The 109,369-nt window shown below is 31.1% G+C and overlaps 6 protein-coding genes and 2 long non-coding RNA genes across 13 annotated transcripts; 4 read left to right on the forward strand and 4 right to left on the reverse strand.

The window, feature by feature from the left end:
• The first annotated feature begins 782 nt into the window (after window positions 1-782).
• LOC149031157 (putative fatty acyl-CoA reductase CG5065) lies at window positions 783-3,038 on the forward strand. Its single transcript, XM_089176586.1, has 7 exons — window positions 783-846; window positions 1,467-1,560; window positions 1,644-1,889; window positions 2,033-2,178; window positions 2,248-2,550; window positions 2,680-2,944; window positions 3,030-3,038. Exons 1-7 carry the CDS (start codon window positions 830-832, stop codon window positions 3,036-3,038), a joined length of 1,080 nt encoding a protein of 359 aa, XP_089032712.1. The 5' UTR covers window positions 783-829.
• LOC149031158 (fatty acyl-CoA reductase wat-like) lies at window positions 2,831-3,791 on the forward strand. The gene is made up of 3 exons (XM_089176588.1): window positions 2,831-2,944; window positions 3,030-3,287; window positions 3,376-3,791. The coding sequence occupies exons 2-3, from the start codon at window positions 3,052-3,054 to the stop codon at window positions 3,488-3,490; spliced, it is 351 nt and encodes a 116-aa protein (XP_089032714.1). The 5' UTR covers window positions 2,831-2,944; window positions 3,030-3,051; the 3' UTR covers window positions 3,491-3,791.
• Window positions 3,792-12,465: 8,674 nt separating this feature from the next.
• On the reverse strand, window positions 12,466-14,360 carry LOC149031159 (uncharacterized). The gene is made up of 2 exons (XR_016177980.1): window positions 14,300-14,360; window positions 12,466-13,948 (listed from the first exon to the last, which is right to left on the reverse strand). It is a non-coding gene; the product is annotated as an uncharacterized LOC149031159 (long non-coding RNA).
• A 3-nt stretch (window positions 14,361-14,363) lies between these two features.
• On the reverse strand, window positions 14,364-16,190 carry LOC107073763 (uncharacterized). Its single transcript, XR_016177979.1, has 5 exons — window positions 15,981-16,190; window positions 15,353-15,445; window positions 15,026-15,171; window positions 14,654-14,956; window positions 14,364-14,555 (listed from the first exon to the last, which is right to left on the reverse strand). It is a non-coding gene; the product is annotated as an uncharacterized LOC107073763 (long non-coding RNA).
• An 8,050-nt stretch (window positions 16,191-24,240) lies between these two features.
• Window positions 24,241-77,796, forward strand: LOC149031160 (fatty acyl-CoA reductase 1-like). The gene is made up of 7 exons (XM_089176583.1): window positions 24,241-24,434; window positions 24,981-25,160; window positions 75,956-76,049; window positions 76,133-76,416; window positions 76,523-76,668; window positions 76,737-77,395; window positions 77,751-77,796. Exons 2-5 carry the CDS (start codon window positions 24,991-24,993, stop codon window positions 76,599-76,601), a joined length of 627 nt encoding a protein of 208 aa, XP_089032709.1. The 5' UTR covers window positions 24,241-24,434; window positions 24,981-24,990; the 3' UTR covers window positions 76,602-76,668; window positions 76,737-77,395; window positions 77,751-77,796.
• LOC107073727 (fatty acyl-CoA reductase 1-like) lies at window positions 25,702-26,874 on the forward strand. The gene is made up of 4 exons (XM_089176580.1): window positions 25,702-25,880; window positions 25,964-26,209; window positions 26,353-26,498; window positions 26,568-26,874. Exons 1-4 carry the CDS (start codon window positions 25,716-25,718, stop codon window positions 26,872-26,874), a joined length of 864 nt encoding a protein of 287 aa, XP_089032706.1. The 5' UTR covers window positions 25,702-25,715.
• On the reverse strand, window positions 40,557-43,613 carry LOC149031161 (fatty acyl-CoA reductase wat-like). 2 transcript variants are annotated; one of them, XM_089176585.1, is made up of 3 exons: window positions 42,604-43,613; window positions 41,532-41,789; window positions 40,557-41,443 (listed from the first exon to the last, which is right to left on the reverse strand). In XM_089176585.1, the coding sequence occupies exons 2-3, from the start codon at window positions 41,729-41,731 to the stop codon at window positions 41,389-41,391; spliced, it is 255 nt and encodes an 84-aa protein (XP_089032711.1). In that variant the 5' UTR covers window positions 41,732-41,789; window positions 42,604-43,613; the 3' UTR covers window positions 40,557-41,388. The 2 variants fall into 2 exon arrangements, with proteins under 2 accessions (XP_089032711.1, XP_089032710.1); XM_089176584.1 differs by having other exon boundaries at window positions 42,424-43,613.
• On the reverse strand, window positions 45,552-65,363 carry LOC149031162 (uncharacterized). 5 transcript variants are annotated; one of them, XM_089176582.1, is made up of 6 exons: window positions 65,255-65,363; window positions 64,564-64,743; window positions 63,735-63,884; window positions 47,786-48,303; window positions 46,881-47,686; window positions 45,552-46,699 (listed from the first exon to the last, which is right to left on the reverse strand). In XM_089176582.1, the coding sequence occupies exon 6, from the start codon at window positions 46,503-46,505 to the stop codon at window positions 45,867-45,869; it is 639 nt and encodes a 212-aa protein (XP_089032708.1). In that variant the 5' UTR covers window positions 46,506-46,699; window positions 46,881-47,686; window positions 47,786-48,303; window positions 63,735-63,884; window positions 64,564-64,743; window positions 65,255-65,363; the 3' UTR covers window positions 45,552-45,866. The 5 variants fall into 5 exon arrangements, 1 of the variants encoding a protein (XP_089032708.1); XR_016177977.1 differs by lacking the exons at window positions 45,552-46,699; window positions 46,881-47,686; window positions 47,786-48,303; window positions 63,735-63,884 and adding exons at window positions 60,797-61,626; window positions 61,738-61,890; window positions 61,984-62,271; window positions 62,631-63,281; XR_016177976.1 differs by lacking the exons at window positions 45,552-46,699; window positions 46,881-47,686; window positions 47,786-48,303; window positions 63,735-63,884 and adding exons at window positions 60,797-61,626; window positions 61,738-61,890; window positions 61,984-62,263; window positions 62,622-63,281.
• Window positions 77,797-109,369: the final 31,573 nt, after the last annotated feature.

Below are 109,369 nucleotides of genomic sequence, written 5' to 3' on the forward strand. Positions count from 1 at the left end.
AGATAAAAAGTTAATAAAAGTTTTTCTTTAATAATTTAAAATCGAAGAACTTGTCGACATATTTTATTATGTATCATTGTGATCAAAGTTGTTGAGATAAATAGGTAAGTTTTTTATATTTTTTACTATTCTATACTTTTTGCAACTGTGAAATTCACAAAAGATCAAATTTTCTAAATAAGTTGTAACACCTGTAAATAAGGTAAAAGGACAAACGGACTAAATTTTCAATTTCAATTTATGTTTGGAATAAAACTAAAAGTTGGATAAGAATTTATTGTGATTTTATATTGAATGAAACACTAAAAAGGCCATAGAATATGAGAATAGCTTCAGTCATTAGAAATATTCATTTGCATGTTTATTTTCAAACGTTATGTCCAAAAAACTTTTAATTTTATAAAATAATTACTTTATTAGAATAAATATACTTATTTTATTTACGTTTTGTTACTATAGGAATATTATTTAAAAAGAAAAAAAGCTGAATTTTTCATTTATTTAAAAACGAACTACTTAGAACAATAATTAGAATTAAAAGCATCTATTTCAATCACTTATAAATAATTACTTATCTTCAAGATTTGTCTGTCATCGATAATTACTATAAAGTGAATTATTTCTTACTTTATTTGTATGTAATATTTTGTTTTTATTATAAAAGAATTCAAAAAATGGAATCATTAAGCGGACAAACGTATCAAGAAGAAATATTATCAATGGTAGAAGAGCCAAATTATTATAATCAACGAGGAGAGAAATTGCTACATTTTATTCTGGAAAGAAAATTTTTATAACAGGAGGCTTAGGATTTATAGGACGGCTTATAATGGAAAAACTTTTAAGGTAATGGTATATTGCTCACCTAGGGAGGTAAAGTAAGAGATGTCTCAGAGTACATGTAATTGTTGGCCGATGCTTCGCGTTGTTCACGTTCGACTCGGCCAACAATTACATGTACTCTGAGACATTTCTTACTTTACCTCCTAGGTGAAAAATATACTATTTCGTTCTTAATTAAATCAGTACATTCAATATAAGCTTATAATCATAAATTTTAAATAAATTAGGATTGTATGTACAATCGGATAGTTTTTGTTAGTAGTTTTATTCTCCTTGAGATTCATATTGTGTGAAATAAATAACAAAAAATATTGTTCAAGTTTTAAAACTATTAATTAATTTTATCTTTCGAAGCAATGTAAGCTTTCTAAATAAGGAAAATAGCATAGAGTTTTTGTCACGCAAAAAGATAACTATTTTTTTTTACAGATTTATTTGCTAGAACATATATCTATCTTATAGTACCTTTATTTAAAGATAACGATTATTATTCTTTATTTTTCTCTTTTTCTACTTTTTGCTTTACTTCTATATTTAAGCTTTGACACAATAATGTTTTATTTTATAAGAAATAAATTTCCGCTAAAAACTTTTACTATAAATGCAATTGCTGCGGTTTGCAGATGTTGCCCAGAAATAACAACGATTTATTTGCTGGTAAGGGCAAAGAAACAGAAGGATCCGCAAACTCGATTTAAAGAGTATTTCAATGATGTTGTGAGTAACGTTAAACAATATGTATATATTATGATCGTAATAAAAGATGTCACGAATATTACAGTTTACATTTAAATCTTCAGATTTTTGATAGGTTAAAGAGAGAGCAAAAAGATGTTGAAAAGAAGATTATTGTGATTGAAGGAGACACGAGTCTATTGAATGTAGGATTGTCAGAGAGAGACCGCGATCGCATTAAAGATACCGATGTAATTTTTCACAGTGCGGCATCAGTACGTTTTCTGGACAATATTCGTATTATAGTTAATACAAATATTAGAGGAACAAGGGATCTTCTCTTGCTTGCACAAGAGATGAAAAGCTTAAAGGTATTTTTTTCCTAGTTAAATCATCCGTATAAAAATTCGTATGTTTAAGCACAGTTCCCGACTAGATCAATTTATTTATATATAAAACTTAGTTTAATTCTAAAAATAAATTGTTCTAATTTTATAATAATTTTGTTCTTCAGGCCTTTGTTTATGTTTCAACAGCTTACTCGCACTGTGTTTACAATAAAATCGAAGAAAAATTGTATAAGCCACCTATGAAGACAAAAGACATAATTAGATTGACAGAGATTTTAACCGAAGACCAATTAGATTTAATCACCCCAAAGTAATATAACATGAAACCTATTGCATTCTTTTAAAGATAAGTCTATAGGCATATTCGTTTGTTCTACAGGCTACTGGGGAAGTGGCCTAACAGTTACGCATTTTCAAAGGCAATCTGTGAAGATACAGTACGGCAATATTCTAATGGAATTCCAACTTGCATTGTTCGGCCATCCGTTGTTGTATGCACAGAAAAGGAACCAATTGCTGGCTGGATAAACAATTTGAATGGAGTTACAGGTGTTGCTTTTGGTAGCTTTAAAGGTATTTTACGAACACTGTATTGTGATAAAGACTTAACTATCGATATGATTCCTGCCGATTATGTTGTCAACAACATTATTGCTGCAGCATGGGATGTTGCACAAAAACGGTAACTTGTATCTCCTTTTTTAGTTTACTACTAAAATAAACTTTTAGTAAATTTCTTAAAATATCATTTACATTAAATAGGTTAGAACTTTTTTTGTATATCCATATCACTGAGTGTTAATCTTTCCAGCAGAGATAACAAATACTTACCTGTTGACGATGAGATTCCAGTCTATAATTCTGTTTCCTCCGTTCAAAGACCAATTACTTTTGATACTATAATGAATAATTTAATTTTTGAGGGACTTGAAGTCCCGTCGAAAAAGAGAACTTTTGTACGGCTCATTATGGCTGATCAAAAACTATTATTTCTATATCTTTTTGACAATTTTTTTTCACTGGATACCAGCAATAATAGTGGACTCTTTTTTATATCTCAGTGGAAGAAAGCCAATGTAATTTATAATAATATTTTGATTAACAAGCTATTTAATATCCGTCGATGAAATAGAGCATAAATAAATTAATGGCTTTTTTCAGACTGCTTAATGTCTACAGAAAAATGGAGAAGTTTAAACATGTAATAAGTTTCTTCACAATGAATGAATGGGAATTTACAAACGATAATGTCTTGAAATTATGGGACAAATTATCTATTGTTGATCAAAGTAACTTCTTCTTTAATGTTGCTGATATTGATTGGAAGTGTTTTTCTATTACTTACTTCAGGGGATTGCGAGTATTTATGGGTAAAGACCCGATGGATACGGTTGATGAATCGAGACCTTATTTTAGAAGGTAAATGTTTTATTATCTTTTTTTTATAACAAATATTATCTTTATCCTTTATATAAATTATTATCCTTTTATTGTTTATCGTTTCCAGGTTGACAATAGCTCATTATACGTTGAAGTGGTTTAGTTATTTTTTGATTCTTTGGATTTTATATTCTTTATTATATTTTATTTTTATTACATGTTTTATTTTTGACAATCTGTGAAAAACGACAACAAAATAATCTGTTCATAATTATTAGCAGATAGAATAAAATAATCGTTTTTTTAGAATATATGTAATTTTCCCTTTAGGTTTGATATATTTTTGCTATTAGATTCATTGACTTCATTTCTTGAAGAGAAGATGTCTATACGTTAAAAATATTAGCAATTATATAGAAGTACGGATCTGTTTTTATAATTCAAATAATATCTGATGATTATAAGTGGAATGATAAAATGTTTAATGTTTACTTAGAATGATTAAGAACGTAGAAAAAATGGAAATAAAAAGATAAAAATTTATCCATCGGTCTTCTTTCATGAAGAATACAATAACTACAAATGGTTCCTGATAAGAAGAAATTCCCTAACTCCTAGCATTTATATAACTAATTACTTCTTGGGCACTACGCGCCATTATACTGACTTTCGCAGATGCCATCTTCCAGTATAACGCGCCACTATAGTGGCTTTCGCGGATGACATCTATTAAAATATATCATATTATGTAATACATGTAATATTAATTATTAAAATAAATTTTTAACGTTAGAGTATATGTGATATATTTTAAAGAAAAATTATTATTCTATCATTAAATACTTTATTTTAATATACTTTCGTAGAGAACGGCATTTTCTGTTGAACCCTTCCGTACAGAGAAACAGCTTCGTGCAAAATTTTGCAGTGCTTAAAAAATTAAAATAATGCGAATAATATGTAATTACGAATGCTGCATCGATAATATGTTTATATATTTAATAGAAAATCTTTACATGTACAATTCATTAAAAATAGTATAAATGGTCCGTTTATTTTGAATTTATATGAATATTACTTTTTATATGAATTCGTTACCTATTGGTCATTAAGTATGAAATGTCTAATTGATGACTGAAAGTTTAGTTTATTATATCTCTGGCAATAAATAATATAATTAATCAAAATATGCACCTAAACCATCAATACAACGTTGCCTTTTTAACGATAGCGATTAATACCTGTAGCGAAAAAATCTGGAGAGCAGCTGGTGATAAAATCGCGAAAGGCATTTTCCATTGCATGTTGGGAACTAAATGTGTTTCCTTGTAAAAAATTGTCTAAAGTTTGCAAAAATGGTAGCATGTCTGCGCGACATCTGGTGAGTACAGTAGGTGACAAAGTGTTTCTAGGTCCAGTGCCTGTAGTTTAAATAACGTCGATCTTGCAACGTGTGGTCGAGCGTTCTCCTGCAGAAGGATTGGTCTGTCCCTGTGGACCAATCTAAGCTGAATAATTTGCAGCTGCCTCATCATTTCTTCTAACTGTTTACAGTACAGGTCCGCCGTTATCGAATGCCCAGCTCTCATAAAACTATAGTCTATAACACCCGCGCTAGAGCACTATAGAGATGAGTATTCTCATCCGCCATCTTTGCTTCTCGAGTGAGCGGACAGTTTAAAAAAACATATGTAGTGAGTGTTAGTCTGTGAGTTTTATCGTTATTATTTGCAATTTTTTTAATTATTTGTGAATGAATGAATAAGAAATTTTATTGAAATCGTGTAATAGTCGTAGACAACTATTGATATCTGTTTGAAAACATATTGAAAAATACATTTGATTTACTAAAAATATTATTTGAGAAAATCAACATTAACTTTTCAAATTGTTGCTGTGTTAAGTATCAAATAATTGAACATTTTTTCAATGCTCGTTAGTATTGCGTAAAAAATTATTATGAGAACTGTAAACGTCATATCAAATTTTATGGATCTGCGACTATGAAATAAAGAGTTTTAAACATTTAATTTACGCATTTGCTGCAAATATATTTTGCATTATTAATAATGATGTTAATATTATTATTTATAATTTTATAATATTTTCATAACGGAACAAATGATTAAATTAATATAGATATATTCATATAAATAATACAAATTTATTTTATTTCAAATGTACAATTCTAACTACTCATTTATGCTATGTGCAGTTCATTACTTTTTTTTAATATTTACAACTTTTACCATGTTTAATTAGTTTCATGATTATGAAACATTGTATTTGCTTTAATATTCTGAAGCTGCTGAATACGATTTATATTCTTTTAAAATTGCATTCATTCTTTCTATTTGAGCCCTCATAGATTTTCATATAGATAGATTTTCAGCAAGCAAAGACATAATGGTCTCTTCGTAAACAGATTTTATTCCACTTTCATACTTATAAAAAAGATACAATTATTATTTTTAAATTTACAATTATTTTACATATTTATATAACATAAACATAAAAAAATTAATGTTTCAAAATAAGAATATAATACTATTTTGCTTTTAGCAAAAGACCTTCTTATAGATCGCTGAAAAACTCAGAGCCTCACATGCAGGGGAGAAAAAAATAAAATCTTGTTTTATCTACACCAGACAATTGGTAGCAATGCTTATATATAATAGAAATGTATTGCGGCTACTACGTAAAAGAGGGTTGAAAAATTCTGCATACTTCTCTTAGTAGATGGTGCAACTTGTTTATCCCGTCAATAATATTTAGTATTAAACGTTTTTAATAGATAGTAGAAGAGGTCGTAAAAGTATTTTTCCTTTCTGTAATGCTAGAAAACGATCTTAATAATCCAACCGTTTCGATTTCTATTGAAAATGTAAAAGAATGTCAAAACTATCATTCCCGGGTAACGTTTCAATTTTTCTCATCAGTACATAAAAAAATTTAGTGTCACATTGTATGTTTACGATGAACTCCAAAACTACTTAACCGATTTTACTGAAATTTTTTCATTTCGTATGATTTTTTCGACCTTAAAATATAGTATAGTTTTTATTGCGTTTTTTAAATATTCTTTATTACTAATTTACGAATTTATTATTTAGAGGATATCTAGATCTCCATGTTCTGTAAATATTCAATAGATTACGCTGTATTACAATTCAAGTATTATTTCATTTTATTCGGATCACACGTTTTTTTCATATTTATATACGACATAACTAATAGTACTGTTACCTCCTAGAGGACGAGTTTGCTTAAGTAGTATAAGTAGCGCCTGTTTATGGTCACTCTGTTTTCACCGAGTTTAACCGGGACCAGGCTTGTTCGTTTTCTCAATTTAAATAGCGATAATAGACGACAGAATAGGTACGTTAAAGAGGTGAATTGAGGAAGGTTCGGTTTGAAGGAGAGTTATTGATAGCCGTAGCTGTGATTAACAATGTTATTTAATGAAAATAAATGGTTGTGACTTACAACCATTACAACTTGTGGTACAATGGTGCCTTGGTTTCAAGATGCCTAGGAGGCTTGGACTGCTTAATTCCAGTCGAAGGTTGAACAACACAATGATTCGACAAGACAATTACAATTATAAACCAGTTAATGAATTAATTAGATCCAGAATTGAGTTGACTGGAATGGATAATGAGTTAATACTTAGGCAGTAGTAGAGAAAGAACACTGGTAATGAACAAGTGATCGTAGAATAATTAACACTGAATAGAACTATAATAAGTAAATAATAAGTAAAGCATTAATAGGTCGTAAGTAACTGTGACATGATAGTAAGTGCCGCGGGAGCAATGTCCTCTGGGTTATATAGCCCCAAAAGGTCCTTCGTGGAAGGGGTAACTTTTGTACCCCTACTCTTTAATTCTAGATGGCTAGCTTAAGCTTTTTATGCATATCTGTTCTAGAATGTTTTAGGAGTAGATTTCCGCTAGGCCTACGTGACTTTGTCAGGCATTTGCTTGCAAGGGTTAGGAACGAAGTAGGTGGTTTGGGACCTATTGTTTATAATTTATTCTATTTATTCAATTGCTCGTCGGTAGGGTTATTCTCTGACATTTTTGAAAGAATACTGTTCCCTGTATTATGATTTCTGTCTTATCTCTAAGTTTCATACAGCTAAGCATTGGCGAAGGTTCCCATTGTTACGTGAATGATGAGAATCTTTAATAAGGATTTTATTTTAGTTAGATGTGTTCCTAAGCCTATGCTTTGTAAAGTTTATTGGGGATGCCATGGTTCCTACGTGAAAGAATAGGTGAGCGTTGGTGCGCTATTAAGTTTGTGCGGTTTTAAGTTTATGAATTTATTTCTTACTTCCTGTGTTCTTCTATCCTCCCGATTCTTATACCGAAAGGCAAGATAAAGGATGTGGTCCATATGGGGTTTAGGAGATAATCGTTCGGTGGACAATTTATAGTTTCCGTACTTTTCTTGCGAGGGACAATACTTCAACTAGTTCATTTCAATATAAAGGATGGATAATGGATGAAAATGATGGATAAAAATGTTTATTATAATAAATATTTAAATATTAAGGTTTAAGATAAGAATCGGAAAGAAAAAGTAAGTAATAATAGTTAGGAAACACTCGTATAATACACACTAGTTACACCGAATCAAGAAGGCGAAGATCGCCTTCTTCGCTGCGCTTATATATTCATTCACCCTACCAATGGTCCCAATCACTTCCGTTAATCATTCTCGAGATCTCCAGACTATTCCCAACCGATCAAACAAAAGACTTCTTCCTTATTTTCGGTTCGGAAATATTCGAGAGATTTTACACACACACTCGCATTCTTACCGCTACACGTATTCACACTCATACTCATATCGCTGCGTGCACTCACACATATATCCATATCGCTGCGTGTTCTGTCAAATTTTTCACATTATCAATTATATTCATGCACACCATACACTCGCACTCTTCGTCTTTCTCTCACCCTTACAGTAGTATATATATACAGGTGACTCTCCAGCAACACAGTTGCTAGACAACACAGGTTCCTAGAAAAAATGCCGTTATTTGAAACCGTATTGTTTGATACCCAGAGCCAATGTAAAATGAAAGGTTACGTTCTGAAAACTTTTTAAAAACAAATATTTTTTTTTTTAAGTGAAAACTTCTTTAGAATGGAGTAATCTGAAAAGTAAATAAACGGAAACGGAACTATGTAATGGCTGCTATACTAAATAACGAGAGAAAAAGAGACAAACATATAGGATTAAGCCTGCGAGAAAGAGACGGAATATAGCTATACAGTTTTTCCTATTCTCGGTCTCCTCTTTATGCTACGCTTCGTAGTTATCGCTCCTGGTTGTATATGTGTGTGTTTGCGTTCGACTGCATACTACAAAGCGTGGACACGTATTCTTTCGATACTCGAAATGCTTTTAGGTAGGAGCGATAGAAGGGTAGAATGAATAAACAGAGATAAGCACGTAGGTATGCGACAAAATTATAAGGTCCAAACCAACTGACGGTCGAAATAAAGAAAGAAGGTGCGTGGTCTGTTTTTATTTTACCAAACGTGCTATTTTCTTTTCTATTTAAAAATGTTTCAATTTTTATTGAAAAATTAATATTAAATGATTATTTATTTCGCAAATATTATAATTAACAATTATGAAATATATAGAATATAATAATTGTATTGTCTGCAATATTTTACAAAAAAAAAAATGAAATGATTATCAGATTTATCAGAGAAAAAAATTAATCAACATTGTAGAATACTTTTCTTATAAATATCCAAAGACATGTTTTTTAAATATAATGTTTGCGTATTTAGGAAATTAATACTAATTTTTCAATAAAATAGTAAAGTTTTTAAATAGGAGAAACTAGACCCGTGACAAAAAAAATAAACTCTATTTACTTTATATTTCCAATAGGAATAAAATAATATAACTTATTTTACAAATATAGAAAAAAAATATAGAAAAAAAATTGTTAATACTATAAAATAAGACAACGAGAATAGAAATAGATTTTAAAATCGTTGTAATTCAAAACCCGATAAAACGAAAAAAATACTACCACAATTGTTCCCTCTTCTTTAACAGCATCTAGAGTTATTAGTTGCAACACAAAAAGAAATACTTGTCTATGCTAACCCATGATAAAGATATCTTAAATTCAAAGTGTAGAAGAAAAAATTCATCTACCTGAGTTTCAAAAAAAAATAATAGAGCTGAGTGAAGGGCGTGGAACCCCCGCGGGTGGTGCCGAGATGGCGCTGTCTTGTTGCTGGTCGGCGGATTCCAGGTAGGCCGGTTTCAGAGAGGCGGTCGAGAGGGTCCTAGGAACCCCGTCGAACTCGACAAGGTACGCCTGCTCGCCGAGGCGACGAAGAACTCGGTGGGGGCCCGTATAAGGCTGGTTCAATGTCGACCGGACCGTCTCTACCTTCCTGACGACAAAAGGACAGGAACGCAGCTTCTTATGAAAGAAAGGCGTGTGAGGAGGGACGTGCCTTGATCCGGGGATGGCTTGCAGCTTCCTCATTAGATTGCGGAGCCCCACGACGAAGGAGGGAGCGTCGGTGTCCGTGAGGTTCTCTGCGGCGAGGAAGTCTCCGGGGACGCGGAGAGAGGCTCCAAAGAGCATCTCTGCAGGGGATGCCTGCAGGATCTGGTCCAGCGGCTGACGTCTTTGTTATTGCCCGGCCAAACGTATTTCTGGGCGACAAGCCGCGTTGTTGAGCGGACGCTGGGGGGCAAGAGGCCGTGGAGCGCCTCGAAGATCGGTCTCCTCAGGCTGCACAGGACGTACGGGCGGATGTAGCTGCCGTTGCGCGCGCAGAGGAGAGAGGTACCGTCGAAGTCCAGAGGCTGCAGAGCGAGAGAGGCGTTGTCGAGGAGGTGCGGGAGGTCGGCATCCTTGGCCTGCTCCCAGGCGAGGGTGGCCGGATCTACACATGCAGGCATCTTAATAGCCTCGACCCTTGAGAGAGCTTCTGCTGCTGTGTTGACCAGGCCCTTAATGTAGGCCAGCGTGATCAGGAACTGTAGCAGGTAGTTGAGCTGCCTGGCTTGGCGAGGGGAGGCTTTCTCCGAAGGCTGATGGGCTGCGAGGAGAGAGAGGCTTAAGGTCCGTAAGCGGTGTGCAAGGGTTCCCCTCGAGGATGCCAGCAAAATGCTTGACCGCTGCTAGAAGTTCCTGATCGTAGGTGCTGTAGCGCCGTTCGGTGTCTGAAAGCTTCCTGGAAAAAAACCCGGAAGGCTTTCAGCGCCCGTCCGGGCCGGATTGCTCCAGGGCGGCTCCGATGGCCACGTCAGATGCGTCGGTGAGGAGTCGCAGGCGGGCGTCGCCAGGACGTTCTACGAGCACTGGGTCAGCTCTTTTGGCAGCCCTCTGACCATCACGGCCGACCAGGGCCCGCAATTTCAAGGCCAAGCTCTTCGCCTCTGAAATATCGATCTACATTTATTATATTTATTATTAATGCGATAATATTCATGCCTATAGTTTTTTTTTTACAACGTGTCATATCTTTTCTATTTAAAAATGTTTCTATTTTATTGAAAAATTAGTATTAAATTCGTTATTTCGCAAATATTAAAATAAATAATTATGAAGTACATAGAATATATAATAATTGTATTGTGTGAAATATTAAAAAAAAAAATAGATTACTAGATACATCAGAGAAAAAGAATTAGAGAATACTGTGGAATAAATGAGAAGCAGCTGACAAATTCCATTAAAAAGCAAGTAAATTACTATATTTTTATTTTGCTTTTTTATAATATATATTTGATACATAAAGAAAAAATATGTCTATTAAATTTGATTTTTATATGAAAAATATCCAAAGAGATGTACTGACCCATGCATATATGAAAATTATCTTATAAATTATGATATTTGCATATTTAAGAAACTTATAGCTATTTTTCAATAAAAAAAAAACATTTTTAAGATGTTGAACGCCAAGCGTGAATCGGTGGAGCTTACCACGAAGCTGAAATTTGAGACTCGTAGTGTACACAGTTAGATAAGCTGAGAGAGCGATACGTTCAATGCATTTTTAGATTTTTCGTTGTTCAGATCTTTATTTAGACGAGAGTATTTAGAAAAATAAGTTTGTGGTCCAAAGAATAAGGACGAGATATGTTATAAATAATAAGGGTCTCGAAGTGTGATAGGCTACAGAGTTGAAAAAACATTTCTAAAGAATATCTATATTAGATCTTTCGTTGCATTTTACCAGAACCTTCGTTCAGTCCAGCAGTATTTTCCATATGTTTTTCGTAACGTCTTTATTTCATTTATCCTAAAATGTTTGTTAAATAGCGCAAGAACTTAGATGAAAACGGGAAATAGAAAACCATACTAAAAAAATTTTTATACCTGAGATTCAAAAAAAGGATTACTTATATTTACTTAATTTCTAACGAATTATATTTCCTTTGATAAACATCTTACCATTTTTGTTTCTATCTATGGCTATCGCATCCAGCATTCCATTTTTATTGCTTGAATTGTGAAAATTTATCAGCTATTTATCAGCTATTCCACCCAGAGACCATACTGGTGACTCCTATTATATATAGTAATAATATTATATAAAATAAATCCTACAAATATTTTACTCTTAAAACTGTCCATTCGTCTCATTCTCTTGGAACTTAGATTTTGGAAGGTTTCACTTCTAGCACGTGTGATCTGCACACATGATCTTTTTTTTTTATAATCAAACTAATGTTTAATAAACATATAAATGTATGAACAATACAAAACAAAAAATATTACTTTAATTTAATTCAACTTTAATTTAATTAATTTCTTCGTCGTCACTGTTCAGTTTAATCAACCGAGAACGTTTTTTCGGTTAAATGGTATCGCTTTCACTTTCAGAGCCTTTTTTTTACTGAATACGAGCGCTGCTTATAAGCATCGTACCAATATGACCTGTGAGTACCAGCGCCGCTTAGAAGCGGTGTGTATAATATGACTTGTAGGTACGATGATAAAAGATCCGACTCACGATACGAGTATAAAGAGTGTGATGTTGGCTTATGTATAGATCTGTGCTTCAAAATTTATGATACGTACTTATACTACTAATCACTTTACATTAATATGTTAACTTGTTTGCGGATCATAAATATTTCATTATAAAAATATTACCTATAACTTTGTAAGTTATAAATGTTTTCATATTAAAAATGTAAATTATACTCATTATATTGTAGCAAAGATTTTTTTATTCTGCACAATAGTAATTTAAGACTCAAGAAAACATATATACAGCAGCAATGCGTACTGGACGTATTCGCGGAGCGCGCCTCCGTTCAGTGACAATACTTTGACGCATTGGACAACGGAAGCGAAAGGGTTAAATCTTGAACGTCCACAATAGCCACATCCATAAAACCTTTGACTTCGATTGATTAAGCAATTTCTAATATGCCACGAATTTGATTTTGTGACGATTCACGCATGTTTTCTATATTAACTGAAGAGAGCCAGATCTTCTTCCAACATACATTTAACGTTGATGTTTTCAGATCAAAACAGCGTAAGACACCTTGTTTTTAAGCCATGCTGATGAAAATAAATGCTCTCTGCAACACTGTATCTTTAAGACGGTAATCTTCGCTGCAGCTGTAAAAGTACAGTGTTGTAAAAAGGTTTTTTGAAAGAAAACCGTTTTACAGGATGTCATGTTGTAGGTGGGTTCCCGATATTATGAATCGTGTTATAGCGATATCGTGTTAGGAGAAACCGTGGTGTTGAAGAGATACCTGTAAATCATATTTATACAGTAAAATACGGTGGTTGGAATGTTAAGATAAAAATAATGTTACCCGAAAGTTTAACATGAAACGATGCCAATTGTGTGACGTATATTAAAAACATTATGAGATAAAACAGAAATTTAGTCGAACTATGGTAGAGAAAACGATGTAAATAATTTTATTTACCTGTCGGTTATTATTTAAAGAATTGTCGATAAGTTAAATACCAACTACTACCCCAATCGACTAGTATGTAAAATAAAGCTTATAAACAGTTTTGTCTGCAAAATAATTCTCTCAAAGTAGTTGGCGCTAGCAAGAAACATATTAAAAGTGTGTCTGGGTGTTGCCAACGAACAGGCGAGCATTTTTATAATTAAATTAATAATTACAAATTGAAAGTATAAATAATACTATTTTAATAATATTATATATTTAATTATCCTGGAAATTTGTTTATTTGAAGGTTTCACTTTTAACTTGTGTGATATGCAAACACATGATTTTTTTATTAAATCTTCATTTTGTTAAGAATAAACTTACAAGAATAAATACAACACAAACATTTCACTGCTTTCACAACGATTAAATACTCTACTCTACAAAGAATAATCAGTAGTCGTTGTAAGCAATGAATTAGTAGATTATTTCGTACATGAAAGGGGAGCAAATATTATTACAATTAGTCGACATTAGGAGCTCGAAAGTTTATTGTCGCAAATACCAAATCCCGCTATTGTTCCCGTCCCTGAGCGCGATCCTTCAATTCGCGGTCTTCATACCCTATTTCTTTAAGGTTCCTTCTAATATTATCCTCCAATCTACGTCTCGGTCTACCTAGTGGTCTTTTCTTATTTAGTATACCGACCAATATTTTATGCGTCGTTTGACCTTCGCCTTTCAGAAAATTTTTTTGCACTGGATACCTGTAATTATAGTGGACTCTTTATTATATTTCAGAAGAAGAAAGCCGATGTATTCTATGACGATATTTAGATTTATTATTTGCTGATAAAAAGAAACGTTATTAAATTTTTTCAGATTGCTTAACATCTACCTAAAAATAGAAAAATTATACATTAGTTTAAAACGGATTCGCGTTAGCAGAACATACAGTGCGCTCGACCGTTTTATTGTCGTTTTTCACAGATTGTGAAAAAAAATCTGAAATAAGCCAATTAATTTATTAACGTTTCTTTTTATTGGCGAATAATAAATCTAAATATCGTCAAACAATACATCGGCTTTTTTCCACTGAGATATGATAAGAAGCTCACTATAATTACAGGTATCCAGTGCAAAAAAATTTTCAGAAAAATATCAAAATAATAGTTTTTGTTCAATAATAAGCAGCAGTACCAAATTGTTTTTTTCCATGGAATATCAATTCCGTTAGTTCTCAGGTAATTCTCCATAGTACTCGAAGTAATTGGTTTTAGAACTCAGGAAACCGCATTATAAACTGTAATATCTTTATCTACAGGTAAATATTTATTACTTCTGCTGGAAAGATTAACACTCTGTAAAATGGATCTACAAAAAAGTTCTAACTTATTTATTGTAAATGATATTTTAAAAGATTAACTAAAAGTTGATACCAGAGATTATTCAAAAATGAATATGAAAACTACCGTTTTAGTGCAACGTCCCATGATGCAGGAATAATATTGTTGACAACATATACAGCAGGAATTAGGTCGCAAATAAAGTTTTCATTACAATACAGTGATCGTAAAACACCTTTAAAGCTACCAAAAGCAAAACCTGTAAGTCCATACAAATTGTTTATCCAACCAGCAATTGGTTCCTTTTCTGTTGATACAACAACAATTAGCCGAACGATACAAGTTGGAGTTCCATTAGAATATTGTTATACTGTATCTTCACAGATTGCCTTTGAAAATGTGTAAGTGTTAGGCCACTTACCCAGTAGCCTATAAAACAAACGAATAAGCTTATCGACTTATCATTAAAAAAATGCAATAGGTTTCATGTTTTATTACTTTTGGGTGATTAAATCTAATTGGTCTTCGGTTAAAATCTCTGTCAATCTAATTATGTCTTCTGTTTTCATAGGTGACTTATAGAAATTTTCTTCGATTTTATTGTAAACGCAGTGCGAGTAAGCCGTTGAAACATAAACAAAGGCCTAATAAACAAAATTATTATAAAATTAGAACAATTTATTTATAGAAATAAACTAAGTTTTATATATAAATAAATTGATCTAGTCGGGAACTGTGCTTAAACATACGAATTATAAGCCTTCCTATAAATCCTAAGCCACCTTTTATAAAAATTTTTTTCCAGAAAAAATGTAGCAATTTTACCTCGTTGATTATAAAAATTCGGTTCTTCTATCATTGAAAAAAGTTCCTCTTGAAACGTTTGGCCGCTTAATGATCCTGTCTTTTGTGTGTATTCTTTTATAATAAAAAAATATATTACATACAATTAAAGTAAGAAATATCGAATTTTTAAGATCAGTAAATATTTATAAGTGTTTGAAATATATGGTATTGATACTAATTATAGGTACAAAATGTTTGATTTTGGATTCCTGGAAAAATTCAAGTCTATTTTATATAAAAATAATACATTATTCTAAAAAAATAATAATGAAGTATTTATATTTTCTTTTAAAAAATTTGTAATCTGTAGAATTTAAAATTTTTTAAACTGACGTGTAATTTATGGTAGCAACTAATATTTGCAATAATTGAAGCTACTTTAATAATCAATGACTTATTTAATATCTTATTCAATGAAAGCTTTTAATAATTTTTTGTTAAGCCATATCAATTTTATCCACAAAATTAAATAAAATTATAAATTTAATTTGACTGACACTTCATCTTAAATATGTAAATACACTAATTACACTCTATCATATAATTTGGCTATTTGTCATTTTTACAGTTGGATAGGGTATAGAATGTTAAAAAATAAAAAACTTACTCTATAATACAAAAATATATTTCCACAAGGTATTTAATAAAATATAATAAGTATTTTGGAATTGCACTATTAAACAAAAACTTTAGAAAACTTTTTTATCCTATGATATACTAAACATGTTGGTGAGTGAATAATAACGATTATAACAATCTAAGTATTAAAAACGTTATCTTGACAAAAATATCTGTTGAACTAGGTACCTTTATTCTACTGTGGTCTTATAACGACGCTGAATATCATATAACTGACCTTTGGATTTATATATGTGAATGTGTAAATGTATATGTATATGTATATGTATATGTATATGTATATGTATATGTATATGTATATGCATATGTATATGTATATGTATGTGTACCATGAACTTAGGATCTACAGCAGCGGTTCTCAAAGTGGGCGATGGCACGACCACAATTTAAAAGTGAAACTTTGTGCGCGGTTGTGCAATTAGAAAAAAGTCATAAATTCAATAAATAATTTTTTTCATTTTTTAGTTACAACCAAAAAAAAACATGTTTGCCGATCACACGTGTTAGAAGTGAAACTTTCAAAAAAATAAGTTTCGAGAAAATGAGACAAATGCACAGTTTCAAAAGTAAGATAATTGTATGATTTATTTATTGTAAAATTGTTACTATATATATCGAAAGGCACCGGTATAATCTTGGGATTATATTTTTATTATATTGCTCAACAATAGAAATTCTAATTTAATTAATAAATTTTATTATTGTTTAGACCTAGCGCTATGGCAGACACTTTACCTAACCCCAACTAGTTTAAGGATAAAACTTTGCATAAAAACTAATTCCATTTATTTAAACCTAACCCCTATCTTTTACAATGTGAGAAAGCCAAATCTTTTGTGTTCTTTAGAATTTCTATAAACTCGTTAATATTGTAACTTGTCAAAATTCTTCCATATATTTTAACCCACTTGCATCATAAACGTATATATATGCTTAATTTTCTAGTCACTATCACCGAGGCGTATAAATACTTAACTGCGTTTATCATTAAAAATCAAAATATTTAATAAATAAAATAACACACTCTCTAACAGTATAAGATTACAGAAAGAAGCACTGATACTGATAATTGTTACATTGCTTGGATGCAATGATTATTTTTTATTTTGCTTCTTTTTCTTATCTTTTATTTTTTTCTGCTTTCATACAATTTTACACCTATATGCATGATAAAAACTTTTTTAGCAATATGGTCCTTTTTTTATATTTCTAAATGACGCAAATAGGTTGAAAATGCTACATCATCGTCAGAACATAATTATTTATTCCTCGAATATATTTTTGCAACAAATAATATTAACCAAAGCTTTATTAGCATATTCGAGCTACTTATTATTACTGCTTCATATTAACCTTGGTCTATAAGTTCAATAAGGCAATTGAAATGCTATTACGTATGTCCGACTGTAAAAGAATTTATTTTAAAAATATGCACCTGGCTACTCTATAAGACGTATTTTCGTACGTTATTTTTTTATGATCGACTTCTATATATTTTTATTGAACAATGTTGGACGCATTTGCTATCAATAAAATATAAATCTTATAAAAATATAAATAATAATATTGTAAAATTATCGATATAAAGATTAAATGATAATATAAATTAAATAATAATAAAATAAATTGACTTCTCGTCGATTTCAGCAGATACAATAATTATAATACAATACAAATACATTGCAATATAAAATAATACAATTACAATATTAATATGGTCACCGATCGAGTTTAGAATATGCCTAGTACTTGAACTTTGGTCGTTCGGAATAAAATTTTTGAACGAGTCAGTGTCTTTAGGTATTTAGGATCGATCATAAACCAGACGAACGAAATTAAAGAAAAAACTCAAGAAAAGAATCAATTTAGGCAATGCATGCTTTTATTCGGTTAATAAATTACTCAGCTCAGCGGTTGTACAATCATCCTTTTGGTAGTCCTTTATGGCAGTGAATCTTGGTCGCTTACGTTACGTGACGAAAAGAAAGTTAGGGTTTTTGAAAACAAAGTTTTTCGTATAATTTCGGTGCAAAACAGCGATGAGAAAACCGGCGAATGGAGAAAACTTCATAACTAAGAAGTACATCGAACAAACAAATCGGACATTATTAATGTCATAAAATCACGCCGATTAAGATGGGCTGATAATGTGGAGCGTGTGGGGCAAGATCGAACGACGCATAAAATATTGGTCGGTATACCAAATGGGAAAAGACCACTAGGTAGACCGGGACGTAGATTGGAGGATAATATTAAAGAAGTGATCTGAAAGAAATAAGATATAAGCGAATGGAAGAATTGCGCTCAGGGACGGGAACAATAGCGGGATTTGGTATTTGCGACAATAAACTTTCGAGCTTCTAATGTCGACTAATATGTAATAATATTTGTTCCCCTTTCATGTACGAAATAATCTACTAATTCATTGCTTACAACGACTACTGATTATTCTTTATAGAGTAGAGTATTTAATCGTTGTGAAAACAGTGAAATGTTCCTGTTGTATTTATTCTTGTAAGATTATTTTTACCAAAATGAAAAATAAAAAAAATATCCCATGAATGCCAGATTCTTTTTTTTTTGCATAATTTGTTTACTTTAATGTCTTTTAAGGCATCCACTTCTAAATCAGCTGCGTTGGACAACGAGAAAAAGAAAAATCTTACACGTTACAGACAAAATTTACTTACTAATATTTAAATTAATTATTATTATTAATTTAGATATTAATTATTATCATTTTAATTAATTATATATATTTATAAAATACTTTTGAGACTTTGTAATAGTTCAACGACAAAATATGCGAATTCCTTTTTATTCCTTGTATATCGAATGTGCAATCGAGTTGGGCCGTCAAAATAGTTTCCTTAGGCCGGCGATACATGTAAACGCCTAAAATTTTACCGTTTTTCAGAGACTTATTTAAAATGGAAGGAATAAATGAATCGTTTTGAAACTCTCTCAGCATGTGTATTCATTACATATTAACACGTTGACTGCCGCGCGCGTTACAGTGAAATCTTCTTCAGGCCACGCGTACCGCGTATACGGAGTGTACGAAGCGTACTCTGTTCGGTATTTCCACCGATATTTAAAAAATGCGAATCGTTGATTATCGCAAGAATAATCTCTCGGAAAAATGATTCCGGAGAAGCATTAGCGCGCATGCAAACAATGTTATGCAGATAACAGACGTCGAATAGGCCGATCAGAGACACGAGGGCATATAAAGAAAACAACAACTTATTGTCCAAGTTTTCCCGACCAACCCCAGCTTTATATTGAATGTTTTAAAGCTTTACATTCTACATAATTTTCTTAATAAACCATGTTCAAATAACTTTTATTACAATAGTTTACATTAATAAAATTCTATTATAAATTTAAGTTTATATTAATAAATATAGTTTATAATAATTATTATTCAATAGTTTTGTTACTTCCTCTGCGAAATGTCTTTTTAAACACATACGAATATCGCAAGTAGTCAAATAAGCGTCACCCCAATACGGTTGACGCAGCTCGATCCAAAACTTGAATGTCACCCGAATATGGGTGACGTGGTAGTCAACGTGTTAAAATATAAGAATCTGAAAGTTATTTTTTTCAAAATGGCCGCCGTAGTAACTAATCTCCTGAGGCCCTCACAGCGAAACGCATCAATCATGGCGATTTTTAGCTTTAGTTAAAGCAATCTAAAAGTTAAAAAAATGGTCAAAGTGTGTTCAAAAACATGTATTTTCTAGTTGAACTAAGGAAAAACTAAAAAGTCAAAAAATCGTAAATTTCAACGAGTTAGACAAAAAAAGTCTGATTTTTGCTTCTTTTTTTTAACGGTTTTTGTGTCAAAACTGGCAATTCCTGAAAATTTTTGAGGCCTTTTTCAATTTCAACTAGAAGCTAATACTATAAAGACAATGTGTGTTAAATTTCACAAGAATCGGTTGAAACCTTTTTGAATTATCTTTCACCACAGTTTGAAAAGAGTCGTTTCGAGAAAAACGCGTTCAAAGTTTAGCTTTCGCGTCTAACGCCAAATTAAGGCGGAGTACTTAAAAGTAATTTTCAATCGATAAATAATGCGAACTTCATTCTAAAAATTTACAGGCATATTTTTAGGATGGTAAACTAACTATTTATGAAAAATAGGAAAATTCGATTTTTTTTTATTTTACATCTATCACCCGCCTTAACACTTTCAGTGTCACGCTCATTTTCAAGGAAGTTCCATTTAAGCCACGCTCATTTTTAAGGAATTCCCGTCAGGCCATGCGCGTTGCTTAGAAATATCCATGTTGTACTCAGTCAGCCAGCACTGACTGACGCGGCCTAACGAAAAGTCTAGTGTCTGCCACTGGTGGCGGACGTGGCGCTCAAAGTGTTAGAGAAGTTGTTAAGCACTTATATTATTCATCTAGTTTTTCTGATCTACTGTATATAATACTACATTTCTTTTCACAAAAGTTGTTTATTTAACCCTTGCACTCAAGACGATTTCGGCCAATTTAGGGAAACATTTTACATGTAAGTATTTTAAAGTTATTTATAAGCAAACAAACTTATACAAATAATCAAATTTTACCAATTTATTTTCTTTTCATCAAAAACTACAAAACTTGAAAATTATTATACTCTGTAATTAGTTTTTGTATAATACTTCGTAAAACAATACCAAAGATGCATCTTAGGTTTATCAGGACGCATATCACAATAATATGTTACTTCCCGCCTACCTACAGACATATTACGATCAGAACAAGCCTTACAGTCCCTTTAAGTATTATCTAACGGGACTAACGAAAATACCGCTATGCTCGCTCACCTCTTCATCATCTCTTTATAGAGGAGAACATACGTAACTTTGACTACGTAATTTGGTATAGAATTTTATTAAATAAGTAAAAAATCTATAAGTAGCTGCAAATATATTCTTAAACAACCATTCATATCTTGTTAATCATCTATGATGAAAAAGTCATTCGTATTCCTAGTCCTAACTCGTATTTCAAATTAGAAAATTTATTTTCTTTTTGAACATCGAAGCTATTTTTTTCTATTAATTAAAAGATTTGATACCATTAATTATTAGAAAAGCTCCGAAAGTGGTAAACAAAAAATAATTTAAGGAAATATAATTTATCGCGGATGATAACGTTCGGATCTTGTTTCAAAAATTACCGACGTTTCGGTTGGTAAATGAAAATAGCATTAATCGATAACGAAGAAAAACAAACGAAATTGCATTTTTTTATACAAGTAATTAATAACTATCAATTAAGGTTATATTACCTGTGGTACAGTGAATACAGACGTATTTTTCGATTTAATTAAGCATTCTTATTACGATCCTTGACTTATTCACTTATACAAATATGAATTTATTTACCATTTTGAAATAAATATTACTTTTTATAAATTAAAAAAACATTAATACAATTGCTAATGATGCAGTATTGTTAACAATTGTCAATGAAAAATATGACGTTTTAAACCTGACATCAGTAGAAACACTATAGGAGGGATGTGCCATGTAGATTGCTGGGGGACAGGAACTAGTGTAGTCACGTGATTGCGCGCGAAATATTCAAACATTGAAATAATTATGAAATAATGAATTGCATCAAATATAGAAAAAAATGAATTAAATTTAATGTTTATAAAAATTTATATTAAAATAAAATAGGTTACACAAAAAAATTATTATAAATTCAATAAGAAAGATTCAATTAAGTTTGATTTGATAAAAGGCAATAGGTCTGTAAACAAACGATAAGTTATAGGTTAGGTTTGTACATTTGTACTTGCAATTATTAAATGAGTAAATTAAACTTACACTTATAGAAAGCTACAAAAAAAAAAAAAAAAAAAAAAAACAATTAAACATAAATATCACTATAAAAACTATAAGTATTCCAAACCTAAACTAACCACAGCTGTTAATACATACTAAAGATAAACATGGCTGCGTGTTGATCGGAAGCTGTCCCCCCAAATTTTCAGTCCAGCAATGTGTATAGGGCGTCCCTCCTAAAGGGTCATCAGATAGACATCAGCGAAAATAACGACTCTTAGAGGCGTATTTCCGAAAATAATCTTTCCTTTTATTTTCATTTGTATTTGCTAGTTATTTTCCTTTGTCGATCGCCCTCCTGGTATCTGGTTCCGTGCTTTCAATATTAGTAACACATGTTGTAATAGATTGTCACAGACTAAAAGTATAATTATTATACTAAGAACTATGGACTAATACTGACAGATATGCAGACTGATACAGATTAAGAACTGATAGACTAAAGAACTGCTTTCTTACTTTCTTTCACATATTTATATCATAAATGAGTAACACCCTTTTGGAAAGGGGAGAAGATTTTGAATACTATCGATTAATAACAGAAGGATCCTCCCTCCCATAGTGAACCGATGGGTACATCTTTTGTTTTTAATAAAAATCGTAGTGAAATCATGCATAACGGAACTTCATTTTTTTTAAACAACAGAATATCGTTTCCTCCTATTGTCCGAGTGGAGTAACCTTTTCCTAAGGTCGATAGCGTATTCAAACAGGAAATAAAATAAAGAAGAAACTACATATTAATTTTATCGCCTAAACTATGTATATACACCTTAAATGTTTATTTCATATATACATACATTTACGTATTTTTCCAAGTTATTTGAATAAAAGAACAAAGTGTTTCTTTTCATTATTTCGAAAAAAACGATGTGTCAGAAGAAAAAAAGAGAATATTAATTAAACATGTAAACTATTATAATTTTGTACAGTCACATTCGCCAAGCATTATTTTTGTTAAAAAGTTTACAATTAAATTTAGAAATATCGCGCCAGAGTTTTATTCTGCATCCGGTGAATGATCAACCGGTACAAAAGTACGATTATTAAAATTAGTAGTTGTTTACAAATCAAGATCACGACAGTAATTAATATTTCAATGATTTGTTTAATTCAGATTCTTATTCCGATGTCCAATAAAAAGTCGATGGTCATTGAACGTTGAGATAAGCGATGTCGTATACCACGATCAATACCGATTAAAATCTCACCGCGAAATGGTTTCTGTACTTCCTGATCAACAGTCAAAGATTCTTTATTGACATTTAATTTTCGCAAAAATCCATTTTATTATATACATTTAAAAAAAGAATATTGTACGCAGATTATATGTGTTCGAAGTGTAACCTTAAAAAAAATAAGTTTCGAGAGATTTAGCCGAATGCACAGTATCAAGAGTAAGATAATTGTAGAAATTATTTATTTTCATATTGTTACCATATATACCTAAGAGCTCCGATACTATCTTGTTATGGGGGTAGCTAATAGAATCGATCAATATCCAAATTGTATCAATTAAGATAGAATGCTGAATGCGATAACAATTGATAGAAATACGTCTATATATATAGTTCTCGACACTTATAATAATCACTCAGTTTTTCATATCTATGGATAACATATTAGACCCTATGGAAAAATTTTTTATAAAAATCTTTAATTAAAATAAGAGATTAATACCATCTTTAAGTGACAATCTAACGTCAAAGACTGCAAACGGAAAAAGAAAGAAACTAAGTAATTTTCTTATAATTTACCTAAATAATAGTCTTTATTATCAAAAAAATTATCTCGTGAATAGTGGTTCATGTTTACCTATCTACCACAGATTTACCAATCCTATCGATAATTACAATAAAAAAGGACACGTTTAAAATAACGATATTGCCACAAATAACATTACTTTCATTTAAATTGACATAAGTATTATCTTTAGTTGTGTGTTTTCCATTCTTTTTGTTAAAAAGCTAATATTTGATTTGTAGTCAACTATTTCAAAAAAATTCATATACTAATTCTCCAAAATATTAAACTATATTGTCATTTTTTGGAAACATGTTATAAAATTGGGACTACTGTACGCTGTCTAAATTGCTAGTTTTCTTCGAGAGTGTACCGTGGTCAAAATGGTAATAGTTTACGATAAAACATTGCTATAAGACGGTGTAAAATTTAGAATAATTCAATTAGCATGTTATTGTAAAACAAACATTTTCACGGTGACTAGGATTTTTCCTATTGTATTGTTTGCAAATTGATAATATTAAGCGTGTACATTGTACGCAAGTGGGATTATCTCTATATAAATGCAGAGACCGACTAACTAATATTACTTAATCATAATTTGGAGTTGAACTAAGTTACTTAGAAAAAGTTCTAAAGATATTTTTATGAAGAGGACATTTTTAATACTTTATTTATTATAATCTTTTTTAATAACTAACAAACATACTTAGTTCTTCATAAGATAAAAATTTAATAAAAGTTTTTCTTTAATAGTTTAAAATCGAAAAACTTGTCGACATATTTTATTATATTCATTGTGATAAAAGTTGTTGAAATAAATAGGTAAGTTTTTTATTATTTACTATTCTATACTATTCTTAACTGTTAAATTCACAAAAGATCAAATTTTTTAAATAAGTGTTATACCTATAAATAGGGTAAAAGGAGAAACGAACTAAATTCTCTATTTTAATTTATGTTTTGAATTAAACTAAAAGTTGGATAAGAATTTATTGTGATTTTATATTGAATGAAACACTAAAAAGGCCATAGAATATGAGAATAGCTTCAGTCATTAGAAATATTCATTGGCATGTTTATTTTCAAACGTTATGTCAAAAAACTTTTAATTTTATAAAATAATTACTTTATTACACTAAATATACTTATTTTATTTACGTTTGTTACTATAGGAATATTATTTAAAAAGAAAAAAAGCTGAATTTTTCATTTATTTAACTACTTAGAACAATAATTAGAATTAAAAGCATCTATTTCAATCACTTATAAATAATTACTTATCTTCAAGATTTGTCTGTCTTCAATAAATACTATTAAGTGAAATTTTTTTACTTTATTTGTATTTATTATTTTTTTTTATTTTAAAAGAATTCAAAAAATGGCATCATTAAGCGGACAAACGTATCAAGAGGAACTATTTCCGATGGTAGAAGAGCCAAATTATTATAATAAACGTGGAGAAATTGCTTCATTTTATTCTGGAAAGAAAATTTTTATAACAGGAGGCTTAGGATTTATAGGACGGCTTATAATGGAAAAACTTTTAAGGTAATGGTATATTGCTTACCTAGGGAGGTAAAGTAAGAGATGTCTCAGAGTACATGTAATTGTTGGCCGAGGCGAACGTCAACAACGCGAAGCATCGGCCAACAATTACATGTACTCTGAGACATTTCTTACTTTACCTCCTAGGTGAGAAATATACTATTTCGTTCTTAATTAAATCAGTACATTCAATATAAGCTTATAATCATAAATTTTAAATAAATTAGGATTGTATGTACAATCAGTTTTGTTACAGTTTTTGTTAGTAGTTTTATTCTCCTTGAGATTCATATTGTGTGAAATAATTACCAACAAATATTGTTCAAGTTTGAAGTCTATTAATTAATTTTATCTTTCGAAACAATGTAAGCTTTCTAAATAAGGAAAATAGCATAGAGTTTTTGTCACGCAAAAAGATAACTATTTTTTTTACAGATTTATTTGCTAGAACATATATCTATCTTATAGTACCTTTATTTAAAGATAACGATTATTATTCTTTATTTTTCTCTTTTTCTACTTTTTGCTTTACTTCTATATTTAAGCTTTGACACAATAATGTTTTATTTTATAAGAAATAAATTTCCGCTAAAAACTTTTACTATAAATGCAATTGCTGCGGTTTGCAGATGTTGCCCAGAAATAACAACGATTTATTTGCTGGTAAGGGCAAAGAAACAGAAGGATCCGCAAACTCGATTTAAAGAGTATTTCAATGATGTTGTGAGTAACGTTAAACAATATGTATATATTATGATCGTAATAAAAGATGTCACGAATATTACAGTTTACATTTAAATCTTCAGATTTTTGATAGGTTAAAGAGAGAGCAAAAAGATGTTGAAAAGAAGATTATTGTGATTGAAGGAGACACGAGTCTATTGATTGTAGGATTGTCAGAGAGAGACCGCGATCGCATTAAAGATACCGATGTAATTTTTCACAGTGCGGCATCAGTACGTTTTCTGGACAATATTCGTATTATAGTTAATACAAATATTAGAGGAACAAGGGATCTTCTCTTGCTTGCACAAGAGATGAAAAGATTAAAGGTATTTTTTTTCTAGTTAAATCATCCGTATAAAAATGCGTATGTTTAAGCACAATTCTCCACTAGATCAATTTATTTATATATAAAACTTAGTTTAATTTTAAAAATAAATTGTTCTAATTTTATAATAATTTTGTTTATTAGGCCTTTGTTTATGTTTCAACGGCCTACTCGCACTGTGTTTACAATAAAATCGAAGAAAAATTGTATAAGCCACCTATGAAGACAGAAGACACAATTAGATTGACAGAGATTTTGACCGAAGACCAATTAAATTTAATCACTCCAAAGTAATAAAACATGAAACCTATTGCATTCTTTTAAAGATAAGTCGATAAGCATATTCGTTTGTTTTACAGGCTACTGGGTAAGTGGCCTAACACCTACGCATTTTCAAAGGCAATCTGTGAAGATACAGTACGGCAATATTCTAATGGAATTCCCACTGGCATTGTTCGGCCATCTATTGTTGTCGCAACAGAAAAGGAACCAATAGCTGGCTGGATAAACAATTTCAATGGATTTACAGGTGTTGTTTTTGGTACCTCAAAAGGTATTTTACGAACACTGTATTGTGATAGAGACTTAATTGTCGATATAATTCCTGCTGATTATGTCGTCAACAACATTATTGCTGCAGCATGGGATGTTGCACAAAAACGGTAATTTGTATCTCCTTTTTTATGTACTACTAAAATAGACTTTTACTAAATCTCTTAAAATATCATTTACATTAAATAAGTTAGAACTTTTTTTGCAGATGCATATCACAGAGTGTTAATGTTTCCAGCAGTGATAATAAGTACTTACCTGTTGACGATGAGATTCCAGTTTATAATTCTGTTTCCTCCGTTCAAAGACCAATTACTTATGATACTATAATGAGAAATGTATTTTTTGAGGGATTTTAAGTCCCGTCGAAAAAAGTGCTTTGGTACGGCTCAATATGGTTTATCAAACACTATTATTTCTATATCTTTATTACAATTTTTTTACACTGGATACCAGCAATAATAGTGGACTTTCTATTATATCTAAGAGGAAAAAAGCCAATGTAATTTATTATGATTTTTAGATTAACAAGCTATTTATTAAATAGAGCTATTAAATAGAGCATAAATAAATTAATGGCTTTTTTTCAGACTGCTTAATGTCTACAGAAGAATAGAGAAGTTTAAACATGTATTAAGTTTCTTTTCCATGAATGAATGAGAATTTACAAACGATAATGTCTTGAAGTTATGGGACAAATTATCTATTGTTGATAAAAGTAACTTCTTCTTTAATGTTGCTGATATTGATTGGAAGTGTTTTTCTATTACTTACATCAGGGGATTGCGAGTATTTTTAATTAAAGACCCAATGGATACGGTTGAAGAATCGAGACCTTTTTATAGAAGGTAAATGTTTTATTATCTTTTTTTTACAAATAATATTATCTTTATCCTATGAATAATTAATTACTCTTTTATTGTTTATCGTTTCCAGGTTGTTAATAGCTCATTATACGTTGAAGTGGTTTAGTTATTTTTTGATTCTTTGGATTTTATATTCTTTATTATATTTTATTTTTACTTACATGTTTTATTTTTGACAATCTGTGAAAAACGACAACAAAATAATCTGTTCATAATTATTAGCAGATAGAATAGGATAATGGTTTTTTTAGAATATAAGTAATTTTCCCTATAGGTTTGAAATATTTTTGCTATTAGATTCATTGTCTTCATTTTTTGAAGAGAAGATGTTTACACGTTAAAACTATTAGCAATTATATAGATGTACGGATCTGTTTTTATAGTTCAAATAATATGTGATGATTATAAGTGGAATGATAAAATGTTTAATGTTTACTTAGAATGATTAAGAACGTAGAAAAAATGGAAATAAAAAAATAAAAACTTATCCATCGGTCCTCTCTCATGAAGAATACAATAACTACAAATAGTTCCTTATAAGAAGAAATTCCTTAACTCCTAACATTTATATAAACAATTACCTCTTAGGCACTACGCACCACTATACTGACTTTCGCGGATGACATCTATTAAAATATATCATATTATGTAATACATGTAATATTAATTATTAAAATAAATTTTTAACGTTAGACTATATGTGATATATTTTAAAGAAAAATTATTATTCTACCAATAAATACTTTATTTTAATATACTTTCGTAGAGAACGGCATTGTTTGTTGAACCCTTTTGTACAAAAAAACAGCTCCGCGCAAAGTTCAGCAGTGCTTAAAAAATTAAAATAATGCGAATAATATGTAATTACGAATGCTGCATCGATAATATGTTTATATATTTAATAGAAAATCTTTACATGTACAATTCTTTAAAAATAGTTTAAATGGATCGTTTATTTTGAATGTGGTTTAAGTCTATTTAAAAAAAAAAAAAGAGATATCACATAATTTATGCTTAATTTATTGTAAACTTTTTATGTGGATAACTAGTTAATATTTAACTTCTTAAAAAGTGCCCATGTTTTATACAATTTAAAATTGGTCGGCAAAAGAAATTGAGTAATCATTGATATGATAATCTTTAATTATCTCAAAACAAGAGAAAGTGGACTTAACCACTTTCAAAACGATCGGTCTAAATGTTTTAATTAAAGTAAAAAAGCTATGACCGCCCATGTATTTGATAGACATTCAATTATCGATTGTGAATAACTAAATATATGTGACAAAAAAATGATGTCCGAGAGTTAGAAGTATGTCAATAAATTTTTATATGAATTTGTTAACTATTCGTCATTAAGTACGAAATGTCTGATTTAAGACTGAAAGTTTAGTTTATTATATCTCTGGCAATAAATAATATAATTAATCAAAATATGCACCTAAACTATCAATAAAACGTTGCCTTTTTAACGATAGCGATTAATACCTCTAGCGAAAAAATCTGGAGAGCAGCTGGTGATAAAATCGCGAAAGGCATATTCCATCGCATGTTGGAAACTAAATGTGTTTCCTTGTAAAAAATTGTCTAAAGCTCGAAAAATATGGTAGCATGTCTGCGCGAGATCTGGTGAGTACAGTAGGTGACAAAGTGTTTCTAGGTCCAGTGCCTGTAGTTTAGGTAACGTCGATCTTGCAACGTGTGGTCGAGCGTTCTCCTGCAGGAGGATTAATCTGTCCCTGTTGACCAATCTCAGCTGCTTAATTTGCAGCTGCCTCATCATTTCTTCCGCCTGTTTACAGTACAGGTCCGCCGTTATCGAATGGCTAGCTCTCATAAAACTATAGTCTATAACACCCGCGCTAGAGCACTATAGAGATGAGTATTCTCATCCGCTATCTTTGCTCCTTGAGTGAGCGGACAGTTTAAAAAAAACATATGTAGTGAGTGTTAGTCTATGAGTTTTATCATTATCATTTGCAATTTTTTTAATTATTTGTGAATGAATGAATAAGAAATTTTATTGAAATCGTGTAATAGTCGTAGAAACCTATTGATATCTGCTTGGAAACATATTGAAAAATACATTTGATTTACTAAAAGTATTATTAGAGAAAATCAACATTAATTTTCCAAATTGTTACTGTGTTAAGTATCAAATAATTGAACATTTTTTCAATGTTTTTTAGTATTGCGTGAAAAATAATTATGAGAACTGCAAACGTCATACAAAATTTTATTGATCTGCGACTATGAAATAAAGAGTTTTAAACATTTAATTTACGCATTTGCTGCAAATATATTGTGCATTATTAATAATGATGTAATATTATTATTTAAAATTTTATAATATTTTCATAACGGAACAAATGATTAAATTAATATAGATATATTCATATAAATAATACAAATTTATTTTATTGCAAATGTACAATTCTGACTACTCACTTATGCTATGTGCAGTTCATTACTTATTTTTTTTAAACATATACAACTTTTTCCATGTTTAATTAGTTTCATGATTATGAAACATTGTATTTGCTTCAATATTCTTTAGCTGCTGAATACGATTTATATTCTCTTAAAATTGCATTCATTCTCTCTATTTGAGCCCTCATAGATTTTCATATAGATAGATCTTCAGCAACAAAAGACATAATGGTCTCTTCGTCAGCAGGTTTTATTCCACTTTCATACTTATAAAAAAGATACAATTATTTTTTTTTAATTTACAATTAATTTACATATTTATAAAACATAAACATAAAAAAATTAATGTTTCAAAATAAGAATAAAATACCATTTTGCTTTTAGCAAAAGACCTTCATATAGATTAATGAAAAATTCAGAGCCTCACATGCAGGTGAGAAATATTGTATGTCGAAACTAGCATGTACAATGTATAAACAATATAGCATTTTTGGGGGACAGGAACTCGTGTAGTCACGTAATTGCGCGCGAATGATTCAAACATTTTAGTCCGTAAACAAACGATAGGTTATAGGTTAGGATTTTACATTTATACTTGTAATTATTAAATGAGTAAATTAAACTTAAACTTATAGAAAACTACTAAAAAAAAAAGAAAAAACAATTATTTATAAATATAACAATAAAAACTAAAAGTATTCCAATCTTAAACTAACCACAGCCGTTAATACATACTTAAGATAAACATGGCTGCGCGTTGGATCGGAAGCTGTCGCCCCAAATTTTCAGTCCAGCAATATGCATGGCGCGTCTTTTCTAAAGGGTCTCTAGAGGAACCTGCCCCCCGCGATTCACGCGACGCTGCGTGTTGCTAAGTTCCATTTTGACAAAGTTATGGAGGTAAGCGCCATTACCTAGAGAGCGCTATTACCCCTGCTTCACCTACTCTACGGGGTGGTAAAAAAATTTTTTTATATTTTAATAATATATACTACTGTCCTCCCCCCTTATCAACAAGAGGACAAATTGTTTAATTAGCACAGTTCAGAAAATTAATCATTTCGATGAAAATAAATTTTAATTATTTATAGATGATATGTGCCCACAATTAAGAAAGTGGTCTAAGTCAGAATTAATAAAAAATGAGTTTATCAATTATTACGCACTACATTATTAAATTCTATATAAATTCAATGTTTTTTCACGATATTATCAAAAATTAATCGTTAGATAATGTTTGTTATTCCAATATTGTATAGAATTTATATAGTGTTCAAGTATAAATCTTTAAATATCTCGAAACAAGAGATATATGACTTAGATCACTTTTATCATTATGAGCACGTATCTCGTAAACAAAACATTTCAAAACATAGTCAAATATTATATTAAGGAAAATGTGTTTGGAAACACAGACACTCAAGGTTATCGTGTTGTTGTATATTTCGTTAATTTATAATACTTTCTATCAATTGGCATGAATTATCTTTATGTGAGTTGTGGACCTAAACTGCCCATCGACTTTAGAAGACATAAAAATACAGTTTATATAAAGTAGGGCCTAAATATTGTTAACTATCAAGTGATAATATAGTAAATAAAAAAATTAAATTTAAGGGGACACGTCACCTTAGAGGGTAAAAAAAGGGTTTTTTTGTGAATTTTTTATGCAGCCGGTTTAATTAATATCAATACAAAGTTTTGGTATATGAAAGTGTGACGTTCCGCCACGATTCGCCACCCAAATTTTTCGCAGTGATTCAAATCCAGTTGCGCGAGACACCATTCCAGTAGTTCACCAAATAACAATAGAAACAATTATAAGTAGTACATATAAAAGAATAACTATTACTCGTAATTCTTGAATATTCATTTTCTTTATTGAAATAAACTATTGAAAGGACTGTCCCGTGCAAGGCACAAGTCGGAACCATTAAATCATCCCTCGAAGAACCTTTTCCTAGAATATTAAGTACGAATTTTATACATTAAAGTCAGACACTACTCCAAGATTTTCCGTAGCGCCAGTAATATTTATTGCTGAACAGGGACCTTCCTCTTAATAAACGTTTAAGGGCAATCAAAGAGTAAATAAATGTCAAAGGAAAAGAGTAAAATTCGAGACTCATCATGTAACAAACTAAAAGGTTCTTAATAGCCACCAATATGCTCCAATTTTCTTCCGTGGACCAATCAGCTAACTCATAAATTTTATTGACGCATAGGCATAGAAGCGCTACTAATAAAAATAAGACCTCCCCAAGGATTTCCTCCCACTTCACAATGTCCAGAACCTCCGCCTATATTTTACATATGAAGCCTGTCATAAAAATGCCACCCACGACGCAAGTAGGCAAACCTCACCTAGATCCTGGAGAATGACCATCCCCCTTTGCAACCGAATATTAACCCCTTCAAGTCATTAAACCTTTTCCCGCGACTGAGTGTCGCAAAGCTAGGAGACGCTGGTAAAGGTCACGTAGGCGCAACGGAAAAGTTACTCTTTACAACCTTATATAAGCAAAGATAATTCTTAAATATTTTTGCTTTGAAACGATGTAACTTGCGAAACTATGCTCCTGATTGAATGAATGACTAGATATACGTAATTAAAGATACCCTAGAATAAAGGATGTCCTAGAATAAAGTATAAATAAACCTCATCGCTAGAATCGCGCCAAGTATGTACCTAATTAAAGGATAATGAAATGTAATCGTTCGAGAATAACGAATTGATGATTGATTAAGTATTAACAAGATGTAGTTGAGAGTAATTGTCCAATGACGTATAATGAGTATAGGAAGGATGTAAACGCATGAGTATTAAGCTACGAGATTATATGTATGGAATATGTAAGAAAATGTTTTAAACTTAGCTCAATGTGCCAAGGAACTTGTAGAATTTCGAAATACCGTTGACCAGCACTTTTTATGGAGTTTAAGAGGTAAGTAAAAGTTGTTGTAATACAGGGTCATTTTTAAAACGGTGGCGGAAAACACCTTTTTTTTAAGTAACAATAAAAGACAATCACAAAGGAAAAGTTATTTGGCACAACAATTGTCAACTTTCTATGACCCTACTTTTTTTGAAGATGTATTGATGCACCGGCTAGATGTAGTTGCACTTTTTTTTTAAATAAAAATTTATATTTCTTTTTTGACACTGTTCGATTCCTTTTTTTTATTCTGCGTTAAAAAGTATAAGGTGAAGGTCATCGAAATGACAATAGTTTACGAGATATTGGAAGGTATATAAGGAGCGTATAACAATGTATTGTTCCAATATCAATTCAAATCAAATAAAAAATGTAACAAAAAATGTAAAAAAGCGCAATAGAATGTGCGCATCTAATTGTTTAGAATGAAATGGAAAAACATTCGAACATTTATTGTAATAAAATACATTACTGTTATAAAACTTCGAATATCTCGTAAATTATTGACATTGCAATGACCCTCATTTGATACTTTTTAACGCAGAATAAAAAAAGGAATCGAACAGTGGAAAAAAATATAAGGGTATATTTAAAAAAAAAAGTGATAAAGAAAATTACGCAATTTCGCGAGGTTCGATGACGCAATTTTCGTAAGATAAGATAAGTGAAAAGCAAATATATATATTTTATTTTATGAATAAAAAAAATATATATATATATATATATATAATAAATATAATATAAAAGCAAATATATATATATATTTTACCCTGTATTTCGCTAACACTAATAAATTTTACGGTTTCCGCAAACGTGAGCATGCAATAAATAGTTTCTCAAGAGGTAAACATAAATTTTCTAGATCTAAGCCGGGAATGTTAAACCATAAAACTTATTTATGGTCATCGGTAGAGGCGAATGAATTAGGAATAAAAACCTGTATTCCTAAATTCTGATATTCAATGAAAACATTACAATAAATTTAAAAACGTCTAAGTGATAAAATCATTTTTCTCATTTGATAAATTTCTAATTCAAACAATGTCAATTTGTGGTTTGGACAAAGAAAAACAATGTTACTTTAATTTAAGATGTATTAAAATTAGAGTTTAAAATTTTATGTTGTTTTACGATTATTTTTAATTGTCTAAATTATTAGTGAATATTAATTTGACCACATAAAATAGCTTAAAATTATATTAAATAAACGTTTTATAACAAAGCCATAGCAACACGTAGACGGAGCGTTATAGTATATTATTATTATTCATATTAATGAAAAACGTAGGACGCTGAAATAAAGTCTCCACACTAAATTTATCTATGAGCAGTAATATTTAAATGGATTAGTTGTTAATCATGCATTGAGTCGTTAAGATATTAATTGAAATTAATAACGTTTATTCGCGTAATCCTTATAATTTATAAACAACTTTTTAACAAACATTAAAACACTTGAATCTTTACGCACAAATAAGCCTAACAAAAAAATAAAAAAATATATATGTTGTATTAGTTTTTTTTTAAATAAGTGTTTTGAATTACTTAAAGAAAAGTGTATTCAAACAATTGATCACAGCGGAAAAAATCACTAATCAAAACTTTTAAAATATTATCGATATAAGTATAATAAACAATATACAGCGATTTCTGGTTAAAGAAAAATGGATGTCGATAATGATTCACTAAAAGACGACGATGAAACAGCACATTATCTAAATGATATACTTCGAAAGACATAATATGATGAAAGAAATAAAAATAAGATTTTTTGGTGGTTGTTAAATAAATTCGAGTATCTAGCAAATATAATCGAAGTACCGGATAACGAAATGGGTAAATTATTCCTAGAGATGGTGAACGAAAATATGCACAAAGATATCGAAAAGAAATATCTTAAAATCAAATTCATCGAACTATCATACGAAAAGATAATAAACCATTACGTTAGTTACTGCAATTATTCCCATAAAGTTCTTTCGCACAGAAAACCTTTTGCCAATCAAAACTATTATGAACGAAAAGCAATAGAAAAATACGCTGAAAGTTTACAAAGTTTAAGTTATTTATAACTTTTTCTAGAAGGAGCAATAGAAAAATTATTGACTGTTAGATTCAACAATTTGAGACTAACGAAGTATTTAGTAAAAGATCCTGCTTTATTACCTAGTTTTAAGTCTAAATGGACGCATATAGTGGCAAAAAATATTAGACTAGTTTGTTATATTAATCCAGCAATGTTGATAATTAAACTTACAATCCTGCTAATGAAGTCAGCTTTTGTTAATGGTTAAATAAATTTGAGTGCATATCAGACATTATACATGTACCACATAATAAATGTTTGAATTCTTTAATGATATGGTGCATCCTGATATCCATAAATGTGTCAAACAAAATTTTCTTTCTGTCAACTTTTCTGAACATTCATACGAGGATATAATAAATTATTATCTACTGTTACGTCCTAGAGGACGAAGTAAGTTAAGTAGTAATAGTAATGCCTGTTGTGGTCACTCTGCTTTCACCAAGTTTAACCGGGACCAGGCTGGTTCGTTTCTTGTTTAGAATAGTGATATAATCTGGCAAAAAGCGTACGGTAAGAGGGTGGATTGAGGAAGGTTTTGAAGTAAGGGGGAAGATTAGAGGACCGCAGCTCTGGTTTAACAACAATTTAATGATAATAAAAATGATTAGTGATTTACAGTATTTAGTACAGTTGCTGGTTGCTTCCGAGATTGCACGGGAGGCTTGGGCTGGTTTCTTTCCAACGGGGTCGAGACACTCAAAGACCCGAAGTTAATTATTTATTATAATTGATTGATCAAATAATATTTAAATATTAAATATCTGATAGCTAATAGTTAAATTATAAGTGTTAACTATAAGTGGTAACTATAAGAGGTGACGGTAAGTGAGAACTATGAGTGGAAAACTGTAAGAGAAAACTATAAGTGACTGAAAAACTATAAGAGAGTGAAAAACCGTAAGTGACAAGTTAAAACTATCTGCTTAGAGGAAACACCGTAAGTGACCGCGGGGGCGATGAACTCTGGCTTATATAGCCCCCGAAAATCCTTCGTGGAGGGGGTAGCTCTGGTACCCCCACTCTTAGTCCTAGCTGGCCCAAGCGTCCCGGGCATCCTCGTTCGAGAAAATTCTCTTGTCTGCATGGACTAAAAATACATTTATATATTTAACGTTTTCTTACATATACATATAACTTCGTAGCTTAATACTCGTGTATTAACGTCCTTCTTATGCTTATTATACGTTTTAGACAATAATTCTCGTTTACATCTCGTTAATACTTAGTCAACCATGAATTCGTTACTCTCGAACGATTACATTACATTATTCTTCGATTAGCTACGTACTTGGCGCAATTCTAGCGATGGGGTTTATTTATACTTTATCTTAAGACATTCTCTATCCTAAAGTATCCTTAATTACACATATTCAATCAAGCGCATAATATCGCAAATTACATTGTCTCGACGCGAAAGTATTTTAGAATTATCCTTGATTCTAGAAGGTTCTACAGAGAAAAATTTCGTTGGGCCTACGTGGCCTTTACCAGCATCTCCTAGCCTGGCGGCACTCAGTCGCGGGAAAAGGTTTTATGACTTGAGGGGGTTAACATTCGGTTGCAAGGGGGACGGTCATTCCCAAGATGATGGTGAGGGTTGCCTACCTGCGTTATAGGTGGTGGTTTTATGACAGGCTTGCGAAGGTGGAGGAGTTTCCGGGAAGGTCTTCCCCTTTTATTAGTGGGCCTTTTATGCCTATGCGTTGCTAGGATTTATGAGTTAGTTGATGGGCCCACGCGAGAAAACCGGAGCATATTGATGGCTATTAACACCTTTTAGTTCGTTACATAGCGAGTCTCGAACGTGACTCTTTTCCTTTAGCATTTATTTACCCTTTTATTGCCCTTAGACGTTGGTTAAAAGGAAGGTAGGGGTTCAGCAGTAAATATTGCTGACGCCACGGAAAATCTTGGAGTAGTGTCGGATTTTAATGTATAAACTGGCATTTATTCTTCTAGGAAGAGATTCTTCAAGGAATGTTTCTATAGTTCCGACTTGTGCCTTGCACAGGACAGTCTTTCCAATAGTTTATTTCAATAAAGAGAACGAATATTCGAGAGCTACGAGTAATAGTTATTCTTTTATATGTACTACTTATAATTGTTTCTATTGTTATTTGGTGAACTACTGAAATGATGTCTCGCGCAACTGGATTTGAATCACTGCGAAAAATTTTGGGTGGCGAATCGTGGCGGAACGTCACACTACGTTATTTTGATCCTGCCTGTGAAAGTAATTTATACACAAAATTGCTTCATATGTCGAATTCAATATAAAAACGAAAAATTAAAAAATTACATTAACAGTTTACGAAAATTAACCGAAAAGTGTTCCTATACAAGTCAATTAGATGAAAGATTATGCGAACAATTTATTAACGGAATGCGCGACGATGAAATAAAAACAACTTTTAAGAAATTTTGTGGCTTATCGTTCGATGAAACTGTAGAATATGCCATTGAATTAACTAAATTTAAAGAAACATCTACTTATCTACATCCAGCACTTTCGATGATTAATACTTACAATCAAGAGAATGAAGGCCCATTTTATGATTGGTTAAATAAATTTGAATATGTTGCAAAGGTTATTGAAACATCAAACACTGAAAAGCTTAAATTTTTCAATAACATGGTAGATAACGATGTTCATTCTGTTGTTCGAGAGTATTTTCCTATTGTCAACTTTGCTTCATACGACAACATAACACTTCATTATTTTCGTCGTTTAGATTCTGCTCCAGAATTAGATTTACACGAAAGTCGTTTCAGGCTTCGTAAACAATATAAACAGGAACCGATACGAGACTTTGCTTTTAGCTTATGTGTAATACTAGATGAGTGCTATTATTATCATCATGTAAAGAGTCGGCATGAAACATTACGCGAATAATTCCGTGATGGAATCTATGACGATAGAATAAAAACTTATATAGATAAATACCCTAACCTACAACTCTATAAAATGGTAGCAATTGCAGATATATATTCAACTGAATTACGTTTTTTAGAAGATGAATAAATTTAACTACAAGTACTTATACAATAAATAAATAAAAACTGATAAGTAGATTGCAATTCTGCAAAATTTTTGGTCTTTTACACTTTACGTAAATAATTTTATAATGAAAAATATCTTATTATTATAAGATCCTTTATCTTTTTACATTAGTAATATTTTTCTATGAACTATTTAAGAACAAAAATGATCTGTATAATTGTAACACATTTAAAGATAAAAAAAAATGACATCAGCCAAATGACAGGTTTCTTATTTTTACACAATAATTCTGCAAGTTACTGAAAAAGTTTAAACTACAAATTTTAGATTAAACACAATTATGAAAATATAGTTATATTTAAAACATGAAAATTTATTTGTGTAAATAAACTTTTGTAAAAATGACAAATTGACGAAAAATGATAATTGTTATTTAGACGTATATTGTTGTTTATTTAAATTTTGTACTAAATAATTACACCAATTATTTTTGATATGTATGTGATGAGTGTGTAGACGAGTGAAATAATTTTTAATCATTGGTGAGAATATTAAATAAAAGCGTTGATAGAAAATCCGCCAATAGATGTAAACAGTCAAATAACGATAAAATTATTTATGGCGAACTATAGACTTAAAAAGAGAAAAAGCATCCAAAAGGGCAATGAGCGTTTATTAATCGAACAGAGCATTTGTCTTGATGTATCAGTATTGTGTTTGTGTGTGTTTTTCTATTTTATTTATAAAAATATATTGCATTTCAAAAAAGAATGGTAGTTTTGTTGAACTAAAAAATCACAAATATTATAAGAATTCCTATTGTTTTTTCGTCAGATTTTATTCCGGAAAACTACTAACTAGACAGAAGAAATTGTGGCGTCTCGCACCTGCTCGGTGCTGACACCCCATGGTTGACTATCCGTAGCTCCGATGTCTTGCACCAGGACGGTGCCGACATCTCGCGGCTGCCAGCGCCAGGTTCGGCAGACGTATCTAAAAACTACTAGAGGTGCGCGCGTCTAGCAGCGATACTTTCTGCCTCGGCTTTGTAACCAAACCATGATGTATAGGCGGCCGATTGGTCAGAACTCGCGGCGTAATTGCACCTGGGAATCTGATTGGTCGGGCCTAGTGACGAACATCCCGGATCATCTCCTCGCTCCTCGGAGATCATCGATCCAACGGATTTCTCGATAGGTGTTCAATTTTATTCGCCAAGCTTATCAGTCGACTGCGCTTGCACGCTCTTCCGTATCAATTTATCGTTCTGTATCTCGTCGTGCGTGTGTATATAAATGCTGTATACAATTCTGTATTATAAATTCTGTACATAAATTCTGTATATTGTGGAATAAAATTCGTTCCGAGAGATCGCAAATAAAAAGGTGAAATCCCTTGTTGTGTCCGGCTTCCTCATTGGCTGTTACGGTGGTCAGTAACTAGCCATTCGGCCCGCGGACATTGGATTTTCCACAAAATTCTACACTTGTGGGGTTCAGACAAATATAAAATATATAAAAAATATCATGTTTGAAGATCACACGTGTAAGAAGTTAAACGATCAAAAGTACAAGTTTTGAGAGAATAAGATGAGTGCACAATATCAGGATGAAGATAATTGTGTGCAGGGTTCATTTATTATAATATTGTTATCTTATACATATCTTAAAAGACTCTAAAATGATCATGGGAAATTGGTATTGGAAGAAATAATAAAAAAAAAGTTAGTTTATTAATATCGTTTTCTAGCATTACAAAAAGGAAAAATACTTTTATGACCTCTTCTACTATCTATTAAAAACGTTTAATACTAAATATTATTGATGTGATAAACGTGTTGCACCATCTACTAGGAAAGGTATGCAAAATTATTCAACCCTCTTTTACGTAGTAGCCGCAATACATTTCTATTGTATATAAGTATTGCTACCAATTGTTCAATGTAGCTACGAAAAGATTTTATTTTTTTCTCCTCTGCATGCGAGGTTCTGAATTTTTCAGCGAACTATATGAAGGACTTTGATATTTTCAGTCCTCCTATACGTATACAATGTTTCTATTATATAATATATTTCAAATGACGTATATACTACTTAAAAGATTCATATAATAATTTTATTAAAATATTTCTAATTCTTAAACATCATTTTTGGTCACATATAATTAGATATTCACTATCGATAATTTTATGTTTATCAAATACATGGCAGTCATAACTTTTTTACTTTAATTAAAACATTTGGACCGACCGTTTTGAAAGTGGTTAAGTCTACTTTCTCTTGTTTCGAGATAATTAAGGATTATCATATCAATGATTACTCAATTTCTTTTACCGATCAATTTTAAATTGTACAAAACATGGGCACTTTTTAAGAAGTTAAATATTAACTAGTTATCCACATAAAAAGTTTACAATAAATTAAGCATAAATTATGTGATATCTCTTTTTTTTTTTTTAATAGACTTAAACCACATTCAAAATAAACGATCCATTTAAACTATTTTTAAAGAATTGTACATCTAAAGATTTTCTATTAAATATATAAACATATTATCGATGCAGCATTCGTAATTACATATTATTCGCATTATTTTAATTTTTTAAGCACTGCTGAACTTTGCGCGGAGCTGTTTTTTTGTACAAAAGGGTTCAACAGACAATGCCGTTCTCTACGAAAGTATATTAAAATAAAGTATTTATTGGTAGAATAATAATTTTTCTTTAAAATATATCACATATACTCTAACGTTAAAAATTTATTTTAATAATTATTAATACAAATAGGAGTATGATATATTTTAAAAGATGGCATCTGCGAAAGTCATTATAGTGGCGCGTAGTGCCTAAGAGGTAATTGGTTATATAAATGTTAGGAGTAAAGGAATTTCTTCTTTTGAGAAACTATTTGTAGTTATTGTATTCTTCATGAGACAGGACCGATGGATAAATTTTTATTTTTTTATTTCCATTTTTTCTACGTTCTTAATCTTTCTAAGTAAACATGAAACATTTTATCATTCCACTTATAATCATCAGATATTATTTGAACTATAAAAACAGTTCCCTACTTCTATATAATTGCTAATAGTTTTAACGTGTAGAAATCTTCTCATTGAACAATGAAGTCAATGAATCTAAAGGCAAAAATATTTTAAACCTATAGGGAAAATTACTTATATTCTAAAAAACAATTATCCTATTCTATCTGTTAATAATTATGAACAGATCATTTTATTGTCGTTTTTTACAGATTGTTAAAAATAAAACATGTAAGTAAAAAGAGAATATAATAAAGAATATAAAATCTAAAGAATCAAAAAATAACTAAACCACTTCAACGTATAATGAGCTATTGTCAACCTGGAAACGATAAACAATAAAAGGATAATTAATTATATATAGGATAAAGATAATATTTGTTATAAAAAAAAGATAATAAAACATTTACCTTCTAATATAAGGTCTCGATTCATCAACCGTATCCATCGGATCTATACCTACAAATACTCGAATTTCTCTCATGTAAGTAATAGAAAAACACTCCCAATCAATATCCGCAACATTAAAGAAGAAGTTACTTTTACCAACCACAGATAATTTGTCCCATAACTTCAAGACATTATCGTTTGTAAATTCCCATTCATTCATGGAAAAGAAACTTATTATATGTTTAAACTTCTCTATTTTTCTGTAGACATTAAGCAGTCTGTAAAAATGGCCAATAATTTATTTATGCTCTATTTCATCGACGGATAATAAATATTAGATTGGTGCATATGAAATGTCGGATTTTTTTTACGTGCAAACGTTTCCCTTCCTGTTTTCGTTATGCTTTGGTTTTTGGCATAACCTCGTTTGTAGTCGTACTGTCCATCTCCAGAGTCACATTTTAACAAAGGAGATTTTCTAAAAAGTGATCCCTTTTGTTATTTGTTTTGAATTTTGTACCGATATGAATTCCACCGAAATTCGTGTCATTTTCTTGTATGAGTATAAACTTAGTAATAATGCTGCAAAAACTGCACGCAACATAAACCAGGCGTTGTGAGAGAATACTAATAACGATCGAAAAGTGCAGCGTAGGTTTGAAAAATTTCGGTCTGGTGATTTTTCCCTACAAAACGAACCGCGAGGAAGACCCAAAACGACCGTGAAAAATGATAATCTGAAGGCATTGGTGGAAGCGAATCCAACTATATCCACGAGAGAACTTGCTACTAGGATGGAAGTTAACCATACAACGATATTGCGACATTTTTCTGAAATTGGCAAGGTGTAAATCCGACATTTCATATGCACCAACCTAATAGCTTGTTAATCTAAATATCATTATAAATTACATTGGCTTTTTTCCTCTGAGATATAATAAAGAATCAACTATTATTGCTGGTATCCAGTGCAAAAAAATTGTCAAAAAGATATAGAAATAATAGTTCTTGATAAGCCATAATGAGCCGTACCAAAGCACTTTTTTCGACAGGATTTGAAATGCCTCAAACTTGACGATTAAACGAACTTACCTGTAAGTGAAGTTCGATCATAATTATACGAAGTGCTCGTTCGAAAAGATTACATGTAGTATCGCCTCTGGGCGCTAGATGTCACAACTTTTGCGTATGAAAATTCACCTTCGTATGTCCCTTCTATGTGATACTTCATTAATTTAGAAACTGTGTGTAAATGAAATTGCTTTTTTTTTTTTTATAAGGGAGGGGATGATGCTGAGTAAGCATTATGGGAGGGATGTAATCTTTTCGAACGAGCACTTCGTATAATTACGATCGAACTTCACTTACAGGTAAGTTCGTTTAATCGTCAATTATACTTCATGCTCGTTCTCAAGATTACATGTAGTTGTTTAGAGTCGCAATTTTATTTTAGGAGGGACAAGGACTAGGATAAATTTAAAAAATTAACAAACTTATATTCTATCAATCTAATATTTGGTCGAACAATCACATATTGTTTTGATTTTTATCTTATAATTAACCTTGCAAATTCCGTATTTTCGCTTATCTCGCGATGATAATATTTTGCAAAAACTAACGAGTTTCTCGACCAGCCCGCTGTTTTACGAATAACACTTACATCTACACCTCGTGACAAAGCCGCCGAAGTTGACGCGTGCCGGGTAGAGTGCCCCGTAAAAATCTCAGTATCTATCCCGCTTTCTTTTAGTGTGGTTTTCAACCACCTGCTTACGGTTTGTGATCCTATCTCTTTATGGGGTTTCTTGAAACTCAAAAACAAATTCTTCTCGCCGTTTCTTACTTCACTCGTCTTCTGAATATAATTTAAAATATTGGAAGCTACACATAAACTAAGTTTCTCTTCAAAGAATGGCAATATAAGGACTGGTTGATTTCTACCTGGGGCCGAAGTTTTAATCAAATCTGCAATCAAAATTTCTATCGAAGAATGCGTTTTTCGAATGTTTTCAATTTTGATTTTTGCAAAGGTTTGCGCTCGGTGCGCCGTAGCAAGAGCGAGTAACATCAAGGTTTTGTAACTAGCTTGTGTAACGTTAAAGATTCTAACGGAAATCCAGGTAGTCCAGTACAATATTGACATCCTATGTAACATTGTACTTTGTTCGTGATGGTCGAAGCTTATACACTCCTTCAAAAAACCGTTTTACTAACGGGTTGTCGCCTAAACTCTTGTTCGATATGAGCGAGATCGCTGATCTAATCGTATTGAGCGTACCATAAGAAGCACCACTGCGAAACTTTTCTGTTAAAAACTTTAAAACCTGATCTACTTGAGTATCGAAAGGATCTAATTGTTTCTTGGCACAAAACTCCCACCATTGCTTTATTCCTGAACTATACTGTTTAATCGACGCGTCTGATAAGGATGCGATCATAATGTCTAATGCTTCTATCGGTGCTCCTTTTCTCAACAGGCTTTGCCTGAAACTATCGCGGCCACTAATGAAAGGTGTTGCTTCAAAGGGTGCGTTGTCCTGAAAGGTGATAATAACAAATCTTTATTAGGTTTAAAAATAATTAATTCGCTTGTCACTAGCTCTAATAACACAGGGTACCACGGTTGGGCTTTCCAATCTGGGACTACTATTATTCCTTCCGCTTTATCTCTTTTAACTTTGTGAAACACTTTTAAAATTAATGAAAAAGGTGGAAAAGCATAGAAAAAACCGCAACTGGCCCAATCTATCGTAAACGCATCTATATTTTCTGCCTGAGAATCCTAATGCCACGAGAAAAAACGGTTGCATTTTGCGTTTAACCTAGACGCGAAAAGATCAACTGAAGGTTGACCAAACTTTTCAACAATTTCTTCGAATGCGCGGTTCGACAATTCCCATTCGGTGTCTACATTACTGATCCTTGATAAGGCGTCTGCTACTTTATTATCTTTCGATTTGATATACGATGCGTACAACCAAATCCTACTGTTTTCGGCCCACTGCCAAATTTTCTTTGCTAAATAATTGAAATTACTATACTTTATGCCTCTCATTCGGTTTTCATAAGACAAGGCCATCGTGTTGTCGATTCTCAATAATACCTCGCAGTCATGTAGACCCTCGCCTAAAACCTCAAGCGCTTTGTACACCGCGAGTAATTCTAAATGATTGATATGAAGTTTTTTTTCTCTTTTGTTCCAAGTCCCGTGTATTATTTTACTACCACTTACAGCCCCCCAGCCCGAAGTCGACGAGTCTGTAAAAATTTCGGCTTTGAACTTGAAGGTTTTAATTTTACTCTCTGTTTTGAAAATGTTCGCTTGCTACCAACAAATATCTTTGCGGGCCCATTCTGACACGATCATCTTTGCTTCATAATTACCATTATTGAAAATGAGCGCAAAACATTTTTCTCTCTCTGAAAGTTTCGTGTTTGCAAAACCATACTCAGCCGCGGGCCATTTAAGCTGATTAAAATTCCAATAAACTGCTCGAATTCAGGAATAGTACACGTTTCTTTAAACAAGAACTCGTTACATAGCTCAAAAACCTTGACTCGTTTATCGCTTGTCGGTCTTATGCAAAACTTTTCTGTGTCGACTTCTAAACCTAAAAATTTACAAGTCTGCTTCGGGCTCAAATTACTTTTCTCATAGTTTATAAGGAAACCAAGACTTTTAAGTAACGCGATTGTTTGAATCGTATTCTCTCGACAACTAGCTTTATCTTTTCCTATGCACAAGAAATCATCTAAATAAACAACCGACTTTAAACCTTTTGACCTAAGATAATTCACAACCGGTTTCATTACTTTAGTAAATACAAAGGGACTTGTCGATAAGCCGAAAGGGAGGACAACAAACTCGTAAATTTTTCCTTCGAATGTAAAGCGTAAAAATTTTCGACTGTCTTCATAAACGGGGATGCATAAATATGCATCTTCTAAATCAAAATTACACATAAAGTCACCCGGGCAAATGATCTTACTGACAGTTCTCATATCTTCCAATTTGAAGTGCGTTGTATCTATAAAAAAATTAAGTTTTTTCAAGTTGAGTATGAATCGGTGTGAACCATCGGGTTTTGGAACCGTAAAATAGGAAGACAGAAAATGCCCCTCAATAGGGTCACATTGTTTAATTGCTTGTTTGTTGATTAACTTTAAGATCGCTTCTTTAACCTTACATGAGTCTTGTTCAGAAAACAATGGCTCTACTGGAGGTCAAGTTTGCACGACCTGCCTTGCAAACTTGATCTTGTATCCCTCTACACACTCAAGGACAAATTTGTCCTTGGTTAACTTGAGCCATTGATTTTTGAACCAGCGCAGTCGACCTCCTGTCTGATGTACCTCTACTTCGGTGTCGTCCCCGTCTTCTGATTCTTCCGTTGAGTCTGGTTCTGAAACTGCCTGTGGGCGAAGGGTGCCTTTCCGGACCTGGAAAACTGCTGTCTCGCCTGTCCGTATGTATTGAAACTCTTTTTGGCCCAGGTGAACGGCTGACGTGCCTGGGCATTGACCCAGTTATTTGTCGTGAACGGTGCCTTCTTGACAGCTGGCTGTGGCTGAGTCTTCATAGTGTTTCCCACTCCGGTGATCGTCCTTGCCTCTTTGATTTTTGCTCCAAGCTCCGGCCCATACAGAAACTTGTCTGTCTTGGTGTTATTCAGGACGTCCTTGACTTGTTTGGTAAGTCCCGGTTCGATGAACACTTTTCTCGCCGTGGTTTGTTTATGGAAAAGTCCAGCAATCAGTTTTCCAGCCTCAAACATCCTTTCAATCATCACCGCTCTGTCCGGTGATTCCTGCGGCTCGTTGATAATCATGGAAATTGCTGAGCCCAACGCGATCATCGCGCTAGCTATCATTTTTTGGTTTTCTTCGAAATGTCCATCTCTTTTAATGGCACTCTCTGAAAGCGTTGCTCGAACTTCGGGGTTCAGCGTTGGAGCACTGAAGGATTCGTCTTGATTATATTTCTCCAACAACATTTCCGTGTCCTATTTTTTGAGGCCCGACGACAGCCAATAATCTCAGTGAGGCTTGAATGACGGGTGAATCTTTGCATCCACCTTGTTGGATTGGGTTGGGTCGTCACCGAACACTTGTAAAATTTCTTCGTCCTAGATCTCTCCCTCTTCTTTCGCGTCGTCACCCGTTTTAGGGACCGTGTTTTCCTTGTCGCCTACAAAAATTAACAAAAAATGTACATTTCCGACTGTCACAATTGACACTTTTAGGTTATGGTCTGACTTGACTCGAGTTCAAGCTTACCACACCTTCTTCTGGCCTGTCCTGCCTCTCGTGCAGGCTCACCAGTGATTTTGTTTTGTTTTTTGTTTTGTTTTTTTGTTTTTTTTTTTTACCTTGAATTATATCTTCGATCAACAATTCATTGTTTCTGATCTCGTTGCTGTCTTCGTTTTCCACCAGTGGCGCGGCAACAACCGCTGAAGGCACGGTTGAAACGATAGGCACCTTCTCGTTGCACGGGGGGCGGGGTGTATGTATGCACCCTCGACTTCACTGTCGAGACAGACCACGACCTGCGATCGCGACTCGCACGCTCACCCCGTCCGCGGCTTCTCGATCTCGACCTGGAGCGCTCACGCCTACGTTTTGCGCGGTGTCGCTCGTGTGAGCGGCTACGAAAACGTTTTTCTCTCGATCTCGAACGGGCGCGAGATCTTCGACGCTTTTTGTCCGATCCGCCATGTTGGTCGTCAGATTCTGGCGTCGCTTCTCTTTCCCTCGATTTCTTCTCTGAATTCTTCTTTTTCCTTCGACTTTCATCGTCCTCGCGATCCTCGCGATTCCGTTTACGCGATTTTCTACTCATCTTGTGGTTCGCGACAATTAACACTCGTTAATTTTTTAATTTTATACGCTGTTCGTTGTAACTTCTAACACACAAAAACATTAATGAAGTATCACATAGAAGGGACAAACGAAGGTGAATTTACATACGCTAAAGTTGTGACATCTAGCGCCCAGAGGCGAAACTACATGTAATCTTGAGAACGAGCATGAAGTATAATTTATATTATTCATCATAGTATCCCAGGTAACTGGTCTTTGAACGAAGGAAACAGAATTATAAGCTAAAATCTCATCGTAAACAGGTAAGTATTTGTTTTCTCTGCTGGAAAGATTAACACTCTGTGATATGGATCTACAAAAAAAGTTCTAACTTATTTAATGTAAATGATATTTTAAGAGATTTACTAAAAGTTTATTTTAGTAGTAAACTAAAAAAGGAGATAAAAATTACCGTTTGTGTGCAACATCCCATGCTGCAGCAATAATGTTGTTGACAACGTAATCAGCAGGAATTATATCGCAAATTAGGTCTTTATCACAATACACTGTTCGTAAAACACCAGTCGCGCTACCAACAACACCACCTGTAATTCCATACAAATTGTTTATCCAGCCAGCTATTGGTTCCTTTTCTGTTGCGACAACAATAGATGGCCGAACAATGCCAGTGGGAATTCCATTAGAATATTGCCGTACTGTATCTTCACAGATTGCATTTGAAAGTGCGTAGGTGTTAGGCCACTTACCCAGTAGCCTGTAAAACAAACGAATATGCTTATAGACTTATCTTTAAAAAAATGCAATAGGTTTCATGTTCTATAACATTGAGGTGATTAAATCTAATTGGTCTTCGGTCAAAATCTCTGTCAATCTAATTATGTCTTTTGTCTTCATAGGTTGCTTATACAATTTTTCTTCGATTTTATTGTAAACACAGTGCGAGTAAGCTGTTGAAACATAAATAAAAGCCTAAAGAACAAAATTATTATAAAGTAAGAACAATTTATTTTTAAAATTAAACTAAATTTTATATATAAATAAATTGATCTAGTCGGGAATTGTGCTTAAACAAACGCATTTTTATACGGATGATTTAACTAGGAGAAAAATACCTTTAAGCTTGTCATCTCTTGTGCAAGCAAGAGAAGATCCCTTGTTCCTCTATTATTTGTATTAACTATAAGACGAATATTGTCCAGAAAACGTACGGATGCTGCACTATGAAATATTACATCGGTATCTTTAATGCGATCGCGGTGCTTCTCTGACAATCCTAAATTTAATAGACTCGTGTCTCCTTCAATCAAAATAATTTTCCTTTTAACATCTTTTTGCAAAATTGTAATACTGGTGACATCGTTTATTCCGATAATAATAAGTACAAAATGTGTAACTTTACTCACAACATCATTGAAATATTCTTTAAATCGAGTCTGCGGATCCTTCTGTTTCTTTGCCCTTACCAGTAAATAAATCGTTGTTATTTCTGGACAACATCTGCAAACCGCAGCAATTGCATTTATAGTAAAAGTTTTTAGCGGAAAATTATTTCTTATAAAATAAATCATTATTGTGTCAAATTTAAAATATAGAAGTAAAGAGAGAAGTAGAAAAAGAGAAAAATAAAGAATAATCATTGTTATCTTTAAATACAGGTACTATTAGATAGATATTGTCTGCTGAATTAAATATATTTTGTAGCAATTAAATCTGTAAAAAAAATAGTTATCTTTTTGCATGACAAAAACTCTATGCTATTTTCCTTATTTAGAAAGCTTACATTGCTTCGAAAGATAAAATTAATTAATAGACTTCCAACTTAAACAATATTTTTTGTTATTTATTTCACACAATATGAATCTCAAGGAGATTAAAACTACTAACAAAAACTATCCGATTGTACATACAATCCTAATTTATTTAAAATTTATGATTGGAAGCTTATAACAAATGTACGAATTGAATGGAGAACAAAAACATAGGAGAAAGAATATTTACCTTAAAAGTTTTTCCATTATAAGCCTTCCTATAAATCCTAAGCTTCCTGTTATAAAAATTTTTTTTCCAGAAAAAAATGTAGCAATTTCTCCCCGCTTATTATAATAATTCGGGTCTTCTACCATTTATAATATTTCTTCTTGATACGTTTGTCCGCTTAATAATGCCATTTTTTGAATTCTTTTATAATAAAAACAAAATATTACATACAAATAAAGTAAGAAAAATTTCACTTTATAGTATTTATCGATAACAGACAGATCTTGAAGATAAGTAATTATTTATAAGTGATTGAAATAGATGCTTTTATTTCTAATTATGGTTCTAAGTTGTTCGTTTTTAAATACATGACAATTCAGTTTTTATTCTTCTTAAATAATTTTCCTATAGTAACAAACAAATATTATAAGTTTATTTATTCTAATAAAGTATTTATTTTATAGAATTAACATTTTATTGAAATAACGTTTAAACAAAAACATGCTAATGAATATTTATGCTATTTAATATAACATCAAAAAAATTCTTATCCATCTTTTAGTTTTATTCGAAACATAAAAAAAAAAAACTTGAAAATTTAGTTCGTTTGTTCTTTTACCTTTTTTATAGGTATTACACTTATTTAGAAAATTTGATCTTTTGTGAATTTAACAATTGGGAATAGTATAGAATAGTAAAAAATATAAAACTTACCTATTTATCTCAACAACTTTTATCACAATAAATATAATAAAATATGTCGACAAGTTTTTCGATTTTAAATTATTAAACAAAAACTTTTATTAACTTTTTATCATATGAAGAACTAAGTATGTTTGTTAGTTATTAAAAAAGTTTATAATAAGCTATATATTAAAAGTTTCCTCTTGATAAAAATATCTAATTAACTTTTTTCTAAGTAACCTAGTTCAACTCCAATTAATGTTTGAATAATATAAGTTAGTCCGTCTCTGCATTTATGTAGAGATAATCCCACTTACGTACAATGTGCACGTTTGATATTATCAATTTACATACAATACAACAGAAATCAACATAGTCATCGTGAGAATGTTCGTTTTACAATAACATGCTAATTGAATTATTCTAAATTTTACACAGTCTCATACCAATGTTTTATCGTAAACTATTACCATTTTGATCACGATTCACTCTTGAAGAAAACTAGCAATTTAGACAGCGTACAGTAGTCCCAAATTTATAATATGTTTCCAAAAAATGACAATATAGTTTATTATTTTTGAAAATTAATATATGAATTTTTTTAAGTACTTGACTACAAATCTAATATTAGTTGTTTAACAAAAAGAATGGGAAACACAAAACTAAAGATAATACTTATGTCAATTGAAATGAAAGTAATGTTATTTGTGGCAATATCGTTATTTTAAACGTGTCCTTTTTTATTGTAATTATCGATAGGATTGTAAGGTCTGTGCTAGATAGGTAATCATGAACTTCTATTTACGAGATAATGTTTTTGATAATAAAGATTATTATTTAGGTAAATTACAACAAAATTACTTAGCTTCTTTTTTTCCATTTGCAGTCTTTGACTTTGGATTGTCACTTGAAGATGGTATTAATCTCTTATTTTAATTGAAGATTTTTTACAAAAATTTATCAATAGGATCTAATATGTTATCCTCAGATAGGAAAAACTGGGTGATTATTATAAGTGTCGAGAACTATATATATAGATTGATACAATTTGGATATTGATCGTTTTTATTAGCTACCCCCATAGCAAGATCGTACCGGAGCCCTTTGATATATACGGTAACAATATTATAATAAATAAATCCTACAATTATCTTATTCTTGATTCTGTGCATTCATCTGATTCTCTAGAAACTTATTTTTTTTAAGGTTTCACTTCGAACACATGTGATCTGCGCATAATATTTTTTTTTTATATATAATTAATAAAATGGATTTTTGTGAAAATTAAATGTAAATGTAGAATCTTTGACTGTGGATCAGGAATTACAGAAACCACTTCGCGGTGAGACTTTAATCGGTATTGATCGTGGTATACAACATCGCTTATCTCAACATTCAACGACCATCGACTTTTTATTGGACATCAGTATAAGAATTTGAATTAAACAAATCATTAAAATATTAATTACTGTCGTGATCTTGATTTGTAAACAACTTCCATTTTTAATAAACGTACTTTTGTACTAGTTGATCATCCACCGGACGCATAATATAACTGTAGCGTGATCTTTCTAAATTTAATTCTAAACTTTGTAACAAAAATAATGCTTAGCCAATGTGACTGTGCAATATTATAATAGTTTACATGTTTAATTAATGTTCTCTTTTTTCCTTCTTCTGACACATCGTTTTTTTTGAAATAATGAAAATAAACACTTCGTTCTTTTATTCAAATAACTTGGAAAAATATGTAAATGTATGCATATTTGAAATAAACGTTTAAAGTGTATATAAATAGATAGTTTTAATAATTTTAGTTATCAAGTACTGTACTAATCTGTAAAAAAATAAAAAAATTATCTATTATTTAATTATTCAATATGAAAATTCGTAACACATACAAATCTTAAGAAGTTTCACTTGAGTCGCGTTGAAATTCTAAGCGTTTTTCTATTTAACGATATTTTTTAATCTGAATAACTAATCTTGACAATCTATTACAACATGCGTTACTAATATTGAAAGCACGGAACCAGATACCAGAAGGGCGATCGACAAAGGAAAATAACTAGCTTATACGAATGGAAATAAAAGGAAAGATTATTTTCGGAAATACGCCGCTAAGAGTCGTTATTTTCGCTGATGTCTAGCGACCCTTTAGGAGGGACGCGCCATACATATTGCTGGACTGAAAATTTGGGGGGACTGCTTCCGAGGCAACGCGCAGCCATGTTTATCTTTAGTATGTATTAACGGCTGTGGTTGGTTTAGGTTTGGAATACTTATAGTTTTTTATGTGATATTTATATTTAATTGCTTCTTTTTTTTTTTTTTAGTAGTTTTCTATACGTTTAAGTTTAATTTACTCATTTAATAATTACAAGTATAAATGTACAAACCTAACCTATAACTTAACGTTTGCTTACAGACCTATTGTCTTTTATCAAATCAAACTTAATTGAATCTTTCTTATTGAATTTATAATAATTTTTGTGTGTAACCTATTCTATTTTATTATATATTTATAATTATCATTAAATATTGTTCTTTTTTTTTTTTTGTATTTGATGCAATTCGTTATTTCATAATTATTTCAATTTTTGAATATTTCGCGCGCAATCTCGTGAATACATGAGATCCTGTCCCCTAGCAATCTACATGGTGCGTCCCTCGTATAGGGTTTCTACTGATGTCAGGTTTATAACGTCATATTTTTCAATGACAATTGTTAACAATACTGCATCATTAGCAATTGTATTAATGTTTCTTTTATCTATAAAAAGTAATATTTATTTCAAAATGGTAAATAAATTCATAGGTGTATAAGTGGATAAGTAAAGGATCGTTATAAGAATGCTTAATTAAATCGGAGAAATACGCCTGTACTTACTGTACTACAGGTAATATAACCTTAATTGATAGTTATTAATTACTTATATAAAAAAATGCAATTTCGCTTGTTTTTCTTCGTTATCGATTAAGGCTATTTTCATTTACCAATTGAAACATCGATAGTTTTTGAAACAAGATCATGACGTTATCATCCGCGAAAAAATATATTTCATTAATTTATTTTTTGTTTACCATTTTAGAAGCTTTTCTAATAATTGATGGTATTAAACCTTTTTATAATTAGAAAAAAATAGCTTCGACGTTCAAAAAGAAAATAAATTTTCTAATTTGAAATACGAGTTAGGACTAGGAATAGGAATGACTTTTTTATCATAGATGATTAACAAGATATGAATGGTTGTTTAAGAATATATTTGCAGCTACTTATAGTTTTTTTAACTTATTTAATAAAATGCTATACCAAATTACAAAGTCAAAGTTACGTATGTTCTCTTTTATAAAGAGTTGATAAAGAGGTGAGCGAGCATAGGGGTTTTCCTGGTAGTCCCGTTCAAAAATAATTAATAAACTATATATGGCGTGTTTTTGACCGGGACTACTGGTTGACCTTAAATGATGCTCTAACTGCGCGCTCTCCGCTATCTATCTCGAAAACGATTTAACGTACAAAAAAATTTTTGGGACAAAAGTTGTAGGGAATTTAATCCTCTACAATATCGGTACAAAACACAAATAGCGAATAACCTATAGGAAACGAGATATTTGCAAAAAATGGGTAATAAATCGATTTTTTTGACCTTTGAGTTAATAGAAGCGTGCACCTTACCATATGTAGGTTTTGAGACCACTTTAAGAATGTCAAAATACAAGTTTATACGAATTTATAGCTCAGTATCTAAAATTCCAGGATTCTTACCTAATTTGACTGGATTAGAAAGTTTGTCAATACCGGAACCCGTAGAAAAAATACAGGATATCGTATTGAAAAATCGTTGAGTGACTGGAAGAGATTTAGTAAAAGCCCTAGACATCTCATTGGATAGTGTAATCAATATTTTGACTGAAGTATTGGGTTTCAAAAAGCTGTGTGCACAATGGATGACGTATTTGCTAACAATGGAACAAATAAAGATTCGAATGCGACTTTCTCAGCAACATTTAGAGCGTTTTCGAAAGGATAAAGCGGCTTTTGAGCGTCGATTCAACACTATGGATGAGACTTGGATCTATCACCATGATCCTGAATCAAAACAAGAGGCTAAAGAGTGGTATCAAAGTGATTCTTCGGCTCCGAAACGAGTTCGTGTCCAAAAATCGGCCAAGAAGGTGTTAGCATCAGTTTTTTGGGATGCGAAAGGAATTTTGTTTGTGGATTACTTGCAAACTGGTAAAACAATAAATTCTGAATATTATTGTAACCTTTTAGACCAGCTGAAGGAAAAAATTCGTTAAAGAAGACCCGGTTTGCAGAAGAAAAAAATCCTCTTCCATCAGTACAATGCACCGTGTCACAAGAGCATTTTGACAATAGCTAAAATCCATGAATTAAAGATCGAATTGTTGGAGCATCCACCGTATTCACCAGATTTAGCCCCTAGCTACTTTCATTTGTTTCCCGACCTAAAAAAAATCATGCGTGGGAAGCGTTTTTCTTCAAATGATGAGGTCATAACAGCTGTGGAAGCGTATTTTGCAGCCCTTCCAGATTCTTACTTCAGAGATGGAATTTATAAATTGGAATCTCATTGGGACAAATGTATTGATGTTCAGGGAGACTATACTTAATAATAAAGTTTATTTCAAACCTTAAAATTGTGTTTTTCTTATCGAACCGCAAAACTTATTGAACAGTCTTGTACGTAAACAAAAAAAACGAAGATAGCAAGAATAAAAAAGAAAAATCAGAAAATAGTTTACAAGATTTCAAGTCATGTATGTGTGAAATATTTCAAATCACGGTACTACTTAAAGTGTGACTTCACAGGTCGTACACCAAAACCTTGTTCCCTTGCTTTTTCCATTTTCAATTTTAGAAATTTTGCTGGCAATTATCAAATGTCTATTATCTGCAAAATGCAAAAATTTGCAAAGAAGTCAAAACTTTTTTGCAGTTAACACTTTACTAACAAAAGGTGTTGATACACTTTCTCGTTTCAAAAAATACATTTGTAGTGTTGGCTTTCCGATGATACCTGCAATATTAACATTGCTATAAAACATCTCATTTCGTTATAATTTGTCGAATAGTAATCCTTCATTCTTAACCGTGACTACAACTTATGATTTTTAGGATATTTTTGTGCATACAAAATCGTTTATTCCACAACGATGGATATGAATTTACTACCTAAAAATTTATCCAAATGAAATAAACACTTTTTGAAGTGAAAACTTCTTTAGAATAGGAGTGATCTGAAAATTAAATAAACAGAAACGCAGCTATGTAACGGTCTGCTATACTAAATAACGAGAGACAAAGAGACAAGCATATAGGATTGAGCCAGCGAGAAAGAGACGGAATATGGCTATACAGTTTTTCCTATTCTCGGCCTCCTCTTTATGCTATGCTTCGTAGTAATTGCTCCTGGTTGCATATGTGTGCGTTTGTGTGCGGCTGAATACTACAAAGCGTGGACATGTATTCTTTTGATACTCGAAATGTTTGTAGGTAGGAGCGATAGAAAGGTAAAAGAATAAACAGAGATAAGCACGTAGATATGCGACAAAAGTATAAGGTTCAAACGAACCGACGGTCGAAATAAAGAAAGAAGGTTCGTAGTCTGTTTTTATTTTAGTAAACGTTTCATTTCTTTTCTATTTAAAAATGTTTCTATTTTATTGAAAAATTAGTATTAAATTCTTTATTTCGCAAATATTATAATAAATAATTATGAAGTACACAGAATATATAATAATTATATTGTCAAAAATATAAAAAAAAGGATTACCAGATACATCAGAGAAAAAGAATTAGAGAATACTGTGGAATAAATTAGGAGCAGCTGACTAATTCTTTTCAAAAGCAAGTAAATTACTGTTATTATTTTATTTTGCTTTTTCATAAAATATATTTGATGAATAAAGACAAAATATATCTATTAAGGGTTCATTCTGGTTTATACGCTAAAAAAAAGGCTATTTTCACGATTTTTTTTTAGGCTTTGTAGGATACATATACATATGAAAGTTGTTGGGTATGATAAATACACTCTAGAAGTACAAGAAAACAATTTTTTTTATTGTTCAGAACATTTTTTGACATCCAAAATGGCTAACAAACGTGAACCCTTCAAAAAAAGGTATGCTGTTGGCGGGCATCGAAATTTAAAAACGGGTGATCTAAAACAAAAAAATAAGACGGTTTTAAATTTAGTATGACAATGGCTATCGGGTATGTCAAAACTATCAATTTTTATAAAAGCAAAACAAAATGACAGCCATTTTTCGAAAAAAAATCGTTGATTTTTTTCGCAGTTTTTTGTAAAAAAAAAAATAGTAAAAATTAATATTTTGACTTGGTTGTAGCATGCGAGATAGCTATTTATGTTTAGAGTATGTGGTTAAAATTTCAGAAGAATCGGTTGAGTAGTTTCGGAGATATCATGCCCGCCAACCGAAAAAAACGTTGTTTCGAGAAAAACGCGCTTAAAGTTTCTTTTAACAAATTTTTAAAAAGTCTTACTTTACCTTATTCTGCGATGCCTGCACCATACAGTATGCCTTCTGTTTCTTCAAAATACTCATTTTCTTCAACTCTAACTTTTTTTCGTACTGTCCTGGCTTCTTTTAAAGATTCTCCGCTCAAACGATTGGCTGAACGCACACGCGTGTTGTCGCGGTTACTAGCGTAATTGACTGCGATAGGGCCAAGTTTTATCTCCAAAACGTGCATTATTTTTAGTATTGGATCAAAACCTTCGTTAAATATACAAGCTGCCAATTGACAAGCTATTTCCACAATTTTTTTACAATTAAATAGATGTTTAGGCACCATAGCCCAAACGCATTTGTTGAAGCACTCATTATTATTTTGAGTGTTGCCACCTAAACATCTTTCAAGCAATTCTGGTTTTGTCAGGTCTTCGTACACTGGCTTTAATACTTCTTGGACATCTTTAGCGAGAGGAGGAGGATGTTTATAAGTATCAAGGGTTTTAGCTGCCTCAACTTTACGATACTTACACCAGTTGCTAGAACAGTATGTATGTTGCGGGTCATCATCAGTAGAAATTTTGTGATAGTACCCCGCCTAAATTTCCTTTCTCATGTTCTCAATTGAATTTTTATTTCTTTGAACAGCTAACCCATAGTTAGTTGACAATTCCTTCATCAACTTTATAGTCAATCGTTGAGTTTTAATCACTGGAACACTTTTTTTAATAACTTTTTTCTTTTTTACAACTTTCTTCGGTCCTTTTTTTGCAGCAGGATTCTTGGCTTCCGCTTGTTTCAAAGCTTTTCTCTTTTGAATCAGTGCTTTTCGTGCTTCATTAGCACGGTTGAAAACTCGATTGGCAACATGTAAAACACACTCTAATTTTTTGATAACAAAATCTTCGCCGTAGAGAAAAACATTTAGCAACATTTGAAAAGTTTTCGTGTCGCCATCGCCGATATAAAAACCATATTTTACGGAGAACTTCTTGAGTGATCGAAGAAACATCTCCACGATACCATTAACCTCCATCTTCCTGGCACTACCTTCATGGTTTATCGTACAATGCGTTTTATGCTGTTCGTACCAGGCAAGATAGTTTACTTCCTTCACTTTTCTTTTCCACATCTTACATCCCTTACAGTAAGTTGACCTTATAGAAACGTCGACAATTTTTCCACTGTATTTTAAAATTAGAGAAACTATTCCAATCAACGAAGAGAATCCTCTTTTGGCCCAAGAGCCGTCGCCAGAAACAGACAGAATATCCTCTGGTTTTCCTCGTTTCTTGTTTTCGAGTTGCTCTTCGGTGACGGCTTTATGCGACACTACGTTAAAAACAGCATTGACCGCGATTAGTATAGAGTCAAGGATTCCATAATATGCAGAGATACTTAAACCTTTTCCGAAGTCCATAAGGTTGCAAAACATATTTATACCATGCACACCAATACCAAGTAGACGCATCACAAAAACAAGGCGACGATTCACTTCATACCCGGTTCCAATCATCGGGCACGAGTCGATAAACTTTTCTCTGCACGCACAAGATAATCGTACTTTGAAGCCTAATCCTCGCAAACCGTATCGACTAAACGAAATTTCTCAATCACAATCTTTACACTTAACATATTTTGACAACATCAAAAAGATCAGAAAGAAACTTAAAATACTGTAACCGGATGTTTTATCGATATTTACGTCAAAATTTGGATCTTTAGACGATCCCAGTTTTTCAGTGGATTTGCTTGTATTTTGTGCGCTGTTAACTTCATCGGAGAATCGATTGCAGTAAAATTTTCGCTTTGCACCTTTTCTACTTGGACGATAATTACTTTTTTTACTAGATTTTCTATCCATTGTGGTATTCCGGACAGAGAGAAATATATATTTACATAAGAGTAGCGTGGTTACAGAAATACAGAATTAAAAAGGGTTGAAAATATATGACCGACTGGCCGTTTTTGCAGAATAACAGATAACACACAGATAGATACAGATGGACTAATTGAGGACTGAAGACTAAGGACTAATACCGACTAAAACTAACTAAGGAGACTTTCTTTCTTTTTCCCCACATATTTATATCAGAAATGAATTTCTTCTCCCTTTGGAGAAAAAATGAGATTATTAATCTTATTGACCAATAGCATAAGGATCAACTCCAAAGTCCACCGATGGGTACAGCCTATGTTTTTTTTTGTAGTGGAAACTATACATAAAAAAATCTGATCTAGATTATCGAAATTTTATTTATATATAATATCGAACGTGCTTACATAGGAATTTGTTACTCCTCAAAGGTCCCGACACCGCAGAAAAGGTTATAATCGCACTAATATATCTCGATAATTCCTAGGTTTGTTTATGGTTTTATGGCCCTCCTAAACTTTCCTTTTAGTCTCTGCATAGAGTTTTTCTTTCCAAAAAAAAAGAATATAGGGAAAAAACTGAATACTAGTTTTCTTTTCCTACACCATTCTGAATAATATGCAGAGACATTTCCACTTAAACAACCGTTTATGGTTTGTCTCCTCTCTTTGTAATATCTCTGTGTTTGGGTCGCAAAATAATATACTTAGACTGCTCGGATCGTTCTAAAATTTTTGTATGATAATTCTACATATGTTTACTTTCGAAAAATACAAAAAAAAATTAATTTTTTTAAAATTATAAACCAGAATGAACGCTTAAATTTGATTTTTATATGTTTTTGTGAAAAATATCCAAAAAGATGTACTGATTTATGCATATATGAAAATTATATTATAAACTGTGATATTTGCGTATTTAAGAAACTTATAGTAATTTTTCAAGAAAATAAAAACATTTTTATCAAGTGAAAACAATTACATCAAAATGACGTCAAAATGATTTTGCGCTATGTCAGGATTTACGTAAGATATAAGTCAGATATGAGTCACATGTGACTCATTATTTCACTTTTATTGACGTAAGACTTTTACGTTATAAATATGACGTTAAGCTAACATGACGAAACAAAAGAACAAAAAAGAAAAAGCAATGATGTCATACATATGTCTAGTTGTTGCCAAATTTCTTACTAGTATATGACGTATAATTTTTTTTTCACCCCCGGGACTTGAGAACTCGGGAACATACGATTACTGGATGGACATTACTACTGGGTGGTGATTTGCCTCACTGAGCAATGCAAACTTGTGCTAATTTCTATTATATTACTAATCCATATAAAATTAACAATATTATGTTTTATAATTATTAAATTATAATAAGTAATAAAATATAACATAAATTAATAATATAAATTATAATTAACACGTTCTGTGCCACGTGTACCACCGGTGGTACAATAACCATTAAACATATTTATTTAATGCACTGAAAATATATACTTATAAGGTGACTTACCGTCACCGTTTTTTTAAATATATGTATATATATATTTATACATACATATGTTAGTGCGAGTCATAAAAATCAATTATTTTTTTTTACAAGTACTACAGAAAAATGGGTTTGCTAGACACCTTAAAAAAATTCTCACAAAATATGAGCTCTTAATTTTAATAGGAAAATCTACCGCATCGCAGTTTTTTATTTTTTTCTCAGTCCAATAGAATAAAATTCATACCTTATCATTAACCGATTGTATAGAAAAATGTTCTAATAGTATTTTGTAGGAAATTTAATTCTCTACAACAAAGATATCTTATATTTGTTTCGTAAACCTCACCATTTGAATGATATTGAAGATTAAAATTTGATAATTTTTAGACAAATTTTATTTTTATTTATGAATTTTATAACTTGACAATAAATGACTATTATGAGATGCGCAATACAAATTTTTGTAGGAAATTTACTGCTCTATAAAAATAGTGTCTTATGTTTTGGCAATTAAATTAAGCGTTCAAAGATATTCAGAGACAAAAATCAGTACACATGAAAGTTTGATGATATATATATATGGGGGATTTCACGTTAAATCGGTCACGTTTGACTCCGACCCCTTTTGATTTAGCTAAAAGTTTTTTATCCTATGCTACCCTATGAAAAACAATTTTCAGAAATTATTTCAAATTTTTTTACCAAACCCAAGAAAAATTTTTAATTTTTGAAAAAAATTGCTATTTTCTTTGAAATGGCTATAACTTCTTTAAAATTCAACCTGTTAAAACGTTTTTTTTTTTTAATATTTGTTGCTTAATGTACTTTTCAGAAAAAAATACAAAAAAATTTCAAAATTATAAAATCCATGAAATTTTTGTATTTTTTGAGAAAACTCGTTATTTACTCAAAGTTCGCCATTTTTTATTTTTTTTTTATTTTCTAGAAAAAAACTTTGTATAAATCTGCGATTATCCCCGCCAGTCCCAGAGTAAGCTGAGTTAGTTTCCTATTTTTTTTATTTAATTGAAAACAAATTTTTAATTAATTTCTTTTAAATTAAATTAATGCAATTAAACAATTTTACAATATTATATACTTAATTTATAGTCTCAAAATACAAAGTTTAAAAAAAAAATGTAACCTTTCGTTTTTTGCTGTAAGAATATGATGAAATTATTACGTCATTTTTATGTCTGAACATACGACTTAATATTGAGGTCATAATTAAAGTCACTTTTCACTTCAAAAATTTAAAGATGACTTTATGACATACGTATGACATCATTTTAAGGTCTTGTGTTCACTGGGTTCCGTCATGTGTACGAAAAAATTTAAAGTTGACTTTATGACGTACGTATCACATAATATGAAGGTCTTGTGTTCACTGGGTAAGATGTTGAACTCCCAGCGTGAATCGGTGGAGCTTACCACGTAGCCGAAATTTGAGACTCGTACTGTATACAGTTCAATAAGCTGAGAGAGCGATACGTTCAATGCATTTTTTAGATTTTTCGTTGTTCAGATCTTTATTTAGACGAGAGTATTTAGAAAAATAAGTTTGTGGTCCAAAGAATAAGGACGAGATATGTTATAAATAATAAGGGTCTCGAAGTGTGGTAGGCTACAGAGTTGAAAAAACATTTCTAAAGAATATCTATATTAGATCTTTCGTTGCATTTTACCAGAACCTTCGTTTAGTCTAGCAGTATTTTCCATATGTTTTTCGTAACGTCTTTATTTCATCTATCCTAAAATGTTTGTTATATAGTGCAAGAATGTAAATGAAAACGGGACGTAGAAAACTATACTAACAAAAAAATTTTATACCTGAGTTTCAAAAAAGGATTATTTATTTTTACCTAATTTCTGACGAATTATATTTTCTTTGATAAACATCCTTACGATTTTGGTGTCTATTTATAACTATTGCATTCAGCATTCCGTTTTTATTGCTTGAATTGTGAAAAGTGCACTTCTTATCAGCTATTCCACCCCAAGACCATACCGGTAACCTTTATGATATATAGTATTATTATTATAATAAATAAATCCTACAATTATCTTACTCTTAAACTGTCCATTTGTCTCATTTTCTCGAAACTTACATTTTTTAAGGTTTCACTTCTAACACGTGTGATCTGCACACATGTTTTATTTTTATTAGTTGACATTAGGAGCTCGAAAGTTCATTGCAGCAAACACCAAATACCGCCATTGTTCCTGTCCCTGAGCGCGATCCTTCAATTTGCGGTCATTATATCTTATTTCTTTCAGATCCCTTCTCTAATATTATCCTTCCATCTACGTCGGGTCTTTTCCCATTTGGTATACCGACCAATATTTTGTGCGTCGTTTAACCCTCGCCTTTCAGAAAATTTTTTTGCACTGGATACCTGTAATTATAGTGAACTCTTTATTATATTTGAGGGAAAGAAAGCTGATGTATTCTAAGACGATATTTAGATTTATTATTTTCCGATAAAAAGAAACGTTACTAGACTTTTCTGATTGCTTAACGCCTTCCTAAAAATAGAAAATATTATACATTAGTTTAAAACAGATTCGCCTTAGCATAACACACAGTGCGCTCGACCGTTTTATTGTCGTTTTTCACAGATTGTGAAAAAATAACTTGTAAAAAGCCAATTAAATTAATATCGTTTTTTTTTTGGCGAATAATAAATCTAAATATCGTCATACAATACATCGGCTATTTTCTGCTGAGATATAATAAGGAGCTCACTACAATTACAGGTATCCAGTGCAAAAAAATTTTCAGAAAAATATCGAAGTAATAGTTTTTGGTCGACATTTAGGAGTAGTATTAAATTGTTTTTTTCCATGGAACATTAAATCCGTTAGTTCTCAGGTAATTCTTCATAGTACTCCAAGTAACTGGTTTTAGATCGCAGGAATCAGCATTATAAACTGTAATATCTTCATCTAAAGGTAAATATTTATTACTTCTACTGGAAAAAGATTAACACTCTGTGATATATATCTACAAATAAAGTTCTAACTTATTTATTGTAAATGATATTTTAAAAGATTAACTAAAAGTTGATATCGAAGATTATTCAAAAAAGAAAAAAGAAATTGCCGTTTCTCTGCAATGTCCCATACTGCAGCAATAATGTTGTTTACAACATAATCAGCAGGAATTATATAGCAGATTAAATCTCCATCACAATACAGCGTTCGTAAAACACCGGTCAAGCTACCAAAAATAGAACCTGTTAGTCAATACAAATTGTTTATTAGTCAAGTGATTGGTTCTTTTTCTGTTGAGACAACAATAGATGGCCGAACAATTCCAGTGGGAATTCCATTAGAATATTGCCGTACTGTATCTTCACAGATTGCCTTTGAAAATGCGTAGATGTTAGGCCACTTACCCAGTAGCCTGTAAAACAAACGAATATGCTTATCGATTTATCTCTAAAAGAATACAGTAGGTTTTTATGTTTTATTACTTTGGGGTGATTAAATCTAATTGGTCTTCGGTCAAAATCTCTGTCAATCAAATTATGTCTTTTGTCTTCATAGGTTGCTTATGCAATTTTTCTTCGATTTTATTGTAAACAGTGCGAGTAAGCTGTTGAAAAATAAATAAAAGCCTAAAGAACAAAATTATTATAAAGTAAGAACAATTTATTTTTAAAATTAAACTAAATTTTATATATAAATAAATTGATCTAGTCGGGAATTATGCTTAAACATACGCATTTTTATACGGATGATTTAAGTAGGAAAAAAATACCTTTAAGCTTGTCATCTCTTGTGCAAGCAAGAGAAGATCCCTTGTTCCTCTAATATTTGTATTAACTACAATACGAATATTGTCCAGAAAACGTACTGATGCTGCACTGTGAAAAATTACATCGGTATCTCAAATGCGATAGCGGTCCTTCTCTGACAATCCTAAATTTAATAGACTCGTGTCTCCTTCAATCAAAATAATTTTCTTTTCAACATCTTTTTGCTCTCTCTTCAATCTATCGAAAATCTAAAGATTTAAATATAAATTGTAATACTGGTGACATCGTTTATTCCGATAATAATAAATACATATTGTTTAACTTTCCTTTACAACATCATTAAAATACTCTTTAAATCGAGTTTTCGGATCCTTTTTTTTCTTTGCCCTAACCAGTAAATAAATCGTTGTTATTTCTGGACAACGTCTACAAACCGCAGCAATTGCATTTATAGTACAAGTTTTTAGCGGAAAAATATTTCTTATAAAACAAAACATTTTTGTGTCAATGTTTAAATATAGAAGTAAGGAGAGAAGTAGAAAAAGAGAAAAATAGAGAATAATCATTGTTATCTTTAAATACAGGTACTATTAGATAGATATTTTCTGCTGAATTTAATATATTTTCTAGCCAATAAATCTGTAAAAAAAAATAGTTATCCTTTTGCATGACAAAAACTCTATGCTAATTTCCTTATTTAGAAAGCTTACATTGCTTTGAAAGATAAAATTAATTAATAGACTTTAAATTTGAACAATATTTTTTGTTATTTATTTCACACAATATGAATCTCAAGAAGAATAAAACTACTAACAAAAACTATCCGATTGTACATACAATCCTAATTTATTTAAAATTTATGATTGGACGCTTATAACAAATGTACGAATTGAATGGAGAACAAAAACATAGGAGAAGAATATTTACCTCAAAAGTTTTTCCATTATAAGCCTTCCTATAAATCCTAAGCCTCCTGTTATAAAAATTTTCTTTCCAGAAAAAAATGTAGCAATTTCTCCTCGTTGATTGTAATAATTCGGTTCTTCTACCATTGATAATATTTCTTTTTGATACGTTTGTCCGCTTAATGATGCCATTTTTTGAATTCTTTTATAATAAAAACAAAATATTACATAAAAATAAAAGTAAGAAAAATTTCACTTTATAGTAATTATCGATGACAGACAGATCTTGAAGATAAGTAATTATTTATAAGTGATTGAAATAGATGCTTTTATTTCTGATTATAGTTCTAAGTTGTTCGTTTTTAAATACATGACAATTCAGTTTTTATTCTTCTTAAATAATTTTCCTATAGTAACAAACAAATAAAATAAGTATATTTATTCTAATAAAGTATTTATTTTATAGAATTAACATTTTATTGAAATAACGTTTAAACAAAAACATGCTAATGAATATTTATGCTATTTAATATAACATCAAAAAATTTCTTATCCATCTTTTAGTTTTATTCGAAAAATAAAAAAAAACTTGAAAATTTAGTTCGTTTGTCCTTTTACCTGATTTATAGGTATTACACTTATTTAGAAAATTTGATCATTTGTGAATTTAACAGTTAAGAATAGTATAGAATAGTAAGTAATAAAAAACTTACCTATTTATCTCAACAACTTTTATCACAATAAATATAATAAAATATGTCGACAAGTTTTTCGATTTTAAACTATTAAAGAAAAACTTTTATTAAATTTTTATCTTATGAAGAACTAAGTATGTTTGTTAGTTATTAAAAAAGATTATAATAAATAAAGTATTAAAAATGTCCTCTTCATAAAAATATCTTTAGAACTTTTTCTAAGTAACTTAGTTCAACTCCAAATTATGATTAAGTAATATTAGTTAGTCGGTCTCTGCATTTATATAGAGATAATCCCACTTGCGTACAATGTACACGCTTAATATTATCAATTTGCAAACAATACAATAGGAAAAATCCTAGTCACCGTGAAAATGTTTGTTTTACAATAACATGCTAATTGAATTATTCTAAATTTTACACCGTCTTATAGCAATGTTTTATCGTAAACTATTACCATTTTGACCACGGTACACTCTCGAAGAAAACTAGCAATTTAGACAGCGTACAGTAGTCCCAATTTTATAACATGTTTCCAAAAAATGACAATATAGTTTAATATTTTTGGAGAATTAGTATATGAATTTTTTGAAATAGTTGACTACAAATCAAATATTAGCTTTTTAACAAAAAGAATGGAAAACACACAACTAAAGATAATACTTATGTCAATTTAAATGAAAGTAATGTTATTTGTGGCAATATCGTTATTTTAAACGTGTCCTTTTTTATTGTAATTATCGATAGGATTGGTAAATCTGTGGTAGATAGGTAAACATGAACCACTATTCACGAGATAATTTTTTTGATAATAAAGACTATTATTTAGGTAAATTATAAGAAAATTACTTAGTTTCTTTCTTTTTCCGTTTGCAGTCTTTGACGTTAGATTGTCACTTAAAGATGGTATTTATCTCTTATTTTAATTAAAGATTTTTATAAAAAATTTTTCCATAGGGTCTAATATGTTATCCATAGATATGAAAAACTGAGTGATTATTATAAGTGTCGAGAACTATATATATAGACGTATTTCTATCAATTGTTATCGCATTCAGCATTCTATCCTAATTGATACAATTTGGATATTGATCGTTTCTATTAGCTACCCCGATAACAAGATAGTATCGGTGCTCTTTAATATATATGGTAACAATATTATAATAAATAATTTCTACAATTATCTTACTCTTGATACTGTGCATTCGGCTGAATCTCTCGAAACTTATTTTTTTTAAGGTTACACTTCGAACACATATGATCTGCGTATAATATTCTTTTTTTAAATATAAATAATAAAATAGATTTTTGCGAAAATTAAATGTCAATGAAGAATCTTTGACTGTGGATCAGGAATTACAGAAACCATTTCGCGGTGAGACTTTAATCGGTATTGATCGTGGTATACGACATCGCTTATCTCAACATTCAACGACCATCGACTTTTTATTGGACATCGGAATAAGAATCTAAATTAAACAAATCATTGAAATATTAATTACTGTCGTTATCTTGATTTGTAAACAACTACTAATTTTAATAAACGTATTTTTGTACCAGTTGATCATTCACCGGATGCAGAATAAAACTCTTTCACGATATTTCTAAATTTAATTGTAAACTTTGTAAAAAAAATAATGCTTAGCGAATGTGACTGTACAAAATTATAATAGTTTACATGTTTAATTAATATTCTCTTTTTTTCTTCGGACACATCGTTTTTTTCGAAATAATGAAAAGAAACACTTCGTTCTTTTATTCAAATAACTTGGAAAAATACGTAAATTTATGTATATATGAAATAAACATTTAAGGTGTATATACATAGTTTAGGCTAAAAATTAATATGTAGTTTCTTCTTTATTTTATTTCCTGTTTGAATACGCTATCGACCTTAGTGAAAGGTTACTCCACTCTGACAATAGGGGGAAACGATATTCCGTTGTTTAAAAAAAAAAAAAATTCGGTTAGGCATGATTTCACTACGATCTTTATTAAAAACAAAAAGATGTACCCATCGGTTCACTATGGGAGGAAGGATCCTTCTGTTATTGATCGATAGTATTCAAAATCTCTTCCCCTTTCCAAAAGGGTGTTACTCATTTATGATATAAATATGTGAAAGAAAGTAAGAAAGCAGTTCCTTAGTCTATCAGTTCTTAATCTGTATCAGTCTGCATATCTGTCAGTATTAGTCCATAGTTCTTGGTATAATAATTATACTTTTAGTCTGTTATATTCGTTTGCATATTTTATCAGTTAGTTTATCAGTTTATTTGTCAGTCAGTCCGTCTTATATTCATAACTCTATTGTATTCTGTATTTTTGTAAGCACGCCACTTTTTTGTAAACCTTTTGTCAATACTGCTGAACATCGCATCATTATAATTTAATAAACTATATTATAATCATCATCAGTTATATATTTCTCTCTCAATGAAACCCACAATAGATAGTTTTTATAATCTTAGTTTTGAAGTATTGTACTAATCTGTAAAAAAGGAAAAAAAACATATTATCTAATAATTCAATATCAAAATTCGTAACACATACAAATCTTAAGAAGTTTCACTTGAGTCGCCTTGAAATTCTAAGCGTTTTTCTATTTAACGATATTTTTTAATCTGAATAACTAGTCTTGACAATCTATTACAACATGTGTTACTATTATTGAAAGCACGGAACCAGATACCAGGAGGGCGATCGACAATGGAAAATAACTAGCAAATACGAATAGAAAGAAAAGGAAAGATTATTTTAGGAAATACGCCGCTAAGAGTCGTTATGTTCGCTGATTTCTAGAGACCCTTTAGGAGGGACGCGCTATACATATTGTTGGACTGAAAATTTGTGGGGACAGCCTCCGATCAACACGCAGCCATGTTTATCTTTAGTATGTATTAGCGGCTGTGGTTAGTTTTAGTTTAGAATACTTATAGTTTTTATTGTGATATTTATGTTTAATTGTTTTTTTTTTTTTTTAGTAATTTTCTATAAGTGTAAGTTTAATTTACTTATTTAATAATTACAAGTATAAATGTACAAACCTATCATATAACTTATCATTTGTTTACAGACTTATTGTCTTTTATCAAATCAACCTAATTGAATCTTTCTTATTGAATTTATAATAATTTTTTTGCGTAACCTATTTTATTTTAATATAAATTTTTAATTATCATTAAATATAATTCATTTTTTTCTGTATTTGATGCAATTCCTTATTTCATAATTATTTCAATGTTTAAATATTTCGCGGGAAATCACGTGACTACACGAGTTCCTGTCCCCCAGCAATCTACATGGCGCATCCCTCCTATAGTGTTTCTACTGATGTCAGGTTTATAACGTCATATTTTTCAATGACAATTGTTAACAATACTGCATCATTAGCAATTGTATTAATGTTTTTTAATTTATAAAAAGTAATATTTATTTCAAAATGGTAAATAAATTCATATTTGTATAAGTGAACAAGTCAAGGATCGTAATGAGAATGCTTAATTAAATCGGAGAAATACGTCTGTACTTACTGTACTACAGGTAATATAACCCTAATTGATAGTTATTAATTACTAATATAAAAAAATGCCATTTCGTTTGTTTTTCTTCGTTATTGATTAATGCTATTTTCATTTACCAACCGAAACGTCGGTAATTTTTGAAATAAGATCCGAACGTTATCATCCGCGATAAATTAAATTTCCTTAAATTTTTTTTTGTTTACCACTTTGGGAGCTTTTCTAATAATTAATGGTATCAAATCTTTTAATAAATAGAAAAAAAAATAGCTTCGATGTTCAAAAAGAAAATCAATTTTCTAATTTGAAATACGAGTTAGGACTAGGAATAGGAATGACTTTTTCATCATAGATGATTAACAAGATATGAATGGTTGTTTAAGAATATATTTGCAGCTACTTATAGTTTTTTTAACTTATTTAATAAAATTCTATACCAAATTACAAAGTCAAAGTTACGTATGTTCTCTTTTATAAAGAGTTGATGAAGAGGTGAACGAGCACAGGGGTTTTCCCGGTAGTCCTGTTCAAAAATAATTAATAAACTATATATTGCGTGTTTTTGACCGGGACTACCGGTTGACCTTAAATGATGCTGTAACTGCGCGCTCTCCGCTATCTATCTTGAAAACGATTTAACGTACAAAAAAATTTTTGAAACAAAAGATGTAGGAAATTTAATCCTCTACAATATTGATACTAAATACAAATAGCGAAAACCCATAGGAAACGAAACATTTGGAAAAAATTTGCATTTAATCGATTTTTTTGTCCTTTGACGTTAGATTATAATAGTAGCGTACATCCTACCATATGTTGGTTTTTAAGACAACTTTCTGAATGTCAAAGTACAAGTTTATACAAGTTTATAGCTCAGTATCTAAAACTCCAGGATTCTTACCTAATTTGACTGGACTAGGAAGATTGTCGTCGGATTCGCCGGATCGTGCCCAGGCGTCCCGAAATTTAAGTGAGGACGCTCCAGTTAGTGTAGCGACCGTGGAGCGCAACCTTTCTTCCGTCAATAGTTAACATTTTATTTTCATTATTTTGTTTATTACGATCGCTAGTGTCTTTTAATAAATCAAAATCCCTGTTGAATGGGATCGGGTTACTGTGAAAACACATGCGATACAATGGGGGAAAAGGAAATTCCTTCATAAGGACAAAGTTCTCTATGCGTCTTAGTTTCTATTACAATTCTTAGAAACATAAGCTATGTCCATCGGCGGACCATGGAGAGGGGCCCTTCTACTATTGGTCAATTAACTTTAGGAAGGAATTGCATAACCGACCTTTTCACTATAAAAGGCCTCGGAAAACTATCATTATTCTATTCCATTACAATTCTCGATTCACATCTATTCAACACATCAACTATCGGCAAAATCATGAAGAACTCATCGGCTTCTTACGAAGCAGCAATGCCACAAATCATTAATCTACAAGTAACGCAATCCTCAGGCAGCTCAGCATCGGGGCGATTGCTCACAAGCAACAACGCCGCTTGTTGATCGATTCTCACCGATCTCACGTGTTGTTATTTGTCGGTTTGCATCAACTAATGCCAAAATTATTACAGGAAAAAACGAAATTACTTTCCAGACAACCCAATAAATATTGGACTTAGTTTTTGTTCCTGATAAAAGTTCTAGCTTGTCAGACCGTTTTGTTTTTTTTTACAGCTTTTAATCACTTTTTGTATACCTTTTTTTCGTGTATTTGCAATACTCGTAAAATATATCAACCTTTCAAATGTATAGTCATCCTTCTTTGCAATATTTTTGTTTTTTTCTGTGAATTACAGAAATGTTTTTCTCTTCTTTGTTTTTGTTTTTCTTTTAATTTAAAAAGAAGTGCATCCGACATGTCGTTGATAGAACTATGTCCAATCTTATTTTTTAAAATAATAAGGAAGTGTTAGACATAGGAATTAGAAAATATATTAACCCATTACACTCGAGCTGCACCGAATAAGCCCCCAGCAGATTTAAGTTGCAAATCGAGCGGCGCTGATACTGCGCCCGGCAGTTTTGAAGTCTTTTGTTACTCTATCTGCTTATTTACGATTTGTAATAATATATTTCTTTTAAGATATACTTAAAGATAATACTTAAAGGGACTGTAAGGCTTGCTCTGATCGTAATATGTCTGTAGGTAGGCGGGAAGTAACATATTATTGTGATATGCGTCCTGATAAACCTAAGATGCATCTTTGGTATTGTTTTACGAAGTATTATACAAAAACTAATTACAGAGTATAATAATTTTCAAGTTTTGTAGTTTTTGATGAAAAGAAAATAAATTGGTAAAATTTGATTATTTGTATAAGTTTGTTTGCTTATAAATAACTTTAAAATACTTACATGTAAAATGTTTCCCTAAATTGGCCGAAATCGTCTTGAGTGCAAGGGTTAAATAAACAACTTTTGTGAAAAGAAATGTAGTATTATATACAGTAGATCAGAAAAACTAGATGAATAATATAAGTGCTTAACAACTTCTCTAACACTTTGAGCGCCACGTCCGCCACCAGTGGCAGACACTAGACTTTTCGTTAGACCGCGTCAGTCAGTGCTGGCTGACTGAGTACAACATGGATATTTCTAAGCAACGCGCATGGCCTGACGGGAATTCCTTAAAAATGAGCGTGGCTTAAATGGAACTTCCTTGAAAATGAGCGTGACACTGAAAGTGTTAAGGCGGGTGATAGATGTAAAATAAAAAAAAATCGAATTTTCCTATTTTTCATAAATAGTTAGTTTACCATCCTAAAAATATGCCTGTAAATTTTTAGAATAAAATTCGCATTATATATCGATTGAAAATTCATTTAAGTACTCCGCCTTAATTTGGCGTTAGACGCGAAAGCTAAACTTTGAACGCGTTTTTCTCGAAACGACTCTTTTCAAACTGTGGTGAAAGATAATTCAAAAAGGTTTCAACCGATTCTTGTGAAATTTAACACACATTGTCTTTATAGTATTAGCTTCTAGTTGAAATTGAAAAAGGCCTCAAAAATTTTCAGGAATTGCCAGTTTTGACACAAAAACCGTTAAAAAAAAGAAGCAAAAATCAGACTTTTTTGTCTAACTCGTTGAAATTTACGATTTTTTGACTTTTTAGTTTTTCCTTAGTTCAACTAGAAAATACATGTTTTTGAACACACTTTGACCATTTTTTTAACTTTTAGATTGCTTTAACTAAAGCTAAAAATCGCCATGATTGATGCGTTTCGCTGTGAGGGCCTCAGGAGATTAGATTACTACGGCGGCCATTTTGAAAAAAATAACTCAGATTCTTATATTTTAACACGTTGACTACCACGTCACCCATATTCGGGTGACATTCAAGTTTTGGATCGAGCTGCGTCAACCGTATTGGGGTGACGCTTATTTGACTACTTGCGATATTCGTATGTGTTTAAAAAGACATTTCGCAGAGGAAGTAACAAATCTATTGAATAATAATTATCATAAACTATATTTATTAATATAAACTTAAATTTATAATAGAATTTTATTAATGTAAACTATTGTAATAAAAGTTATTTGAACATGGTTTATTAAGAAAATTATGTAGAATGTAAAGCTTTAAAACATTCAATATAAAGCTGGGGTTGGTCGGGAAAACTTGGACAATAAGTTGTTGTTTTCTTTATATGCCCTCGTGTCTCTGATCGGCCTATTCAACGTCTGTTATCTGCATAACATTGTTTGCATGCGCGCTAATGCTTCTCCGGAATCATTTTTCCGAGAGATTATTCTTGCGATAATCAACGATTCGCATTTTTTAAATATCGGTGGAAATACCGAACAGAGTACGCTTCGTACACTCCGTATACGCGGTACGCGTGGCCTGAAGAAGATTTCACTGTAACGCGCGCGGCAGTCAACGTGTTAATATGTAATGAATACACATGCTGAGAGAGTTTCAAAACGATTCATTTATTCCTTCCATTTTAAATAAGTCTCTGAAAAACGGTAAAATTTTAGGCGTTTACATGTATCGCCGGCCTAAGGAAACTATTTTGACGGCCCAACTCGATTGCACATTCGATATACAAGGAATAAAAAGGAATTCGCATATTTTGTCGTTGAACTATTACAAAGTCTCAAAAGTATTTTATAAATATATATAATTAATTAAAATGATAATAATTAATATCTAAATTAATAATAATAATTAATTTAAATATTAGTAAGTAAATTTTGTCTGTAACGTGTAAGATTTTTCTTTTTCTCGTTGTCCAACGCAGCTGATTTAGAAGTGGATGCCTTAAAAGACATTAAAGTAAACAAATTATGCAAAAAAAAAAAGAATCTGGCATTCATGGGATATTTTTTTTTATTTTTCATTTTGGTAAAAATAATCTTACAAGAATAAATACAACAGGAACATTTCACTGTTTTCACAACGATTAAATACTCTACTCTATAAAGAATAATCAGTAGTCGTTGTAAGCAATGAATTAGTAGATTATTTCGTACATGAAAGGGGAACAAATATTATTACAATTAGTCGACATTAGGAGCTCGAAAGTTTATTGTCGCAAATACCAAATCCCGCTATTGTTCCCGTCCCTGAGCGCAATTCTTCCATTCGCTTATATCTTATTTCTTTCAGATCACTTCTTTAATATTATCCTCCAATCTACGTCCCGGTCTACCTAGTGGTCTTTTCCCATTTGGTATACCGACCAATATTTTATGCGTCGTTCGATCTTGCCCCACACGCTCCACATTATCAGCCCATCTTAATCGGCGTGATTTTATGACATTAATAATGTCCGATTTGTTTGTTCGATGTACTTCTTAGTTATGAAGTTTTCTCCATTCGCCGGTTTTCTCATCGCGTTTTGCACCGAAATTATACGAAAAACTTTGTTTTCAAAAACCCTAACTTTCTTTTCGTCACGTAACGTAAGCGACCAAGATTCACTACCATAAAGGACTACCAAAAGGATGATTGTACAACCGCGAGCTGAGTAATTTATTAACCGAATAAAAGCATGCATTGCCTAAATTGATTCTTTTCTTGAGTTTTTCTTTAATTTCGTTCGTCTGGTTTATGATCGATCCTAAATACCTAAAGACACTGACTCGTTCAAAAATTTTATTCCGAACGACCAAAGTTCAAGTACTAGGCATATTCTAAACTCGATCGGTGACCATATTAATATTGTAATTGTATTATTTTATATTGCAATGTATTTGTATTGTATTATAATTATTGTATCTGCTGAAATCGACGAGAAGTCATTTCGTCTAACATTGTTCAATAAGAATATACAGAAGCCGATCATAAAAAAAAATAACGTACAAAAATACGTCTCATAGAGTAGCCAGGTACATATTTTTAAAATATAAGTGTTTTACAATCGGACATACGTAATAGCATTTAAATTGACTTATTGAACTTATAGACCAAGGTTAATAAGAAGCAGTAAAAATAAGTAGCTTGAATATGCTAATAAGGCTTTCGTTGATATTATTTGTTGCAGAAGTATATTCAAAGAATAATTAAATCTGTTCTGACGATGATGTAGCATTTTCAACCTATTTGCGCCATTTGGAAATATGAAAAAAGGACCATATTGCTAGAAAGTTTTTATCATGCATATAGGTGTAAAATTGTATGAAAGCAGAAAAAAATAAAAGATAAGAAAAAGAAGCAAAATAAAAAATAATCATTGCATCCAAGCAATGTAACAATTATCAGTATCAGTGCTTCTTTCTGTAATCTTATACTGTTAGAGAGTGTGTTATTTTATTTATTAAATATTTTGATTTTTAATGATAAACGCAGTTAAGTATTTATACGCCTCGGTGATAGTGACTAGAAAATTAAGCATATATATACGTTTATGATGCAAGTGGGTTAAAATATATGGAAGAATTTTGACAAGTTACAATATTAACGAGTTTATAGAAATTCTAAAGAACACAAAAGATTTGGCTTTCTCACATTGTAAAAGATAGGGGTTAGGTTTAAATAAATGGAATTAGTTTTTATGCAGAGTCTTATCCTTAAACTAGTTGAGGGTAGGTAAAGTGTCTGCCATAGCGCTAGGTCTAAACAATAATAAAATTTATTAATTAAATTAGAATTTCTATTGTTGAGCAACATAATAAAAATATAATCCCAAGATTATACCGTTGCCTTTTGATATATATAGTAACAATTTTACAATAAATAAATCATACAATTATCTTACTTTTGAAACTGTGCATTTGTCTCATTTTCTCGAAACTTAGTTTTTTGAAAGTTTCACTTCTAACACGTGTGATCGGCAAACATGTTTTTTTTTGGTTGTAACTAAAAAATGAAAAAAATTATTTATTGCACTTATAACTTTTTTCTAACTGCACAACCGCACACAAAGTTTCACTTTTCAATTGTGGTCGTGCTATCGCCCACTTTGAGAACCGTTGCTGCAGATCCTAAGTTCATTGTACACATACATGTACATATACATATACATATACACATTCACATTCACATATATAAATCCACAGGTCAGTTATCTGATATTCAGCAGTTGTTATAAGACCACAGTAGAATAAAGGTACTTAGTTCAACCGATATTTTTGTCAAGATAACGTTTTTAATACTTAGATTGTTATAATCGTTATTAATCACTCATCAACAGGTTTAGTATATCATAGGATGAAAAGTTTTCTAAAGCTTTTGTTTAATAGTGCAATTTCGAAATACTTATTATATCTTATTATATTCCTGGTGGAAATATTATTTTGTATTATAAGGTAAGGTTTTTATTTTTTACCATTCTATACCGTATCTAACTGTAAAAATCACAAATAGCCAAATTATATGATAGAGTGTAATTAGTGTATTTACATATTTAAGATGAAGTGTCAGTCAAATTATAATAATGCAACTGTCGAAGCAATGTAAGCTTTCTAAATATGGAAAATAGCATAAAGTTATTATCATACAAAAAGACAACTATTTTTTTTTACAGATTTAATTGCTACAAAATATATTTAATTCAGCAGACAATATCTCTCTAATAGTACCTGTATTTAAAGATAACAATGATTATTCTTTATTTTTCTCTTTTTCTACTTCTCTCTTTACTTCTATATTTTAAATTTGACACAATAATGATTTATTTTATAAGAAATAATTTTCCGCTAAAAACTTTTACTATAAATGCAATTGCTGCGGTTTGCAGATGTTGTGCAGAAATGACAACGATTTATTTACTGGTTAGGGCAAAGAAACAAGAGGATCTGCAAACTCAATTTAAAGAGTATTTCAATGATGTTGTGAGTAAAGTTACATATTTTGTATTTATTATAATCGGAATAAAAGATGTCACCAGTATTACAATTTATATTTAAATCTTTAGATTTTTGATAGATTGAAGAGAGAGCAAAAAGATGTTGAAAAGAAAATTATTTTGATTAAAGGAGACACGAGTCTATTAAATTTAGGATTTTCAGAGAAGGACCGCGATCGCATTAAAGATACCGATGTAACTTTTCACAGTGCAGCATCAGTACGTTTTCTGGACAATATTCGTATTATAGTTAATACAAATATTAGAGGAACAAGGGATCTTCTCTTGCTTGCACAAGAGATGACAAGCTTAAATGTATTTTTTTCCTTGTTAAATCATCCGTATAAAAATGCGTTTGGATAAGCACAATTCCCAACTAGATCAATTTATTTATATATAAAATTTAGTTTAATTTTAAAAATAAATTGTTCTAACTTTATAATAATTTTTGTTCTTTAGGCTTTTATTTATGTTTCAACAGCTTACTCGCACTGTGTTTACAATAAAATCGAAGAAAAATTGCATAAGCAACCTATGAAGACAAAAGACATAATTTGATTGACAGAGATTTTGACCGAAGACCAATTAGATTTAATCACTCCAAAGTAATAAAACATGAAACCTATTGCATTCTTTTAAAGATAAGTCGATAAGCATAATCGTTTTTTTACAGGTTACTGGGTAAGTGGCCTAACACCTACGCATTTTCAAAGGCAATCTGTGAAGATACAGTACGGCAATATTCTAATGGAATTCCCACTGGCATTGTTCGGCCATCTATTGTTGTCTCAACAGAAAAAGAACCAATCACTTGACTAATAAACAATTTGTATTGACTAACAGGTGCTATTTTTGGTAGCTTGACCGGTGTTTTACGAACGCTGTATTGTGATGGAGATTTAATCTGCTATATAATTCCTGCTGATTATGTTGTAAACAACATTATTGCTGCAGTATGGGACATTGCAGAGAAACGGCAATTTTTTTTCTTTTTTGAATAATCTTCGATATCAACTTTTAGTTAATCTTTTAAAATATCATTTACAATAAATAAGTTAGAACTTTATTTGTAGATATATATCACAGAGTGTTAATCTTTTTCCAGTAGAAGTAATAAATATTTACCTTTAGATGAAGATATTACAGTTTATAATGCTGATTCCTGCGATCTAAAACCAGTTACTTGGAGTACTATGAAGAATTACCTGAGAACTAACGGATTTAATGTTCCATGGAAAAAAACAATTTAATACTACTCCTAAATGTTGACCAAAATCTATTACTTCGATATTTTTCTAGAAAATTTTTTTGCACTGGATACCTGTAATTGTAGTGAGCTCCTTATTATATCTCAGCAGAAAATAGCCGATGTATTGTATGACGATATTTAGATTTATTATTCGCCAAAAAAAAAAAAACGATATTAATTTAATTGGCTTTTTACAGGTTATTTTTTTCACAATCTGTGAAAAACGACAATAAAACGGTCGAGCGCACTGTGTGTTATGCTAAGGCGAATCTGTTTTAAACTAATGTATAATATTTTCTATTTTTAGGAAGGCGTTAAGCAATCTGAAAAAGTCTAGTAACGTTTCTTTTTATCGGAAAATAATAAATCTAAATATCGTCTTAGAATACATCAGCTTTCTTCCCCTGAAATATAATAAAGAGTCCACTATAATTACAGGTATCCAGTGCAAAAAAATTTTCTGAAAGGCGAGGGTCAAACGACGAAAATAATTGATTTTTTTGACTTTCACCAATATATATATTTAAAAAAACGGTGACGGTTAGTCACCTTACAAGTATATATTTTCAGTGCATTAAATAAATATGTTTAATGGTTATTGTACCACCAGTGGTACACGTGGCACGGAACGTGTTAATTATAATTTGTATTATTAATTTATGTTATATTTTATTACTTATTATAATTTATTAATAATAAAAAATAATATTGTTAATTATATATAGATTAGTAATATAGTGGATATTAGCACAAGTTCGCATGGCTCTGTGAGGCAAATCACCATCCAGTAGTAATGTCCATCCAGTAATCGTTTGTTCCCGATTTTGAATCCCAGGGGGTGAAAAAAAAAATTAAACGTCTTATATACTGGTAAGAAATTCGGCAACAACTAGACATCTTTATGACATCATTGCTTTTTTGTTCTTTGTTTCGTCAGGTCAGCTTAACGTCATATTTATTACGTAAAAGTCTTACGTCAATAAGTGTGAAATAATGTGTCACATGTTAATCATATCTGACTTATATCTTACGTAAATCCTGACATAGCGCAAAATCATTTTGACGTCATTTTGATGTAATTGTGTTTACTTGTTAAAAATGTTTTTATTTTCTAGAAAAATTAGTATAAGTTTCTTAAATATGCAAACATCACAATTTATAATATAATATTGAAAGTAAACACTGAAAAAATATGTATTAGTAGTACTTGTATTTACTCGGTCATGTATGTGTTTATTTTCTTTTGGAAACGCTTGAACGCTTAGATTTAAGAAGTAGTAAGCTCCGAGCTGTCGTTTACTCAGGAGCGCGCCTAATATACCATATTATATTAGTGTGCCTCTACATTCTACTGTCAACAACTGGCTTTTCTTTTTCGTTGCATTCTCCTCTTCCCATGTTTTAACCAATAGGTTATGGGCCCAGAGCTCTCTGTACTTAATCAAGAAGACGGAGACGAAATCGGAAATTTTTTGAGAAATAGTGAGAGTGAGACTGAAAGTAGTGATTTTGAACTAGACATAATGTCTGAACCAAAAGTTTACGATATTCACCGTTTCAACGGTCAAAATTATCAATTATGGAAACGGCAGATGGAAATTTATATGGTTGAAAACAAATTGAAGAAATACATTGATGGATCTACACCGAAGCCTACTACTGACATCGACATACCAGCTTGGGAATCGAAGGACGCTGAAGCGCAAGCTTTTCTCAGGCGTGGTCTTGAATTGGAGCAGCTACGTTTTCTAACGGATTGTCATACAGCGGCTAGTATGTGGGCACGTTTACGAATGATTCATGCTGAGAAAAGCGACCAATCTATACAGGTACTATTAAATCAATTTATTATTGCAAAAATGGAGCCAAATGAAAGTATGGCTGATCACATTGCAAAAATTGTATCTCTCGCGCAAAGACTTAGAGATATGGATATGGAACAATAATCGCCTGTAGTTATTGCCAAAATTTTATCGAGTTTACCATCGAAATTTGATAATGTACGCACTGCTTGGTATGCTGTTCCGAGAGATAAACAAACTATCGAAACTCTAACGGATCACCGTGTAAATGAAGAATCGCTTCTAAATATGCGTAAACAAGAGAATGAAAACGACATCTCTCAAGAAGTGTATTTGGCGCGTGGTAAATATAATCATAATAATGCTAGAAAATTTTTTCAAAACGATTCTAAACGTGCTAGCATAAATAATGATAATAATACTGAGAAAAATTCGAATTCAAATGATAACGTAAAACGTGGAAAATGTCATTTTTGCGGAGTACCGGGTCATTATGCACGCGATTGTCGTAAAAAAGAAGGCGTATTTAGAAAATAAAAATTCGAATAAAAATCAATCACTAGTTGCCGAATCAAAGTAAAATTAGAGTGATACGTTTCTTTTTAATGTAGAATGCGTTAATGCTGAAATCGAATCTAATGTAAAAGAGATATGGTTCGCTGACTCAGGAGCGACTGAGCATATTTGTATTAGGCGCGATTGGTATACAAAATATATTCCGTTTAAAGATGATAATTTTAAAGTTCGAGTTGGTAATGGAAATTTAGTAAGTGCGTATGGAATGGGAGATATTAATGTAAATGTTAAAAATTCTGATGGTCTTGTAGATACTTATACTATTGCTAATGTTTGGTATGCGCCTGGAATTCATAAAAATTTAATTTCTATTGGTCGTGTATGAGAAAAAGGTTTTGCTGTTGTTCATGAACCAGGTGGTAAAGAAATTGCACTTTTTAAAAATGGTAAATTAATTGTTAACGGTTCAAAGCAACATGGGGAATTATATAAATTAAATTTACTACCGTCAATTAAAATTAGTCAGGCAAATGTAATTGTTAATGGTACTTTGATGGATTGGCATGAAAAATTAGGCCACGTAAATTTTCAAACTTTGCGTCAAATGATTTCTAGTTCATGTGTAGATGACATGAAAGTAACAGATTTGAATGTAGAAAATCCATTCTGTAGAGGCTGCGTTTTTGGTAAACAACACAGAAATTCTTTTCCACAAGGCGAGGCTGTTAGAGCCAAATATCCAGGAGAACTATTTCATGCTGACCTTTGTGGTAAAATGAGTACGAGTTCAATTGGTGGTTCCAATTATTTTCTATTATTGAAAGATGATTTCTCAAGGTTCTGTTATGTATGCTTTTTAAAAGAGAAAAATAATGTTCTTGAAGCCCTACGAAAATTTATCACAGATGTGCAAGCTGATAGTTCTAGAAGTAAATTGTTCAATAAAACGTATGAAAAAGATCCTTCTTATAAAGTTATTAAAAAACTAAGAACTGACTGTGGAAAAGAATTTTGTAATGACGCGGTTGATACTTTCTTACTCCAAAATGGTATAAAACATGAATTAACAACACCTAGAGCTCCTGAACAGAATGGATATATCGAAAGACAAAATCGAACTATTATTGAATGTGCGAAGAGTATGTTTCATGCTAGAAATATACCACTGTATTTGTGGGCTGAAGCTACTGCGACAGCCGTGTATGTAAAGAATAGAACGGCTACTAATACTTTGAAAGGAAAAACACCGTACGAGTTTTGGTTTGGAGAGAAACCTTCCGTCGGTCATTTAAAAATATTTGGTAGTGATTGTTATGTACATATTTCAAAGGACGTTCGAACTAAGTGGGAGAAAAATTCTGTTAAAATGATGATGATTGGATATAGTGATGGTAGTAAGGCTTACAAAGTGTACGATCCAGTTTCCAGAAAAAGTTTTGTTAGACGAGATGTTATATTTGACGAAAAGTTTAACCAAAATGATACTATTATAATTCAGGAAAATTCGCAAAATGAAATTGATGATCAGAATGATGATGTTTTTGAGAACGTTGATAATCAAAAAGAAAAACCAAAAGAAGAAATCCAAGGGAACCTATCCCAAGAGAGCCTTACCCGTTTAGATCACGTGCAATCAGTGCACCTTCTGAACAAACGTTCGCTAAAAATGAAGCTGAATTAAAAATTGCAGAAGCCTTACTCTCAGTCTGTGAGCCACAAACTTTGTATGAAGCGATAGAATCATATGATGCATCTCAATGGATCGCAGCAATTAATGAAGAGCTACAATCTCTTGAAGAGAATAAAACTTGGATTCTAGTACAACGTCCTGAAAACAAAAATGTAATATCCAATCGCTGGATTTTTAAACGAAAATATTTAGCTAATGGTGAAGTTGATAAATATAAAGCACGTCTAGTAGTTAGAGGGTTTTCACAAAAAGAAGGCGTTGATTTTTATGAAGTTTTTGCCCCTGTTGTAAAATATGATACTGTAAGAACTATATTATCAATTGTTGCTGTAAATGATTTACACATGAAACAATTCGATGTGAAAACCGCTTTTTTGTATGGCAAACTCGAAGAGACTATTTACATGGAACAACCTTTCGGTTTCGAAGTAGATGATAGAGTTTGTCTCTTAAAGAAAAGTCTCTATGGTTTAAAACAGGCTCCTAGGCAATGGAATAAAATGATAAATAAATTTTTCACCGACTATGGTCTAAAACAATCACACGCAGATCCATGTTTATATTATTTAATAAATGATGAAATTATTTTGTATGTAATCCTATATGTTGATGATGGAATAACTTGTTGTAATAATGAAACTAAAATGAATGATTTATTGAAACAAATGAGCGATTCATTTAAGATTAAAATATCAGAGGCTGAATGTTTCGTTGGTATACAAATAGAAAGAGACAGACAACAGAGAATGTTAAAAATGTTTCAAAGCGCATACGCTACTAAAATTCTAGAAAAATTTAGACATTCTGATTGTAATCCTCTTTCTATTCCAGCAGATCCTGGTGTTAAATTTCGTAAAAGTATTGAAAATTTATATGATGAAAATTCAGAAGTTTTTCCATATCAACAAGCAATTGGCTCTCTGATGTTTCTTATGACTGGTACAAGACCGGACTTAGCTTATATTATAAGTTTGTTGAGTCAATTTTCTAACATGCCAGATCGAAGTCACTGGAATGGTGTAAAACATGTATTACGTTATATTAAAGGAACAATTGATCATGGTATAATTTTTGGACGTATAAATGACGGAAATCTTATTGCATACAGTGATTCCAATTGGGCAGGAGATTTAAATGATAGAATTAGTACGACTGGATGGTTATGTTTATTGAATGGAGGACCCGTAGCTTGGTCGTCACGTAAACAGTCGACTGTTGCGCTTTCTACAACAGAAGCAGAGTTTATAGCTCTATGTTCAGTAACAAAAGAAGTGATTTGGTTAAGAAAGTTATTAAATGAATTAAAATTGAGTCAAAATTTACCTACTACTGTTTACTGTAACAACCAACCTGCTATCCGTTTAGTTCAAAATCCTGCAGCGAGTAATAGATCAAGACATATCGAAACACAATTTTTCTATACTTGCGAAAAGGAAAGAAATGAAGAGATCAAAGTTACATATATTCCAACAAACGAACAATTAGCTGATCCGTTTACTAAGGCATTGCCTCGAAAGAAATTTTGTTATTTCATGTATGAAAGTAGAATCACAAATTCATTTAAATAATCATTGTATTTAAAATATAACATTTTTTTTCATTGAGTGGGAGTATTGAAAGTAAAAACTGAAAAATATGTACTAGTAGTACTTGTATTTACTCGGTCATGTATGTGTTTATTTTCTTGTGGAAACGCGTGAACGTTTAAATTTAAATTTAGTAAGCTCCGAACTGTCGTTTACTCAGGAGCGCGCCTAACCATTCTCCTCTTCCTACGTTTTAACCAATAATTTTTAATGAATATTCAGTTACAGTACTAAAGAACAAGGACCAAAACATAAGAAGGTAAGTAATCTTAATCCCGTCAAAAGAAGCTGTAGACGTAACAGCAGGCACTATTTGGTGTACTAATACAGCTGGGTTGTAAAATTAGCCAAATGCTAGCACATAAAATCTGATGCTAGCCTGCAAGAGACCGAACAATAGCTGGTGACCCTGCCTCCTCGTGGCCCCCGCTGGACAACGTTTTGCTGGTAAATTCAGATAATTTGCACACAAAACGGCTAAGTGGGTCACTTCCCAATTTTGGGACGGTCTACCTCTCTGATGATCCAGAAATAGTGAAGAGAGGGTTTTTCCAAGCCCAATGACCACAACATCTACGGTCATTGCTCCCTTTGCTATGGTTTTACGCATTCAACATCACGTGTAATAGCCAATAGCCTGAGACACTATTTGTACGAAATAGTACTTTTGCTAATTGCACTATTTGTAAGAAAATGGAGAAGTTCTGTAATATTTCCTGGGACTCGACAGAGCAACACGTAGATGCCAGAAATTCAAGAGTAAAAAGAGACAATATTGACGTAATTAAACTAATTGAATGGCTTAAACTTCATGATCCTTTTGCAAATACCACACACTTATTATCATTAGCTTCTGGAATTGTTGGAAATGAGCAAATAACCTGTCACAGAGCTTACAAAATTGGATTAGAGTCAATGACGAAGATCACAGGCTTACAATTTCATGTGCTTCACAATCACATTGCTTCCAATTTTCAATGCCGCTTTCAATTGTTATTAAGCCTGTAATAGTTAATGATTGTAAAGAGAGTTTCAGTGGATCCACTATTACATTTCCAAAGAATTACTGTCAGCAAACAATTTGAAAGTAATCTTGAAGAATATCTTCAATATGAATTAGGTCCGTATCCAGCAGCACTATTTGATAATGATGCCATGAGAAAAACCACAAAATCGTTATTGTATGACAATATGACGCCAATCGATTTTGTTCTCAATGAAAATAATGTGACGTTCATTATTGATAGCGAATTTCTTCTGCATCGCGTTGTATGCAGTAATGAAGATACTTTTTCTATTATTTTAGATAAATATGTAAAGCATTTACAAACATATTACAGTTCAAAAATTATTGTTGTATTCGACGGATATTCAGACTACAGTAAGAACATAAAAGCAATGGAGCAGCTAAAAAGAACTACTGCAATTTCAAAAACATATGAAGTTTGTTTACGCAAGAAAAATTCTTATAAAATCGATGTAACAAAAAAGCTAATTAATATGCTAATTAAAAAATTACAAGCTGTAAATATTACTACCAAACAGGTCAGAGATGATGCAGATGTACTTTTTATTGAAACAGCAATTAAAGAATCAAAACCTGAAAAAACTGCAGTTATAATAGGAGAAAATATTGATTTACTTGTCATCCTAATTGGGCGTACACTATTCCATCAACAAGAAATTTTCTTTAAAAGAGTCGGCAAAGAAAATGTAAAAACAAAAATTTACTCTTTCAAAAGTTTTGATAAGTATCCTTGTTCAAAAAAACACAATTTGTTTTTGCACGCATTAAGTGGCTGTAATACACTTCTACGCTTTTCCAAAAAAAGGAAAAAAACGTTTTTAAAAGCATTTGAGAAACTGCCGAATTTGGATCAACTTGCAGCAGCATTTGAAGAAGAAAATTGTCCGGTTCAATGATTATTTAAGAATGGAATTAAAATCTTGTTGGTAGGCTATAATGCTCCAAAATCTATGGACAGTATCGATCATCTTCGTTATGCAAAATACGTCAAGTCTACAAAACTGAAGAAACCTGTGCTGTTATCAAATATTCCACCAACAAGTGCAGCAGCTCACCAACATTTCAATCGTGTTTATTATCCAGTTCAAACTTGGTTAGTGCATGATTTAAAACCCCAGGAATGGGATTGGACAATGTGTAAATAGATCACGGTCAGGCCGACCGAAAATATTAACAATGAGAGAATGGCACGATATCATTAAACAAGTTGGAAAAAATCCATTTGTTAGTGCTCATAGATTGCTCGTTGATGTCGCAACACACTCGGGGAAAGACAGTAAATCCACAAACAATTCGAAACGGTATACATTCAGCTCACATATACGGCAGAACCGCGAGAAAGAAGCCGTTCATTAATGAAGTAAATAGACTAAAACAGTCTGTAATTACAAAAGTGTGCGCAAATAAAGACATAAAATTTTGGAAAAATGTCATATTGTCTGATGAAAGTAAGTTTAATTTATTCTGATCAGATGGAAAGAAATGGATGGAAAATGGATGGAAAATCAGATGGAAGAAAGTAAACAAGCCTCTCTCTAAGAATATTATTCAAATTTAGAATGTTTAAATGTATAAAGAAAATACGTAAGATTCAAAGTAATGTATAATGTTATATAGATTGTTGATTGATATTGTACAGTATAAATTCAAGGAGGCATGTTGGAATATATGAATATAATACTGTACAGTACCAATAGTATGAGAGAGTGAGAGAGAGTGTGTTATAGATAGCAAAGGTACTTGGTCGTGTTGGTCTAGCCTGTAAGAGTGTAATAGATATAGAAATAAAGATATAGAAAACTAAACAGAAATTATTCATATTATTTTTTTTTCAACAAGGATTAAAAAAGAAATATATGTATTGGAAGCTCTTTAATGACTTACGATGATCGATTTCACTATTTCTAACAGTGCACGTATTATTACGTTCATTAGAAATATAATTCTGCACATTCAATCTAACGCCTTTTGGCATACACGAAATGCACGAACGCATTCTGTTGAACTCTTTGGAACTTTCCTAATTTTTGTTCTGTTTATTTTCACACATTTTGGTTCAAGTTTACGGCATACTTTGTATTATTAAACAGATATATAAAAAATAAAGTTTTCTGGAGATGAAACAGCCGCGATACTAAGTAAGAAGAGTAAAAGAGATAAACATATAGGATTGAGCCTGAGAGAGAATGAAACAGAATATAGCTATGTAGTTTTTCCTATTCTTGGTCTTCTCTTTATGCTCTGCTTCGTAGTTATCGCTCTTCATTATATTGTTTGTGTTTGTGTTCGACTACATACTATGAAGCGTGGACTTATATCATCTCGATATTAAGCCTGTATGTACATATATAGGAGCGATATAAGGGCAGAATAATAAACAGAGATAAGAAATAACAGAGAATAGAAGAGACAGAAGAATAGAGAAAGACAGAAATAACAGAGATGTCGCGTGTATGCGACAAAAGAATAAGGTACAAACGAAATCAAGAGTCGAAATAAAGAAAGAAGATTTGTGGTCAGTCTTTGTAAATTGTGTAAGTGAGTATGGAAGGTTTTTGAACGATACCAATGCTTTGTCTATTAAACCTATTTTTTTTTAAATATATCTTATGAGTAGGATTAAACTGGGTGTACGTTAACCTCGCACCTCTACACTAAACCCAATCTTACATGTATATATATATATATACGATATTATAAAATAAAAATATAAAATAAAAATATATACAGGGTGGGGCAATAACTATTAGCACCACAGATATCTTCGAAACTATAAGGTTCACAGAAATATTTGCTGAAATAAAATTGCACAGTACGAAGGGGCTATCCGATAGCGATAATAGTTTTTTTGCAGGTGGAGGTACTTTGGACATTTGAAGGTCACCTCCATTTTTTCAAATGGATCGGTATGTTTTTGTTTCTGTATCATGATAGAGGAGCTTAAAACGAGTTTAACGACCTATCACATAAGGTCATTGAAGTTCATAGAAAGTACATAAAAGTGATAATTATTTTATCAATGGAAATTTGAATAGCAACATCTACGCTAATTTTATCAAGGATACATTGGGTCTTCTGCTAGAGGAGTTACCTTTACTTACACGACAAACCATGTGATATCAACATGATGGATGTCCAGCACATTATTCATTGATTGCACGAAGAGAACTCGATGAAAAATTTCGAAATCGTTTGCGATAATACTTACAGTTTTGGCAGTAAAAAAAATTATACGTTTAGTAGGTGTTCGAAATGATGACCATCAGTATCAATGCAACATTGGATTCTTTTTACGATTGATTGACTTGCAAGTCTTACAGTGTCAGAACTTATTGATGTACAGGCTGCAATAATTCTTTGTTGCATGTCGTAGAGAGTAGTTGATACTTCTTTGTACACTTCATCTTTCAGTGTTCCCCATAGAAAGAAATCTAGAGGGGTTAAGTCTGGGGAACGAGCTGGCCACGATATTGGACCGCCGCGTCCAATCCAACGATTTCGAAATTTTTCATCGAGTTCTCTTCGTGCAATCAATGAATAATGTGCTGGACATCCATCATGCTGATACCACATGGTTTGTCGTGTAAGTAAAGGTAACTCCTCTAGCAGAAGACCCAATGTATCCTTGATAAAATTAGCGTAGATGTTGCTATTCAAATTTCCATTGATAAAATAATTATCACTTTTATGTACTTTCTATGAACTTCAATGACCTTATGTGATAGGTCGTTAAACTCGTTTTAAGCTCCTCTATCATGATACAGAAACAAAAACATACCGATCCATTTGAAAAAATGGAGGTGACCTTCAAATGTCCAAAGAACCTCCACCTGCAAAAAAACTATTATCGCTATCGGATAGCCCCCTTCGTACTGTGCAATTTTATTTCAGCAAATATTTCTGTGAACCTTATAGTTCCGAAGATATCTGTGGTGCTAATAGTTATTGCCCCACCCTGTATATTATATAAATATATTATATTTGTTTCTACCTATGGCTTTCGCATTCGGCATTCAGTATTATCGTATAGAAAGATTCTCTTACACTGTTCTTAAAACATTTTTTTTCTTTCTAATTTCAAATAGATTGACCCCTTGAAAATTTTTTTACCTTCCTAAAATTTAATGTTTTTAAGGATAGTGAAAAAAATTTTTTTTAAACTTAAAAAATAAAGAAAAAAACCATTTACTTATCAACTTTTAGAGTTTCTCACATCCCGTAAGTAAAGTCAGGCACAAAAAAAAACCTCTATTCGGATGTTTTCGTTTTATTTTGGCTGTCTACGTAGTTTCTAGCCGCCATCTTGAATATATATATATACGAATACCTAGTATTTTACAATTGTAACAATTTTTTTAGATGATAATGACATTTATTACATCCTCGTCCGAAATAAAATAATTTTTATTTTTATTTTTAGGTATTCTCGTGGTAAAGTATCTCCACAAAATGCCCAGTCAATTTTGAAGAAAAGAGCTTTTAAAATTTCGCTTATTCTTATCTTTATCTTATGTTTTTTTAAACATAAACTTTTATCAAGTGGCGTTGAAGCGTAAATATACCGTGTTCTTGCTTCTCACTTCGACGATTAGTGTTCGATTCTTTGTAGGGAAAGTTTTTGGTGGAAAATCCGTGATGAGATATCCGCAATATCGTCTTGTAAGTTTATTTCGGCATCGCAATTTGAACTTTTGTAAAAATATTTGACCACGTATAAAAGTATAACAAAATAGAGTAACCAATTTATGATCAAGATATAAAAGCTTGATCAAAAAATAAAAACCTAAAGAGTTGTAATGATAAAATCAATTCAAGAATAAACAGGATGAATCATAGTTTCGTTTCTTACGAAAATGTGCGTATATAAAAAAGAAGTAAAGCTACAAGAAATGTTTTTCTTTTTTTTGTCACCTTGTCATAGTGGGAGTACAAATATATGAAAAAGTGCGCGCGTGATGTGCTAAACCGCAGTGGTTTTTAACCGATGTACCGCGAAATTTTATGAAAGTACCAGTGTATATTATACCTAATTAGTAGATATATTGGTAAAATTTGCAAATATCAACGAGCTAAGATATAGCACTAAAATTAAGGAAAAACAATTTTAGAAAAGAGTTAAAATAAAGTTTTTACTAATATTAAATTTTTAAATTAATGTTTTCTTTTTTTATTTCCTATTTTTATAATTATCTCTATTACTTTTATAATACTTATAATTAAATGTTAAAAATATGTTGTATTATATTATTTCCTGTATAATGTATAATCTATATAGCTTCCAATATTAATAAAAGTTAAAAGTTTACGCACATTTTTTTCTTAGTTTTATTATCTTAATCGTCTTGATGATTTTGGTGTTCAGCATATTTTCCTTTTAATCCAAAATGTTCAGTGACTTCGAAAAGGTTAAGAACCACTGGCATAACCAAAAACAACAAAACAATCATAACATCGAGTGTGAACTTTAAAGAAAAGGAAAGTTAAGAAAAAAGATGAGGAAAAAAAATGACAACACATGATAGAGGGGGTAAAGAAGGGGTAGCTTAAATAAGAAATTAAAATTGAATCATATTGCGTGTATATTCCGTTTAATATAAATAAATGTCGACATTCTGAGAGCGTGAAAATCAGACGGAAAAATTATAATTATTATAATTATTTATATCTACTATATATATTTATATATAATATTTTATACATTATATATATTTGTAAAGAAATTGTACCTTCTTCCGTTTGAATTACTCGCGCTTTTATAAGTAAAAAGGAATAGAAAAGACGTTACGTGTACAGATCAGATTGGATATATAAATAAGAGAGACAAAGGAAAGAAAAGACGTTACGTATATAGATCAGATTGAATATTTAAATAAGACAGATAGATTTAATAGACTAAGAAAATGTGTGTGAAAAGTGAGGAATAGACATAATTGTCGTTTTTTCTTTTCAGGTAATATTAAATTGTTCGTTTTTGTAAATATTGTGTATAGGAAAATAAAGTTAATGTAGTAGTAAATTCTTTTCAGAACAACACCTCGTGCTCTTTTTGAACATTCTTTTTGAAACACTCCTATTTTGGTCTTATATATATATTATTTACTATTTGATATACCGGTATCCTATAACACAGTTTCCTTTCAAAAAAAAACTTTGCCCAACACTGTACTTCTACAGCTGCGAAGAGACTTGCCGTCTTAAAAATACAGTGTTGCAGATAGAATTTTTTTTATCTCTTTAGCCTAAAAACAAAAGTCTCATACAACACGATTTTACACAACACGGAATTTTCTAGGAACCTATCTACCGTTTTATAGGAGGGTTACCTATGTATATTATATACCGTACCTTATAAATTTTTTTATTGTTGCTCAGCATTTGGTTATTTCAAAAATCGTATACTATAATTTGTAATGAAAACAGCTTTAAATACTAAATAATACTTTTAACGAAAATGAATTTTATGATTATACTAATATTATACAATTAAGTAATATTAATATACACAAAAAAGCACCAAAAAATATGTAGGCCATGAAATAATAGAATGCAGTATGCAATGTATTAAGAATATTATTAAAATTCTTACCCTTTTTTGTAGTAGCTCTCGTGGATTGGACCTCTAGCACACACACACACATTTTCAAAAACCAATAATAAAATAATACTAATCACGAGTAATATTTAATTTTACTAAAATATATTATCTCAAATTTGATTATCGTTAAATTTATACTTTTACATCATTGATCAATCTTGATTAAAAATTTCACAGATTTAATATAAAAGAATTACAAACCTACCAACGAATGAAATGGCACGCTTTGCTTTCTGATCTTATTTATAAACCTATGCTTGTCACCACCAGTGAAGCCAGATCGCGGAACATTTCTACCCCTTCTCTCGAGCCTACCGCACCTCGCACACAACAAAATTTACGTGTCAGTGTGTCGGAAAACCGTAAGAAGCCGAGAAAGGCCGAGATAGCTGTGTGACAGAGGAGAAATAATACCCCCACCACGCGCCGCGAGAAATACATGGACACAAACAAATTATTTTACACATTGTTTTACACATTGTTCAAATGTTATTGTTTTTCATTAAAGTGAAAATAAGATTTTTGCTGGAACAACAGCAATGTTTTTGTAATTGTATAAATTAATATAAAATATAATTAATAAATTAATATAAAAAAAGGATGTAAAAAAATATATTAAGTTCTATTTAAAAAAAAGTGCAGCTGCATCAGCGGGTGCATCGAAGCATTTTCAAAAAAAGTAAAGTCATGGAAAGTTGACATTTGTTTACCAAATAACTTTTTCTTTTATGATTTTTTTCTATTGTTACTTAAAAAATAGTTATTACCCGTCTCCGTTACAAGAATCACCCTGTATAGGACAATAATTCGTTATATTTGTTCTCTCTATTCTTTTATCACCGTATAACCGTCTCTCTTTTCAAAACCCTCTATTTATTCTGTTTATTGTACGTATTTATCACGGTATAACCGTCTTTCTTTTGAAACCTTCTAATTATTATTATGTTTATGTTATCACATTTAAATTAAAGAAAATATTTTTTGTGACAGTTGTAGTGGCGGATTTACGTAGTTTCTAAGAAATTTTCAAATTAAAAACATTAAAAATGACGACCGGTCTAATTGATCGGTCGGTATATATAGGTATATCATACTTATATATCAAAAAAATGGAAGCGGAAAATCAAAATAATTCATTTATATTATGAAATACATGAATTTAGAAAAAGTCATAACATAATTACAAAATGTTAAATAAAATTTCAACACAAAATCTTCTTAAAAAATTATACAACCGGTCATTTTGACCAGTCGGTAGTTCTAGTGTTAATATATCAATTGTTCAATAAAAATTATATAACCTTTTACCGAATACACTCCGCAATGATTTATCCATGAGAAATTGATCAGAAATTGTTTGGGAATTAATCTGCCCAATCAGAACGCTCAACAGTTGTCGCTCAATGCAGACTCGCCATAACTCATCTCGGCGGTGAAGAAGCGCCGTGACGCCGGCTTCTCAGGCAGTCATCTCTTTGTCATCTCATATACAACACGTGTCTTCTCATATTAGCTCTCAACGACTCGTTCCAATCACACGCGTCCTCTCAACTTTGTATTACGTCTTCTCACAAAGTTACAAGTTCGATGGGATTAAAATAATCCTCATCGTCCGGTTCAAAAGTGATTAATATAATCACGCCGTCTCAAGTCCACTCATTATAATATTCTCAGTGTAAAGTTCGGAACGTAGTCCGCTCAACGGCTACTCAGTTTAAATCTCAACCGACACACGGTGTACTCGTACGCATTTTAAATAAATCTGACCTCTTACTGCAAGTGCTCGGCGTTCTTATCATTTTGACCACTCATTTCCTCAACAGAAATAGTTGAATTACTCATTTTTGTATTATTCTTTTGTCTTTTTTATTCAAAAAAATTAAATATTACCACTATTAATAACAATGTCCTAACAATTCACTTAATTAAACTATTATAATCTTGTTACTATGAAAAAAAAGTTTCTTATTCAGTTCTGCCATCAAAGATCGCGAAACAAACCACTATTTTTATAAGTCATTTTAGTTAGCACCGGAACCTCTAGTGCGCGATAGTAGGTACTAAACGCGATGACGGTACAATACTGTAAAAGATGGGTACAATACTATCAAAAAATACAATTTTTTACGTACTATCATCCATTGATTGTCCCGATGCTAAGATGATTTTTTTTATATGAAAAATGGTCTTGTTATATTCTATATATTTCTACATTCTTCATTCAATTTATGGAAGTTATTTTACCGCTTACTTTAGATTTCTCCAGGACCTATTGAAATAAATTATTTTTGATAAGAATCAATTAAAAAATAAAAAGAAATTTTAATGTCCTTGTTATGACCAAATTTCTCAACTAAGAGTCCTCTGGCAATTTGTATATGTTATGAAGTGGAGAATAAAGGGTTAGGTTAAGGTGTAAAATAAAACTCGTTATTGAGCCAATCAAAGAAACAATGCCTTTTTTTATTGGCTCGTCAGGGTAAAGCCTTGCGGCATTAAAACCCTGGATGATATTTGATTATACAATAAGAGTGCACCACGTGGTGTTACCACGAGGGAAAATATCGTTGATGGGAAATATATATATATTGGAATGATCTCACTCTCTCTCACTCCTCAAGTATAGCGATCACAACCTTAAGGGTTGTGATATTGAATGGGCTCACTTTCACGAGTCTTGAAGATTAGGATATTCTCTTCGTTGTCCTTTGTGAATTCTTAGAGCCTTTGTCCAATATGGCCTCTATAATCCTTGAAGATGTGTAGTCGTAGGCGTCCGGTGAAGAAGTAGGATAAGTAGGATGAATGCAGTGATCCCAGAGACTTTACTTCGTTTGATCGAAACAGGGGCGTAAAATTATCGTACGCGGCAGAAAATTATCGTACGCCCCGGGAAAATTTAAAATCCGAGAAAATCCTACAATTTATCGGACAAAATTTTCAAAATGTGGAAAAAAGTGTCCATGTTCCAACTTTTTCAAAGTTGACGACCTTTTCTTTTTTTTTTTAGTCATCAAGTTCAATTAAACAAACGTCGATGGGTCGTTTCATTTAACAGATAAACACTAATATATATAAGTATTCAACCAAATATAAATAAATAGATAAAAATAATTTAATTAGTTGTTTTTCGCGTCTAAAAAATAAAATATATAAAAACTTGGTATTTTAGGGAAGTTAGACAGGTAAAAAAAATCAGAACATATTTGTTTTTATCCTGTTGAACATTTCGTCATTTTATTAGGACTTCATCAGTAACTCGATCATCAATTTTTCGACTCTTTCATGAATTTCTAAAACATATATTACATAGTTTTAACACATAAACTAGATGTAGTACTATTAAATCATGATTAATTAACAAATTTTTATGTAACGTCATAAAATTAGATTAAATTTAAAGTCAAACTCAGCGTGTTTATTTAAAGTTTTTAGATAAAAAAAAATATAATACAAAAATAACAATTTCAAAAAAATAGAGGGAAAAGATTGATGAACTTAATGATTTTTGTCAAGCATTTTTCGAAAATTATCCGGGATACAGTCAAGCTTCTATAAAAACAAAAAATGCAGAATTCAACCAAAGTAAAGAAAGGGCACATATGGCAAAATATGCAAGTAAAATTTGTACCAAATTAGTCAGCATGTAGGATTTATGCCAATACGGTGAATCTTAACGAAAGAAATTCACTGAATTTTATTCTCATACATACTCAACAAATGTATTAAATCTTCACGAGTTTGAGGTTGATAAAGTTCGTAAGCATTATTAGACGAATAAAGTTATTTTTAACTTATTGGAAGAGAGAAAGAAGCTCTGGACAAAAATGATAAAATAAGAACATCATGCTAAAAACACAGATCGATTGAACAATCGAAGAGGACAACTGCTAGCGGAAGAAAGAGAACATAAACTTATACAAAAAAAATAACCTAAAATTGAAAGTCAGTGGCATAATTTGGTAGAAGAATATGAAACGTGGCACGGGGAAACATTCTGTTTCCTAATGAAAAAATTGATATTCATGAGGAGATAATTCGGATTTACGACGAAAATCAAAATTATATTTTAGATCGTCGTAAAGAGTTCGAATCTTATTTAGACATTAACAAAACGATTGAGATTTTTCGAAAACTATGTCATGAAGATTGCCAAGTGGACGATGACGATGAGATCCAAGACGCTGCAATGAGATTTCCAGTAGTTAATCCATTCCAAGCACTATGTGATAATTCCAATTTTGAGGCTAACAATGATTTATGTTCAACAACGCTAAATAAACTTGGTGCCATTGCTAAACGAAAGACAAATCTTATTTCTAATGAACCATATTTTGACCTTATAAAAACAGCTAAGAAAAAACAGAAGGAACTTTTAATGCATGTCATTCATCATCTTTAGTTAGAAAATCTCTCTCTATTACAAATACTTTTACCGGGCCTTGCCGTATGCGGTAAAACGTTTGTGATTAGATTATTAATGGCAATTTATAATGGATATTCTAAAAACGATGGATTCTGCAACTCTTATATCACTTGCGCTTCAACTGGTAAAGCGCATAAAGAAGTATGATTCAAGCCGAATTGTTGTCTTAAATCAATTCAAGATTAAAGCAAATCACAGGTAATTACAACAGTAAACAACAAGTAGTTACAACAACCAGTGAAATCCATCATACAACGATACTTAATTTTTTTGAGATAAACGATCAACTAAAGGACTTATATACCTTGATCAAATGTAATTAATTCAAAATCGATACAACCTTTAAATTTTTTATACATTATTTCAAATAAGTCGTAGAAGAAGTTCTTTTCAATTACAATGAATTGATAACAAACTCAATTAAAATTGACGTGATACTGAATTCGTTAGCTTTTTGTCCGATCTCATCAGATCCCAACGATGTTAGAGCACTAACTTCTGCTAGTTTTTAGTTAGAAGACCACTTACAATGTTGCCTGAAAATAACTACGACAGTGTTTTAGCGAATCGATTATCATCCTAGATACCTATTACCAAAGTGCGGCAAGAAATTTGGCCAAAATGGCATATCGAATATCTTCGAGAGCTACAAGAACACCAGAAATAGGTCGATTTTAAAGTCAACATTGAAACGAAAGAGGTCGTCACTTTTATTAATAAAAATGAATCTTTTATTAAATGGCAGCTGGGACGAATTGTGGATATTCGCCCTGGAAAATATAACATAGTTCGGTCACGGTCGTGTGAATTGTGGTCGTCCGGGATAAAATTTTTAAACAGGTCAGCAACTTCAAATATAGTATAGAAAGCTTAGATTTGTACATTCTATGTTACGCATTCACATTTCTTGTTACTCTCCACAAATTTTCTCACTATTTGCATTGCAGAAACATACCCTTCATTGACATAGCCTATATTGAATGCTGGGAAGTACAGGTCTTGTGCATTTTTTTGAAGTTTGCATTATGGCGGCTTATATTTAAAGATGACAAATTGTAGCGCGCGCGCGCGAAACCTATATTAGAATAAAATATATTTTTTATTATTCGTATAGAATATTCCTATTTATTTAATGTCGTTTATTTTAGATTCATAAAAAGTCAGAGATTGCAATTTTTTGTTTGAATACGCTATCGATCTTAGTGAAAGAAAACTCCACTCGGAGATTGGAAGGAAACGATATTCCGTTGTTTAAAAAAACAAAGTTCCTTTATTCATGATTTCCTCTACGATCTTTACCAAAAGCAAAAGCTGTACCCATCGGTTGACTATGGGAGGTGGATTCTTCTGGTATTGGTCGATAATATTAATAACTTCCTTTCCTCTCCAAAGGGGTGTTACTCTTTTACGATATAAATATGTAAAAGATAGTAAGAAAGCAATTCCTTAGTCTATCAGTTCTTAATCTATATCAGTCTGCATATCTGTATATCCGTCTGTATTAGTCCTTAGTTCTCAGTTTAATAATTATACTTCTAGTCTGTTATATTCGTCTGGGTATTTAATCAGTCAGTTTATCAATTTATTAGTTAGTCAGTCGGTCTTATATTTATAACTCTTTTGTATTCTGTATTTTTGTAACCACGCCACTTTTTGTAAACTTTTTGTAAATACCGCTTAACATCACATCATTATAATTTAATAAACTGTCATATATTTCATCATCAGTTATTATTTCTCTCTGTCTGAACCCCACACTTTTTCCATTCGATTTCTATTATCTTTTTCGGTCTTTCATCGTTTTTTATAACTCCACTGGAATCTTTAAGTTCTAATAGCAACTTTGACTTGTGCTTCCGCTGCGCGTAATCATTGCTCTACGACAGTTTTCTGTCCTATAAGAAACCTTAAGGACTTAGGACACCTGCGTTATTCTTTGATAGATGTACTGCTCCAGTCAATATCCCCGCCTGGTAGTGTCCTCGAATCGGATCACGCAAGATTATTAAATTATGAGCTCTGTCCAAGTCGGGAGCTTTGTTTTAAACTTGAGCATCAATGACAATAGCTGTCTGAACATTGATGGCAATAAGATCATGCTTCCTAAGTCCAACAGAAGTTGAAATGTGCAGCTCTTCGATAATTCTTTATTTCTTATTATCCAAATATCTTATCAAGTATCCGAGCAATCCTTTGTATCTTTTGATCCTCTATTCATGGGTCCGATAGCAGCCCTGAGGAACATGGTTCATCGTCTTAATCCTGTTGCAGCCTGCTCTGCATAGTCTGTTTTTTGTTGGCTCCTTGCTGTGTGAGATCTTGTTGGAGGGGTGTTAATTCGCATTTTTAACGGAATTGACAAAAGACCTGATAGAAAGGATGTTCCATCTTGGATCCAGGTATTTTCTGATGCGACTTTGTGCGCTTCCTTTAGTGCTAGGCAATCAACACGAGAGTACAATAAATCTTATCTTCGATTTTTCTTTGGTATCTAGAATCTTATTATTAACAGTAATCCTCTTTTTGGCCTTAATAATCTTTTTATTTTTTTTTTTATTCAAAATAATGCTTCCCTTTCGGGATGCATAGAGTGCGTCGACACCGTTTTAATATAATACTTATTAAATAACATTATACATTCTTGCATATACACATTTATTAACATCTTCTTTCTGCTACTGACTCTTAACACCGCTCTCTCCTTCTACTTAGTTCTTTCATCCATTTGATTCCTTTTCCTTCTTCTCCTATCAATACTTCTATCCTTTCTTCCGTTTCCGAATAATTGCCTTCCTTCATTACATGCATTCCCGTTTTTTTCTCTGTCCCACATAATCTGCACATGATCTTTTCATCCTCTTTTATCGAATATCTGCTTGCCCTCCATTCATTCCCTAATCTAAACCTTGCCATCATTTTCAATTTTTGTCCTTTACTTTTCTCTTGCAGGTATTTTGGTAGCCCTTCTGTTCTCCATCTTTCATATTCCTTGTTGTAATTCGATTCTTCTATCCTTTTATCCCTTTCCTTTTTTTTCCTCTTCTATCACTTTATTTCTCCATATCTCCACCACATTCTGTTCACTGTCATCTCTTGCCTCTGCTTCCCATCTATTTAGTCCCGCTCTTTCATACATTTTTCTCCTTAATCTACCCATTCTCGTTTTCTCCCATTTCTCCTTATCCATTTCTCTCCTGCAGTGTCTTAGTAATTCGTTTTCCGCCCTCTTAATCTTTTCTTCATAATTAATCACTCTTATTCCTGCTTCCACTGCTATTCTTTCTACCTTTGTTTCTTCTCTTATCAAATATCCCGGTACACATAAATCCAATCCTAGTATATTCTTTAAGTACCTCTCCTGTATTTATTTAACCTCTTTCCTCTCCTCTATCCCCCAAATTTCCATTGCGTACATACATATACCCTTCACCATTGAGTTGAACATTATCATTCTCCTTCTAAAGTCTTCACCGAATTTTCTCTTTCCAATGCTCCTTTTTTGTACCATAGCTGCTGCTGCTCTCCTTCTTATGTCCTGAATGTACGACTCTTCGTTGTTGTTGTATCTCAACGTATTGCCTAAATATTTAAATTCGCTTACCTCTTTTATTTCTTTTCCATTATAGAACCATTCTCTTTTCTTTTGAAAGGGTTAATAATCTCACTAGAAAGAAAGTTGTTAGCCATTCTTGCGTCATCAACGGGGATACCCCGCAGTGCCTTGAGCCTTGCTAATCTGTGTCAGGGCGATGTGAATCGTGAGTTAATGCCTGGTCCTCCGTCTTTAACTACCGCATGCACGTATGAGGACGTGCAATCATGGGGTAGTATAGAAACTTCTAATTCTAAATATTATTTTACAACTAACATTAAAACAAATATCTAGTTTTATCAATTTAAATAAAGCTTCAAGTACATAAAAATTTAAAGTTTATATAAATCTTTTGAAATGTAAGATAATATAATGTAACTGCCAAATGAAGTTAAAAGAAAACACTTTCTAATGACCATTTCTATAATAATTAAAAAAAAAAAAACTATAGAAAATAAATTTATTTGTGAAAATATTATTTTACGTTATTTGAAATAATATTGAGTTTTATGTCTTGTATCAAGTAAAATTCACCAACGATTCCGTAGTACATTCTGAAACAATTTTATATGTTGGCTCTTTATTATATACGTGAAATTAATGCAAGTGACCCATTAGTCTCATGACTATAATTATAAGATAAATTCCTATCAGAAAAAAACCAGTTTGGAAGAAATAAAATTCAACGTTTAAATAGAGATTCGTTTAAATTTGTTAGTCAATATAATTAATATATAATTATAAGTGTATATTACTTATCTCACTATTGCTACTTTATATGAAATATAACATGATAACTCTAAATTTTAAGCACTAGATAACCTTTTATTATTATCAAAGAAAATTCTGAAACTTACAGAAATAAATTTTGCAATTTTTTGAGATTAAATATTAATAATTTTTAATATCTAGTACAACATTAGCCACGGAACATAGAATTTTTTGAATTATTTATTGTGAAAATCGTAAATACAATATTTAACCACAATCGCTATCAGAAATACTTGCTATCAGAATAGTTCCTTTTATTACGTATAATTTATAAAGATAATAAGACGTTATTTTTGTGTAAAAAGGTTTAATGGATAGAAATATATTTACCTTATTACCAATATACTCGACGAATTCCTTTAAAAACAACGCCAACGCCTTTTACTATTCCTTGAAGCCGCTATTTTCAAAAATATTACATCTCATTAAGGGCATTTTTAAATATTCGAAAAACAATTATTTTTCGAAAGCTCGAAGTTCTTCAATGAATTCTGGGAGAAAGAAAAAATTTTACCATAATCCCCTCGTCAAGATCACTGGCAATCTTTCGACAGAAAAAATAGGTAGGTAGAAGTAACGAAAAAAAATTTATGTAAAGCAAATTGTAACGAAGATTGTAGGGTTTCAGACAAAGAGTAATATAAAAAACTGAAGATGATATAATATAGGTTATTAAATTATAATGATATGATGTCGAGCGGTATTTACATAAGTTTACAAAAAAGTGACGTGATTACAAAAATACAGAATACAAACGGGTTATAAATATAAGACTGACTGACTGATTTGCTGAATACCAGATAACACACAGACAGTTACAGACGGACTAACTGAGGACTGAAGACTAAGGACTGACTAAGGGCTGATATAGACTAAAACTAACTCAGGACAGACAAAGACTGAGCACTAAGGTTTAAAAATTTTATCCCAGACGACCAAAGTTTCAATATTTCGCACATTCTGAATTTTGTCGATTACTATATATTTAGTTTTTTGTTATGCTAAATTGCAGGTATAGTTTACCTGTTTTTTTTTTTTTTTTTTTTTTTTTATTAGGGTTTAGCGTTAATTACTAATATCTCTGTATTGTCTCTCAAAAATACAATATTGTTGGCGTATATTAACAACTGTTGCGTTACGCCGTTCAGCTGCAACCATCTTTACGATTCTGTAATTTTTTGATAGCACCTGTTTTTTTGAGCCCCTGTTTTAAACCGCTATGCTTGATAAATGTTTCCTACATTATATTGCCTATTTTCACTTTATTTCTAGTCTCCTTTAAGCAAACTTCAATCAAGTTAACCAATTTTTTTGGTATCCCCTGTCGTATTGGAATTTCAAACATTTTATCCATTTTATTGAATCAATCGCACTTTTAAAACCGATATACAGTTGGTGTAACGGTTAATCAAATTCTCATTTTTCTGCAAGATTTGTTGAATACTAAAGATCTGGTCGATACTTGATATATTTCTACTAATTGATACAATCTTCGTTAATAAAATATTCAAAAGGATTTTATCATCGTCACTAGGATTCTAATTGTAATAAAAGTGTATATTAAAAAGATCTATAATAACTCATATAATTATAAATTACATTTATTAAAATAGTATAAACAAATGATTTATAGTTTAAGATTTTGATCATATAATTGTCCTTAATATTATAATTAAATAAATCCGCCACTGATGATAAAATGTATGTATTGCCAAGCTTTCCGAAAAATTGAGGATATTCTTCATGTTCTTAAAAATTGGATATCTCTGCGTTTTTCTAAAACAAAAGTAATTACGAACGTTTAACAAATTGCTAGATAACAAATTGCTTCCCAAAACTAGTGTTTTTTTCGAATCGCTTGTTTTTTGCACAATGAATTTGAAACAAGACTTGATTCTGATCTTGATCTTACAAAAAAAATTATTGCTGCCATGAATTCAAAAAAAGATCAAGAGAATACTTTAGCCTTGGAGATAGAAACTAATCTTTTGGCCAGAAGAAAAGTTCCCTTTGCAATAATAACTTCAGAGCAATTAACTGACTTTCCAGAATTATCAGAGCAAGAACTCAAAATTCTTTTCACTGGATCATCATATCAAATGTTTCAAACTATATCGTATTTAGCTGAGATGATGGATGAAAACGGAATAATCACATTCCATTATTTAAAAATTACACCTAAGATTATAAAGTTTGAAGTCAGATCTCGACATATTAAATCGAAGACATATCGTTGTTTTATTGAATATCAGCCAGATAAGAACGATATTTCCGGAATAACTCGATATTGTTGTGATTGTGCAAATGGTAGACGAACTGTTGGATGTTGCTCTCACATTGCTGCTATCATATATTATTTATCTTACGCTCGATATTTGGCGAAAATTGTATGACCTGCTGAGATCCTGAGTCGCGCCTGTTCATCGATGCAAAAATTAGTGTCGTAGTGAATGAAGACAGTGATGAAGACTAATATAGTTAAATCTATTATTATAATATTTATTTTTGTTGCATAAGATTTAGAATAATATCTAACCGTATAAAGAATATATAAGTACTATCTTTAAGTGTACTTTCAATAATCAATAACCCATCTAATTACGTTAGACGGAATATATCTTAATTGTTTTATAATAATCTTTATGTTTATTTCTGGCAAAGTGTATTTTGAGTAAAAAAATATTTTTTTACATTTTTTTTTAACTGAAAAAAAAAAAATAAATCAGTTAAAACTAGAGATTTGAGAAAGAAATGAGTATTTAATTTTTTTCATATTGTTTCACCACTTCAAAAAATTCCAAAAAAATTCCTGAGTGTAGAGAAGTACAAAAGACATTTGCTGAAAAATTTTGGTGAGTGACTTATTTCCAAAAAGCTAAAAAAAAAAAAAAAAAATTTAATTCTCTTTCGTCCGTCAAAAATCGGCTTTTCGTTAAAATATTATGATGATATTTTTTTTTTCATATCTTAGACTCCCAAGAACTAGAAAAAAAATCATCATTGATTAGTTTTGAGTTTTACTATAAAAAAAAAAAAAAAAAAAAATAAAATAAAATAAAAATAAAATAAAATTAAAAAAAAAAACAGGATTTTTTGAAAATCTCGAGAACCGTTTGAGTAAAAGAGCTAAAATTTGGGGTGAATTATTTTTTATTTGACACCAAATCGATCCTTCAAGTGCGAGTCAAAAAAGCCACAGGGGCATATTTCCCATACTTATCCGGCTATACCCTTTGATCGTTTTCGGGATTTGTATGCACAGTGAGTAATGCAACAGTACGATGTTATTAATATTTTTCTTATTTTAATATTGTCTTTTTAAATATTAGGAAATTATAATTATAAATATCAAAATTTCCTATTGTTTTTATTTAATAATATTATTAGAATAATTGTTGATTATCATTATATAAATACATTCTCACGTACACATTTTATTTAATATGAATACATCTATTTAAAAAGTGAAAGAATTTTCGGGGTTGTAATTCATGAGTCACCAATGATTCTATCTGATCTATAGATAGAATTTTCTACAGTATTGCACCCTGACCCTTTTAACCTTTGTTCGTTAGTTATCTATATAAATAAATAAAGCTAACTTTCAGAAACTTTTATTAGTCATTAGAGCTATATGTAAATTTTAAGTTTATAAACAATTAAAAGACGAAACAATTTACTTTGAATCATAAGTTTGTACCTTTGCCCTTTTTTTATCATATACCGAGACCCATATAAACGCCCTTTTAACCAGTTTCTCTTTCAGTATATTTTTTTTCAGTATATATCGTGTAACGAGTATCTAATTGTTTTATTTTTCTCTCTCTCTCTCTGAGAATAGATCTGTTTTATTATAATAAAAAACAATTTTATAATTATTACAACTTTGTATTCGTATAGAGGATACGCGCAATGGGTAAGTAAAAACTATATATACAAGTGGGATTCCCCTTCTCCTGTTAATTAGAATGTCAAATGATTCTTCTATTATCTTTTCTTCATGTATCATGATTATTTCGTCCTTTTTAATGTCTTCTTCTTTGTTTTTTTCCGTAGGTTCGACTTCAACCGGTGCTTATACTTCTTCTGATAATACTACTGCAGTTACTAAAAGTTTTTCAAGTTTACTTTTATCTATCATTGCTATATCTTCTTTGATTTCTACTGGAGGTTCCACTTCAACCGGTGTTTATACTTCTTCTGAAAATACTACTGCTTTTACTACAGGTTTTTCAAGCTCACTTTCACCTATCATTGGCATGTCTTCTTTGATTTCTACGGGAGATACCACTACAACCGGTGTTTATACTTCTTCTGAAAATACTACTGCAGTTGCTACAGGTTTTTCAAGTTCACTTCCATCTATCACTGGTATGTATACTATGATTTCTTTTATTTTTATCTTTTCCAAATCTTCGATAATATCTGTTTTTGGTATCTGGTTCATTTCTCTTCACACTCTCACACTCCACATACATATACTCCTAACATATTTTTTTGAAATTGAAACACATATTAATATTGTTAGAAAAAAATACGAACGCCTTGAAATCCGGCACTCACATCGTTTGTCTATTACGAAGAAACAGACGTTTAAATTAATGTTTACAAAGTGATTATCAATTTAACTCTTCTCAGAACATTACCTATGGATTCTAAAAAATTATATAAAGACAGAAAAAAATAACATTTATAAAAAAAATATACTTCAACCTCTTTAAAACGTGCTTATATATTCATCAATATCATTATTATTTCGTCCATTTTAATCTATTTTACATTGTTTTCTTCGGTAGGTTCCACTTCAACCGGTGTTTATACTTCTTCTGAAAATGCTACTGCAGTTACTACAGGTCTTTCCAGCTCACTTTCATCTATCACGAGTATGTCTATTTTGAATTCTTTTATTTATATCTTTTCCAACTTTTCGATTATTTCTGTTTTTGGTATCTGGTTCATTTCTCTTCACACTCTCACACTCCCGATACATATACTCTTAACATATTTTTTAGAAATTAAAACACACACACAAATATTGTTATAAAAAAATATGAACGCATTGAAAGCCAGCACTCACATTATTTGTCTCTTACGACGAAACAGACGCGCAAATTAATTTTACCAAAGTTATTATGAATGTGACTTTGCACAGAACATTATTCTCTCTTATGATTCTCAGAAATTATATAAGGACCGAAAAAAATTACCATTTATAAAAAAAATATTCTTCAACATTTAAAACATGTCTATATATTCATCACTATCATCATTATTTCGTTCTTTTTAATCTCCTTTTATTGTTTTTTTCCGTAGATTCCACTTCAACCGGAGTTTATAATTCTTCTGAAAATACTATTGCAGTAACTACAAGTTTTTCAAGCTCACTTTCACCTATCATTGGTATGTCTTCTTTGATTTCTACGGGAGATTCCACTACAACCGGTGTTTATACTTCTTCTGAAAATACTACTGCAGTTACTACAAGTTTTTCAAGTTTACTTTTATCTATCATTGGTATACCTTTTTTAATTTCTACGGGAGGTTCAACTTTACCCGGTGTTTATACTTCTTCTGAAAATACTACTGCAGTTACTACAGGTTTTTCAAGCACACTTTCACCTATCATTGGTATGTCTTTTTTAATATTCTTTTATTTTTATCTTTTCCAACTCTTTAATAATTTCTGTTTCTGGTATCTGGTTAATTTCTCTTGACACTCTCACACCCCACATACATATACTCTTAACAAATTTTTTAGAAATTAAAACACACACAAATATTGTTATAAAAAAATATTAACGCATTGCACGCCGGCACTCACATCGTTTGTCTATTACGAAGAAACAGACGTTTAAATTAATGTTTACAAAGTGATTAATAATTTAATTTTTCTCAGAACATTATCTATGGATTCTCAGAAATTATATAAGGAGAAAAAACAAATTAACATTTATAAAAAAAAAAAATATACTTCAACCTTGAAAACCTGCTTATATATTCATCAGTATCATTATTATTTCGTTCTTTTTAATCTCCTTTTTATTGTTTTTTTCCGTAGGTTCCACTTCAACCGGAGTTTATAATTCTTCTGAAAATACTATTGCAGTAACTACAGGTTTTTCAAGCTCACTTTCACCTATCTCTTCACCTATGTCTTCTTTGATTTCTACGGGAGATTCCACTTCAACTGGTGTTTATACTTCTTCTGAAAATGCTACTGCAGTTACTACAGGTCTTTCCAGCTCACTTTCATCTATCACTGGTATGTCTTTTTTGAATTCTTTTATTTATATCTTTTCCAAATTTTCGATTATTTCTGTTTTTGGTATCTGGTTCATTTCTCTTCACACTTTCACACTCCCCATACATATACTCTTAACATATTTTTTAGAAATTAAAACACACATACAAATATTGTTATAAAAAAATTTGAACTCATTGAAAGCCGGCACTCACATTTATTTGTCTCTTACGACGAAACATACGCACAAATTAATTTTAACAAAGTTATTATGAATGTGACTTCGCACAGAACATTATTCTCTCTTATGATTCTCAGAAATTATATAAGGACCGAAAAAAATTAACATTTATAAAAAAAAAAAATATTCTTTAACATCTTTAAAACATTCTTATATATTGTATAAAACAGAATTCTACAATAAAATATGACCGGAGCCTAATGTATTAATATAATTCAAGTGAATATTTTATCTACCTTGTTTTAGTACATCATATTATGAAAGATATCAAGTTTATGTGTGTGTGGCAACAAATGCTTAAAAAACATAACAATCGAATGTTTTTCTAATATAAATTTAAATGTTCCTAATCATTGTATGTTCTTTTTTCTTATTTACCTGCAATTTTATATTTTTGTAATATTTATTTTTTTTGTAATATTAATTTCGTTTTCTTTACAGAACAACCGCAAAACTACATACCGATCGACTACACGTCGGTTTCCGCAATAATGATGATAGTGTTTACAGTTTTAATTTGTTGGATTACTTCTTATCTTTTATCAGGAGCCATTACTTATCTCTGGAGGAACTTTCGATCGAAACCTGATGAAACTTTGCTTTTATATTACAAAAAAACAGTTTAAAAGTTTCAATCAACTCATCAACAAAATTCAAACGTTCTACAACTTAAAACGTTCTACAGCACACAAGGTGTTTGGTATAACAATAAAATGTTATATAATAATATTTATCAAACTATTTAATAATTACTTTTGTTTTAGAAAATTGCAGAGATATCCAATTTTCAAGAACATGAAGAATATCCTCAATTTTTCGGAAGGCTTGGCAATACATACATTTTATCATCAGTGGCGGATTTATTTAATTATAATATTAAGGACAATTATATGATCAAAATCTTAAACTTAACTTAAAAATTTGTTTATACTATTTTAATAAATGTAATTTATAATTATATGAGTTATTATAGATTTTTTTTAATATACACTTTTCTTACAATTACAATCCTAGTGACGATAATAAAATCCTTTTGAATATTTTATTAACGAAGATTGTATCAATTAGTAGAAATATATCAAGTATCGACCAGATCTTTAGTATTCAACAAATCTTGCAGAAAAATGAGAATTTGATTAACCGTTACACCAACTGTATATCGGTTTTAAAAGTGCGATTGATTCAATAAAATGGATAAAATGTTTGAAATTCCAATACGACAGGGGATACCAAAAAAATTGGTTAACTTGATTGAAGTTTGCTTAAAGGAGACTAGAAATAAAGTGAAAATAGGCAATATAATGTAGGAAACATTTATCAAGCATAGCGGTTTAAAACAGGGGCTCAAAAAAACAGGTGCTATCAAAAAATTACAGAATCGTAAAGATGGTTGCAGCTGAACGGCGTAACGCAACAGTTGTTAACATGTTCGGCGAACGATATTGCATATATATGCAACGATATGCAATATAACATACGCGCGCGACCTGCGATTAAGCATGACAAAAAACTAAATATATGTATAGTAATCGACAAAATTCAGAATGTGCGAAATATTGAAACTTTGGTCGTCTGGGATAAAATTTTTAAACTGCTTATATAAAGTTATATACGAAATATATAATGTTAGAAAAAAAAATATTAATTAAATTTCTTTAAATTTATCTAAATAAAACAATTATTGTATCAGCAAACTCAATAAAGAGTAGCCGAAAAGATAAGTAACATTTCTTTTTACCATTCTATGCAATAAAATACTTTTTAAAGTATTAAAATTAGGACACGTTAACGTTATAAACAAAATTTTTAAATAGATTTATACTTTTCAGTTTCGTATATGTTAACTCGTCGAAAGACAGATAGGGTATGAAATACTGTACTGTTTATCTTTGAAAGTGTCTAATGCTCAGCTGTTTTTTTTTCTTTGCTTTCGCCTATTTTTGTTTCGTTTTCGACTCGATAATTTACTAGAAATCAACGTAGAATTTCATAAATGACTAAAGGCTAAATGTATTGTATTCTTTTTCTTTCTCTCTCACACTCTTTCTATTGTACATCCTTATATATATATATAGTATTAAGTATCGATACCATGAAAAAAGGTGTAAATTAAAAAAAAAATATTTTTAAACCTTTCACTTCGGCAGTCAAATCCGCCGAAGTGTCGTCACCGTACGGAAGCACTCGCCAGAAATGTGCACATGCACGTGCGTGGATTTTGTATATACGTTTTTTAAGTCTTAAATAATTACTATGCTTAATAAAATAATTGTTGCTCTAATACAGCACGTATTCATCAAATTTTTAATATGAAAACACTTATACAAAATTATATTAGTAATAAATTAATCTGATAGATATTTTGGATGTAGTTTTGATGTAACACCAAAGAGTAGGTGTAATATATTGTGACGTTCCGCCACGATTCGCCACCCAAAATTTTTCGCAGTGATTCAAATCCAGTTGCGCGAGACATCTTTCCAGTAGTCCACCAAATAACAATAGAAACAATTATAAGTAGTACAAATAGAAGAATAATTATGACTCGTAACTCTCGAACATTCGTTCTCTTTATCGAAATAAACTAGTGGAAGGACTGTCCTGTGCAAAGCATCCCTTGAAGAATGTTTTCCTAAAAGTATAAATACCGGTTTATGTATTAAACTCCGACGCCACTCCAAGATTTTCCGTGGCGCCAGTAATATTTATTGCTGAACAGAGACCTTCCTTTTAACAAATATTTAAGGGCAATAAAAAATAAATAAATGTCAAAGGAAAAGAGTCAAAACTCAGAATGCAACAGACGAAAAGGTTTTTAGTAGCCACCAAATATGCTCCAATTTCTTTACATGGACCCATTAGCTAACCTATAAATCTTATTGAAAAGCACCACTAATAAAAAGGACCTCCCTGAAGTTTCCCTCCACCTTCACAATGCCATATACATATAAAAGCCAGAGTCCATCGCCCCCAAGCACTTACTTCGGTTTTTCACTTCAAGTTAGTCACTTCAGTTTTTATTTTCACTTACTTCAGTTTTAGTTTTCATTTCAATACTTACTCGAGTTTTTAGTTTTCACCTAGTCACTTCAGTTTTCACTTCAGTTTTCGCTTAAAGCTTTCTATTTACGATTTTGAACTCAGTTATAGTTTGACTTCGATCGTTACTACTAGCTACCAGCTATTCGATATTTAAATATTAATTGATTGATCAGTCATAATAAATAATTAATTTTCGGGTCTTTGAGTGTCCCGACCCCTTTGGAAAGAAACCAGCCCAAGCCTCCTGTGCAATCTCGAAAGCAACCAGCAACTGTACCGAACACTGTAAGTCACCAATCATATTTTTATCATTAAATTGTTGTTAAATCAGAGCTGCGGTCCACTAATCTTCTCCTTGCTTCAAAACCTTCCTCAATCCACCCTCTTATCGTACGCTTTTTGCCAGACTATATCACTGTTTTAAACGAGAAACGAACCAGCCTGGTCCCGGTTAAACTCGGTGAAAGCAGAGTGACCATAAACAGGCATTACTTATACTACTTAACTCACTTCGTCCTCTAGGACGTA

The sequence above is a fragment of the Polistes dominula genome, unplaced genomic scaffold (assembly GCF_049000335.1).
Source record: "Polistes dominula isolate Pdom_NZ unplaced genomic scaffold, Pdom_raw_medaka contig_462, whole genome shotgun sequence".
Taxonomy (NCBI): Eukaryota; Metazoa; Arthropoda; class Insecta; order Hymenoptera; family Vespidae; genus Polistes; species Polistes dominula.

Coding starts and splice junctions, on each gene's coding strand:
- LOC149031157 (XM_089176586.1), top strand. Junction 2,179..2,247: donor TTAGATTTAATCACCCCAAA/GTAATATAACAT, acceptor TTTGTTCTACAG/GCTACTGGGGAAGTGGCCTA. Junction 2,551..2,679: donor TGGGATGTTGCACAAAAACG/GTAACTTGTATC, acceptor TAATCTTTCCAG/CAGAGATAACAAATACTTAC.
- LOC149031162 (XM_089176582.1), bottom strand. CDS start 46,505: ATGTTGTTGGAGAAATATAATCAAGACGAATCCTTCAGTGCTCCAACG.
- LOC149031158 (XM_089176588.1), top strand. CDS start 3,052: ATGGAGAAGTTTAAACATGTAATAAGTTTCTTCACAATGAATGAATGG. Junction 3,288..3,375: donor TCGAGACCTTATTTTAGAAG/GTAAATGTTTTA, acceptor TATCGTTTCCAG/GTTGACAATAGCTCATTATA.
- LOC107073727 (XM_089176580.1), top strand. CDS start 25,716: ATGTTTTATTTTATAAGAAATAAATTTCCGCTAAAAACTTTTACTATA. Junction 26,210..26,352: donor AAGAGATGAAAAGATTAAAG/GTATTTTTTTTC, acceptor TTTGTTTATTAG/GCCTTTGTTTATGTTTCAAC. Junction 26,499..26,567: donor TTAAATTTAATCACTCCAAA/GTAATAAAACAT, acceptor TTTGTTTTACAG/GCTACTGGGTAAGTGGCCTA.
- LOC149031161 (XM_089176585.1), bottom strand. CDS start 41,731: ATGAATGAATGGGAATTTACAAACGATAATGTCTTGAAGTTATGGGAC. Junction 41,444..41,531: donor TCGAGACCTTATATTAGAAG/GTAAATGTTTTA, acceptor TATCGTTTCCAG/GTTGACAATAGCTCATTATA.
- LOC149031160 (XM_089176583.1), top strand. CDS start 24,991: ATGGCATCATTAAGCGGACAAACGTATCAAGAGGAACTATTTCCGATG. Junction 25,161..75,955: donor ATAATGGAAAAACTTTTAAG/GTAATGGTATAT, acceptor TGCGGTTTGCAG/ATGTTGTGCAGAAATGACAA. Junction 76,050..76,132: donor AAGAGTATTTCAATGATGTT/GTGAGTAAAGTT, acceptor TTAAATCTTTAG/ATTTTTGATAGATTGAAGAG.